The 144179-nt window shown below is 38.3% G+C and overlaps 2 long non-coding RNA genes across 2 annotated transcripts; both read right to left on the bottom strand.

Annotated features, from left to right (window-relative positions):
- Nucleotides 1-16103: 16103 nt before the first annotated feature.
- LOC131193226 (uncharacterized) lies at nucleotides 16104-65346 on the bottom strand. Its single transcript, XR_009153868.1, has 4 exons — nucleotides 65237-65346; nucleotides 56749-56870; nucleotides 17007-17156; nucleotides 16104-16212 (listed from the first exon to the last, which is right to left on the bottom strand). It is a non-coding gene; the product is annotated as an uncharacterized LOC131193226 (long non-coding RNA).
- Nucleotides 65347-72672: 7326 nt separating this feature from the next.
- On the bottom strand, nucleotides 72673-74301 carry LOC131193227 (uncharacterized). The gene is made up of 3 exons (XR_009153869.1): nucleotides 73989-74301; nucleotides 73426-73512; nucleotides 72673-72764 (listed from the first exon to the last, which is right to left on the bottom strand). It is a non-coding gene; the product is annotated as an uncharacterized LOC131193227 (long non-coding RNA).
- Between the last annotated feature and the right edge of the window lie 69878 nt (nucleotides 74302-144179).

A 144179-nucleotide genomic window follows, 5' to 3' on the forward strand; every position in this document is an offset into this window, starting at 1 on the left:
ATCACTAGGGGTTGTGAACCCAATGAAATGGGGTCAGTTGTAGGAGGCTTGGCTGTGGTTGGTGTGTCTGAGATGGGGGTTGTGGAGATAGGTGGCTGTAGTTTCCTTTCAAACCTGCAGTAAAAGATGTTCAGGTCATCTGCCAGTTGTTGATTTCCTTCAACCTGGGAAGGAGGTTTGCTGTAGCCAGTGATAATTTTTAAGAGTTTTCAACATGTTTGCTGGTTTATTTGTTGAGAACTGATTCTTTAGCTTTTCAGAGTAGCTTTTTGCTGCTCTGATTTCCCTTGTTAATACATTTTTGGCCTGATTGTACAACATTTTATCACCTTTTATGTAGGCTTCCTCTTTAGATCAATGTAGCTGCTTAAGTTTAGCTGTGAACCAAGGTTTTTTGTTACTGTATATTCACAAATTCACAGGTCTTCACAGAAGCTGACATAAGATGTTACAATATCTACAAGTTCATCCAGGTCTGCAGAGGTATCTTCAAAAATATTCCAATCATGCAGTCAAAGCAAGCCTGCAACTTTAATTTTGCCTCCTCAGTCCAGGTCTTCATTGATTTAATTGTTGGTTTTGTGGTTTTAAGTCTTTGCCTGTAAGCAGGTACAAGGTGAATCATGCAATGATCAGAGTGTCCTACAGCTGCTCGTGGTAAAGACCGATAAGCATCTTTTAGTGTTGTGTAGCAATGGTCTAAAGTATTCTTGCCTCTAGTGGGACAACTGACATGCTGAAATTATTTTGGTAGCTCTTTCCTTAAGTTTGCCTTGTTTAGATCTCCCAAAATAATGGCCAGTGAATCAGAATATTTGGCTTCAGCCTCCATCATTTGGTCAGCTAGAGTTCGTAATGCCTTTAGAAGCAATTAGAAGAAATGAGGAAAAGTCACAAGGCGAATAGTATGGTTTGCAGTTGGTAATTAATGTTTCTAAGTTTTTGTCACAGAATTTGTATATTCTTGTTAAATCCTGACACCAACTGTTGTTAATATATAAGCATAAGCCTCCTCCTTTCTTTTTACCAGATGTTTCTGTAATTCTGTCTGATCATTCAATCTGAAACCATGGGATATGCAGGCTGCTATCTTCAATTGATTCAATTAACCAGGTTTCAGAGAAACATAGGACTGCTGAATTGTGAAAATCAGAATTGTATCTGTTTAAAAGGAGTCTTTTATCCATCTTATTAGCAAGTGAACGTATATTGGTTAGGAAAATTGAAGGCAGAGGAGTTTTATTTCTCTTATTTCTTAGTTTGATTAGAATCCCCGCCTGTTTTCCTCTCCTTCTTCGCTTTCTCCTTTTGGTTTTTTTGGTAATCCATGGCTCCGGGGAAATTGCTTCTTCCTGTGTTAGAATCTCCTCCACGTTTGTAAAGACCTGGGGGGTTGAGATCACAGAAAGCTGCTCCTTAAAGAAACGTTGCTTAATTTTTAGCAGGTGGTCTCATGAGTAAGATATCCGTAGTGAGTTGCAGAGAATAATTAAAAATAAAGAAATCATTAGAGAACATTTCACCAAGGCAGCCTTCTGTGGCGCCATCTTGGAAGCAACACACCCACACACATACACCACCACTTCCACATGGTTCTGGTAGATATTATTATAGGTGTTTATGTCCATCTCCTACAAAGCTCTTATTCAGGTTAAGCTATGAATCCAACTATCTGGAATCTGAATCCTTACTATCCCAACAATCCAAATTATTGGGATTTGAATGCTATTCCTTGGAAGGTATAAACATGCATTTTAGATTCTAAAATTCCAGGGATGATGAATTTTTTTATTAGTTGGTCGGTATGTTTCAAAATTATCATGGAGTATAGTTAGCTATGGCTATAAAGCAAACTGGATAATCTATGAGGGTCACATGAAGAGTGCAAAAGAAGAATGGAAATTCTCTTCTATAGCAGAACTGCAGCATGATGTGGGATTCATAAGACATTCATGAAGAAAGGAGCTGAAATAAAGAACAGGGATATATTGCACCTTTATTCATTGTGTTTTTCCCTTGTTTAATGCTCTTCAATATGCAACATGGCTCATTCAGTCCTGATGACATACAGTAGTTCATATGTGGATGGTCCTCAGAACACTTGCAGAGTTTCTATAGTGATAAATGTAAGCAGAGTCAACAGTATATATATACAAATATATCTCAAGACTAGTTCTTCATTCAAAAGTACTGATTATAAATAACTTAAATGCTCTCTCGTCCGAAGATGTAATATTTCATCGCTCTTATGAAGTGTTTGTTTGGGATTTAATTTCTTTTTTAATCCTCTTATAACTTGCATGTCACTGCAAATAATGACTCAGGTTGATCTAAAATAAAACATCTCTAATTTTTTTGCATTTCTAATTGCTGTTGCCTGATACTTTGAAATATTTGTTTCTTCAACACAAATGTGTTTTTGTTTTGGCCGGCAACAGCTGGCAGTCAAGGTACCTATTCAAAGATGGTGATTTGGTGTGATGGCTTAATAAAGCATGCATTTCCTTTCATATGGATAACCACGTTTCTGGGTCTGATTGCTCCTAACATTTCACACATCTAAGTATTATCCTTCACTTCAAAGGAATGAATAAATGAGAATTACCTACTTGAAAGACAAAAACCGACATATAAAAATGAAGAGCTTTCGATAAGAGTTTTGTTAGGTCCCCAGAGAGTTGCTATGGAGACTTGATAATTGTGTAGAGAATTCTTCAGTCCCTTCAGAATTACAGAATCACCATTTAAGTGAAGCGGAGAACTCTAATTAACCACCCAAGCCTCTATAAGTTTGCTCAGAAGTAAGTCCCATTCTGCTCAATGGTGCTTATGCACAGGTAAATGGAGATAGGATTCCAATCTAATTATCCTTAAATATCTATGATCCAATCTTTCCAAGGTTTAGTTGTGAATGACTAATACTATTTCCATTTTAAGTGTTCTGTAATAGAAGACTCTTTCACACTTTCCAGTTCTTGCTAACGCTGAGTCCAACAATCTAGATTATCACTTCCACATAATTCCCATCACCAATCTCTTTCCATTTGTGACTGTATGACTGTAACTTGTTGCTGGCAATCCTTATGATTTATATTGATATATTGACCATCAATTGTGTTGTAAATGTTGTACCTTGATGAACGTATCTTTTATGTACACTGAGAGCATATGCACCAAGACAAATTCCTTGTGTGTCCAATCACACTTGGCCAATAAAAAATTCTATTCTATTCTATTCTATTCTATTCTATTCTATTCTATTCTATTCTATTCTATTCTTAGAATCACTTTTATTATGCAGAAATGTTTCCAATGGTGCTTGGCTACCATTTTATAGCAATAGCACTTAGACTTATATACCGCTTCACAGTGCTTTACAGCCCTCTCTAAGTATTTTACAGAGTCAGCATATTGCCCCCAACAATCTGGGTCCTCGTTTTACTGACCTCGGTAAGGATGGAAGGCTGAGTCAACCTTGAGCCATTCAGAATTGAAGTCCTGGAGTGAGCAGTGAGTTAGCTTGCACTACTCCATTCTAACTTCTGAGCCACCACAGCTTTTATATTTTATATTCATATATTGCATACATTTTAATGTTATATGGGGTTTGTTTCTGGTTTATTTTCATCATATAGGCCTCCCAGAGTCACATTGTTTGGGTTGGGTGACCTTATCAAACTTACTTTTTGGTGCTTTCAGTTCAGTGTTGACTCTTTGCAGCAGCATGGACTAGTCCCTGGGCAAGATCTGCAAGTAGTTTGAGATTTTTTTTGATCCTAGGACTAAGAAAGAGTGATTGGTCCAAGGTCACCCAGCTGGTTACCCAGTAAGTAAGTAAGTAAGTAAGTAAGTAAGTAAGTATGTACATAAGTAAGTAAATAATTGAAACTGAAATGCTGCTATCCGTCTTTCTCTCATCAATGGGGAATTGTAAGGTTTGTAAATTCCTTATCCTCCACCAATAGCACATAGCTTTGTCTAGTGGTGATGGCACCAGCCTAAAAAGCCAGATACTATGAGTTTTAGTCCTGCCTTAGCCATGAAAGCCACCTGGATGTCCTTGGGTCAGTCACTCTCTCTCTCAGCCCAAGTCATTTCACAAGGTTGTTATTGTGGGGAAAATAGGAGTGTTGGATATGTTCTCTGCCTTGAGTTATTTGTAAAAATAATAAAGGTGGGATACAAATAAATGAATAATAAAATAGATAAGTAAATAGCATCTATGGCAGATGTATCTGCAAGAAACAAGAATGATTTCAAAATGAAGTAACATTTCCTTACATTTGGCTGTCTAATTACCCTGTTTGGTCACTGTTTTATATTTAATATATTGAGTAATTCTTTTTTAACGTTATCTTTCTTGTTTTATTTCTTGTTCCTGTTGTACATCTCATAGAGTATGTTATTTGTGTTGGGAAGCTCTATTACTGCAATTAACCACATCTCCCAGTACCTAAAAATGCACTATGTTTGGTTATTATCCACTTCAAGTTTGAAAATGCCACTGACTTCTCCCAAAAACATTGTTAAATAAAGCCAAATTACTGTATTTAGATGGAATGCTTTACAAAAGGCACAGACACTTTCCTGATCCACAACTACCCATGTACTCATGTAAATTTACTATATAGTATTGTACAAAACCCTTTTCCTAGCTCCCAGGTAATAGCTATACTTTGATCTTTAAATTTCATTGTTATTTCATGCTGTTACTGTTTCTGTTGCAGAGGGTTTTACAAAATACGGCCTCCCATATTAATATCATGTCATCTGGACTAACCAATATGTCAGGGAGGAACATATGAATCAATTATATAATACATATTAATGTTTGTGAAGCTAGCTTTTCTAATTCCTGTAATCCCAGATATTCATTGATCATTTTCATGATCATATCTGTCTATCCATGATAAGCTGTCTCTTGTACAACTTAAACACAATTTAGCACTTAAAGCATGAAGGAAGGATTGAGTGGGAAAATGTATAAGGAGATTGTAGGAAGGCCCAGAGTGGGGTCAAAAAGTTGCAAACAAAAAGGCTGTGTGGAGAGATAGGGTCAGCTGCAAAGCTGAAAAATTGGAATGAGAGGTTGCCAAGAAGGAGATAATGAACATTGAGATCTGTAAGACAATGGCTTGTTGTCTGTCAGCTAAATAATTTGTTGAGAGTTACAAAAGACTTATTATACAACCAGCAGATGGATGCGTCCCAGAGAGAGGAAATTGGCAACACCAAGGAAAGACCTTAGAGGTCATGGGTGCAACACTAAAACTTTGATCACTGTAGAAATCAACCAGACTCTGATGGAAGGCCTTTTTTTCTTAGAAGCAATTGTGCCCAACAGCAATAAGGATTTATTTAATAAAAACTGAGCTGTATTAAATTTAAGTCATATGCTTACTATTCCAAGTAATGATCCTGCAGTGTAGGACTGATCACTAGCACTTGTAGAGATCAATAAGCAAACAGAATTGTGCCTGATGTTGTATATAACACGGCAACTCTTCCTTCCTTCCTTCCTTCCTTCCTAATACAGGTGGTCTATTTCTGTTTTAAAAACAAATGTTTTATTATTAAATTCTAAGATGGGAGAACCAGCATTTTTTAGTCTAAAGGCCAGATTAACCATTGAATGATATACAAAATAGAATTCTAAGCCATTAGCATAAACAGGAATAATAGAAAAAAACATATTTTATTTTATTGAAATCAATTATATATGGAAATAAAATCAGTAGTATGTCTACTCCCTGTGTGTTTAATAATTTTCTCTTTTCCACTTCTCAAAGTAAGAAAACAATTTTTGGAGGTCCTTTAGGGGGTGATATCCAGGGTTTTTGAGAGGCACATTTGCACCTGAAGGTTTAGGGTAAACTTCAACTAATTTATACTTGCTCTAACAGCTTCTAAGAATATTCATAAGTTCCCCTTCCAGTGCTCTGGATTGTGATTCAAGAAAAAAAATACATCCCTCCCTTCTTAAGAAGGGAGGGAGAAGAAAGGATAGGAGGAGGAGAAGAAGGAGAAGATAGAGGGTTAGAAAGGATGGTAGTGAGAAGTGGGAAAGAGGAGGGGAAGTAGGAAAGCGAGGAGAAGGTGGTGGGGGAAGTTTAAGAAGGATGAGAAGGGAAGAAAGGATTAAAGGGGGGAGTGGCAGTCGAGCAGCCCTGATTGAGTATAATTTGAGTATAGGACTGATTGTTGGATAAGTGATTGTATTGTACACTGGTCAAATTGTGGGAATTATTATGGAAAAATAAAAAAAAATTTGCAAAAAAAAAAGAAAAAAATACATCCTCTCTGCACAATTCAAATTATTTGTCTGCATATATAGGTATATATTTATGAGGTAATTTGCCCCAAACCCTCTTTGAGAGGTTGGTGCAAAAGAAAGAGCAAGACAAGATTGATTGTAAAGATACCAACAGTCTTAGTGATTTGCTACATGTGGCATGACAAAGTACTTGTATTGAATTTTTTTTTTCAAATGTCTGTATGATGGCATGGTGGTATGTTTGCATCTCAAAGCCCTTTCCAATGGCTTTGACCCTAAAAGCAGGGGTGAAATCCAGCAGGTTCTAACAGGTTCTAGAGAACCGGTAGCAGAAATTTTGAGTAGTTCAGAGAACCGGCAAATACCACGTCTGGCTGACCTCAGAGTGGGGTGGGAATGGAGATTTTGCAATATCCTTCCCCTCCTGGGGGAAGGAAAATGGAGATTTTGCAGTATCCTTCTCCTGCCATGCCCACCAAGCCATGCCCATAGAGCCGGTAGGGAAAAATTTTGTATTTCACCCCTGCCTAAAAGCCTGTTTTTAAGCAGCAAAGAAAGAGTAATCCTAACCAATGTATTCAGAAGCACAAAGATACTGGACCACCCATGAATGGAATAAGTCTCTACAGAGATGAGAGAGAAGAGCAATTGCAGAGCTGGTGTCTGCCATGGTTTCACAGGGAAGTGGAATAGTTAAACTGACCAATTGGAAAAGAAGGGAACATGGTATGAAAACCTTTCAGTGGAAAACCAACTGCTTCCATTGGCTGCAGAAATATAGATAAAAGTTAGTTTCTTGTTTCTGTTTTGCACTGGTGTTAAATCTCTTCTCCCAAAGACTTTTCCCGCCATGAATATAATTGATTGGTACATTTATTTATTTTATTTATTTATTCATACTTTTATACTGCCCTATCTCCCTAGGGACTCAGGGCGGTGTACAGCCATATAAAAAACACATAAATATACAAAGTAAAACATTAATCTAAAACACTTATTAAATAGGCCAAATATTTAAAATAGACATATAAATAATAAAACCCAGTTAAAATTTAGTTTTAAAATTTTAAAAATATTAATAAAACCCCAAATTAAAATTTGACACTATTATGCCAGTCCCGCTTGAATAAATAGGTGTGTTTTGAGCTCACGACGGAAGGTCCGAAGATCAGGCACATGACGAAAGCCAGGGGAAGTTCGCTCCAGAGCACCGGTGCCCCCACAGAGAAGGCCCTGCTCCTGGGGGCCGCCAGCCGACACTGTTTGGCGGACGGCACCCTGAGGAGACCCTCTCTGTGAGAGCGTACGGGTCGGTGGGAGGCATAAGGTAACAGCAGGCGGTCTCGTAAGTACCCGGGTCCTAAGCCATGGAGCGCTTTAAAGGTGGTAACCAAAATCTTGAAGCGCACCCGGAAAACCACAGGAAGCCAGTGCAGGCTATGGAGTAGTGGTGTTACGTGGGAGCCACGAGCGGCTCCCGTTACCACTCGCGCAGCCGCATTCTGGACTAACTGTAGCCTCCGGGTGCACCTCAAGGGCAGCCCCATGTAGAGAGCATTGCAGTAATCCAACCTAGATGTAACCAGAGCGTGAGTGACCGTGCATAAGGCATCCCGGTCAAGGAACTGGCGGACCAAGCGAACTTGGTAAAAGGCCCTCCTGGAGACGGCCGCCAGATGTTCATCAAAGGACAGCCGTCCATCCAGGAGGGCGCCCAAGGTGCGGACCACCTCCTTGGGGCCACTAACTCGCCCCAACAGTCAGCCACGGATGCAGCTGACTGTACCGGGTGCCGCATCCACAGCCACTCCGTCTTGGAGGGATTGAGCTTGAGTCTGTTTCTCCCCATCCAGACCCGTACAGCTTCCAGACACCGGGACAGCACTTCGACCGCTTCGTTGGGGTGGTCCGGGGTGGAAAGGTACAGCTGAGTATCATCAGCGTACAGATGATAACTCACCCCGAAACCACTGATGACCTCACCCAGCGGCTTCATATAGATGTTGAACAGGGTAGGCGAGAGAATCGACCCCTGAGGCACCCCACAAGTGAGGCACCTCGAGGACGACCTCTGCCCCCCCGTCAACACCGTCTGCGACCGGTCAGAGAGATAGGAGGAGAACCACCGATAAACGGTGCCCCCCACTCCCAATCCCTCCAACTGGCGCAGCAGGATACCATGGTTGATGGTATCAAAAGCCGCTGAGAGGTCTAATAGGACCAAGGCAGAGGAGCAACCCCTGTCCCTGGCCCTCCAGAGGTTGATTGTATCCACCAACGCGACCAAAGCCGTCTCCGTGCTATAACCGGGTCGGAAGCCGGACTGGGTCTAGATAGACAGTTTCCTCCAGGTGCTGGGGGAGCTGCCATGCAACCACACTCTCTACAACCTTCGCCACAAAGCAAAGGTTGGAGACTGGACGAAAATTTCCCAAAATAGCTGGGTCTAGGGAAGGCTTCTTGAGGAAGGGTCTCACCACCGCCTCTTTCAAGGCAGCGGGGAAAACCCCTTCCATCAAAGAAGCATTTATAATCCCCTGGAGCCAGCCTCGTGTCACTTCCTGAGCAGCCAGCACTAACCAGGAAGGACACGGGTCCAGTAAACATGTAGTTGCATGTACATTAACTTGCTGTGATTATGGCACAGGTACAAACATTTGCAGAGGTAAAGCATCAATCGATAACTTTAATGCTAACCCATTTGGTAAGAAAAAAGCACATGACAGCCCAAATAAGTGGACATAATCAATTGGTATGCAAAACCTGCCTGGCAAAAACCTTTTGGCAGACAAATAGAAGCAAGAACCAAACTTTGAAATGTAATAACAATGCAAGTATCATTTTGACCTGCAAATGTAAGAGGTCTCTTCTTCATTAGGAAAAAGAAAATAATTTTTAGGAAAGCTATTATTGAACATCCTTTTTAATAAAGCTGTGTTTTGAGTATGATTCACACAAATTATGGGTAAGGACATCAAAACACAGTGTTTCTTTTATTCTATGTGCGTGTTGGGAATAAGTGTTGTGTACCACATAAGAACAGCCCTGCTGGACCAGCCCAAGGTCCATTTACCATCTAGCATTTTGCTTCTCATAGTTGCCTGGTGCTGTTTCCCTGCAACTGATACTTGGGTGCTTGCTGAACTATATTCTGTTTTAGAATAGAATAGAATAGAATTTTTATTGGCCAAGTGTGATTGGACACACAAGGAATTTGGAATTTGTCTTGGTGCATTAATTATTAAATGTAGGAACTAGAACTGTGTATAATATTCCAGATGAAGATGTACCATAGGTTTAATATGTTTTTAATAAACATTTGCCAGTTTTGAAAAGATGTCAAAAGAAAATGCTATAAAAGATAAACCACATTTTTTTTCCTCCACAGTGTTTTATTTCTACCTGTAACATTAGGATGAAACTTCTATTTTACCCCTGAATACATCTTCACATTTATCACCCAAATAAGCATTGTTAAAGATTTCCCAGCTTTTGCTTTAGGTTCATCAATTCAGGCATGAACATCTCCCACATTCCTGCCCTTGTCAGTTACACCTGGTGCACATACTCCATATGTGGGTTACTTAACAGCATGACCATTGGCTAAGATGGAATACTGCCTACTGGCAAGCATGCTAGTACAAAGTAAACATAAATGTGTTGCTTGTAGGTCCTTTCCAGGGCATCAAAAGATGAAGAAAATGCAACAGACAGTAGCAAGAAACAAACCATAAACTTAAATAGCTACAAGATGGTGGGATGTAAAGCAATTTCTCCCACTAAAAACCATTAAAACCATGTAATTGAAGGCTGAAGTACACATGTTCTTTCTTTCTTTCTTTCTTTCTTTGTATATGTTTTATTTGCAGTTTTCCTTTCACAATCAACATATTATGTGGACAGTGTAAAGACTGGGTCTATACATTTTTACACAGTAGTAACAATAATAATATAATTACACATACACAATTTTTGTCTTCCAACTTCTAACCTTAATTAACTCATTATAATTATAAAATATTCTTTTATATATCAATATGTATAATATTATTTTCCCAATTTATACTCCCCCCTCACTTATTGGGGTACTTCCATATTCATTTCTTTATCTTTAAACAGTATTATTCTCCCTTAATGATTTTTATTGATTTCTCCAAAGATATATTTAAACATCAATTACATATCTTACAATGTGTTTAGTGACCCCTATTACATCACCAGTATTTTAATATTTTAAATATTACTCAAATTCCACCAAATTCCCAATATCTCAGTTTTTTGTAGACACCAATAAAATCATTTATTAATAAAAAAATTGGTCCCAGGATTATGTCTCTAAATTCCCTGAATTGCTCACTAATAATCATAATAATACATTTAAATATGCCTAATCACAATCTTCCACTCCTAACCTTAGTATGTTTATGAGTATAATAAATTTTATTATGCATCTATATGATATATAGATATTTATATAAGTGTTACTATTTTCTCAAATTATATTTCTATTTGTTTCAATTAATTTTAATATCATCCCAATATTACAAAATATTGTATCTCTATCCATCATCTCTCAGCCTTTTTTGAATTTCATCATTTATTGACTTTTTGGTAATCCTTTTATATTTCTCTTGGTATCCTATGTTTCTTTCTAGCATGTTTACATAATCTGAATGTTCCCTCTGCCTTACCCCTTGTCTCCTTCAGCTGCATCGTTTGGATGCCCGTCCAAAACCTTTTCATTGTTTTGGGGAAGGCTTCCTTTTTTTCCTCTGTGCTATTGTAAACTCTTAAGGAGTCAACTATTGGATTCTTAATCTTTATTTTTATTATCTTTTCATTATTTTTGTTTTTCTGTAGCTTATTTTGGTTTATCTCATCCACCACTCCTTCTAATTTCTCCTCTATCTTCTGAATATTTTGTTCATCTTTTCCTACCATTTGTTGAAGATCTTGTACACTCACTCCTTTATCTTTGGACAGTCCCATCATCTCCTTGTGAGAGTCTTCTACTTTCATGTCTTTATCTTTAAATATTCCCATCAACTTCTTATAATTCTTTGTCATTATTTCTAACATTTCTTCATAAAACTTTATTATCTCCTGCTGAGTCATTTTGTAACACGTTAATATACCTCTGAAATCCCAATATTCCAATATCTAAAGACTCCAGAAAAAGTCAATTCTTAATAAAGTTTGGTCAATCCCAAGATTATTCCTCCAACTCCCCTAACTTTCTACTCTTTAAATGCTATAAATTGTGTTTTTCAGTTTTTATGTTTTCCAATTTCCACTTTCACAATTATCCAAATTTTAAAGTCTTACCTATCTTTTCTTAACATAACATAATAACAGAGTTGGAAGGGATCTTGGAGGTCTTCTAGTCCAACCCGCTGCCCAGACAGGAAACACGACACCAGTTCAGACAAATGGCTATTCAACATTTTCTTAAAAATTTCCAGTATTGGAGCATTCACAACTTCTGGAGGTAAGTTGTTCTACTTGTTGATTGTTCTAACTGTCAGGAAATTTCTCCTTAGTTCTAAGTGGCTTCTCTTCTTGATTAGTTTCCACCAGGGGTGAAATCTAAAAATTTTCCCTATCGGTTCTGTGGGCATGGCTTAATTGGTGGGCGTGGCTTGGTGGTCAGATGACTGGGTGGGCATGGCCAATAACAATAAATAATAAAAAGTAATAAACAAAGTATAAAAAACAATAAGAGGTATCAAAAACCAACTTTCACACTTTACACACACACAACACAACACAACACAACTAACTCACACACAATGTGAGCTGCACTTCATACTTTACACAGCCACAAAAAGCTCAAAAACCAACTCTCACACTTTACACACACACAACTCACACACACACATAAAATGCCACATACAGCTTTCTGAGACTTTGTGTGTTTGTGTAGTTAGAGTGAAACACTACAGAAACACACCAAATCTCAAAAAGCTGCACAAATATTTTATTTTATTATTTTATTTTATTTTATTGTGGACTTCAAATCCCAGAGTTCCTCAGCTAGCAAAGCAGGAAGTCAAAGCAAGCTTTTTTTTTCCTTCAGTAGCTGAAGAAAGCATGCAGTTGCAGCCGGAAAGGAGCAGTAATTATAGGTAAGTGAGGAGGGAGAATTGGCTGGGCATGGGTGGGGGCTCTTGTAAGTGGGGGCTGTTAAAAAGTGAGTTTAAAGACCTGTGAGGATCAGGAAACTCCTCTGGGATCGCCAGAGGAGGCTTTTAAATCCTGGGGTTCCCCCCCCCTTTGGCTGAAGAGGTTTTTTAAAAAAAACTTTTAAAGGGTTTTGAACTCTGCTCAGCCCCATGATCATCAGAGGTTTTTTTTTTTACTTTTAAAGGCATGTTTCAGCTGAAGAAAAACTTTTAAAAGTTCTGCTGATGGTGTGGCTCAGGGGGGGTGGGGCTAGGGATTTTTGCTACCGGTCCTCCGAACCAGCAGCTGCCATCGCTACCTAATCAGGGGAGCCGGTGCGAACCGGGAGCATTTCACCCCTGGTTTCCACCCATTGCTTCTTGTCCTGCCTTCAGGTGCTTTGGAGAATAGCTTGCCTCCCTCTTCTCTGTGGCAGCCCCTGAGATATTGGAACACTGCTATCATGTCTCCCCTAGTCCTTCTTTTCATTAAACAAGACATACCCAGTTCCTGCAACCGTTTTTCATATGTTTTAGCTTCTAGTCCCCTAATCATCTTTGTTGTTCTTCTCTGCACTCTTTCTAGAGTCTCAGCGTCTTTTTTACATCGTGGTGACCAAAATTGAATTCAGTATTCCAAGTGTGGCCTTACCGAGGCATTATAAAATGGTATTAACACTTCACGTGATCTTGATTCTATCCCTCTGTTTATGCAGCCCAGAACTGTGTTGGCTTTTTTGGTAGCTGCTGCATACTGCTGGCTCATATCTAAATGGTTGTCCACTAGGACTCCACTTCTTCTGTTATTTTTCCTTTTTTGCTTTATAAAATTATCTGTCCCATGATGTTGATGGTCCAAGTCCAACTTAGCCCACCGGATTTCTTCAAATCTTTTAAATCTGCTTTTCAGTATGCAGTTCCAATAATTAATGTTTAGTGTTTCTGCTTTGCTTTATAAATCTTCAAAAAGCTCAATCAATATTTACCAGCATCCAAATTGCCTGTTAAGATAAAGTCAAGGTCAAGTAGCTTCCAGGTGTTGCTTACTTTCTCTCATCACTATCCTTTAAATTCTATATGTTGCAGAAGTAATCTTCTTCTTCCAGTAGACGGCCCTGCTCCCTATTCCAACATTCAACAAAGTGTAAAAGTCAAAAATAGCTGATTGACATTCAGTTGGGGGGGGGGTTAGAGATCGGATTTAGAAAAGCAATATCTCCCAATAGTCACTTTTCACAATGTTAGTCGGCTTTTCCAAGCTTTCTTAGTCTATATTTTAAATCATTCTTTAGGTTTTATCTTTTGCTTCTCAGTCTAATCTTTAATTTTCCTCTTTAGTTTTAGTCTTTAATCTTTCTTCATAAATCCAATCGCCGCTTTTTGTAATGTTTGGAGCTCATTTTTTGAAGCTTTTAACTTAGGTTAAATCTCTAAGGTAGAAGATGGAATTTTTCTCACCCAGTTTCACTGCTCTGTTCACACATTGCTCCAGCACAAGATCTTTATGTCCTGGTTGTCCCAGCTTGTGACTGACCAAAAATGGCCATCGTCCCTGCTGCTGTTCAGGAAAGCTTTCTTCAGATCAGTGAGGAAATTGCTAATTCCTCACGATTGACAATGTACCTCTGCTTTATTCACCACCCCTCCAGAGTGGCTTAACCCCATAGGGTCTCCGAGCAAATAGTTGCTGGCTGCATTTCACAGAGCCTGGCAGAGCTCCACTATTTTCCAGCCAGTCTTGCCGCAATTTCAACCAGAAGTCTCACTCTGAAGTACACATATTCTGAGGTTTAAACTGGATAGCCTTGCTACTGGTAATGGCTGCAATAATTATTAGCCCTCATGATGAATCTTATCCAATCCATCTGTTGTGTCTTGCCCGCCCTCAGAGCAGCCAGGGCCTTCTTACCTGCTCCCGAACACTGAGGAATGTATGCCTCCCGGCCCAAGTCCTGGCTCCATGCCCACACAAACTGCAGAAGAAGGAGAATCTCCCGGCCCCAGCCCTGACTCCATGCCCAGGCAAACGGAGCAGCTAGACCCCTCCCCCTCCTCCACAGCATGTGAGCCTGAGGAGGGTTTATTCCCAACAGCTGATTGGAGTAATCCTCGCATCAGAAGATTGGATAGACGGAGGCAACAGAGGGAAGGGAGGGGCAGGCTGGATAAGTGCTGAGTCATGGAGCCACACCCCATGGCCTATATAAAGGATCTACTTTCTGGCAGTCTCTGAGTCAGGCAAAAGTCGAACTTATCTTGCTGAAGTCACTTACTGGTCTCCTGCCTGCTCTAAGGACTTTGCTAGGACTTTGGGCAGAGCTGCAGAGGCAAGCCTGATTCGGATTTCCCTGACCCAGCCGTCAGCGGAGGAGTGGGACATGACACCATCCCTTCCATACCAGCAGCATTCTGGAAGCCCTTCTGGGGAATGAATGGTAATTTTGGCCCTGGTCCTTTCCTCTACATTGTAACTGCTCAGCAGAATCACCTCCACAAAAAGGGATGGTGTGGAGACAAAAAAGGATGGCAAATTGGGAGAAGATAGCATTTCTTCTACCACAGAGACGTCTTCAGATAGGGCTGGCTCTTCGGCTTTGAAACGGAGATGAGCACCGCCCCCCTGAGTCGGCAATGACTAGCACGTGTGTGCGAGGGGAACCTTTACCTTTATAGCATTTCTTCTAGACGAGTTCTTGCTACCTCTATCTCTTGGCTTTATCCCTGAATGTGGAGCAGCAGTATATCATGAGGAGAGTACATCATTCTAGGGATGTTTTTAGGTCTAAGGATGGCAACTGGTAATTAGGGGGGCTTTGTTGTTAAAATTAACTTTTAGAAAGTTACAATAAAGAGCAAACACTTGTATTGTCATTACTTGTAAGCTATTTTCCTAAACTCACTCACTCTCTCTCTCTCTCTTTCTCAACCATGTTAAAATACTCTCAATGGGTAGAGGTAGATATCAAAAATCTTATTCTCTCTCCCTTTCTTTTTAATCTGATTTCAAATGCACTTATTTTTTTCCATAAATGAACCAAAAATTGGGGTTATTCTCTTGCCTCCTCCACTCCCAGGGGTAGCTAGCACATGTGTCCTCCCTCTCTCACCCTTCCTTAGGAATTGGTGTATCACAGCCAGTGATGGTTTCATGGCTTCTGATTTCCCAAGAGCTGTAATTCTGACCAGGATTTTGCAGCTGTTTTTAGTGGAGTAAGGCAGTTTTTTCCTAATGCTTCAGCAGATTGCTTGGTTAATCCCCATTGTTTTGCTTTTGATTTGGAACTGAGCTTCAAAGAGAAATGACAGTGCCAGAAAGCTCTAAAGGCAAATGTCCTATTCCAAACTATTTCTATGTTAGCAATAATGTTTCTATAAATCTACATGTCTCTGCATTTTTGTGCATTATACAGAGGCCCACAATACTTAAAAGTCCTCCTACTAATCTTCCAAGGATTCTTAATATTGCTTCGCCTGGAAGCTGTAAACAAGTTAGAAAAACATGATATATTCATTTACCAAATCCAATCACAGCAGAGATGTGAACCTGAAAAAATGTTCTGCTTTTTATTTCTGACAAATTTATCCATTCATTCTCCATTTGTTATTATCTTATTCATTTTGTTTTCTTTTGTAATTTCTAGGCAGTCATATTAGTTTGTTGCTGTAAGAACAATAAAAAATCTTTTAAGATCCTGTGAAACTTTCATTAATGTCATCCACTTCATCAGAGTATTTATCCCAAAATAAAAATACATTTCCTTCTGGTTGGGTGGCACTCTGAAACAACAATATTAGGAATAAATTAAATGTACTTTATACAATTATAACTACTTTATTGACATGACTATTTATCAAACAGATATTGGATACAGTATCACTGTTTGGATTGGTGATCCATTTAACCGTGACTCTAAAAAACCTTTTATTTCAGTTCAAGCTGGTAAAAATGGAGTATGATAAGACTTCAGGCATCTAATAGACTGGATGGAATCCATAGCTTATTATACTACGTTTGTTGTTTGTCAAGGTATCACAAGAATCTAACTGGTTCTCATTTCCAGAGGTGCCTGCGACTAACTGATCGTGTGTGTGGTGATACATCACACAAATGCCATCATTAGCTATTAGTCTTGATATAAGTATACAGCACATGGACATTCCATTTTTTCATAGAAATTAATTAGAGTTATTTTTATGTTCAGTTTAAATATGTTTGAACCCAGTATTCTATTACCATGGACAGATATGAGTGGAGCAGTAGAAAGAGAGTGGTACACCATGAAGACCCATTGAATAAGTGAACATTCCCTGAACTGGGACAAGGGACAAAGGTACAATCCCTCTCTTGGTGCACTCGTTTCCCCTGTGAGCTAGATTTGCTGGTCATCTTGTCAAATAGCTTAGTGGATTCATATTTTCTCTCTCACCTTCTAAATAATAAACAGTCATCTAAATAATTCCTGTTCCGCCTGACACCTACTCCCCAATCAATCAACCTTTTAAGGTACTTGTAACTGCTGGAAGATTCGACAATGACCTCGCGCATTAATACATTTTTAGCAAATAATTACTGCATTGAAAAGGTGAGACCTTCCGGGTCATCAAAAATCCAGGGTTGTTGTCTCTCTCTCTCTGGATTGCATAAAACAGTTCCTACTTATGTTCCTGCAGTGCCATGGTTAATGTTTCTCTTTATTGAAGGCAAATGAAAAGCATGGGACCTGCAAGAAGAGGCAAAGGTAAACGAGAAAAATTCTCTGTAAGATGTGCTGTTCTGTCGCCCTATGCTTTGTAATAAAAGCACAAATATGCACATTACTTGTTTCATGTTTTGTTGATGCTTCATATCAAAGTCAGAATGTTCCTATTTTGAGTTTCAGCTCTAGTTATATCTGACAATTCTGACATCTGCATTCAAGTAAACCTATACAGTGACAGTTGCAATTTGTGAGGTGAGTGGTTTGTGAAGGACCCCATTTTTTCAAAAAAGGAGACAAGGTGGGAGCAAAAATAAATTTTGATTTCATATAATTACTCCCTATTTCCTTTCTTCTTCTGCCTTTTGCAGTTAGAAGGAGAAAGAGGGTTTCAGAAAACTGTAGCAAAATCTTGTGCTGTCCAAGCATCCCTGCTGTGATGAAATGCAATGCCTTATTATAAAGAGAATGGGGCTGAAAGCTAAGAGGACTGAGAGAGTGGGAAGGACATTAGAAAGGAGAGAGTAACAGTTGGACTAGGCTAAAAGGAAGAAAAGAGAGAAGAGAAAGCATGTAGAAGTGACATTGAGGATCTTGTGCCAAAGCAAACTATTTTAAAATAAGTACAAAGTTCTGAATCTCTAAAAGCAATTCATATCCCATATAATCTGTTCATACAATGCTGTTTTGAAATAGAGGCCCCACCTCCATGCATATATACATACCCGCAGATCCTAGACTACCAGGAAAAGAGCTGAAGCAAACAGAATTAACTGCAGTTTAAGAACTCTAACTTTATTATTTTGGAAGTAAGGTTTTAAACTACATTTTTAATCCCTCCCATAAACTTAGAAGAAATTATACCACTTCTGACCAAATAAACCCAGTTTCATGACACCTTGCTACAGAGTATGTAAATAGTAGTAAAAAGATGGCACTGTGCAGAATGCATAATTTCAGGAGACGGGGGAAAAGCAAAAGAAAAATCCATTAGATACATTGGTCTTACATGATATGCATACAAAATAACATTTTGCTATGGGTACATTTGAAAATATTGGAATTGGTAATGCTAGTAATGATATTGCACTGTGATAGTAAATAGATAGAAATAGATTATGGCAGTAATATTGGCAATAAATCAGTTTTCTATTTAATTTTCTAGGAAAACATGGTAATGCTTCTAACTAAGCAGTTAGTGTTAATACTTATTATTTACCCAGCTTTTAATACGGGTCATTAGCTATTGAAAATGACTGCCACCGGAAGAAGGATATGGGCTCCTGATATTAGATATCATTAGCTTATTGCTAATGCAAGGAGGCGCAATCTTTAGCCTCTGGCTTGCCTATCACTTGCAGTAGGTTTTACCATTATCAATTTTTTGGAAAGAACCTGTTCCTGCACAGTCTATCAACGTTGTGTTACTGGAGTATAGGAGCCAGCACTAAGTTTCTCGTTTTGGAGCTGCAAAACTATGCACTACCGCTAGATGGTAGCATGGAGCTACAGTTATTTGTTTCTTTGCTGCCACCTAGTGCTCATCTGTGCTTCTGCAGCCCTCCTGCTGTGCCTTCTGTTTTCTTAACTAAGAAGATTCTAGAGTTGCTGGGCCTTACAGAAACTGGGCTTTTGAAAAAAACTTGTTGCAGCAGTTACAGTTCAAGCAGGGGCAAGCTAGTGGAGATGCTGGGAAGGATTATTTACTATTTCCATTTTTGCTTGAAGAAGGAATGATTCAATCTTTTTTCCCAGTTATTTAAATGAATTGAGGCTACATATGTGTAAGGCATGAGGCTCTGTCTACATCTGTGTGTGTCTATCCTCAATCCCCAACTCATCATCACCACAGAAACTGTCCCCTCTAAAATAATGATTATATACGAGAATAGCTGTGAAATCCTTATGCCTATTAACCTGTGAGAAACATCAACTGAACTTTGTAAGGCTGAGTAAATAAGCATGAAAGAAGCATGAATGGTTGGAGCACCAACCATTCCCACCAAGAATTACAGAATTGTGTATGAGCCATTGAAATTTATAAATACATAAATTGTTGAGGCTATAAGTATCCATATCACCAATTAATAGCAAAGATATATTCTTTCTAGCCATCTAGCAGTCATCTGTATTTCAGCAGCCCATATCTGGATATTCCAAGGGAGGAAATGAAGTGAAGAAGCTCCTTAGATGAAAAGCAGAACATTTTCAAGGGGAAAAAAGCTAAGAAAGTCCAGTTGTCTTTTAAAGAGCACCTTTGGGATAACCATGACGTGGATGACTGAAAATCTCCATAGACAATTTTGGTAGCTTGTGTTTATATCCAATTCCATATCTATCTTGGTATTTTCTGTGATTTTTATGCACAAACATTTTTTCAAGTATCCTCAAATATTGATTTTTATTCAAAAACCCAGTTCTTGTACTTGCTTGCCTGAGATTTGTTAGACTTTGCCTGCTTGAAGAAGCTACTATATCTAAAAATATTATGCCCTAGAACCAAACATTAAAAATATCTGTTGTTGTTGGTTTTTTGTGTGTGTTTTTTTAAGAAAACTCAAAACATGCCCTGCACAAAACTCCCTGTGGCTACTTACCTGAACTTTACACAAAAATCCTCAGAAAGACTTAACAAAAGCAGCAATTTTCTACTCGGCCGAACTATAGAAAGTGGCAGCCTTCTGTACATTTTCCCATTGTAATAACTGGGGAAAACATTCTAACTGAAACTTCAGCCTGAAGCGGCATCAAATTTCAGGTTTCAAGGCAAGGGTCTCCCCATCTGTGCCAGGGAAATGGTTCCAAGACCAGTAAAGGGAGAGGGCAGGTGGAAAAAAGAGTCTAAGTTTAATTTTATGACTGACCTTAGCTTGATATTCCAATACTCTGCAAGCTTTTGCTGTCTTTTCTTGAACCATGGCTCAGCATTTGGCCATGTTCCTAAAGGTGATGCAAGAACATTTGATAGCTTCTCTGCTGAAAGGTGAAGCTACAGCCACAACTTAATATTGGAGAAAGGAGTTGGAGGCAAACAGGGACCACTTAAATAGCCTTCAGAGAAATGGGACGGAGAATAGCAAGGAGAGACAAAGAATCTAGAGGTTATGAGAACTGGTTCACTCAGAAATATGAAGACTAGCAGTGGTTTCCAAATAATGTTTAGATATAAACTGCTTGTTGATTGAAAGGTTGGCAGTTCAGCAGTTTGAATCCCTAATGCCACATAACGGGGTGAGCTCCTGTTACTTCTGCCAACCTAGCAGTTTGAAAGCATGTAAAAAATGCAAGTATAAAAATAGAGACCACCTTTGATGGGAAGGTAACAGCGTTCCGTGCGCCTTTGGCATTTAGTCATGCCGGCCACATGACCATGGAGACATCTTTGGACAGTGCTGGCTTTGAAACAGATATGACCATCACCCCTTAGAGTCAGGAATGACTAGCACATATGTGCAAGGGGAACATTTACCTTATAAGCTGAAAATCCTTCTCAAAATAAACCTTTTCATAAAAATTGATTAAAACATAAATGTGGCTAGAACCTGGGATTGCAATGCTAGAAACTGGTGCCATCATGGTTCTGTGCTGCTTCTTTTCAAGTAACTAGGCTTGGGGCATATAGCAGAATAAGAATCTAAACACTAAGTACAAGCTTGATGGACATTACCTTACAGATGACCCCCACTCTGTTAAAGACCTTGGAGTTTTCATATTGAATGATCTAAGTGCCAAAGCCCACTGCAATTACACCGCAAAAAAGTCTTTAAGAGTTGTAAACCTAATCTTACGAAGCTTCTTCTCCAGAAACACCACACTGCTAACCAGAGCTTATAAAACATTTGCTAAACCAATTCTTGAATACAGCTCGTCTGTCTGGAACCCATACCACATTTCAGACATCAATACAATTGAACGTGTCCAGAAATACGTTACAAGAAGAGTTCTCCACTCCTCTGAATACAACAAAATACCTTATGCCACCAGACTTGAAATCTTGAATTTAGAAAACTTAAAACTCCACCGCCTTCGACAGGACCTGTGCTTAACTTATAGAATCATCTATTGCAATGTCCTTTCTGTTGAAGACTACTTCAGCTTCAATCATAACAATACAAGAGCTAACAATAGATTTAAACTCAATGTTAACCGTTTCAATCTTGATTGCATAAAATATGACTTCTGTAACAGAGTTATTAATACTTGGAACATACTACCTGACTCTGTGGTCTCTTCACAAAATCCCCAAAGCTTTAACCAAAAACTCTTTACTATTGACCTACCCCATTCCTAAGAGGTCTATAAGGGGCATGCATAAGAGCACAAAACGTGCCTGTCCTATTGATTCCTTTCATTATATCCAATTAATATAGTTATTACATACTTATGCTCATTTATATGCTTATATATTATATAGTTATTTTCATGCTTATGCTTATATATACTGTTATGACAAAATAAATAAATAAAAATAAATAAAATAAAACATAAAAAATACCAGTATTAGAACACTGCTATCATGTCACTTCTAGTCCTTCTTTTCATTAGACTAAGGTAAAGGTAAAGGTTCCCCTCGCACATACGTGCTAGTTGTTGCCGACTCTAGGGGGCGGTGCTCATCTCCGTTTCAAAGCCGAAGAGCCAGCACTGTAGGAAGACATTTCCGTGGTCATGTGGCCAGCATGATTCAATGCCAAAGGCGCACGGAACACTGTTACCTTCTCACCAAAGGTGGTCCCTATTTTTTCTACTTGCATTTTTTACGTGCTTTCGAAACTGCTAGGTTGGCAGGAGCTGGGACAAGTAATGGGAGCTCACCCCGTTACACGGCAGCACTAGGGATTCGAACTGCCGAGCTGCCGACCTTTTGATTGACAAGCTTAATGTCCTAGCCCCTGAGCCACTGCCTCCCTTCTTCATTAGACTAGATATACCCAATTCCTGCAACCCTTCTTCATATGTTTTAGTTTCCAAGCCCCTAATAATCTTTATTGCTCTTCTCTGCATTCTTTCTAGTCTCAACATCTTTTTTTATATTGTGATGACCAAAATTGGATGCAGTCTTTCAAGTGTGATCTTACCAAGGCATTATAAAGCACTCCTAACATTTCACATGATCTTGATTTCACCCCTCTGTTAATGAAGCCTAGAACTGCATTGGCTTTTTTTGGCAGCTGCAGCACATTGTTGGCTCATATTCAGATTGTCCACAATGACTCCAGGATCCCTCTCACAGCTACTACTATTGAGCCAGGTTTCATCTATTCTGTACCTATACATCTGGTTTTCCTTGCCTAAGTATAACACTTCTTTACATTCAATTTTATTTTGTTAGATAAGGTCCAGTGTTCAAGTCTGTTGAAATCCATCTCAATCTTGAGCCTATCAGGAGTGTTGGCTATTTCTGATCAGTATCCTGTTTGATCTCCCACTTGATACAGAGTTTGTCTCCTAGTTGATGTCAGGCTACTTAAAATCACTCATTACTACTATGGTGTGTTTCCTACATACATTAGTTAACTGGTTAGTAAAAAGTTCATCTATTTCTTCGGCTTGATTGGCTGGCCTCAGTATACACCTATGGTAATATCATTCTTTTTTTCTTTAACATTAACCCATATGCATTCAAGGAGGCTTTCATCCTTGCTTTTATACATTTCTATAGATATGTAGTGATCTCTGTAAGGTCTGTAAGGGGCGTGCATAAGAGCACCAGCATGCCCACTGTTCCTGTCCTAATGTTCCCTTTGATTGTATCCAATTCTTATAGTTATTTCATGCTTATCCTTATTATACTGTTGCGACAAATAAATAAATAAAAATAAATAAATAAAATATAATAAAATATAATGCAACTCTACCTCCTCTTTTATTAGGTCTGTTTCTTTTGAACAGATTATATTCTTTCCATCATACCTTCCAGTTGTGAGTGTCACCTACTAAGTTTCAGTAATGGCAACTCTATCATACCTGCCCTTGTGTAGTAGTTTGTTCCTCAATATTTGAGTGTTGGTGTATAAGCATCTGTATCCTTTATGGCTGACCTTGGGTGTGCTTTGTATCTGAGTTTTTCTTCCTTCCCATCATTTCCTATCTCCTTGTTTGATTGGTTGTCTTGGGGTTTATGCTTGGGGTTAGTTCACTCTCCCCCCTCAGTTTTAGTTTAAAGCTCTTCAGATAAGCTGAGCAGTCTTTTTCCAATTACATTCTTCCCTGTTCTTGTGAGGTGCAGCTATCCCTTGCCAGAAGCCCTTCATTTACATAATGCACTGTGGTCTAGGAATCCTAAATTCTCTTGGTGGCACCAATCCTTAAGCCAGTGGTTCATTTCTAAAATCCTTTGTTCCAGTGCTGAAATGCTACCAGTTCAGGCCGGTTCGCCCAAACCAGTAGTAAAAAATGCTACTGGTTCACCAAACTGGTAGTAAAAAATGTTTTTAAAAAGTTCCCACAATCATGCATCACTCAGCTGATCTTTGGAACTTTTTTTTTTTTTTTACTTTTTAAGCATTATTTTACTACTGGTTCTCTGGAATCGGTAGTTAAAAATGCTTTTAAAAGGTAAAAGAAAGGGAAAGAAAGAAATGCACCTAGAAACACTCATAAACCGCTTTTGGAAAATAACTTAAAATGTGTTCTAGATGGGAAAACAGCAGCGTGGCTATTGATCTGAAAGCCGCTTTCTGAAATCCTACTATCACTTACAAGAGAACAATGCCATTATCAAGCGAAACTGGAAAAGTGAGAGACTTGCTCCGATTTCTATCCGTTGCCTATAATTCTCCCTCTGGTCTTTTTCTGTCATTGATTACAAGCCTGCATCTTCCCTCTTTCTGATGCAACTGATTTACTCCTGGTGATCCCCCCCCCAAGGTTAGAAAAGGGGATGGATTGGAAGACGTGATTTCTTCCAATCCAAGACTTACGGTAGAAGCCTGAAAGCCCCAAACTTCTGTTGTTGCTCTTTCTTTTGGGAAATACCATAATGAAGCTGCTTCTCAGCAGCCTCCTGCAGCTCTGGCCTCGAGGATCTGTTTCGGTGAGTGTTACCCTCCATTTAGCCACTTCTGCAGGACTTGATCATCTCCAGTTAGCTTTCCTTGTCGAGCGAGAATTTTTCCCAAATGTCCCGTTTGCTCCAGTTCTCTTATATGCTATTCCCAAACTCCCTTCCAGATATGCAATGTAATCTTTGGAAAAAATATTTCAAGGCAGAAGAAAACATCTTTTTTGCAACTTGGATTCTTTTTACAAGGCAGTGTTTCTCAACCTTATTCACTTTTAAGATATGGGGACTTCAACTCCCAGAATACCCCAAGGACTGGAGAACTCTGGAAGTTGGAGTCCACACATCTTAAAGTAGCTGAGGTTGAGAAACCCAGTATTAAAGGGTCCAAATATGCCTGTAAAGCAGGGGTGAAATCCAGCAGGTTCTGAGAACCAGCAAATGCCACCTCTGGCTGGCCCCAGAGTGTGGTGGGAATGGATATTTTGCAATATCCTATCCCCAAGCGTGGGATGGAATGTAGATTTTGCAGAATCCTTCCCCTGGAGTGGGGTGGGAATGGAGATTTTGCAGGATCCTTCCCCTGGAGTGGGGTGGGAATGGAGATTTTGCAGGATCCTTCCCCTGCCATGCCCACCAAGCCACGCCCACCAAGCCACACCACACCCACCAAGCCACACCCACAGAACCAGTAGTAAAAAAAATTGGATTTTACCACTGCTTTGTTTCTTCATTGGTTGTTGACCTTTTGTTGGAAGTACTGATGAAAACACTAGTTGTGCTCCTAACTCCTTAATTTTCTTGCCAAGCTGCTCATAGTCTCTTGCTATTATTTTCAGGTTCATTAGATAACATTTCAGATAACATTAGATAGTTGACAGTATTAAAAAAATGTCAACAACTATGACGTTAACCTTGCATATCTTTCAGATTAATTTTGTATATTGTCCCAGGGTGTTTGAACTGTGCACTTCTGCCTTTCTCTGTACCGTATCAGGAACAATGAGTGGGGACAGCCTTTTTAGCTAACGAAGGAATGGGCAAGAACATTAAGACTTTTCAGGGTTTTAGAGAGATTAGCTTTAAATTCTGAGATCCTGAGATGCTTTGAACAAAAGTGATATTTCTACTGAGAAAGCTGCATTCAAGTGCACTATGCTATGCACCAATTAATATATGGCCACAAATGAGGATGGAACATGTGTCCGTGACTTGGTAATATTTGCCATGCCGGCACTTTCTGCAGCTAGAAATGGCTGCCTCTGCTCATGTTCCAGATATAAAAGTCATCCTCCACCCCTTCCCCCAACATCTTTGTAAAACTCTAGCAGGCTCCTGGTGTGGGCAAGCTAAACAGGAACCTCCTAATTAGGGGGCAAGTGTGCTTTGCTACAGTTTGCGGCAAGGTTTAGAAAGCCACAAGCTTCTGTGTGAAAGTTGTTTGGCTTTGCTTTGTCTATTACAAATGGCAGATAAAGAGTGCCATGGGGAAGAGGGTCAAAGAGGCAGAAGAGAGCACATTAGAAAGGTCCCTGTCAGGATGACTAAGAATCCAATAGTTAGTGATGAGGTGATCACCTTGCCTGAAAGAATAGTTGTAGGGCAGAGTAAACCTCGCAATGTCTGCCTGGGTAATGCAAACAATCAAAGCTATTTTCTGAGACTAGGAGGAGGAGAGGAATAAAAAAAAACCAATTCTCAGATTCCTACCAGTAGGAAAAAGATATGCCATATAGTATGAGATTGGAGGGGGACATGAAAGAAACCTCCCCAAAGATTGCATTACTTTTGGCAATTGGACATCCCCTGGGCAACAGTATTATCACTGACAAATCCTTTCAACCCAGAAACATTTTTGGGTACTTCTGACATGAATGCAGACAGACAGATGGTTGGTTCTGAAACAAAGTGGGACCACCTACTATTAAGACAAGGGTTTATATTAGGAATGATTTTAAAAATGTCATTCCCCACCCCTAGCCCCATTACTCATTTTCAGCCTTGTTCTTCAACAGCAAAAATGTACAGGTACTTTCAAGTTAGAACTTGAGAAATTCACATGATTATTTTGCTAGCAGAAGAGAATATACAGTAAGAAACTCAGGGTTGAACTGTGGAGTCCTTGGTAGTCTCTGAGATTGGTTGTTTGCAGACATTTTGTTACCAGACTAGGTTACATCTTCAATGCTAGGAGGGAATGGGATTTGCTCTCTGTTTATGTACAGTGTTTAGATAACTCCTGCTATTACTTCTTGGGCTACAGGGTGAACCCAGGGTAAGGACTGTAACAGCCACTGTACAAAACAGACAGATAGAAGACTAGCAGAGTGCATCCAGAACATCAATTAGCAGTCAGAAGATACAATGAAAATTCTTTAATTTTACAATACATAGACAGATTTAACCACAGTTTTATCTTAGATCAAGCTATATCCAAAAACAGGAGAGAATTCCTGGTGGATTGGAACTCAGACAAATCTGTCATCAACAGGCAACAGGCACATAAACAACACTCAGATTAGCAGGGATTAACACCAGACAAACAATCAAGCAGTAAACAACAGCCCAATCAAAGAAGTATCAAGGAGAAAACAACAGCCTCACCAACATTGACAGGGCAAGCTACTGTAAATAAACAGAGCGCACACTCCACTCTCTTCTACCACTGACAATGTTACCTAGCTGGGCAACAAAATGTCTGGAAGTAAACCATTCAGAGGCCCCCAAGGACTCTACAGTTCAAGCCTGAACTACTTATATTCTCTTCTGTTGGCAAAATAATCTATATTCTATAGATTCAATAATTGTCTTGTCTGACTGACTGACTATCTTGAGTCATAACCTTCAGTTTTAGCAGCCAGAGAGAACAGAAAACTCAAATTCTGTTTGTTTTTAATCTTTATTTCTTTAAGCGATTTTTGCTGCTGTTTGTCTTCAGCAATTTCCTTCTGTTTGAGATGACTCACAGTTGGATGGAGACAATAGCACAGAGGACTTCTTCTTATTTGTTTGTTTTTAAAATTAAAAAAAAAAACCACATAAACAGTTTTGATGTTATTTTCCCATGGCAGCAATATTCTTTCCTCTAGACTATTTCACTCTGCAATGCATCTCCAGAAGAATGCTACATTTGGGGCAGAAATGGAAAACTGATAGAGGCAGATGAACTGTCTGAGCCCATACAGCATCCTGGAGGAGCATAGAGCTGACTCAAACCTCAGTAAGACCATGTCTTTTAAGCAGAGTAGGATACACTGGACATTTCGTTTCTGTGGTTTTACATGGCACAGTCCCAAATATCTGTTTTAACTGCTCTGGTGGTATAAGCCATGTTTTATAAGCAAATTGCCTGAGAAATGGGAAATTGTAGGAATTGATTAGGGCAAGTAATCTATACTTCATCACACCCACCATCCAATATCCCAATCCTCAGAGCCCCAATCAAGCCTGATTTCACCTGTAGCACACAGTATGTGAGCACTCGGAATATCTTTTCTCCATTGTCACTTAAATGATATCAGTCTGCTGGAGCGTGCACGGGATCAATGCCTGCAGTGAGTCAAGCCTTCACACAAACAGCTAAATGTGTTGGTTCCCACAAGGGTCAGAATTTTGATAACACTGGCCCTCACTTGCATGGAACACAATGTGTTCAGCTAAGCATGTTATCTGGAGTTCTACTTATTAGCCCAACAAAATACCTCATCAAAACTAAAACAAATCCAATTTCAAGGCGGAGCATTGCAGAGTGGAAAGACAACCGAGAGAGTATGATAAGGCTCTCCAGGCCTTTTTCCTAATGAGCCCTGCCCCGTTGCTGACATTGCTCAAATGACATCACCTCCCTCAATAGACCCGCTTGTCCAGCCCAAATGTCAAAATACAGTGGCGCACACACTGTCTCTCACACCCACAAGGCTCACCGATATCCATCTACCTCAAGAATCAAAAGATTGTTTTCGTACTCTTTTCACCTGTTCCACTTTTATAAATTATATTCAGAAATGGTTTGGCATGTTAAATGAAGAAAAAATATATACTGATTAGATGGCAATAGCCAAGCTCTGTACTCAGCAGCATTATTTAAATGAGTCGTGTCATTTGTAGCCATTGGCAAAGCTTAATTAATTGTCTTATAACAGTTCTTCCAAGGTGTCACCCTTCCCTATAAACCAAATGGTTTAAATTGCTGGTGTCAAAGTAAAGCACTAGACAAATTAGTTGCTGAACTCTGGCTACTAATAAATGAATCCTACTTGCAATACATATTTAATTTGCAAATACTGCAGATAGTCGGCACTGCGGATTTAGACATGCTTTATTACTGCAAAAAATATTGGCTAGAACTCCCTGTTCTTTGGATGAAGTTCTGAAATTATGGGCCATCATCATCATGATCATATATAGAAATGGAGTCCTGTGTCTCCCTCTTTTCCCAGCATGTTGTAGCTTTAGGTCTTCTCCTGCTGCAGAGAGAAAATTTGTCCTGCATTGATCTTCCTGTCTTTCCCCCTTAGTAATTTCATTTCTGGACAATCCTTGCTGCCTCTTAAGAATAAGGAGTGTGCCAATACTGGGAGAAACTATGCGGCCTTTTTGACATAGATTTTGAATCTACTAATCCAAGTAGTTTGACATTACTCTGCATGCCTTTCTTGTTTGTTTGCTAATTTATATGATTTCACGTTGCTTCTCAAAGACTGAAGATTTTAGCACAAGCAGACTATGCAAGACAAATGCTACCCAGAGTCTCTTTGTAGAGTGAGATGGATGGCATATAAATTTAATAAATAAATGAATAATGGGGAAAAAATTTTATTTTACAACAGGCATTTGTATTTGTGAAATTGACGTGGTTTTTATTTTATATTCATCAGAGTTTTCTACAGGGATATTTCCATTCAGCTTTGGACAAACATAGTCTTTATTATAAGACATAGTTTCATAGAAGCAAGCATGGTGCTGAATGAGAATGTGGTTTCTTTAATTCAGTGGCTCCTCTGTGCATCCCTAACCCTTTCAACCTGTAGTTATCAACAGGAAAACAGCAGAAAGCATGACAAGTTTTTGCATAAACTCAGAGTACATTTTACAGTGAGATGGAATTTGTGGGAACACACTGTCACAGTCTAGTCTAGTCTAGTCTTTTTTTTTAAAAAAGCCTGACGTTCAAGCATGATGTGAAAGAGACTTTTTAATTTAACATGACTTAAAAATGCATCTTAGCAGTGCATTTGGAGGGGTTCTTAAAGCAATATTTCTGCTTTCACGGGCCACATGTGGCTGTTGTGTCTGAAGAAGTGAAACTCTAGATCAGGGGTCTCCAACCTTGGCAACTTGAAGACTTGTGGACTTCAACTCCCAGAATTCCTCAGCCAGCAAAGCAAATAGTCCACATTTTAGGCTACTTCAACCAGCTAATGCAGCTCAGAAGTCTGTATTATTACATGATTCATCATTACATGACTGGCAGGAGTGAGACTGATGACCCTGGGGTTGAGCAACATAAAGCAAGTGATTCCCTCTTCATACTCATCGCATCTTCATCTTCCCTCTTCTCCCCATGCCTTACTGAAAACAGTAATCAGTTTTTAATTTTCCTTTTAAACTATATTACTGTAATGCCCCAAACTCCAAAGAAATACTGTATATATGGCCCAAAGGTTTGCTGAACCCATAATCAAATTAGAAGCATAGGAGACATTCTCCCTTATGTCCTGGGGAAAATCTGTTCCCAATTATTCTGCTCTGTCTTAGTATTTAGGAGTCCGCTGCATCCAATGCATAAACTATTATAAATTACCATCCTCTGCCTCTTTTATCGTTTGAAAATCTTTCTTTGGTTTGGCGTCTTTGGGGTGGTAATTGGGAGAAAAGGAAGTGAGTTCAGGAGGATTATTGCATTTGATCATAGAGGCTGGGATAAATTTGCAAGAGACCCTTCCTCTTTTCCTCCCTCCTTGTAAGAGGCTGCAGCATGCCAAAAGTAAAATCAATTTACTTGATTTTGAGAGGGGTTTACAAATGACAATGTCTCTTAGGACTTCTTCAAAGTTTTTTGTTTGCTCGTTTAGCTTTTAATCAACGAGTTAATTTGCATAGTAATTGCATTTTAAACAAAACAACGGCGCAGATAAAACAACATAAGAACAATTAAAGACATCTTGCATTACAGACAATGTTATCTAAACCTGTATATTAAAAAAACATTTTTACAACTGATTCCCAAAGAATTCAAAGTTGGAGACAGAATTCTATAGTTATTGGAGCAAAAGGTAAAATCTGATGAGTTGTCTGATGACTTTGATTAAGTATCAAGTTGCAAATGGTTTATAAACCAGTCAGATTGCAACCATGATAAAATATCCCCAAGAAATTACAATTCTGCAGAATCAGTAGATATACAGATAAATAATTTTGTTCGATCCTCTATTTCCAGGCATTTGCACATACATAATTGTTGGCTGTAGGAGATCTGATTATATTTGCTATCAATAATTTTTGGTTCTATATTATGAAATAAGACTGAAAAAGTTTGTCTAATCCTTGAAAAATCCCATCTATCATATATGAGCCTTTCAAATAATTATATTCATTGAAACTGCCGTAACTCAAAAAATTGGAGGTAAAAACATAAATCCTTGGAAATTGAATTAATCAAAGTAGAACATTTAATATAGAGATGTATAGAATACCTATCTGCAAACTAGCAAAACTTAGAGAACAGACTAGGACAAGGGTGGGCAGCCATGGCCACTTTACAACCTGTGGACTTCAATTCCCAGAATTCCTGAGCCTGCTGAACCAAGTTGAAGTCCATGAGTCATAAAGTGTCCAAAGTCGTACTCCCCCTCCCCCATCTAGGCTCATGATTGAGAGGAGAGACACTTCAGTTTGTTTTTCTACCACCAGTTGCACTAACCAGAGATTCTGAAACAATTTCTAATTTCAGAATGATATAATCATAACAACTCCATAATGGTTATGTAAGTAAAAGAATTAACTGGTAGGAAAGTGTTTTAATTCTAGACCAATCAAAAATCTAGTATAATCAGATATTGAATCTACTAGATTATACTAAAAGATATTGAATCTCTTGTAAACAAGCCATTGTTCAAATGTGTTTTACTTGAAGAAAGTTTTCTTGAAGAAAGGATATATCTTAAATTGCTCCACAGTAAGCTAAATACTTTGCAGAGTTCTATTTGTTGTAGAAGTCTTTTCCAAAAAATTCACTTTGATTTTAGTTTAATTCATTTTATGTTTTGTCCAGAATATTCAACAATATTGCAATCAACATCTCAAACCACATCCTTGACATACAGAAAAGAAATCTCACAATAATCAGTTGACAGATTTTTTAAGCTCACTAAATTTGGAACTAATTAAACTCTAAGAGGCAATAATAAATGGGCCCAAAAGACAACATGTTTATAATAATAAATCCCTCAATTAATTATTATAAATGTAATCAGCAAGCCCAAAGCAGCCATGGTCTAGAGTAGTGGTGGGCAATTTATGACCTGTGGACTTCAATTCCTAGAATTCCTGAGCCAGCATAGTTGGGAGTTGAAGTCCACAGTTCATAAAAGGGCCATAGTTGCCCTGATGTAGAGAAACAATTGTAGTAGACTCGTCCACAAAAATCATCTCAATGATGTATTCAGAACCTTCTATACATTCTTGCAAAAATTAAATAATGATTTTATCCACTTCTAAAAATAACTGATTCAGCACAAATGAATAACTCCCTCATTTATTCCATAAAATCTTTTCATGCATCTTAGCATTTATAGATCAGTGGTTATCAGATGTCTATTTTCCATTTTAATACTGATGAAACCATTTCCCTTTTGTTGCCATGATAATTTTGTTGCTATATTATGAAATAAGACTGAAAAAGTTTGTCTAATCCTTGAAAAATCCCATCTATCATATATGAGCCTTTCAAATAATTATATTCATTGAAACTGCTGTAACTCAAAAAATTGGAGGTAAAAACATAAATCCTTGGAAATTGAATTAATCAAAGTAGAACATTTAATATAGAGATGTATAGAATACCTATCTGCAAACTAGCAAAACTTAGAGAACAGACTAGGACAAGGGTGGGCAGCCATGGCCACTTTACAACCTGTGAACTTCAATTCCCAGAATTCCTGAGCCTGCTGAACCAAGTTGAAGTCCATGAGTCATAAAGTGTCCAAAGTCGTACTCCCCCTCCCCCATCTAGGCTCATGATTGAGAGGAGAGACACTTCAGTTTGTTTTTCTACCACCAGTTGCACTAACCAGAGATTCTGAAACAATTTCTAATTTCAGAATGATATAATCATAACAACTCCATAATGGTTATGTAAGTAAAAGAATTAACTGGTAGGAAAGTGTTTTAATTCTAGACCAATCAAAAATCTAGTATAATCAGATATTGAATCTGATTATACTAGATTATACTAAAAGATATTGAATATCTTGTAAACAAGCCATTGTTCAAATGTGTTTTACTTGAAGAAAGTTTTCTTGAAGAAAGGATATATCTTAAATTGCTCCACAGTAAGCTAAATACTTTGCAGAGTTCTATTTGTTGTAGAAGTCTTTTCCAAAAAATTCACTTTGATTTTAGTTTAATTCATTTTATGTTTTGTCCAGAATATTCAACAATATTGCAATCAACATCTCAAACCACATCCTTGACATACAGAAAAGAAATCTCACAATAATCAGTTGACAGATTTTTTAAGCTCACTAAATTTGGAACTAATTAAACTCTAAGAGGCAATAATAAATGGGCCCAAAAGACAACATGTTTATAATAATAAATCCCTCAATTAATTATTATAAATGTAATCAGCAAGCCCAAAGCAGCCATGGTCTAGAGTAGTGGTGGGCAATTTATGACCTGTGGACTTCAATTCCTAGAATTCCTGAGCCAGCATAGTTGGGAGTTGAAGTCCACAGTTCATAAAAGGGCCATAGTTGCCCTGATGTAGAGAAACAATTGTAGTAGACTCGTCCACAAAAATCATCTCAATGATGTATTCAGAACCTTCTATACATTCTTGCAAAAATTAAATAATGATTTTATCCACTTCTAAAAATAACTGATTCAGCACAAATGAATAACTCCCTCATTTATTCCATAAAATCTTTTCATGCATCTTAGCATTTATAGATCAGTGGTTATCAGATGTCTATTTTCCATTTTAATACTGATGAAACCATTTCCCTTTTGTTGCCATGATAATTTTGTTGCCATGATGAAGTCACCAGAAGCCAAGTTCAATTTGAAAGATACTTTAACTTTTTGAGATAATCTTTTGTTTTCACTCATATGGGTAAATCAAATCAAATCTTTATTACTGTCATATTTCCCATATATGAGGAAATTTATCAAAAATATTTCTAAAATAATTAACCCAATATTTTGCATAAAGCTCAGAATATTCTGAATGTTCCATTGAAACGTTATTTGAGAACAGTAGACTATTAAAACTGATGTGTTGCTTGTTGGTCACTGAAGTAGGGAGGACGATACTCCTACTATCCAGATGACAGAAAAATTGGCAAAGGGGTGAATATGAACAACAGTTAAGCATATGTTTTGCAGGCTGGGCCTCTGCGAATAATCAGATAAAGCTTGGCCCAGCAAAGAAATAACAGCAATGAATTCAGTTCAAAACCACCCATGAGTAATATAAAAACAAAGAAGTTGACTCCTGGTGACCATGATAATTTTGCCACAGCACTTCAGAAGCAGTCTTCCTGAATGTTTTTCATTTTCCCAATCTGTCTTAAAATGAATTACATACCAAGGTTGTGAATGCTTCAAAAATGATTCTGAAAAATATCTTTGCAACATGTATGAGAGGAGCATGGTGGCTCACATGGTTAGGACAATGGGTTGGAGGTTAGCAAGCCCGCGTTCGAGACATGAGTTCTACCATGTGACAGGCTGAACTCTGGTCCTTCACTCTAGCTCTCACTGGGGGCATGAAAAGAGCCCCCAACTGGGGGTCCCCTGGGCAACGCTGATGTCACTGGCTATTCCTTTCAACCGGAAGCACCAGTTTGAAACGGCATGAGTGCAATGCAAACATGTACGAGAATGGCATCTTTCAACCTGAATAAAAGGGGTCACTACTCTAACCTTAACTTTAAATGTTCCTTCTTCTAGAATTTTGCAGTCTACAAAGAGTAGTCTTAAAAAGACACCAATTGTAAAATGTTGGAATACTGAAACTGGATGGAAGAAACGACAGCAATTTCTGTCTCCAATACTAGAATATTGAGGCTGATTTTAGAGCAATTGATTTCTAAGCTGGAAGCTTTGCCAACCCCTTTTGTTTTGATTTTGATACAGGTAGTCCTCGAGTTACATCTACATTTGGAAACAAAATTTCTGTTGCTAAACAAGGTGGTTGTTAAATGTATTGCATCTGATTTGACCGTCTTTTTTGCCATGTTTGTTGAACGAATCACTGCATTTGTTAAATGAATTCTGCTTACATTAAGTGAATCCAGCTTCCCCTACTGACTTTGCTTGTCAAAGTTGGCTGGAAAAATCACAAATGGTGATCGTTTGAGCCCAGAATGCTGCAACCGTTGTAAATAGATGTAAGTTGTCAAATGCACAAATTTTATCATGTGACTGTGGGGATGCTGCAATGGTCATAAATATAAGGACCAGTCAAAAATTACTTTTTTCAATGCTACTATAACCTCACATGGTTGCTAAATGAATAGCTGTAAGTTCAAGGACTACCTGTATTCTTTGAAGCATTTAGCCAAAATGCAAGTAATACCATATAAGGTAATTCTGTCCTGATGTCACCATAGAATGTGCAGTGGTGTTTTTCAGCCTCATATTGGTTGGGGAATTCTGGGATCTGAAGTCCACACATCTTAAAGTTGCTAAGGTTGAGAAACTTTGACATATAGCATATCATATAGCTGACAGTTTGAAAATAGGGTGCACATTTCTGTGGAACTGGCTTGATTATATATAGCTGTCTGCAGGCTCTTTCCTTCTTAGTGTAAAGTGTTGAGATTCTAATGATTGCTTCTTGCTAAACCTGCATTCTCTTTCTTCCAACTTCTTTCATCTGGTTGCTAGAGAAATAGCTTCCAGTGTAAAACACCAAAGGCCTCCCTCTTTAAACAAGTAAATCTTGGTATATTCTGGACCACTTTGAATGCTTTTCTCAAGCCATCTGAAAGGTATTGTGGTTGATAGTGACAAATGCGTTTTGAAGCCTTGCCTTGCCTTGCCTTGCCTTGCCTTGCCTTGCCTTGCCTTGCCTTGCCTTGCCTTGCCTTGCCTTGCCTTGCCTTGCCTTGCCTTGCCTTGCCTTGCCTTGCCTTGCCTTGCCTTGCCTTGCCTTGCCTTGCCTTGCCTTGCCTTGCCTTGCCTTCCCTTCCACAGGAATCTATGAAACTAATTACTTCTCATGCCAGGGTCCTCATTTAGCACTAAGCATGCAGGATCCATAAGCTACAATCCATCCTTAGATAAAGATTTTTCTCTTCTCATTTGTGCTTAGTTGAATTAATCATGTGGTATTTTCAGATGCCCTAACACTCTACATGGTTCCATTTAGCTGTCATAGCTAAGTAATTCTAACCAAAAATTGCATGCCTATTCTTACGTTAAAGCACTCTAAAATAGCAGTCAGTCTGGCCTATTAGAGCTTCACCTCTTCTCTTGCAATGTTTGCCTGGGGAAACAAAGATATTAAGGTAAAATTCACTAGTATCATCCTCTACATTCCCAAATGCATCCACTTCCTCTGACTTTTCACTCTGTACATATAATTGGCTAGCTTTCAATCCATTTTCTCTCTCGGATACAACTATTTTGGCTTTTGATAGACCCATCACTTTTCTTGCATCTTACATTCTAACATTCTCTGTACCTCATTCAGTTTTCAGCCAGCAACATGTCATCAATCGCCTATAAATGTATATACATATTCATACTCCCAACCAAGTTACTTCAAATGTTACTGCAAACATTTGTTATATTACTCACAAATACATAAAGTAACCAAGGAAATATCATATCCCCTTGTCTTCTTGCCTGGTCACAGTAGAACAAATAAAATGTATCTTTTAGTCTGATGCATGCTTTACTTCCATTCTATGTTCATTTTTACTTTCTTTTAGCAATTAATCTTTGTTCGCTTTATCATACCCTTTCTCTACAACAACAAATATTTGCTAATATTTATGCCATTTTCAATGATCTGCTGCTCATTTATCATTGTTTATATGCTTTGGGTCAGAATTCTGCCAAACACTTTTTCATGTGCACTTAAATTAACCTCCTGTGGCTTTTTCATTCATTCTGGTTACCTTTCTCATAAGTATAGCCACTCCATATGCAAACCACATCCCTATACAGGTAATCCTTGACTTACACACGTTCATTTAGTGACTGTTCAAAGTTACAACAGCATTGAAAAAGTGACTATGACAGTTTTTCACACTTACGATTGTTTTTTTTTTTTTTGTTTACATTTATATCCCGCCCTTCTCCGAAGACTCAGGGCGGCTTACAGTGTATAAGGCAATAGTCTCATTCTATTTGTATATTTACAAAGTCAACTTATTGCCCCCCCAACAATCTGGGTCCTCATTTTACCTACCTTATAAAGGATGGAAGGCTGAGTCAACCTTGGACCTGGTGGGACTAGAACCTGCAGTAATTGCAGGCAGCTGTGTTTTAATAACAGGCTTCTTACAGCCTGAGCTACACCGCAGCCCTAGAGATGTTGAAGCATCTCTATGGTCATATGATCAAAATTTAGACGCTTGGCAACTGGCTCATATTTATTATGATGATTGCAATGCCCCGGGGTCATGTGATCGCCTTTTGTGAACTTCTGACAAGCAAAATCAATGAGAAAGCCAGGTTCACATCACAACCAGTGGTGGGATTCAAATAATTTAACAACCTGTTCTCTGCCCTAATGATTTCTTCCAACAACCAGTTCACCAAACTGCTCAGAAAGTTAACAACCGGTTCTCCCGAAGTGGTGCGAACTGGCTGAATCCCACCACTGGTCACAACCATGTTACTAACTTAAGCACTGCAGTGATTCACATAACAATTTTGGCAAGAAAGGTTATAAAATGGGGCAAAACCCATGTAACCAGTGTCTCACTTAGCAACATAAATATTGGGCTCAATTATGGCCATCAATCAAGAACTACCTGTATTAGCAATTCCGTAATCATGCCATCCTACACCTACAGCTTTATTGATTTTCACCGTTCTCACAGCATTTATCCACTTCATCCACGTTTCTTCTATAAAAAGAGCTATAACATTTAAGGGGCTTCCACCTTTGACCCATCAATAGTCATTCCTGTAGTGGATTGAATAATTATCATGACTGAGTGGGATCTTTCAATTTTAAATGATTACCTTGGACTCCTTATATGCGAGCTAGTTTTTGCAGACTTCACTTGAGTTACTTTCTCTGGAGCAGAGGTCTCCAACCTTGGCAACTTTCAGCCTGGTAGACTTCAACTCCCAGAATTCCCCAGCCAGCTTTGCTGGCTGGAGGATTCTGGGAGTTGAAGTCCATCAGGCTGAAAGTTGCCAAGGTTGGAGACCTCTGTTCTGGAGGTTCTAGAAAAGCAAGCAGCAAAACCCCCTATTCCTAACTGTAATGTTCTTTGTAGGTCTGGAAAACAGATAACAATTCTCATTCAAATTTTCATTTCCAAAGGGTCAAAAGTCACTTTTTTCAGTGTTGTTGCAACTTCAAACTGTCATTAAACAGACATTAAACAAAGTCAAGGACCACCTGTATCTTTTTCTTGCCCTCATTCTTTGTGGCAATCATTCTTTCATGTGCATTTTTTTCATCCATAATCTCTTTCACTTTATTATTCCATCAGTCATCCTTTTTCATACTTCCCATTAGCTTCACTCCATGTGCTTTGATGACACTCTGTAACATAATTCTTTTCCTCCATCCTGGACAGCTTTCCCCACACTCTTCATTTCATTTTCCATTCATTCAGTTGGGAGATATATTTGTCTTCCAATACTTTTCATACAAGATTCATATTTCCCTCTACACTCATTATACATTCATTATTGATTCATTCACTTATTTCCTTTCCAATAATCTAGCATAAATTCAGAAATCTCGTGTGTTCCAGTAATAAGGAATGGATATCATGGGCCATAGATGCAGAAGAGAAAAGTGAAACCTGGAGCTGGGAGAGTGGTGAGCGAGAACATTGACAACATGGAGAAGTGCTTATATAGGCATGCTTTGTAATAGCAGATATTTTAGGAAAATATTAATAATTTCCAGAAAATCATGAGAAGGTATTTGATTGCGGTATAATGAATTGGGAAATTCCATGTTTCTCTCTGATTTCTTCTGGGATTATTTTAGCCACACTGCTGCATGTGTGTGGTGGGGAGGGGGGGTGTTGAGCTTGGTCCCTTGATTTTTATAAGAGCTGTTGTTTTAGGGCAGAGTTCCCCAACCTTTCCAGCTTTGCAGACCAGTGGGGTGGGGAAGATCTGCGTGAACAGCAGGCACACATGCGCAGCTCCATTTGTGCAAATGGCACGCCCATGTGCCTGCTGATTGTGCAAGTAGGGATTAATTGAGGGAATTAGTTGTTTAGCAGAGTGATGGCATTTGGGAAAAAACTGTTCTTGTGTCTAGTTGTTCTGATGTGCAGCGCTCTGTAGCGTCATTTTGAGGGTAGGAGTTGAAACAGTTTATGTCCAGGATGTGAGGGGTCATTAATCCGCACATGGTCGCCCGCCACTTCCACAGCCCAGTTCAGAATGGCTCAAGGCCCAATACTGGGATCTCTGTTTTAGAGTGCATTCTTTTGAGCTGAGATTGCAGACTTTCTGCACATGGTAGATTTTTCTGTATCGTGCTTTTTTCAGATTTGTGTTTAACAGTGCTTTCCCCAATGCAATAAAATGTTATTTCCTTTTCACTTATGGGGTGCAGGGGAAATGCTATTCAAAGCCTTTGTTCAAGGATCTGAGGATTATAGTATTCTCTGTTGTTTGACTAGGGGCGAGAGCAATGTTTGCAAAACACTGCCTATACCTTCTCTTCAAAGCTAACACTGCCCCTTGAAACTATCATTTAGGGATATCAGGATGCCATCATCCCCAAATGTCTCTTTATCGAATGATTGTGCAGGCTCTGCAACTTTCCAGACTTCCTGGCAATGCAGCAATTCAGAGACTGAATGCATATTGGAGAGTTTGTGTTGAATTAATTGTACTCTGTACTCCGAGATCCAAGATATTGGTTGGATTAGAAATAGTCTGATAAATTTTGTGTATAGGAAGCAAATTATACACAAAAAGTCCTATTCAGTCTTTGGGAAGGTAGGAAAAACAAGCTCCAATTTGGTTTTTAAAAAGCTAAAAGGAGATAGGATTTTGCTGAATTTCTCCTCTGACTTGTTCAGTCTCATTAACCACAATGATTTGCTAACCCTTCATAATCGGTGTGTTATGCATTTTACACATTGCTAATAAAATGCTAACTATTTTCAAGCCTATAAGCTATAAATTTCTACCAATCATATAAAATGTTGACAGATTCTGTAAACAAAACCCTTTAAAATCATTTTGGGACGTGACATGCTAAATATGAAACTGGTTGGACTTTTCATCTATTTATTTAACTATATATAGTATTCATAAATAATCTGTGGACTATATTATTCATTCCCATGGTATAGCATTAAATATGGCAGAAAGAGAAGGCAATTTATTTCAGAAGCAATAACATATGGTGTAAGGATTGCCATATTAGAACAATCACTCTATGGCACAACTATAGTACTCTGGTTTCTCTGTTCCAAGACATGTCTGTTTTTAATGGGTCTTGATAACACCGGCTATTTATGCATATTCCTAAGAATGTATCACAGTTCGTTCCACACAGGGATTTTCTGTGAAAGCAATATGTTTTGCTCAGTCACTTTTTATTCAGCATGATGCTACTTTCATTATTATTGTGTTATCCCTTTTTTTTTCTAATCATGGAAACTCCAACTGATTTTTTATTAAAAAAAGAGGAAGAAATACACAATCCTCACAGGTGGTGGAGAGTGAAGAATTGCAAAAGTAAATACAGAATAACTCAGATATATTCATTACAAGGTTCCCAGGGAGTGCTAATTTATGTCACCATAATTCGTTGTTTTTTTTATTAGTATTTTAAATGTCCCTGCCTTGTTTACCGGGGGGAAAAAAGAGCTACACTATGCATTATACTCTAGCGGAGACCTCTGGCTACCTCCAGATGCTCAAGACCTGGACCTTAATGCCTTCACCCTTTGTAAGGGGAGTCAAGGGAGTCAATTGTCTGAGCAAAGCCTCCTCCAGTCAAGCCCGTGAAGAGAAATAGCAGGAGAGCAGTTTGTCAGGCACTTTCCTTCCTTGCCTTTTCCCTAACTGCTGGCTCGGAAGAAGGAAAAGAAAGGGAGAAATCAAGTGCCTTCTTTCCTGTTGCAAAATAGCTTTCTCCAGAATGTAAAAAAGAAAATGACCTTCATAGACTTCTGTGCCATCAAAGAATTGACGTTAGGGCTTGATTTAATTTGTCATTTACGATTTACTTATTTATTTATTTATGTATTTATTTATTTATTTATTTATTTACATTTATATCCCGCCCTTCTCCGAAGACTCAGGGCGGCTTACAGTGTGTAAGGCAATACTCTCATTCTATTTGTATATTTATAAAGTCAACTTATTGCCCCCCCAACAATCTGGGTCCTCATTTTACCTACCTTATAAAGGATGGAAGGCTGAGTCAACCTTGGACCTGGTGGGACTAGAACCTGCAGTAATTGCAGGCAGCTGTGTTTTAATAACAGGCTTCTTACAGCCTGAGCCACACCGCGGCCCGGCATCAACCAGGTCATTGTTTCTTGTTGTTATTTTCTTGGATGTGCCCAGTCTTTTTCTCACCCTGCATTTTTTAAGCCTTGCTCCTAAGCCTCTTTATAAAGCACCAATCCAGATTTCCTTTATAAACTTGGCAACTTTAAGACTTGTGGAGTTCAACTCCCAGAACTTCCCAGCCAGCCATGCTGGCAGTTGAAGTCCACAAGTCTTAAAATTGCCAAGTTTGGACACCCCTGATCTAGATAATACTGTAAGCTGTTACTGGTGGTGTTTTTTTTAACCTGAGTTGTGTCAAAGGAAGTGGTAACATGGCTTGGAATGCCTCAGTCTATACAGACTGATATTCATCTTAAGGTGCTTATCAACTAGCAGAAATTAGCCAGAACAGCTCCATTCGTGTAAGCGGCAAGAAATCGCTGCTACATCTCTCAGGGTTGTCCCAGATGGGTGGGCAGGCCCCCTGGTAGAGAAAGCTTTATGAACTAGCCTTACATATCATTTTTATTGAACCATAAGACCATCACTCAAAAGTTAACATTTTTGTGTTTAGTGCTAACCCTGTCTTTTATTTTAAAACAGAAATTATAGAGCTGTAATATCATGACGTGGTGCTGATTTATGTATGCCAAGTTTTTTAAATCATGTTAAAAAATTCAAGAAACCACACTTTTTTTTTGTCTTTGTTTTTAGTTTCTTTTTTTGTTTTGCTTACAGTGTAATGTTATTTTCTTCACTGCTAGAGAAATTAGCAAAAAAAGAAAAGCTTTCATGAGGATCTCACATGAAGTTCCATACAATTAATTGTTTACCCATAGTTGGATTTTGAGACTATTCACTCATTTGACATTTATGCCATTTTCTAAATTTCAAGGAATGGAATTCTCTCAGAGCAGCTGATATATTGAGAGCCATTTTTAAATGTCATATATGATTAGATACAATTATCATGTAATACTAACCAAAAGTGGCATCATATTTTGAGCAGATTTGAACAGTAATTTAGTTTTTAAAAAACCCACACAAAATATTTTTAGTAGTCAATATGAAAAATTGATCTCACTAGCAGTATTCAGTAATATTGGATATCATTGCCGGTAGGAATGTTAATTAAAACCTAATAGCTAGATCAAGACAGATTTTTCAAACTAATTTTGTTTCCAAAGAGGAACTCCCCTTTTTTCTGTTTAATTATTCAAGAAGATAATACATAGTTAGAATATAGTTTATTTTCTCTTAGAAATTAGAAGGTATATCTAGTTGTTCAGATATCATACTTGTATATGCTATCTATATAAAATCAAAGAGCAGAGGCTTTTATAAACACCCAGAATGAAAGAATGAAAACACCCAGTTGTGCCCAGTTGTGAGAAAATGAGAATCTTATCTCTGTGATCTTTAAAAGAAGGATAACGGGATAAATATATCCCTAGAGTTAAAATAAATACAATGCACATTAAAATAATTTTCAACAAATGCAATTACACAAGCCTTCAAAATGAATTGCTTCTAATACATGCATTTTGGACATTTTCCCTGGCATGCATTTTTGCAAGTAGTTTTCTTCTATATATTAAATACTTTCCCCCAACTGATAGGCATTTTTGTGTATTCTGTTTTGAAATATACAAATTTTTAATTCTAGCAACTGCATTACAGGATTCAGAGAACTATAAACATAGAAAAAAGTACAGAGATATCTGGAAAAGCAAAATCTTTTATTATTATTATTTAAAAGCAATCAAATTATAATCTTCCTTAACCGGGTAAATTTATTCAGCAATCCAGCTGAATAAAACTAAAATGTAACAAGATAGAAAGGTAGGTATAAGATCATACACCAGAGTAATATACATGTTGCACAGAATATGATGTACATATGGAAACGTATGACTAGGGTTTTTTTTCCTAACTACTTGTATAAAGATTATTCTTTATATTATTCATGTTGTCTTGTATTCTTGTATGGACTGCACCAGCAAAGGCTAAACCAATTTCATTGTATACATGATGTACAATGAGAATAAAGGCTTTGAATTTAGAATTTGAATTTAGACAGATAATAGATAAATAGATCAGTATATGGTGAAAAGCCTATTTGAAACACTATATTGTGAAAAATGTTCCTTGAAGTCACATGTATTCTCTAGGGAGCAAATTAATCTATAAATTTTACTTTATCATGATGCTGGGAAAAATTGCCAATAAATAATATTTTATTATGTTTAATTGTATTCATTAATAAATAAGAGAATACTTGCTAGTTGCCAGCTCGGATAACAAGTCTCAAGTTAAAAATGGGCAATAAATCTACATGAGCAAATTAATGTTTGTGAAATTATAATTAGATATCCGAAAATGGAACACCTAAACCTGATTCCAAACTTCTGGATGGAAAAAAAAATCCTCACCCCACTTGGATTGTTCTAGTCATGTGGTCCGAAGACTCCCATTCTGAAAAAAAGTTGTTTAGGCTCCTATACTTTCTGCAGCTCAGTAGACATGTAGAGCAGGGGTCTTCAGCCTTGGCAACTTTAAACCTGGCAGACTTCAACACCCAGAATTCCCCAGCCAGCTGTAGAGAAATGATTTAGCTTTCAGCATTATCCCAGTTTTTACTCTAATTCCCTGGTTTGTTTCTTACACTTATAGAAAGATTGATTGTTCCTGTTAGTTCCTGCTTGGAATAACCTTTACAGATTCCTCTTTTCTCGAACAGAACTGTGAATTCTTTCCTAGCAACCCCTTCTCTTTAGACTCTTTTTTGTTCCCCTTATTTGGAGAATATTTCAGTTTTTGTGAGGAAGATTTCTTGCTTTTTTGAACCTACTGGTTAATGGCATCCTCTCCAGTAGTGGGTTTCAAAGCCTGTTGCTACCGGTTCGCTCGTGGGCACATGTGCGCTTGCATGCACATCGCTTCTGCACATGCACAGAAGCATCTGGAAGGTGGGCAGAGCCTCTACCAGTTCGCGATCCATAGCAACCCACCACTGATCCTCTCTCTCTCCACATGTAAATGCACATGCAGGCACATATGAATATATGCTAGTTTTATTCTAACAAGGCAATGTATCCAGCATTCCCTTCTTCCGTTTTGGCCTTCAAGCATGTCACTGGGTTAAGCTGAGACAGAGAATCACTGACATAAGTACTCTGTGACTGCAGGTCAGCTGATCCTGAGTCTCCCAGGTGACAGCCCAACATCTTAAATACTAACTAAACTATTTTTAAAACCATAACTGGAAATACAAACCTTTCAGCTGAGTCTCTAATACCTTGTATTACTCTTACTTTGCAAATTTTCGCCAAGTTCTGTTTTCATGGTTTGAAATGCTTTCTAAGTAGACCCAATAATGTAACTGATTCTTTTCCATTTTTCTTTTTTAAAGTTGTAGCTTGCGATTGATTTTTAACTACCTTGGATCATTCTTAACTGACCTATCCATTTCTAAATTGTGACCACAGTGGTAATTTCTAGTTACATATTTGGTAAGCTGGCTAGGAAAGTACTGTGGTCACTATTTTCATCAGTTCAAAAACATACACTTCTGACATCACTGCTTGGATTAATTGATCCTCTAACCAACAGCGTAAAACACAGCTTTGAATTTTGGTTACTTTATAATCAATGGATTATACTGCCCAATTATTTGCTCAGAACTAAATTCCATTGGATCCGATGAGACCACAACTAAATGTGCATTGATTTGTAACAATATATCATGAGTGCTCTTTCAGGAGGCCTTTTCTCAGAGATTTATAGTGGGTGGAAGTTGTATATTTTAAATGACTGCATATATAAATCAAAATGGTTATAGTATTCATAGATCAAGCTGTGAATTTAAAGTAGCATAAAATTAGAGAAAAACACGAAGCTGAGTAGGATTTACATGAACAGATCAGTAATTAAACACGAACTGCTTTCAGATTAGAAATTAAAAAGTGCAAGATTGTATTATTTGATCGCTAAAAATTGTGAGGTGAAGGCAAGTAGACCTCCCATTCTAATCTTTTCCTGGAAACGTAGAAAAGATATACTCTAACATTTGGTCATAACCAAAAGGACAGTCATCAGACAACCGATGATTGGTGATAAAAAATACTTTCTAATAATTCAGTGATGTACCCATTGTCACAAATAATTCTCATCCCCAAGAACCAATGCAAAATAAAGTGGGCTCTGCTGACTATCCAAAATATAATATCACACTGCAAATCTTTTGAGTTCATTAGGTCTGTTTTGTGATATAATAAAATGGCTTTTCTTTTTACATAAAAAGAAGATGCAAATTGTGTGCAAATAAATTGAAAAATAAACTATTATGACTCTCAAAAAATGCTATGGCTACTTGCATTTAATAAATAAAATTGTACACTTTTAAAAATGCTTTTGGTTTTTTTTTACTCTTTCAAATATAGCTATTTGTAAATCTGAAAAGAAGATATCCTGCATTCTATTGTTATATTTATTTATTTATTTAATTTATATGCCACCCATCATGCCTAGAGATGACTCTAGATGGCTGACAACCAAACGAAAGCAACAAGATAAAACATGGAAATGATAACTGTTAACATTAAAATTGATTTAAAATTTTCTGCATTTGTTATTCTTTTTACTGTTTTAATTGATAGACACCCAGAGTTATGTATATGAGTCATGTATATCATAAAAGTATAAATATACAAACAAATAAATATTTTATTATTAACTTCTTACATAAATTCTATGATAAGTTGGGGGGGGAGTGCTGCATGGAAACATTTTTTTCCTAAATGATGCAGGCAAATCTATACCTGAAGATATATAATATCAGGCTAAAGCCAAACATTTTTCCATAGATATTAGTGGACTCTTTTCATTAAATAGCTGAGAGCATGAATGAAGTATTCTACTTGTTTTGGTAAATTAGTTAGCTTTTGGCAACAATTTGGTAACTTAGTTTTAGTTTGAAATATTTTTAGAATCTTATCAGTGCTTCTCAAATAGTGGGGCGCCCCCCCCTGGGGGGGGCGCGAGGCTCCGTAAAGGGGGGCGCGTTTGACCTCGTTTTTTTTAATAATGATACTATTTACAGTCGCGCGGGGGGCGTGAAAAATGTTTTCTTCTTCCTAGGGAGGCATGACAGAAAATAATTGAGAAGCACTGGTGTAGGTTTAGTGTTAGGCTAACATTTGTACTATAATGTAATTAGTTTTCCCGTTTATTTTATTTTGTCTTTCAACTGGCCAAACTGGTGTTTTAATTGGATGCTTTAAATCATCGTATACAATAGTGTACAATTCCGGACAGTGATTGTGATAAAGAAGTGCTGATTGAGAACCATGTGGAGTTGCAGCAGAAAACGAGGGTGTGATGCCCATTGTGTCTGGCTGGTGACTGGAGTTACCCTTAAGGCTTGTAACTCCTAGGCTTGGAGGCTGTCTAATCTGATGGCCAATTTTTGGAACTATAATTCCACAAGAAATTCTGGCCAGCATGTTTTCCTTCCTCCCTGTTAGAGCATATAAAACATGCAAAATTACATATATGCAAGAAATAGCTGCAATTATTTCTTTCTCTTCTGTCTGGAGTTTTAAGGAACTCAGCTGTGACTTTGTGGGTGAAGATATTAGTTAAGGAGGTGACATTTGTGCCTGGGCCATACCAGACACCTGAAGATTATACTGCACCATTCCTTGGAGTTAAACTGAAGACTCGTCGCTAAAATCTTGGATATGCTGGCCTGGAAGAGGTCCAAGCTGCAAGCACTGTGCTCTGTGACAAAGGAACAGTTGTTACTATTTACCATATGAATTGCTTGGCTATTGTCTAATATCTTCATTAAAGATCTTACTGGAAAAACTGCTGCTGCTTCTTTTCCTTTCTTGGTCTTTATCAGTTCATTGAAACTATTCTGCTATAACTTACTTTTTTATTTATAAATTTTATTCATAAAATTTAGATACCATCTCTCTCACTCACTCACTTATAGATGGATAGTTTCCACTTTTTATTTCAGGTGAAAAGTTCTTCCATTTCTATAGGGACAATGTAGACATTTAAAATCCAGAATGGCTAAAGATCTTGGCAAGTTGTAAGCTGGCTAAAAGACCCTAAGTCCTTTTCCTTCACAAGCTGTTTTATTTCCTTGAAGTGTGTATGTGCGTGTGCACGCACAGGCACTTGACGTGAGGTAGCATTTTGAAAGGCCCTTGCCTGAAGACACAATGGAAATAACTGTAATTTTGGAAAATAACAGGGATGCAAAAGGCCGAGTAGTTCTTCTGTTTCGAGTGTTGATTAGACACTGACTCATATCCGAGCTGGATCAATAATCTCAGGTGTCCATTCAAGAAGGTATCATATAGACACATGTAACCTTTTTCATTAATAAGAGTTATAAAGCCTCAGATGGCTCAAGCAGCTACTCTTAGCTAACAGCTACAGCTAAATATTGTGAAATCACAATAGAAATAAACTATGAATAATAATGTAATTTTGTAACTTAAGCCATAAAAGAAATCAGCATGCTATCGTTATCCTATAATTTATGACGCATGTACCCATATGTTAAAACATTCTAGTAAACTAACCTGGTAAAACAACATCTACGTTATGTAGTTATTAGGAAGTGATTCATTGGATAGATCTTAGAACAAGCATATCCCTGAATAAAAATCCTGAGCTATTCCCAACCAGAAACAACCTTATGGGAAAAAGAACCAGAAGTGTTTTTCTCATAAGGAGGCTATGAAACTTAAGGTACAACAACTAAATGGCACAGTGATTTTAAAAAATCCCTTGATTTCAGTACTGAGCTGCCTTATATCAAATATACCAAGATAGTCCTGGTATACTGATAGTCACAACAATAGCATCCCTGAATGGATGTATTCAGAGATGTTCTTATGAGTCAGTGATAGAAAAATAGAATTGTAGAATTAGAAGAGATACAAAATGGTAGCAATTATTGAAGGTGATCACTTGAAAAGAATTAACCTGAGCACAGAAACAGGGAGGTGAACACAGAAAAGTTGAAAGAAAAGGAAAACGAGATGGAAGAGCTTTCTGAATGCACCTGTGCAAACTCTGAATGTCCAAACTGCCACAAAGGGGAAAGAAAATGACCCAGTTCCAGCAGATAATGAAAATCCAATTCATCATTATGATTTATGTGTCTTGAACTGTTCAAAATATAATAAGTCTAGTACATTTCCCTCCCAAGGAACATTTTCACATCGACGGCTTCTACGGAGAGGACATTCTTTCAGTTTTTAAATCTCCTCTAATCCAAACGATTACAAAAAGGTGAGCAAAGCAAAGCTGAAGACAGGCGGTTGCATCTGCTGGTGGGCGTCTCTATCATTACAGTACACCTTCTAAGGGGAAAAACAAGTTCAAAGACAGCTGGCGTAGCCTTCAGTCTAACTGGAATGGCTTTTTAAAATCTCTATTACTACTATGTTGCTTTGTTCAAGAGCGAAGGCAATTAATTTCTTAAAATTTTTCCATGACAGAAAGCCATGATTGCTACTGACTTGACAACCATTCTCAACACATGCTGTATATTTTAATAGCCTCTCTGAAGACGTGCATTTTGGATGCCGCAAATGGCATTGATTCAACAGCAGGAATAGCTATTGGATTTGAGCCCATCTCTAATCTACACTAGGAACAGTGATTTCTGAAGCTTTTTGCATTTCTATTCACTTTAAGAACAGTAGTTATGATAGCAGGATTGCATTTGTTCCCTCACCAACTCCAGCAAATGTACGGTTTTGGAAAAGAATGAATCAATACAAGGGCATACAAAATTCAATAGTAGACAGAGCCACAGAAATACAAATAGATCTGCAGCAAACATGTAAAAGAAATTGCATTCATTAAAGGCCTTGAAAAATAAATACTTTGATTTGTTTCAAAATTTAGAATAAGGAATTCAGGTATTTTAACAGAACTTCTCTCACTCTGATCTAGTAGAATGATATTTCAGCCTTCTCACTGGATTCCAGCATTACTAGTGTTGAAGAGTTAGTCCAAGATGTGTCTTTTACATAATTATTCTTCTTAAAAATATTCTTAACTGACTTCTAGGTTTTTTAAATACCTATGTTAGTGTTGATAGCAGACTGAAATAATCTAAGATATTAACTAAATTAAACCTGCCTCTCCATTCAATAATACATTTCAAATATTTTTTTGCAAATTATTCTGTGCATTTGTGCATGCTTGCCTTTAAGTCAGCCTTGATTCCTGGTGGCTACATGGATAGATGCCTACAGTTTTCTTAGCCACATTTTCCTAGGTTTGGGAGAGAGCAACTGACTCAAATATTTTGCTTTGAATCATTTTTCTCAATAAATAAATGAACAAGTAAACTGTAATGTTTTTGACTCATTCTCTTTATCTAGTTTTAAGACTTGCATGAAAAGTGGACTACATATAAGTCATTTTGCATATGCAGAAATATTGAAATTTCAAAAGGGTTGAATTTAAATGTTTAATCATGTGTGTGTGTGTGTGTGTGTGTGTGTGTGTGTGTGTGTGTGTGAGAGAGAGAGAGAGAGAGAGAGAGAGAGAGAGAGAGAGAGAGAGAGAGAGAGAGGAGTCATATTCTCCTGATTATAGCCATTAACCTTATTTCTGTCATGTGGTAATGGCAATTAACTATTACTGAAACTATAGAAATAAAACACGAACAAAATAAAACTTCTTCAAAAGATTACCCTCCAGGGATGATATCAATTTTTCTTAAATACTCTCAATTCTTTTTTTTTTAATTGAAAAAGTTTTTACAAAAATTTTCAAACCCCCCCTTTCCCCTCCCCACTCCATCCCCTCCCCACTCCCTCCAAAACCACCCTCCTCCCTCCCCCCCTCCGACTTCCCAGAACAAACACAAGGTATAGTTCAAAAGAAAAAGCAATCATTCACTAAATTTTCCCTAACACAAATTATAATCCTCCCCTTTTTCTCAAATCCTAACTTCCCCCATACAAATCAAAGATAAATACATCCTAATCATTCAAAAGCAATCTGAAATCTCTTAATCTGATATCTATTTTGCGTATATTCAATCCATTTTTTCCATTCAGTTAGATATTTTTCTTGTGTAGTGTCTTTCAAAAAGGCTGAGATTTTAGCCATCTCAGCCAAATCAGCAACTTTCAATATCCATTCTTCTATTGTGGGTAATTTTTTTTTCTTCCAGTATTGTCCTATCAGTAGTCTTGCCGCTGTTATTAAGTTTGAAATCAATTTAGTCTCAATTACTGTACAGTCCGTAATAATTCCCAATAAGAAAAATTGCGGTAGGAACTTTATCTTCTTTTTCAAAACATTTTGTATAATCCACCAGATCCTTATCCAAAAAGCCTTAATCTTCTTACAAATCCACCAAATATGAAAATATGTAGCATCATTACAATTACATCTCCAAGATTTCGCTTGCATATCTGGATACATACATGATAATTTCTTAGGGTCTAAGTGCTACCTATAAAACATTTTATAAAAATTTCCCCTCAAGTTCTGTGCTTGCGTAAATTTAACATTTCTAACCCAAATTTTTTCCCAAGTTTCCAAAAATATTGGTTCTTGAATATTTTGTGCCCATTTTATCATAGAATCCTTTATTAGATCCCTTTCAGAGTCTATTTCTATCAACACATTATGCAATCTCTTTATATGCGCCTGAGTTTGATTTATAATTTGTTTTACCGAGTTTTCTTCATTCTGCACGATACCAATTTTCTGGTCTTCTTTCCACCTAGCTCGTAATTGCCCATATTAAATACTCTCAATTCTATCTCTCCCTGTCTAGACTTAGAGTTACCAGACATCTGAGAAATGGAAGGCATGTCTTCCTTTTTGTTCTCATGACCTCCATCTGGCAGACAGAGCCTTAAAGTAAAATATTGTCCAGCGGTTTGAGTATCTCTACCTGAGCAGCTTTTCTCTGCAGCACAGCACCTCCATAATAAGTCTAACTGCAAATTAATAAATTTTAATTATTTAATTATTTATTTTTTATTTATTTATTCGAATTTTTATACCGCCCTATCTCCCGAAGGACTCAGGGCAGTTCACAGCCAGATAAAAACATGCAAATAATACAGGTAAAAACAACAATTAAAAAACTTATTAATTAGGCCGAATTAAAAATATCACTAGAATAAAATAATATAAAACCCCATTAAAAACTAAATTTAAAAACTAAAACCCTAGGCTAGCCCTGCGCAAATAAATAGATGTGTCTTGAGTACTTGAGTAGACCCCTCCAACTGCCTTGTACTGCTGCCAGAAATTGACAAGACTTTAAAGCTACACACTGAAGGATTTTGCCTCTTTATGGCTCTAGATTTTTGGCTCTACATTTTTGCGATTGAAAAACAGTCTTTCTGATGTTACATGTAATTTCATACGCGTGTAGGCCTAAGTGGTTTGTTTGCTTTTGCTTTGTTTTGCAGTTTTTCTGTGTAATTTATGTCATGGATGCCAAGAAAGTTAAACACTTACTATGTCCTCCTGATCCTTTTTTTTTTTTTGGTTCTCTTTTTCAATTGTCTGTGTCCTCCTTTGCCTGTTAAGACACCTGGTAACTCTGTCTGGACTACAATCTTAACCTACCTTGCTCAGAATGCTTATGACATGATCATCTTTAGTATCAATCTTACTTTTTTAATCAATGTTTGTTCATCACAGTTTCTTAGCCTTTACTGCAATTTGTTTTGTTGCATTATAGTCAGTTTGATCACTAAATCTATATCATGAAATGTAATCTCTGTGAACTATTCTCCTCAGAGAGATTACAAGATGGGATCTATTTTATCATCTGTACTCCCTTTAGAAGCAGCTGTATGGACCAATCTGTCCCCTTCATGGAAAACTTTGCTGTTTCTTTACACGCATGCAGGCACACACATATTGCTATCATACTGAACCAGAGATAAGTTTTAAATATTTACAGGTAGTTTTCCAAGCATAAAACAGCATAATGTATAAATATTACACATTTTCCAAAAAAAAAAAAGTCAGCTATGATATGTTTTTTTAAAAAAATATGAAATAAATGAAATATGTCTCTTATTTTATTATTTGAAGCCAAAACGGTGATGAATCTTCTCTATGGGCTTTAGTTACGCTGTGAGTTAATTTTGCTTTGTTAAATATAAACATAATTCAATATAGTTCAATCTAAATTTTGAGGAAGCTATTCCAGGTGACATATTGTTTCCTGATTTCAAGCATACACCACACACACACACACACACACACACACACACACACAAATGGGATGGACAAAAGTTGAAATGGCAGCACATATTTAATTATTGACTAGGGTCTGGCCCACTAGATAATTAATAGTCTTCTTGGATGCAGGGAATGAGAAAAGTTGTTAAGTATGAATATTCTCTTAATTGGCCATAAACTACAAATAGGCCAAAGCATTGCTCAGGCGTAGATTGTGGGTACAGTATTGAAACTGAAACTGAAGATAACAGAATCCATACTAAAAATGAGTTAGGACATTGCCTGAGTAGTCTTAATCCAGAAAGACTGGGATAATAGTCCTAAACACCACAGGATCTTTATCCTGCTGCCCTTGAAAAAAAGAGTCTTTCAATTCAGGAAGAGCCTTATGCTAATAGAATCTGGCCTTGTGCAGCTGGAACAGAACAATTGCTGACTCATATCCTGCTATACTATTATTTTTATAGATATTCCTATAATAAGTTGATGCCCCTCATTAAAACTTTTTCTGGGCAACCACATGAATTTTATGCCCATTAGCTTTTGTCTGACCAGGACTCCAAAGTAATGCTTAATTTAACCAGATTTTCTGCAATAACTTATACAATTTACCTGCAATTAGCAGCTAATTAATTTCTCCTTGATTATTTTAGTTGGAGCTCAGTATGACAGTACAAGTTATGAATGTCAGATGGCTTGTTGTCTTTTTTCTCTCCTTTTTTTGATTGTGCAAATTGCTTTATTTTACTTGATTTTGTTTTTTTGAGACTTGAAGCTAATCCTATTTTTGGAACAGGGAACAATTAAGTGGCAGTGATGTCAGTAGAAGACTAAGGGGGAAAAATAAGGTAACTTTCTCTAAATAGGGTGGCCTGCAAGCCGTAAATGTTGCTTCGCTGCCCCCCCCCACACACACACACATGCCCATATCCACTCAGGGTTGGATAAAAAACACAATCCTCCTGCACTGCAATAGTTTAATATTGTGATAAAATTGTATGAACTTTATGTATAAGATTTAGAGGTTAGAACAAAATGACATAAGAATAAGATTATTATCAAAGAGGCAGCAATAAAGCAGACCAATAAAAGCCTCAATTGAAATTACAGTTGAAAGCAGGGGAGGCAGAAAAGAGGAAAAGGAAATTATTGCTAAGGAACAAAGAGCATTCCAGCAAATATTCCCCTGGATCCAATTCCTGCACATGACAATATTTTCATTATTAGCTTACCTACCTACAGTACATTCATACATGCAACCATAGGAATATACTAGAAAGAAATATGGAAGGCAAATTATTATATTTTGGACCCATTATTTGAAAAGCTAGCTTTCTGGAAAAGGACCTAGGCCAACTTGGCATGGGCAACTCACTATGGCCAATTCAGCATAGCTGACTTGTCACCACCAACTCACTGCAGGACAACTCGCCATGGCCAGCTCGCTGTGAGGCAACTCATGCAGGACAAGAGTTACACTATTATTGAAGAAATGGTGGAATAGAATCATTAAAGAAAGGATGCAAAAGGAAGGACAAAATGAAATGCAAATGACAAAAACTAAAACATATTTGAACATAGAATTTTTAAATAGTCCCACAGCAAGTTGTTCCATGATGAGTTGGCCAAGGTGAGTTGGCCTGTGGTGAGTTGGCCACACCAAGTGGGCTGTGGTGAGTTGCCCCATTCCATCTTGGAAAGTCTATAGTGCAAAGAAGAAGACAATCAACAATAAGGTGGATAGACTCAGTCACAGTTGCAATATACCATTGGAAGACCTGGAGGACAAAGGTGGATATTATTTATGTGGTTGCAAAGAGTCGGCATTGATTTAATGGCACCTCATCAGTTTAAAAAAAAATAAAGAAGGCTGGATATGAAAGTTAAGAGACTATGCCCCACAGGCTTCAATGTTTTAAAATTCACATTCCTCTGTTATGTTCTTTTTTTCAGTGAGCTTGGAACAAGGTTCTACTTCCATTTAAGTTGCCTCCTTCATAGGTACGACACTCAGAAACTGGAGAAAACCAACCTCTGCCACCCTAAGAAGGCTCTGAATCATTGGTGAGCTGGAGATCCATTGCTACATTTTATTGTGCAGTGTCATTAAACATTTTGGATAATTATCCTTGTTATTGTTTTCGTTGTTTTTGCTGCTGAGAAAACAGGATGTTTTTGCCATTTCATTTCCCCGAATTCTGCCCTCAAGTTAATTTCGGTACATATTTCACTTACTCTGCAACTCTGCATTTTTGACATTAACCTCTGATAAGCATTAACTCATTGAGATATATTTTTATGCACAGTGATTTCCCTTGTCATGGTTGGCAACAACACTGTTTTTTAAAATATATGAAAGAGCAAGTGAAGCATAACTTTCCAGTGTTTTCTATCTTTCATCCAACTATAATTGTGTTACCCTCTGTGGAATGCTTATCACTTGTACTAATTCAAGCATACCACTAAGACATCAAATATGAAACTGTCGCCCAAGTGAAAAACCAGATATAAAGGATCTAAAATTCTGGCAACTGCTAAAGAAATGGTGAAAACATAACCAATCTGTGGAGTTTTTTTTTTCTCTCACCAACATGTAATAAACAAATAGAACTAACAAACTGATTTCACAGAACCAGTTTGGAGCATAGAAACAGCTGTTCCATGAATACCCGAAAAACTCACATTTTAAACAAAAGGAGCTCCATTCTATAATCCAGAGTGAGAAAAACAGTTTCTTGTTTGTTTTTCATCAGAATGGGATGAATGTTGCAGAAAAGTCTCCTTAGAGAGCATAAGGCATGCCAGATTTCATAGAATTCAGTGCAAGAATTCTATTCAGTTAAAGAACCATATTTTAAATACATTTTATTTGAGGTTGTGGATGGTGCGGAGGAAGTATTAGATTAAAACTCCATTGGTAAAATGCCCCAGGATACTAAAGTTTCAGACAAATCAGTGGATTTTCTGCAAATGCCAAGTTTCTAAGAAATTAAAGTATTTGTGAAGATGGCAGAGGCAAATGTATAAAATATAACTTGACTTTTCTGTAAAATCAATTGCTAGGCCAAGTAATGTAACAAAACCTGGTTACATATTTGCTTGGGCCAACAGCATTCGGCAAGGACCGGATTAGATCAATATTTCTCAACTTTGGCAAGTTTAAGATGTGTGGACTTCAACTCCCAGAATTCTCCTGCCAGTGTAGGGATTGGGGAATTCCCACCCAACTGTGGATTAGATAAACAACTAAGGATGTCTCATTCCCAAGCAATTATAATTGAAGAAAATAATGAAGGCTGATTACAAGAATAAGATCGATGAACAAAAATTAATTATTACAGGATAAAACAGCCAGGATAACTAAATGACCCTATTAAAGCAGAGCAGAATTGTTTTTGAATTTCACCTCTGAAATTGGCATGTTGCAAGTATTTCATAGGCCACTATAGTACTCCAGAGCAGGGGTCTCCAACCTTGGCAACTTTAAGCCTGGAGGACCAACTCCCAGAATTCCCCAGCCATCACAGCTGGCTGGGGAAATCTGGGAGTTGCAGTCCACCAGGCTTAAGGTTGCCAAGGTTGGAAATCCCTACTCCAGAAGGATTTGGTCTGGTTTGTTACAGCTCCTCCTGAATAGGACAACCAGTATGTTTTATTGAGAGGTTACAAAGAAATACATCTTGTTAAAGTTATCAAAAAAGACTTATTTTCCATCTGTTACATGCTCCATGACAATCTGAGAAATTTTATTTTAATTTCCTCCTCTCAGATAAGAAAAGTCTTATTACACACATGTTGCCATGTGCTATTCAGATCAGTTGTGAATGTGTATAAAAATCGATTTCTGGTTTACCCTAGCAATAATGTTTGTCCTCTTAATCCTTGGTCATATAAATTATATAAATTAGATTTTCAGCTACACCTTATTTCTATATTGTTATTCATTACAGCATAGATTCAGCATCTAGTTTGTTTACTTCACCTGTAATTAATTTTGTGGGGTGGGGGGATTTCTTCCTTCCCTTCTCCCACCAGCCTTAGTTAGTTTTAACTTTTAATTTAAGTTTTTAATCTTAGCCTTAATTAAGTGCTATGCTCAAGTGTAACACTGCATTATTTCATGTGTGTTATTTCTCTGTGCCTGGATCTTCATACACATTGTTTCCAGCTGGTCATTGACCAAAATAATGTTATCCATGTATCTTATATATCCATCCATCCATCCATCTATCCATCCATCCATCATGTTAAAGAAATTCTAATGTTAAAGTAATTCTAAGGATGGAGCAAATGAATGGTACTAAATTCATTGCTTATTGCAGTCTTCCATTAATTCTTCTGCTGCTGGTCTACAGCTACCGGTATATAGGTTTGGAATGTTCTCAAACTTTTGATAAAATGAGGAATTTATCCAATTCCACACTACCACATAGACAAAAATCTGTTATGGTGTTAAATATTTACCTTTTCCAATTCTCATCCAGTGCTGTTTCTTCCTGAAGAACAGTATCTTCACCTTATATTTTTAACAGCATCCGTTCAATATTTACAACCTTATGTTGCAAATATCACACTACATATTTCAGCTGTTTGTGTAAAATGCAGAAAGGAGTTTTCAGTTACAAAACATTTTTAAGGAGAGACATCATAAATTAGAGAAGGAGCAATTAATTATACAGGCTACACATGGATATTAAAGAATTATTTCGATAATATAAATTACATATTATTGTAGATACAATGGGATTTGGAAAAGTGACATTTTAACAGGATTTTTAATATACTGATTACACTTTTTAACAGTAAACATTAATCTAAATGCTATATTTTAGATTTTGGTAGACAGAACCGTATTGTCTGAAATCTGAGATGCCCAAATAAGACATGATAAAATATAGCTGAATAATTCAAACTCAAACATTTCTATTCAAAATAAAGGCACACTGAGTTCCATGTAAATGGATATAGAATAGAATTACAGAGTTGGAAGGGACCTTGGAAGTCTTCTAGTCCAACCCCCTGCTTAGGTAGGAAACCCTATACCATTTCAGACAAATGGTTTTGCAATTTCTTCTTTAAAACTTCCAGTGAAGGCAAGTTGTTCCACTTATTAATTGTTCTAACTGTCAGGAAATTTTTTCTTAGTTCTAGGTTGCTTCTCTCCTTGATTAGTTTCTACCCATTGCTTCTTGTCCTGCCTTCAGGTGCTTTGGAGAATAGCTTGAGTCCCTCTTCTTTGGGGCAGCCCCTGAGATATTGGAAGACTGCTATCCTGTCTACTCTAGTCCTTCTTTTCATTAAACTAGACATACCCAGTTCCTGCAACCGTTCTTCATATGTTTTAGCCTCCAGTCCCCTAATCCTCTTGGTTGCTCTTCTCTGCACTCTTTCTAGAGTCTCAACATCTTTTTTACATCGTGGTGACCAAAATTGTGGTAGCATACCAAGTCTTCCCAAATCTTTTACATAATTGTTTTAACTTAATAAGTAACACTCAATCAAATATGTAATCTCTTGATTATTTTAAACTGGATTTGCATAGTATATTTGACACAGCCAACTACAGTAAGTAATAAATTATTTATGCACTTTTGATTGCTTATGACCTAGGAACTTGATGAATGGTGTATTTAAAATGACGGAGTAATATATCTCTTTTTAGTAAAGGGCCAAGTAGAAAAGAAGGCCAATAAAATGTATTAAGCAGGGACTATGCATGCATACGCAAATTAAATAAAAATTTAAGCGATGTCCACAACTGAGCAAAATAGGTTCTTAAAGGTTAAAAACATGTTGTAATTTTGATAAACAAAGTACTTAAGTAGTTCTTGAAAAAAGCATATAGATTAAACTCCAAGGTGAATTTTTTCTGATTGTAAAACAGCCCTTCATCTTCTTCACTATTTGCCCTTGCATAATATTGCAAAGACCAAAACTTGTTAATCACCTATTAAAGATAAACGTTTGACTTTCACTAGGACAATGAAGGAATACTGGTGGACTATTAATAGTAAACAACTAGAGCAGGTCAAATATTTCAATTCCATAAGGATAATGTTCTATTCATCTTGATGGAGAAATGCACATTTAGATTAAATGTCACAAGTGGCCTGGATGAAATATGCAAAATGAAGAAAAGAAATGAAATTGCAAATAAACCAAGGAAATAAAGAACAAATTTAGCAAAGATAGATAAATATTTAAAAAAACAAAAATTGCTGATGATTACAATTAATGAATGGACCTAAAACAATAAGTGGAGTTTGTGGAGCTATAAAAATAGTTAAAATATGGAAACCATCTAAACTGATATTTTACAGCTTCTTTTGAACATAAATTATGACAAACATTGCAACACATGAACTCTACTTTAGAGACTGGAATGATACTAGACCAGGGGTCTGCAAACTTGGCTCTTTTAAGACTTGTGGACTTCACCAGGGGCCTCTGGTGGCGCAACAGGCTAATGCAGCCTATTATTAACAGCAACTGCTTGCAATATTACAGGTTCAAGTCCCACCAGGCCCAAGGTTGACTCAGCCTTCCATCCTTTATAAGGTAGGTAAAATGAGGACCCAGATTGTTGGGGGGCAATAAGTTGACTTTGTATATAGTATACAAATGGATGAAGACTTTTGCTTGACATAGTGTAAGCCGCCCTGAGTCTTCGGAGAAGGGCGGGATATAAATGCAAAAAAAAACAAAAACTCCCAGAGTTCCTCAGCAATGCAAAGCTGGCTGAAGAACTCTGGGAGTTGAAGTCCACAAGTCTTAAAAGAGCCAAGTTTGCAGTCCCCTGTACTAGACAGTTGAATGGAAGCAAATATATCATTAATACCTAAAGAAGATCAAGATTTGACATCACCTAAAGAATTAGGGCCGATATCATTTACCAACTAATGATTACAGATAGTCCTTGTCCTAAAACTACAATTAGAACTGGAACTTCCATTGCTGAAGGATGTGGTCATTAATTGAGTTGTGTCCAATTTTATGACCCTTTTACAGTGATTGTTTAGTGAATACGACTTCCCCCATTGACTTTGCTTGTTAGAATCCCTCTGTTAAGGTCACAGAGGGTGATCACATGACCACAAGAACAGTGAAACCTTTGTTAGTGCAAGGACCATTCATAAATCACTTTTTCAGCTCTGTTGTGAATTTGAACAATTGTTAAATGAATGATCATAAGTAAAAAAAACTATTTGTATAAGTTATTTAGAATGATTTTATCTGAGAGAATGCAGATGGTTTTACAGAACTTTATTCAAAATATCAGTGTGGCAGTTTTTATATAAAATACAGCTGGGGCACAATATTGGAAATGTATTGGATACTTTGGAATACTTGAAACAACATAATGAAAAACAAGCACCATTGATTTTTCTTGATACAGAAAAGGCCTTTGATAATTTGAATTGGATATTCTTGTTTAAAATTTTGGTGAATGTGGACTTTGGTGAGAATATTATTAAAGATGTAAAATCAATTTACACTTCTCAAAAGGCACAAACTGAATTGGGAATTAACAAAACCTCATGAGATACAGAAAGGGGTTAGACAAAGAATAGCAAAGATTGTCACTATTGCTATTTATTGTAGCTTTTAAAATATTGAATAGAGATATAAGGCAAGATGAGAAACTGTTGGAGAAAAAATTAAAAGCGAACCTTATAAATTACAGATGTTTGTGGATGACCTAGTAATAACCTTGGAATATCCTCTGGAAAGAACAGAGATATTAATGGAAAAAAGTAATGGACTTTTAGGGTATTAACTGGTTTTAAAATTAGCAAACAAAAGATGATGTGAACAAAGTATACAAGCAATAATGGTGAATATCTGTAGCTCAGGTGTAGGATGAGGGTGAAGGTTTGTTCTCCAAGCTTGTGGGTTGGTTTCCACACGTTTCATTACCAGGCTATGTAACGTCTTCACCGGAGTTCAGAGTAAACTCCACTGAAGATGTTACCTAGCCTGATCATGAAACATTTAGAAACCCACCTTTGGAGAATGAACCTTCACCCTCAAAGAACACCAACATCGAAAAGCAAAAGGAACTGATGGGGTAAATGGTTTTAACATTGGACTAAAAAGAGTAAAAGAGTCATTTCTAAAATATACTGAGAGTATATACATAAAACAGCAGATGCTGTAAAGATACCTGGTGCTCAAACCAACAAGCAATACCAGCTAAAGTGGAATTTAGAGCTGACCCCACTCCCAAATCTACTAGAAAGAAATAACTGTGGAGGGTTTAACTCTCAAAACAGAAAAAGATCAGAGAAAAGATCAATGCAATTATTAATTATAGACCAATCAGATCACTCAGCAGATTTCCAGTAATAAAGGGAACAGAGGAAGAAGCACTCTATTCAACAAACTGCATTATTTTCAGTGACAGAGTATGCCCAGGACTCACTGGAAGTAATGTTGATTGACTCATTTGGTGCACTGCCAGATTCAGAATAAGCAGACAGCACAAAGAGACTGGATAAACTAAGAAAAAACATTTGTGACAATATATGCTCCATAGCAAAACCATTAATTAATCTGGTTTTACCATGTTTTCAGGGCTGTGGCAATAAATTCAATCAACAAATTGCTAAAGCGGCCAGAGCCTCCAAAAGCTCAGGCACAAAGACCACCAAAGGAGAACTTTTAATGCCTAACCCAGTCCCTGATATTCTACAGCTTGACAAAATGCTTGTCAAATACACTGAGAAAAAGGCAAGGCGACCCGTGATTGGCTCAAATAAAAAAGGCGCGAACTCGAATCAAACGACGGTGATCATAGGCCGCGCCACAACCCGGGTGGAGAAGAAAATCTTCACCAAGCCCAGAATAGAAGGAGTGCCGTGCCGACTAGAAGTGGACACCGGGTCAGCGATCACCATCATGTCCTGGGACACTTTGGCGAAAGCGTTGCCATCAGTCGCAAAGCGCCACCTGCAAACACAACGGCTACGAGTCCATGACTACCAAGGGAATCGCATCCCTGTTCGAGGGACCACCTCTGTCCGAGTCGAGTACGGACCACACAAGAAGACCCTGCCCATCACGATCGTCGAAGGGACCCTGCCCAGTTTGTTGGGACTAGACTGGTTCCGTGCATTGGGCATGGGAGTGACTGGCATCTACAGAAGTGACTGTAACCTAAAAGACACACTCATGAACGAGTTCGAAGATGTCTTCAAGGACTGCCTGGGCAAGTACAAGGGGACCCCTATTTCCTTCAACTTAGACCCCCAGGTAGCCCCCATTAGGTTAAAGGCAAGGAGAGTCCCTTTTGCCCTTAAACCTAAGATTGACAAAGAGATAGATAAGCTCATAAATCAGGGGATTCTGGTGCCAGTCGATCACGCAAAGTGGGAGACACCAATCATCACCCCAGTAAAACCAGATGGGTCGGTTAGAATCTGCGCTGACTACAAGGCGACGTTAAACAAAGCCTTACAGAAAAGCGCTTACCCGGTTCCCGTGGTGCAACACTTGCTGCACTCGTTGGGGCAAGGGCAAGTCTTTGCAAAGTTAGACTTGGCCCAAGCCTATCAACAACTGCCCGTAGACGCCAACACAGCCGAAGCCCAAACGATTGTAACTCACAGAGGTGCTTTCAAGTGTACCCGATTACAATTTGGGGTGAGTGTGGCACCGGGGCTGTTCCAAAATTTAATGGAACGACTTCTGCAAGGGCTCCCAGGGGTAGTCCCCTACTTCGATGATGTATTAATATCAGCCGAAAATTTGGAGGAATTGGGGGAGCGCTTGAGAAAAGTTCTGGGCATTTTCGGTCAGCGGACTAAAGGTTAAAGTGAACAAATGCCAGATGGGGTAGAATCCGTAGAATTCTTGGGCTACCGAATAGTCAAGAAAGGAATTCACCCCACTGAGAGCAAGGTCAAGGCAATCAGAAAGGCGCCAGCGCCCAAAAACAAAACAGAGCTACAGGCATTCCTGGGGCTAGTGAATTTTTACGCGGTCTTTTAAAAACAAGGCGACCGTTGCTGAGCCGCTGCATAAGCTTCTGGGAAAGAATACTGTTTGGTCTTGGGGAAAGACGGAAGCTAGGGCTTTCAAGCAGTAAAAATCTACTCTCGGCGATAGCCTACTGATCCAGTATCATAGCTCATTGCCATTATTACTGGTTTGCGATGCCTCCCTTACGGGGTGGGGCTGTGCTCAGCCACAGACTTCAAACGGCACAGAAGCCCCAATAGCCTTCTACTCCAGAACGATGTCCTCGACAGAGGAACTATAGCCAGTTGGATAAGGAAGCGCTAGCAATTGTGTCAGGGTAAAAAGTTTCATGGATACGTTTTGGTAGAGACTTTGAAATTGTTACTGACCATAGACCGCTGTTAGGATACTGGCTGGCGATCACCAACGCCTGTGGCACTTTCGCCACGATTGACCCGATGGACTATCTTCTTAGCCGCTTATTCCTACAGGCTGCAGCATCGACCGGGAAAAGAAGTGGGGCATGCGGACGCTTTAAGCAGATGCCCACTACCAGGGGCGATCGAAGACCCCACCCCGGGGACGCCCATCCTGCTAATTGACTCTTTGGACTCTGGCCCAGTCACATCTAAGGAGGTGGCTCGGGCATCATACCGGGACATTACTTTGAGGACTGTACTCGGTTGGGTACAAAGAGGGTGGCCCGCTGCGCCGGGCGAGCGTTTTAAGGAATTTGTAAAAAAACGTGGGGAACTCTCGGCTCAAGGGGGGTGCCTGCTGTGGGGCGATCGAGTGGTGATCCCGGAGAAATTGAGGGAAAGGGTATTGGACCTCCTCCACGAGAGTCACCCAGGGATCGTAAGGATGAAGGGGCTAGCAAGAAGCTATGTTTGGTGGCCACTAATGGACTCAGAAATTGCTGAGAGGGTAGGAAAATGCCAGGCTTGCCAAGAGTCCAGACCTCTACCCCCAACGGCCCCAGTCAGGGAATGGGAAAAACCCCAAGGGCCCTGGTCGAGAATCCACATTGATTTTGCTGGCCCTTTCCACGGCCAAACCTTCCTGGTGGTAGTCGACGCTTTCTCTAAATGGTTGGAGATCATACTCATGAGATCCATGACAGCCGAGGCAGTAATCGCAGCCCTGCGGCATCTATTTGCAACCCACGGGTTGCCCGACACGCTAGTATCCGATAACGGCCCGCAATTCACGGCAACCCAGTTTGAGGAATACTTGGCAGATGAGGGCATCCGACATGCCCTCTCTGCGCCTTTCCACCCTGCGTCGAATGGCCTTGCAGAGCGTTCCGTCCGGAGCGCTAAAGAGGCATTGTCCAGACTCAAGCCAGGCGACTGGCAAACAAAGATAGATTTCTTTCTGGCCGTTCAGCATAGAACCCCCAGCACTGCTACAGGCAGAAGCCCAGCCGAATTATTGATGGGACGGAAGCTCCGGTGCCCACTCGACCGGTTAAATCCCCATTACACACCAGAGGGTTACAAGGGGGAACTGGAAAAAACGAGAGAAATGGGCATAGGCGACCGAGTGTGGGCCCGCAACTATGGGGACGGCCCAAGTTGGCTAGCAGGGCAAATCGTAAAAGCAACCGGCCCAAAGTCATACTTGGTTGAGTTAAAAGACAACCGAGTATGGAGGCGCCACATAGATCAAATCAGAAAAAGAATAACCGAACAATCCGAGCTCAATGAAACAGACCCTGACCACACATTATTTGAACCCACAGCTGACTTTAACCCAGGAGAGGCGAAAGACTTAGCTGAGTTCCCGGAGGTCCAGCGACGCCATCAGGTTCCCTTTGGAAACAGCAGGGACGACTCTGCAAGTAATCCAAGGCCGGATGGCCTAGAAAAAGAGCCGGCAAATAATCCAGGGCCGGATGGCCTAGAGAAAGAGCTGGGAGGAGCAAACAGCCCCTCCGACCAGCTCAACCCACTCCCAAGGACTGAACCGCGCAGGTCCGAAAGAATCAGGAGACGCCCAGGTTATTTGTGTGACTACGTCGAAAAATAACATGTAAATAATATGTAAAAATAGGTAAAGTGTTTTCTGGGAGGGGAGGAGTGTTATGTATCTTTAAATGTTTTGGCGGGAAACAAGCACGTTGCTGATTGGTTGAAGCCGCCGGTTAAACAGTATATAAGGAGAGGTTTTTCCCCAGCCTGGTTGCTGGGTTCACCCTATATTAAAGAGCTGTTGTCACTATCCTGGTCTCCAGCCTCGTTACTTCCCGAACTTAACACAAATCATAGAATTAGACAGCTAGAAGAGACCTTGGAGGTCTTCTAGTTCTACCCGCTGCCTAAGGCAGAAGTCCTTATACCATCCCAGACAAATGGTTGTCCAATTCCTTGGCACCAAAAGCCAACTTCTGCACCTCCAATGTGGGAATCCAATCAGTCCCACCCTTTAAGCCTGGACAGAGCAGAAAAAGGGGGATCAAAATTCCTTGCAGATTTGAAAGGATGCTGGAATTCTTCTGTTCTGGGCTCCCTGTCCTTGCCAAAGAAACATCTTAGAAGTTCAAATCCAAATTTAAGCTGTTTGCTTTAACCTTCCAGCCATCAATAGTTTTTAAAAAAAGGAGGGTGGGAGCTGGGATTATCTTTTACATCTTTCTTTCTCTGATTCAACATGCAAATACTTTTCCATAGCCCAGCCCAGTCTTTCCAGCTCTCTTTCATCCCCCCACCCTGCACTTTTTACTCAGTTCCATCAATTGTCTCTAGAACTAGTTACAATCCCCCTTTACCCAGCAATTTAAAGATTCAAAAGGGGATTAGAAGGGGCTGTGTTGATTACAAACAATTAACAAACAAAATTTATATCTATTGAATGGATCTATCAGTAGTGATTTCCCTGGTGAATTCTTCCACTGGGTTGGCTGAAAACTTTCCCTGATTGATTACACTTTAATCTTATGGAATTTAATTAGTCTTATACAAAAATATATATATATATCTATACAATTTACCTGATAATGTCCACTTTCCAGGTATCACTGTTGTAAAAGCATTCAATAATTGCTTTCTTGAAACAGAATCTACTCCAATTTTGGAAGTGCACCTGGAGCGAGGGCTGGTCTGTGCCAGATGGATTCAGCAACTCACTGAGCAAATGTCTCATTGCCTTTGTTTGAAGCAGCAGTGCAATTCCATTCTACTATAGATAAAAGCATGTCTGAAAATTCCTTTCCACAGACATCCACCCAATTGATTCAGTTATTCCAGCCAACGCCCTTCACCCAAATATCAAGGAAAAAGTAAACATGGGGGCAGGCTTATCCCTCTCAGGGGTAAACTGATTAGGAAATTTAAATTATAGAAAGAGAACCGAGCTGAACACCCATCCAGAACTGTATGTCCCTGAATAAACAATGCAAAAAAGAAAAAAGTATTCACTAGAGCTTCTTGGCAGCAACTGAAAACAGCATCTCAAACCAAAAATCCTATTCTGCTGCCTAGTAACTTTCCGTCCAATTGACAGGGCCCCCAATTCCCCACCTCTTACCTGCATTTGTGTGGGAGGACCATTTTAGAGCATTATGTTCACAAGAAGCCTCTCCTAAATTTGATTTAAATCTTAATACTAACCTCTTTCCTAGTTGATGCCCAGTCTCAAATGCTCACATAAAGATGCTTATAAAACAGCGAAAGCCTGGCAAAACTTCAGACAATGACCTATTCCCAAATTATTACACAATGATTTGGAATGGTGGACTTTTTGCTTCCTTTACTTATACTGATCACCTTGTGAAAATCCCAGAGGACTGGGGCCTAGCTATCATGGTGGGAATTTATAAAAGGGAATCCAAGATGTGCCTGCTAATTATTGTCGTATTAGCATTTTAAGCATTATAAGCAAGCTCTATGCCTGACATTTACACAACAAATTAGTTGACTGGATCGAGCAAGAATATATATTGGTAGACGAGTAAGCAGGCTTCAGGACCAGAAGTTTTGCCAAATAATACACATGTATAACAGGTTCAATATTATATATTGCATTTATTGATTTTAGATCTAGTTCCCAGAGCAAAGCTATGGACTAAGCTTCTGAATATTACCACTGATAGATGGTTACTGTTGCTTATGTATAATCTTTATAAGAATTCTAGAATCAAAGTTTGATGTAGTATGCAAGGCCATCACACTAATGAGATTCCAACTTACAGAGAAAGGAGGCAGGGAGATATTTTATTTCCCCTGCTATTTAATCTGCACATAAATCCACTTGTGGCCAAAATAAATTAATTAGAGCATCACCACCACCCCAAAACTAGCAAACAGACACTGCAACTTTATTGTATACAGGTGACATAATACTTATTTCACAAAGGTTAATTGGACTTAAATAAGCTCTGGCCAATTACTGTTCTGAGGAAGCACTTGAAATCAAGTATAGCAATACTAACATCCCGATCATTGCAAAGAGATCTAAATTGCACACCTGAAGGATAAATTGTCAGAGTACTGAACAAGTGAAATATTTTAAATACTTGGGTGTAGTTTTTCATGCTTCCACCAATGGAGTGTACACCAAAATTCTATCATACAAAATGTTCAAAAAACAACAGCTATAATTCAATCTTTTCATTTCACCAGAGAAGCACAATATATCCCAGCAGCAATGAAGCTATATTTACCTAAGGCTCATCCTAAAAGACAGGATACAGCAGGTGAAGCTAAGCAGAATCATATCAGATACCTGTATAATTAGCACAGGGGCCCCCAAGGCTGTGTGCTCTCCCCACTTCTCTTCTCTCTGTATACCAATGACTACATCTCTAACAATCCATCTGTTAAACTACTGAGGTTCACAGATGACACAACAGTGATTGGTCTCATTCAAGACAATGATGAATCTGCATACAGATGGGACAACTAGCCTAGTGGTGCGACCAGAACAATTTGGAACTGAACACACTCAAAACCGTAGAAATGGTGGTAGACTTTAGGAGAAACTCTTCCATACTTCCACCTCTTACAATATTAGACAACACAGTATCAACAGTAGAGACCTTCAAATTTCTAGGTTCTACCATATCGCAAGATCTAAAATGGACAACTAACATCAAAAAAGCACAACAAAGAATGTTCTTTCTGTGCCAACTCAGTAAGCTCAAACTGCCCAAGGAGCTGCTGATCCAATTCTACAGAGGAATTATTGAGTCTGTCATCTGCACCTCTATAACTGTCTGGTTTGGTTCTGCAACCCAACAAGACAGACACAGACTTCAGAGGATAATTAGAACTGCAGAAAAAACAACTGCTACCAACCTGCCTTTCATTGAGGACCTGTATATTGCACGAGTCAAAAAGAGGGCTGTGAAAATATTTACAGACACCTCACATCCTGGACATAAACTGTTTCAATTCCTACCCTCAAAACAATGCTATAGAGCACTACACACCAAAACAACTGGACACAAGAACAGTTTTTCCTGAATGCCATCACTCTGCTAAACAAATAATTCCCTCAACACTGTCAAACTATTTACTAAGTCTGCACTACTATTAAACTTCTCATCATTCCCATCACCCATTTCCTTCCAATTTATGACTGTATGACTGCAATTTTATTGCTTGTATCCTTACGATTTATATTGATATTGTTTCCTGATTGCTTATTTGTACCCTATGACTATCATTAAGTGTTGTATCTTATGATTCTTGATGAACATATCTTTTCTTTTATGTACACTGAGAGCATATGCACTAAGACAAATTCCTTATGTGTCCAATCACACTTGGCCAATTGAAAATTCTATTCTATTCTATTCTATTCTATTCTATTCTATTCTATTCTATTCTATTTTGGGACAACCATGACCTGGATGACTGAGACTCTCCATAGACAACTGTCCATAACATTTTCTGAGGGCTGATACAAAACAGTCTTGTAAGAACTGAGAATATGCCCCCATCGACAAGGGGCTGTTAAAGTTCCAGCTCATTCCCTGCTATATTAGACCTGCCTTATAACTCCTTATCTGGTAAAACACCTAGGAAATTTATGTACAGTTATTATTAGATCAGTACAATTCAGGATCCTTGAGCAGAGCTAATTTTTGTTACACTGCCTGTAAAATTAGGAAGACTTTTATTATCCACTGATGATGTGACCACAAATTGTAGTATTTAATTTAATTTAATTTAGTTTTGTTTTTACTTTATTTTAATGTGTTTTTGTTGTAATTATGGCCAGTGACCACAACACAAATATATTCAGATGGGAGAAATTAAAATTGTCATCTCTGGGGACAATTTTTATAATAAAAATGAATGTTTTTTTGTTTTAAACAATACCTATTTTGGCAATGGATGTAACATTTAAACAATGGCAGAAAGATATATCTACAGTATGTTTGTATGGCAAGGGGAAAAACAGGGGTTAAATACTTCAAGGTATAAAGAAATTAGGAAGATTGGGACTGCCTGACATGCCATTACATCTCTGCCTTGGTAAAATTATTTAAGATCAAAGTAATGGCACAATTATTTTACAGTGTGCAAATCCATCTTTATTCCAAGTTTGTTTCAGCAGAGAGAATGCAATATACATTTTGAGGGCAATTTTGCAAGTCTCAACTATGTTTCTAATATGGTTACACTGATTAGAAGACATTGCTTCCGTTCTCTTTGGAAGACAGGGAGAAATCATTTCTTTATGGTCCTTCTTAGGATGCTCTATAAGCACTGGAATAGGAGTTGAGTCACAAAAACCATGAAAGAGAAAGCTCTGGACATAGAGTGACCCCAAGTGCTCTGTATGGGCCCAAGATGATTTAAGATGTAGGGCAGGGCAAAGGCTAGACAGTGCAGAATGTTCTTCCTGGGCAGACCTGATCTTCAGCTGTTATTGAAAGTTGGTATCATAACATCTCCTACTCTTTGCCCTTGAGGTGTTTTCTTGCAAACGAGGATGCAGACCATGTCTTATCATGCTGTAATTTCTGCAGGAATTTACGAGCCATTTTAATTATCCCTTTTGAAAAAAGATTTTCCAGGCAGGGAAGATAAGATGTATATTTCATTTCTCCTAAGAGGTCATCGAACCAATGTTATATGTTTTGTAGCCAAATTCTGCTTAACAGCTATGTAGACACACATTCAGTTTTTATCTGACACCATAAAATATGTACCAAATATTGAAAACTATTCAGATTAATGATTACACTTCTGAGATGAGGATGAGGAGGATGATCAAGTTGATCAAATAATGCTCAATCTGAGCTCCTTGGCCCAGAGGTGAAAAGTCATACAGGCTACATTTATGTAGTGTTATCAGATTAATCTAATTTCTCACTTCCTTTTTAATCATTATTTTCTGTTTTAGTTCATTGCTATTTTTAATTTTCTATGTTATTTTTATTGTTTTTTGTGTATGTCATATCTGACAAATGACTATAATTAAAAATACTGCTATTGCCACTTTTCCTATTACTGTTTTGCTAGTATTTTTATTTTAGGAAGAACACATCATTGCAATATTCTCTTTAGATCAGAAACAGCAGTTAATGTTGGAAGATCAGCAGACAAATGAGAATTTTTGCAGGTGGATTTGTGGCAAGAAGTGATAAATCATCATTTCTGGTTTTAATTTCTTTGGTTTCCCACTTCTAATGTTTTCACTGAGAAATGATACACACAATTTCAGCAAATTCACTCCTGATGTCTTATGACAGCTCTGCTGTCATTGAGCTGTCAAAGAAATTTCAAAGAAGTATTTCAGTATCAAACTGTTATCAAATGAATGAATAATCATGTTATCATTTCTGGATAAAAGTAAGCTAAATACTTTTATTCCAGGGCAGGTATTAGTTAATTAGGACATGCAAGGATGATTAGTGCTGTTACATAGCAATGCAGTATTGTAATCATTCATCAGTTAAGAATTCTGTATTGTTTATTCTTTTATAACATTTTGGGTCTACTTTTTATTTTTCATTCAGCTGTTTTTTATTCTGCACAATTTGCTTAGCTTCTTTTTACTTTGTATTCTTTCTTGTTTCCATAATTTAAGTCATGGAACTATATTTAAATTTGGACACTGACTATGTTAAAGACAACATGAATCTATGGTGTCATAATCACTAGACTTACTCTGAATACACTTAAGGTTTACTGCCTTTGTCAGAATCTGAATTTTTGGCATTTCATTTCCATCTAATTTTTCTTGCTTTCCACCCTCTCTATTGTATCGTCATACATGCTCACCAAGATATGCTTCATGCATCTCCTAAAAAAGACTTCAGTCCAAGGATTTTTTTTCCCCAAAATTCATTTTCTAATTTTTAAGGTGCCAGGAGATCTACTGCTGTTTTTGCTGCAACTGATTAATTCTCAAATGAAATTGCTGCAGGGCACTGAGTAGACTGCGATTTCTCAGACCTTTTTTCTAAATATGTTCCTTATAACCGAATAGAATATAAGGAGGAAGATACTGTTTCTAAGTAGGTTGTCTTGAACTTAATTCTCATCCAGAGGATGAAGCTGGGCTAGATATGCACTATGTCCCGTTTTTTAAAAAAACTGCTTTCCCATAAACAACTGGCATGAAAGAGAAAAGGGTTTAACCTTACTTTTTCCCTTATGTGTTACTTTACTGCAACAGACAGACTATCATCTGATATGGAGGACTCTGCCAAATCAAATACATAAAATCTCCCAATAAATGGCATTTGGACATTAGGCTGAAGGTAATTCTTCTGGCAAAAGTGTAATACTTACAGAAAATCTTCAATATTTATTTGCCTAGCACAGGGCGATAGGCTATCAGTGAATCCAGAGCTACAAATGACCATCATATGAGAGATGACATAGTTTTTAATTCATTAGGCGTTTCTTTAGTAGCAGGCTTCCAAAAATTGACAGTAAATGGATGAATGAATAAATAAAAAATACACCGAAATATCAAAAGATGAGAGTATGACTTTATCTGTATTAATCTACCTCCCCCAAATGTATACTTTGATAAAAGGAAAAGAAAAAAGAAAAGATTACAGTCTGAGAATCAAGAAAGCATTATCTCAGATAATCTGCCCATTATTCTCTGCTGTCCATGAGGCATGAATTATTAAGTATGTAATTAGATTAGGAAAAGTGTAGAGAAATATATATTCAACTATCTGAAAAAAGCAGCTCAAATTCCTACTTATAGGTACAGACAGACCTGATAAACAATTTCCCCCCCATAAATCTTGATATAGAGATGCGTTAATGGTTTGATTCAATGAATGCTATGCGGTGCTAACACACCTTTAGGAACTTTTGATCCTACTTCAGTTTTTTTTTCTAACCTACAATATACTTGTCTTTTAGTAAAAAGAGAAAGACACTTTTTACTTCAGAAATGGCTTAAAGATATATACTGTGACACATATCTAAAACTCTAGCAGGCAGAAGTTTGATGGTGCATGGGTGTGCACAGGGAATTACCAGACATCATGATGCAAGCACATAATTGCATTCTTTGTGCTATAATAACACGACACACATGTCAGCGTGGACCTCATCATCATAGCTTGTTGCAGATGCCATTCTGATAGTATTTCTGAAAAATTCTAAATGTGTCTGAAAAGGGCTTATAGCTTAGCTAAAACTGTCACATTACATGTTTTTTTAAAAAAAGGAATTTAGAGCAGTAACTCACATTACTGAATGAGGAGTAATACTAAAGAACCATTCAGAACTGTTAAAGCCCTGATAAGTTTTATCACATCAGTAGGAACAAGTCTTTGCAATTAACATCAAACAAAGGCTGTTACTCTTGCCCATTATAACAATTCCTGTTCTGTATTATTGCTATTGCTGTTATCATTAATATTATTCCAGTTAATGCACCCATAAAGCTGACTGCAAATGACAGCTGACATATGGATCTAGCAGTATTGCTAGTCCTTTCCTTAACGCCTATAAACTCATGTCTCATATCTTTAAAAGGGAACCTAGCTCAGAGATGGCCTTTTGAAGGTTAGGATAGACATTTTTATTTAAGTTTTTAATATTTTGTTCTTCATAATACTTATCCCAAGCATGGTTGTAATCTATGTATATATAATTGAAATACCACTCACGCATCGTCACAAAATCTCCAGAACCATAAAGCCTACAAACTTGAAATTTGCCACGTATGTTCCTCTTGGCTTCTAGGTGCTCACTAAGAAAGGATTTTTCAAAATGACCATCAGCGCATTAGTATTTCCTATATTATTATTAACACACTTTGATGCTAAGGAGTTCTACTCCCCCTCCCCACCTGAAAAGAAATATGTTCCAAATGCAAAACACAAGCAGAGGAGAGGAGTTTCAGTTTCAGTTTTACTTTCACAGCAGCAAGCAACTTTACTACAGAACAATTGAGCTAAGCCATTGGCCAGGCTCCTTCCTGTCTCCTTCTTGCTCACACAACAAATGCTGTTTCACTTTCCAAACAGCCCTCTAATGCTAAGGAGTTCCACCAGGGGTTAAATCCAGCAGGTTCTGACAGGTTCTGGAGAACTGTTAGTGGAAATTTTGAGTAGTTCAGGGAACCAGTAGCGGAAATTTTGAGCAGTTCAGAGAACCGGCAAATGCCATCTCTGGTTGGCCCCAGAGTGGGGTGGGAATGGAGACTTTTCAATATCTTTTCCCCAGGAGTGGGGAGGGAATGGGGATTTTGCAGTATCCTTCCCCTGCCAAGTCAAGCCACACCCACCAAGCCATGCCCACAGAACCGGTAGTAAAAAAAATTGGATTTCACCACTGAGTTCTATTCCCCCTCCCCACCTGAAAAGAAATCTGTTCCAATGCAAAGCACAAATGCAAATGCAAAACACAAGCAAAGGAGAGGAGTTTCAGTTTCAGTTTTACTTTCACAGCAGCAAGCAAAGGATAGGATAGGGAACGCTTCTGTGAGGCAAGGCTGAGGGAGAGAAGGGGATACAATGGGGAGGCTTCTGTGGGGCAAGGCTGAGGGAGAGAAGGGGATAGGATAGGGTAGGTTAGACTTCTGTGGGGCAAGGCTGAGAGAAGGGGAGAGGAGAGGCCTATCATAACTACTCATTAATTTTCAAGCTGTAAGTGTCAATTTATCAAGCCCGATCACATAGTTTCATAGTGGAGCCCAGGTATTCAGCTAGTTTAAAACAGTAAACACACTATAATAAATAACATAACTCACCATTAAGGAAGGCAATAAAAATTCAACTTTTTCATCTGGTGATTTCAAATACAGCATCCTTCCACCATCACCTCAAATACAAATAATCTGAGAAAATAAAAAAGTATTCTAGTGATATGTGGATCCACAGGAATATGAGGGTTTTTTTATCACCCCTTTCTTAAGATTCTTTTGGATCTGGCAGTTCTTGAATACGATTTTTAAAATTATTATATAATAATAATAATAATAATAATAATAATAATAATAATAATAATAATAATAATAATAATAATAATAATAATAATAATAATAATTTAATTTGTATACCGCCCTTCTCCCGAAGGACTCAGGGCAGTTTACAGCCAAAATAAAATACAGCAACAACACATACAATACTAAAAACAAACATTAAAAAACTTATTCAATTTCGCCCAATATTAAAATACAATCAACCCTATAAAATTAATAAAAATTACAAACCCATAAAATAAGCTAAAAATTTAAAAAATTCAAGCCAGTCCAGCAAGACGGAATAAATAAGTCTTAAGTTCGCGGCGAAATATTTAATTAAAAATATTTACCTTATTGGCTGGGTCAGATGGGAATTGTATTTAGTTTGGTGTATTTATTTTACCATATGAGCTGGCAAGTGATCATGTCAAACTTGTTTTAATTTTTAAGAAGCATACTTAGCATATGTAGTTTGGGACAGTTTCTAGATAGCCTTCAGATGGTCAGCACCAGGAGGTGGGGGGAAAGCAACTTTCTCACAACAGAATCTGTCTCTTCTGACCAAATAATCAGCCTGAACTGTGAATGTCCCCGCAATCCACATCAATTGTCTTAGAATCTGGATCTGAAATAGAAATTTCAGACTATTTTATGTGTTCTCAATTGAGACAAAGCTTCAATACTGGCCTACCATTTTCTCTCCTCAGCAGCATTCAGTTTGGCCAAAATGTATTTGCACCAATGACAGAAGTTTAGGTATTGAATATTATCTCAATTTAACACAGTAAGATAAGAGAGAATTGAGTATAATTCCTTTCACTTCTGCTTATCATTTCATATTAAAATGAGATCCCCATAACCCATTATATGTATCTATTCCTATCACATCTAATTTTGCTCCAAATATTGTTAAATTACTGAGGAACTTGCTCAGGATTATACGCCCTTGTCTCACAAAATGTATTTGTGAATATTTATTAAGCCAGTTCAGGGACATGAACTGAAAATTTGCACAATAGTTTGCATAATTTGTTGTCAGATAAGTTGTTACATAAAGTAGAATAATCATCATAAGTAGGAAGGATCCAAATTTTAGTGAAATGGAGAGCAGGCTGTAGACATTCAGATTAGGTTTCTCTCATGAGGAAGGAGGAAACTGGAATGAAGCTGGAGAAAGATTTACTTCTTTTCCTGTTTTTTCATTGTAATTTACTCCAAACTATTGTACTTGCATGAGTAAAACTTTAACTTTAAACCCTCTAGATGGTTTCACTGGCTTGCAAGAAAGACATATGTATTCCTTCACCATCTGAAGCTGATGTGCCAAGTCATCATCCAAGTTCCAATATTCCAAATTCATCAGCTGTAGTGAAATCTTGATTTATTTTCAGTCAAAGATATGGCAGCCATTTCTTTATGATTTGTTCCTTCACAATGAGCTGAGGCTACAAAACAGCTTTTTGTATTTGGGCTTTCAGCCCACATTTTTATTCAAGCCAAAGCCTTTATGGAGTCTACTGTCAGCGTGGGAGTTGATTGCACTCCAATTCTCCTTTTTCTCAGATAAACATATATTCCTGCATTTTCCAGAAGTCCATGCCCTTTGTCTTAAACCTTCTAACAACATGGTGTTAAATCTTGAAAGTTACCTTGACAGACCTTTAAAACATTAATTACATATGTCAAATATTATCCAGCAAGAACAATACTGACAATCAAAAAGCGTAAATACTTGGCAGCCCTGTCATTTCCAGACAAGATGGTAACATGGCGAAAAGTTCTTTTAGCATGTTCCAATTTGAAAGATACTAATCTTTGATAGCTACTGGGCTGTTTGTATGAATTAGCTCAACAGCAAGCTTTAGTTTCTGTTAACTGTAGCTGTTATGTATGTGCAGCTCTAAAATACCATACCAGACAATGTCATCATATGCACAACTTCCCATAACCACCTAAGAATATTAATTTTTATTTAGCAAAGAATTTCAAAAGAGCAGTGAACCTTTGGTTCAGGTAGGCAGGAGGTTTTTGTCTAGCCAGGTGGCCATCAAGAGTCACCTGTGATACAACATCATATGACCTTAGAGATAGCAACCCAGAGCCCCATTGGGACCCAGCAGTATTCTCACTAGCCATGAGTGCTTGTTTGTGGGAGAGAAGAATGGGTGGTTTTAGGAGAACTGAAAGAGGCTAGCCTTGAGGTACTCTTCAGTATAGTTTTTAAAAACCAGCAGGTGAGGTCACCCTTTGGAAAAACTACCTAAGGTAAGCAAAAGCAAGGAGGATGTAATAATGTCACTTGCCCTGGAGAAAAAACATTGTCTCATTTGACATGCTGGTTGGCAGGGACAGGACATCCCTCCAGGCAACTGTTGACAACTAAAGCCATCTGTCTACTTTTTCTAGCTCACTGAGGTAACACAAATTCACTATGGGGATTATCGGAAAGATATGCAGAGAACCTCCCAGCATTTATTTATTTATTAATTTTATATGACCACCCAATTCATTCACAGTGACTCTGCGCAGCTTACAGAAGTAAAGCCCCAAATACAACAACCCCCTCTGGTGACTACAATCAAACAAATCACTTGATGGACTCCATATCACCCTGGGTTCTCCAAACTTGCTGGCAAAATTATGTCTTCAGAACCTTTTAAAAAACTACTAAGGTGGAGGCCAATCTTATCTTCATAGGAATGATGTTCCATAGAGAGGGAGCACCACCGGAAAGGAGAAGACTCTTCCTTTTGGTCCCATTGGATGGACCTCCTTAAAGAGAGGAGCTATAACATACCCTGCCTCCATATTCTGGTGAGCCAGGTAAATATAACTAGGAAAAAAACCAGCCTATTTCTATGAAAGTCCTTTAAATAATCTGGTCCCAAACCATATAGGACTTTAAAGGCAACAACCAGCACCTTGAATTGGACCCGCAAGCAAATTGGCAACCAATGCAGCTCCCACAACAGAGGTGACGTGTCCGCAAATCTAGACTTGCAGAGAACCAATGAGGGTTGCTGCATTTTGAACCAATTGAAGCTTCTGGACAGTTTTCAAGGGTAGTCCCATATAGAGTATATTATGGTAGTCAAGATGGGAAGCAGTGGTGGGTTGCTATTGGTTCATCACGGATTAGGCAAACCAGTAGCGGCAGCGGCGGGAGGCTCCACCCACCCGCCCAGGCGTCTCTGCACATGTGCAGAAGTATCACACACACTTGTGAGTGCCCATGCACCCACAAGGGAACCAGTAGTGACGGGATTTGAATCCCATTACTGATGGGAAGTGACTAGAGCATGGGTGACTGTGAGCAGGACTTGTTGATCCAGGAAAGGGCATAAGTGACACATAACCAGTAGTTGCAGAAAGGCCCTCATCCAAGGCAAGCGGGCTGGAATGGTTCACTGAAATGGAGGAAAGGCATGACAGGGTTGTGTTCACTGAAGAAAACCCAGAGCTTAAACTGGGTTCAGTATTGACAACAGTGGAAAATATTACCTCATATCACTTTTACCACCAAGTCTTATTTATGCATTGGTTTTTACAAAATGTCTGTAATGCCCTTCCAGAAATATTCTAAAGACCTAAAACCTCCATCCCTTAAAAATGAAATAAAAATCATTATCTAAGGAAACAACCGGTGTCCCCCCATCAGCATAAAAACAACATCACAGTGTAGCCAACAAAGGCAAGGCAGGAAGCAGACCCCTACCCCAGCTCAACCTGTGCATGCTGAGATCGTCCTGCTGTTCATAGCAATAGAGACATTCTGAGTACCATAGTCAGATTTAGTGAGATGGAGAAAGCTCTGGAAACCAGTATCCTTCAGCTTGCTGAGTGAATAGTCACCCAAAGCCGTCATCTGAGTAGGTGACCTCCTGTGATTTCATGCCATGCTGCCTTTTGCCCACTGACTGCTGTTTCCCCTAATGCTGGAGCATCTGCCTCTGCTATATAACAGGTGTTTATGCCTCGGTTTGCTTAGAGCTGCTATCAGTTTTGACATTACCAATATTGCTTCCCATATTTATAAGACAGATTTTTGTTTGACATGATGCAGCTCTTCTGGGACAGTACCAGTACAAAGCATTCCCCACTCTATGCAGCAACTGTTCTCATCAAAACACAGGGCCAGATTAGATTCCACTGTGTTAAAGCCTGTTAAGTCCTAATCATTTTCCATGTTCCATCTCAAGCAATTGTATATGTATATGGGATAGTCCTTAAAAAATAGCAGTAACTATGAAACTTTTTTTATCCCAAACTGATATCTATCTTCAATTTCTAAACTGTTAGCTCTCTTATGAGATGCAGATCTTTGCAAGAGGACATTTATATAAATTTTATTTTAAGGTCAAAGAGCAATGCCACGAGGAAACAATTGAGATGAAAAGAAGGAAAATAAATTTTTCAAGCTATTAAGCTAAGCTAAATCATGTGATATATATATATGTATGTATGTATGTATGTATGTAAAGATAAAGGTTCCCCTCGCACATATGTGCTAGTCATTCCTGACTCTAGGGGGCGGTACTCATCTCCGTTTCAAAGCCGAAGAGCCAGCGCTGTCCGAAGATGTCTCTGTGGTCATGTGGCCAGCATGATTCAATGCCAAAGCCACACAGAACGCTGTTATCTTCCAATCAAAGGTGGTCCCTATTTTTCTACTTGCATTTTTTATGTGCTTTCGAACTGCTAGGTTGGCAGAAGCTGGGACAAGTAACAGGAGCTCACCCCATTACATATATATATATATATGTTTTCTGAGGTTTTCGCGGGTGTTTGTATGTAGGTCTTTGGTTATTCGGGTTTTCTCCCATGTAAAATTAGAAGTGTCTTGGCGACGTTTCAATGAAGTCTCATTCGTCATCTTCAGGCTTCAGCTTCGTGCTTCTAGGAGCATGAATCTGTTAGAAAATTAGAAAAAGTTAGAAAAAGTTAGAAAATCAAGGAGTATATGAAATCCCATGCACCACCTGCAGCACCACATACTTCGGACAATCCAACAGAAAAATAAGTGCACGCACTGAAGAACATAAGAACTCAGTCAAAAAAAAGGAACCAACTTCTTCCCTGGTCCAACACCTTAAAGCCACAGGACATAAAATTGATTTAAAAAATACCAGAACTATCGCCAAAACTGAACACTTTAACAACAGAATAATCAGAGAAGCCATCAAGATAGAAAAACGCCCACACAGCATGAATAAACGAGATGATACCTCCCACCTACCAGCCATTTGGAAACCCGCCCTTATCGACAAATAAGTCCCTAACATGAAGAATGACGCAAGACCCACACTCACGAGTGCCACACAGCATGTCACCACCACACATCCACGCAGAAAGCAAACTCAAACCCACACCGATGATGAAGCACGACCACGGACCAGAAGCCAGACCGCAGCTGCATCATTAGCCATTTCAAACCCCTCCAATCCATACATGCAGCATACTGACACCCACCATGAAGATGTAGCATGACCACGAACACGAAGCCAAACAACAGCAATGCAGCTCACCAACTCAAATCCCCCTGCATCTCAGACCAACCTGAGCACAACCAAGCCCCCCCCAACAGAACACACCCCCATCCAATCAGAGCACAGCCAACCCCACCATCCAATCAGAGCACAGCCAAACCCCCAACCAATCAGAACACACCTCCACCCAATCAGAACACAGCCAAGCTCCCAACCAATCAGTTCAAACCCCCACTAGCAGTTAAAAGGAAGAAACAGCTGCGATCACACATTTCTCCTAGAAGCACGAAGCTGTAAACACCTAGCCTGAAGATGACGAATGGGATTTCATCGAAACGTCGCCAAGACACTTCCAATTTTACGCGGGAGAAAACCCAAATAACCAAAGACCTACATAGGAACACCCGTGAAAACCTCAGAATATATAGATAGATAGATAGATAGATAGATAGATAGATAGATAGATAGATAGATAGATAGATAGATAGATATAGATATAGATATATAGATATATATAGATATAGATATAGATATAGATATAGATATAGATATAGATATAGATATATAGATATATAGATATAGATATATATATAGATAGATAGATAGATAGATAGATAGATAGATAGATAGATAGATATAGATATATAGATAGATAGATAGATAGATAGATAGATAGATAGATAGATAGATAGATAGATAGATAGATAGATAGATAGTATAAAGGGGGGTCACATACTGTATAACAATAACCCCAAAACAACAACAGTGGTAGAACAGAATTTAGCCACATCTAGCTGGCGATGTCTGAGGATAAATCAGCTCATAAGAGAGTAATGTTCTCTATATCCAGCCAACCGAGGCAATTGGATAAAAAGGGCATTATTAAATATGTGCACCAAGATGTACAGAATGGGTAGTGCAGTAATGCATACATAACTATCTCAATTTCCCCCATCAGGCGCCGGCATAAACACTCTTGCATTGGAATGCTATTATATCTCCCTACCATTAACATGGATGGTAGAGCATTAAATCTGCCCAAATAGGCTGTCCAAGCATAAAACGTTAACTAAACAGAAAGGTCTCCCAGACAGACCTCACCACTATAATAAGGTGGGTTGGACTCAGATTTTTCTGAGATCAGTGTCAAATCCACATGGCCTCAGCTATTTTTTCCCCTCTGGGAGCACAGAGAGATCAAATATTGGGCTGAATCCAGTGGTGGGTTGCTTCCGGTTCACCCCGGATCAGGCGAACCAGTAGTGGCAGCAGGAGGAGGCTCCGCCAATCCACCCAGACAATTGCACCCGTGCCCATGAGCAAACTGGTAGCGACGGGTTTTGAAACCCGCCCCTGGCTGAATCCACAATGAATAGTCATTTCAATACCTTTCTAACAGCTTGTTAGAAGACTATCCAAAATGACCAAGCAGATAAGGGGAAAATAATTTTTTGTCAAAATTTTGAAGAACAATGCTGCAAGTGAATCTGCAAAGAAGCTGGTTTACATTCGAGGTACAATAATGTATTGAAAACCCTCCAAGGAACTCAGAGCATGGCTATTGACATTTAGATTGCACTGCTGCAAATACCATACAATAGTGAGGACCAGATTGGTGTAGTGGTATCAGACTACAAACTGGGAGATTCTCTCTCGCTCTCGCTCTCGCTCTCGCTCTCTTTCTCTCTCTCTCTCGCTCTCCCTCCCTCCCTCTCCCCCCTCTCTCTTTCTCTCCCTCCCCTGCCTCTCTCTCATAAGAAGCACACAAGGACAAATCACTTCCAATGCCATACTAAGAAGCCTTTTTCAAAGAGTTACCAGGAGTCAACCCTGACTCAAAGGCAAGTACATGCACAAACAAGATATAGCAACAAGAATAAAGTTACCATTTCTGCAGCTACCAGATTTCAGAACAAAATTAGCCCTTATTGGGATTAATTAGTGACAGCTCTTCTCCCAACTGCACAAAATTGAAAAGTTATTGTCACATTTCTAAATTCCTCAGTTTGCTCTATTCTTAATCTTCCACAAATGTTTTGACTGGGAGTTGGGCAGCATACACATTTAATAAAAAATGTACTGTTAGTGAAGACCCACATCTTTGTTTTGATATTTCCTCTCTACCATATGAAGAGTTGACTTAAACGTTCCACCATATTTCTACTTGCATTGATTGGATGGCCGCATCATTGGCATATAGAAAGTCTGAAATAGGTTTATTTCCCAGGATTGCTGGATGTAAAACAATGGTGGGATTCTACTAGTTCAGACCAGTTTGGGCAAACCAGTTTCTTCGACTTTCAGCCGTGAGCAAACTGGTTCTTTCTTTCTTTGAACTGGGGCCACCCGCCCACCCCTGTGTTATACTTACCTATATTTCTGCTTCCGAAGCCCATCTGATCGGGGCGGCAGAATGGATTGCCACACCTCAGCTGTTTTCCTTGGTCTCAGCAATGCAGAAGTTCAATTTTCTGCAAAGTGTGCACACACGCGCAGCGAACCAGTTGTTAAACCAGTAGGATCCTACCACTGGTGTAAAAGCTTGTACTATAAAACTCAGGTAAGTGTAGGGAAGTGGGAAAAGGCAGGACAGGATATAACTTTTGTTTTATTTCTGTATGAATGATATTTGAGGCAGGAAAAACAATCTTGATCCAACCAATATAACAGGTGGACAAATAAATTCTCAAGTACTGCATCTAACCTGCATTGAGATACATTCATGTCATATTGTAGGGAGTAGTCATACATGCTAGTTTTGCCTCCAAAGTCCACTGTTGGAGATTGAATCAAATACTACCATCAAATCTATTAAAATAATATAAAGAATACCAGAGGCAATTAGAGTACTAAAAGTACACTAGTAGAGTACTTAAAGTACTGAACATATTCTAATAATTATACACTGCTCAAGTGTTGAGCCTCCTGTTCAAAACCAGCTTGCTTGTCAGCTAGTGCATTGTTCTGCACCAGCAAGTAAAAAAATTCCAATAAATATGCTTGGTGTACAATTTACTGATTATACTTAGTAAAGTAATTAGCTGGAAATTTGTCAGATCAGTGTTGTCTCCCTTCTTTTAAATTGGCATTGTAATTGACCAACTCTAATGCCTTGGAGGTCTGTAGGAAGTGATCAATATGAGTAAATAAAGATTCCAGTATAGAAGCCCACCTTCCAGAATTTACCTGATGTAATTCAGCTGGAAACAAATCTACCTTGGCTTCTTTGCCATTTTTCAACTGCAGAATACATCTGGAGTGTTCAGAAGGAGGCAATATGGAATACATTCCACACTAAATTCAAGAAAGCTGGAATCACTTGTGTGTTCACTAAGACAGACATAAAATTTTCAATCCATACCTTTGCTGGTATTGTTCTACCCAATCCAGAAGTATCTTTTGGAGGGAAAAAATCCAACATACAGCATAAATCTTGTCCTTGACCATTTCAGCTAGTTATTTTAACTTTCCAGTTGAATCTTCCGCTTCATCCTTTTTAGCAACACCTCATGAGATTTCCCCCCCCCCTTTTCAAATAAATGAAATGAGGGCCTTATTTAGACCTTAACCCTAACCTTTTTATAAATTCAGCCTTGGTATCAAGTCATTCTCAGTTAAATCAAAACTTAGTTCCAGAGTTCTTAATTGGCATTTGCGCTATGAGTCTCTCCTGAATAATATTCATTTGTTTATTCATATTCATTGTTCATTGGAAAACGAACAATGCCTACTTCTCAACAAAAAACATCCTGTCATAGTAGTGAGAAGCTATAAGTGGGCTTTTTTAAATGCTTCAATTAATTGCTCCAATTTATTAAATTTGGTGACAGGATATAACTGGTTCTATAAAAGCCGACTTGCTGTAATATAGAAAATACCTTTTCCATCCAGACTTTATGTCTCTATTTGCCTTACTACGATCACGCCTAGAACTCCTTCATATGAGGCACAACTGGCAGTATTTTTTCCAAACATAAATCCTGAAAGGATGTGGCATCTAGCAAAATACAATATCTGCTTTATAATTTATTATTTACATCAGTTTATGAATTGATTTTAAAGCCCTTGCTCTTTATCCATTTATTTTAAAGATGGGAATGGTAGAATGGAGAAAGAAAAATTTAATATAAAGGGGAAAGGGTGAGGATTATTGAATAAAGGAATGAACTAAGTTTTCTCAGCATTTCCCAGAAACTCCAGTTGCAAATTGTGATTTTTCACTTAGGGAAAGGAGAGATTTAAAGCTTTTTGGTAGAACCAAGGATACCTTTTTTGTGTTTGTAAATAAAAGTATTATTTTTGAATTATTATCGGTAAGGGGGGAGGGGGACTTCCTTGCATTAGTAAATTTGCTAAATTTGTGTCCCTGAACTGGGAAAATAAAGCTGCTTGATTGTTCTGATAAAAGTTCACTGAAATTGCTTTAAGTAAATAATGAAGCCTTTCTACACTGGAGAAAAGTCATTACAGGTAATCCTCAATTTATGACCAGAATTGAGCCCAATATTTCTGTTCTTAAGCAAGACAGTTGTTAAGTGAAATTTGTCCCATTTTATGCCCTTTCTTGCCGTAGTTATTAAATGAGTCACTGCAGTTCTAAGTTAGTAACCTAATTGTTAAGTGAATCTGAATCTGAATTTTGCTGATCAGAGGATCACAAAAGTTGATCAGATGACCCCAGAACACTGTAACCATCATAAATACACACCAGTTGCCAAGTGTCCCAATTTAAACCATATGACCACGGGAATGCTGCAATGTGTGAAAAACTTTTTGGTGCTGTTGTACCTTTGGACTGTCACTAAATGAATGGTTGTAAATTGAGGACCACCTCTACATTATTGGATAGTCCAGCCTCTTTCCATCAGCTCCTTGAATCAAATTACGTATTCATTTCCTATTTCATTAATACAAGTAGCAAATGAAAATTAAAATAAATATTTATTTTTTATTTTTAAATATTTTAAATATTTAAAATAAATATATTTATTTTAAAACTCCTTTTATTTTTTCCTGGTGGCCCTCTCCACTTTTTCAAAAGTGGACCCTGGTATATTTCTTGAAGGCCAGTGAGGCTCTCAGCCCCATCAAAGTAGCATTTCCAATTTCAGAACACGCCATCTCCAACTAGCAGAATAAAAACAAAATAGATAGAAGTATTTGATCTCAAGTCAAACAGAAAAGAAATCAGCATCAATTAAAATATTTGCTTTAAAAAAGTCGCTCTTGATATGTTCTCAATTTGAAAAGTTCCAGGTTTTAGGGCTCTTGAAAATTTGCCCATCAGATCTAAAGCCTAAATATGTTTTTTAAAATGTTATCTGGTGTCATTAGCTTCTCTTTTACTTTGATGCCCTTTTCTTAAGGCGATGCAGTTCAAGGGAACATAAGTAACTGCTGCCTTCTCTTTCTGAGAAGCTGTAACCCTCTGCAAATACGGCATTCTGACATAAGTATTCTTTTTTTTTTTTTTTTTGATGTAGGGATGGTTTTAAAGATAAACCCCACTGGATTCTTTAAAGTCATCCATAAAGGCAAAGGGATGTGTACTATATCTTCAGAAGGCTTCTCCAGAAAGATACTTCAGAATCACACTTTAACCTCAAGTGATTGAGGGCTCAAGTATTCAAGTGATTGAAGGCTACAGAAAGATTTCAATATTGTGAAAATTATCTAATATTTCTCTGCGTGGATCTTGTGATTGAGAAGATCGCTTTAAAAGGATGATGTACTTGTTCATGATCCTGCTTCATGATCTAAAGACTTAGGATGGATTTTATTAAACCTGTTCATAAATCTCCCCTTCTCATATTCAGCCACTTCCCAATTTTATGGATTAGATCAGTTTTGATTTTGCAGATTTTCTAGTTAAGATGTGAGTTATTTGTCTCCAACTGTATTTCAGTATCTTAACACAAATATTAAACTCATTGTGGTTTTTTGCTATATTGGTTCATTTCAAGGGTAGTGCAGTCAATTTTGATAAGACAAAGAATTGCAGATCAATTTCTCTGTAATTGAATATTCAAAAACAACATTTATAAGATTTCTGCTATTGATGCTCTCATTCTCTCTGCAAATTAAAAAGGTTTACAGTATTTATATTTTCCATCTCTTCAGTCTTTATGACTGGAAAAACCATAGGTTTCCTTCCTTCCTTCCTTCCTTCCTTCCTTCCTTTTTTTTGGGGGGGGGGGGTCTTGCTTGATGTAGCCTTTTCTTTTCTCCTGGACATTTGTTGATTTTAAATTGTTTTCTAATTTGTTCTCACCCTTTGCATAGATCATTAAAGTGCATTAATTAATCTTTTTTGCCACTTGCCCAAATTATAGACTTCAGGCGGTATGCAACAAAGTGAAATATAGAATAAAAACAAAAATAAAGTTACAATACGATACAATTAATAGAAATCCTCCAACTAGTCCCAGAAATGTTCAGTTCTGGTTAAAAGCACCATGGAAAAATGTTGTTTCAACAGTTTCACAAATGCCAGGAGAGGAGGGACAATTCAAATCTCCAGGGCCTGGAGTTCCAGTGCAGACATTCTGAAACTGCACCTCAGATAAAAGATGTGGTGGAAGTGAATGCAGTACAGAGTCTCAGGAAGGAAGGGGTCTTTCTCAAAGAGCAAAGAGGCAAATCAGCTTGGAATCTTTGTTACACAGGAAGAGAACCAGGACAGAATCTTTCACCTGGGTATCTAATGGTTATGCAGATTAGTGTTTTAGTCTGGCAACCTTCCCATCTATAGGTGAACATTAATAAAGAAACTACTCTGAAGTAACTTCTTGTGTGATTCTTGATTCCTTCTGCCTGACAAATGGGGACTTTCTCATTTCAGACAACAACATTCAACATTGGTGATGTGCTGCCTGATGTAATACAGAGTACAAAGTACTCTGCAGTGCTTTGAGGATTATGACCAGCATTTTAAATGGAGAGAGCAACAGAAATTGATTATACCTGAGTCCAGAAGACATTGTTAACCAGGCCAGTGACTTGAATAGTGGTGTCATTCTTCTGTAACAGGATTGTCCTGTCAACAATTCCACTGCTGCATTTTGGACCAGTTGCTTTTTCTTTGTTGTTTCCAAAGAGGATCCTGCATAGATGTTGATACCTTCAGCCCAACTGATCACTGATCAAAACATGAATTACCACAAGCAAAGGATCATGTTCCATCTGGTTTATAACTGGCACGTAAAATGAACCTGGGAAAGGCTACTTGGGCTTGACCTTAGCTTGTAGCTTAAGCAATAGCCATGAATCAAGAAAGCCCATCAGATCACAAATCAATCCTTTCAGAAGTAGCAACAGAGATCAGAGTTCCATACTTGAAGCTCCTGGATGTTGAAAATCTTGGTCTTATAAGATTCGGTTTCATTTTATTTTATCCTATTCCTGTCATAGCCTAGGACTCCAAAGAAGATGCTCCAGCTGAACCTGTGGTGTGTCAGCTTCAAGGGACACTAATCCAGGAATCACCTGCGGCTGACCAAATATAGGCACTATCAGAACAGCCAGAAGAGTCAGGTTATGAGGCATGGACTCCAAGCCCTTGAATTAAATGAGTAGAGCAGAGAGCAGAACAAAGATGCTCACTAAGACTCCTTGCCAAGCAAAGACAGCTGGCTGCAGACTGGTTTAAGAGGCAGCCCTACTCATGCTTCTGACACTTGCAACTGAGTGTTGTGGCCCACCCGCAGCCAGCAGAACTGGCAGCAGATTCGGACAGTGAGGAGGTTGGGGAGGAATGTGGGCCAGTCCTGGAGTTGGGAAGGCTTGGACGATGGCCCTGAGTCAGAGGCAGAGAGGGGGCCAAGGCCATCTGGTAGTTCTTTGCTGCCTCCGGAGTCTCCGAAGTCTGACATCAGTGAGGCAGAAGAACAGCGTGAACCTGTTCCCAGTGTGCGCATGCACAGAGCTGCCAGGAGACAGGAACAATTAAGGAAACAGGGTAGACTTGGGAGTAAGGCTTGGAGATGATTGTCCCCTCCCATAAGACATAAAAGAGAAGTGAATGGGACATGAACTTTTTCAGAAGCATTTAGTTCATCTGGCTGATGCAAGATTTGAAACTTCTGTTTGTGACTCTGTGCCAAGTTTGGCCTTGCCCTGCATCTGGAAATTAGCTCTTTGGCAGCATTCCACCTGAGATAGGTGGGTGTTGATAACCTTCCTCTGAAAGACTGTTTATCAAGCCTTGTTGACTGTAAATGAAAGTAATTTACAGCTGTATGAATTAAAGAGGTTTGCTGGGACTACATTCGTGCTGTTTAATTTCTAAGGAAGCCTAGGTCACAACACTGAGTGTTATTTACTTACTAATAACACTTCATCCAAAATCATTGGATGACATTTTCCAAGAGCTTGATATAGATGTTAAATAACATAGCATCAAACTCAGTTGTATCTTCCACAAATCTGAAATCAGGTTCAGGTTCAGTCAAATATAGCTTTGAGTGCTGGCACTCTGTGATTGTATACTAGAATTTCCCACTCAGGAAAGAATGGGATCACTGAGCACAATGCCTCAGACCCCTAGTCTTTATAAGGGGTTTAGCAAGGCTATGATACCAAATACCACTGGGTGGTCTAATAGGAGCAAGAGGGGCATAGTCCCCTCACCAAAGTTCTGATAAAGGTCATCCACCTGAGTGACTAATGCAATTTTCATCCCATAACCACATCCTAGCCCTGACTGGCAAAAATTCAGATAATCCATTTTGTCTAGGGCTGTGATGGCGATCCTATGGTACATGTGCCAGAGGCAGCACACAGTGCCCTCTCTGATGGCATGAGAGCCGTTGCCCCAGTTCACCTCCATTGCGCATGTCTCCAACTGGCCATCTGGTCTTCAGGTGTCTGCTGCACATGCACAGGGGCCACATGAGCATTGCATTTTGGGGGTTCAGGCACATGCTTTCGGCACTCGGTCCGGAAAAGGTTAGCCATCACTGGTCTAGCGTCTTCATTGACTGGGGTGCCACCATCTCAATTACCTTGTCTCAGAATGGAAGGTTTCCTTTCCTTTCTCCCTCTTTTCTATTTCTATTTCTTTTTCTGTTTTCTTATTCACTATTCTTTCTTATTTTCTTTGTTTTATAATGTTTTTTAACTTGTTAAAAATTCTTCAATAAGAAATCAAAGATCAAAAGAGAAGATTTGAGATTGAACAAAAGTTGTTAAATAGCTCTGAGAAAGCTCTTCTTCATGAAGCGGCATGTAATCAGTTGTTTTAAAATGTATGGGATAACCTCCTTTCTCAAAGAAGCCGGGATAGCTCAGGCTGTTAAGAAGCCTGTTATTAGAACACAGTAGCCTGCAATTACTGCAAGTTCAAGCCCGGCCCAAGGTTGACTCAGCCTTCCATCCTTTATAAGGTAGGTAAAATGAGGACCCAGATTGTTGGGGGGAGCAATAAGTTGACTTTGTAAAAAATATAAAAATAGAATGAGACTATTGCCTTATACACTGTAAGCCGCCCTGAGTCTTCGGAGAAGGGCGGGATATAAATGTAAACAAAACAAAACAAAAAAACAGTTTCCCATCTCTAGCTGCTGATCCCTTCCCCCATTTAAATCATGCTTTTAAATGAACACTACATTTTTCAATTGATCATTCTTGTTCATCACAAAAATTTAAAAAGAAGAGCAGGGCAAAAATAATGTATTAAATAAATGTTATTGACATAGACAGCAGCTCTTCAGGACTTGGTAAAGTATTTTGAGTCCTACCTGGAGGTGCCTAGAATGAATATAGGCATTTTCAAAGCAAGTACTCCAACACTGTGAGCAAATCCACATGACTTCCCTGCCCTGACAGTATAACCATTTCCTGAGGCACATCTCTGCATTCTTTAATCTTCATGTCCTCCTTCAATTAAGACATTCCAAAGATGGCTTGTGGTATTATGCTTTGGAGTGGTTTTCCTTGTAGGCAATGTAGGACACATTACTGTAATGTGTATTGGGATGGCAATTTGAAGAAAAGTGCCACTAGCTGGCAATCTTGTAGCCTCAAATGATTTTGCTGGTTTCCTGTAGAATTATTTCATTCAGTTTAGTTGCTAATCTTTTAACATACCTCTCAGTCCTCTAGAGAGACGAGACTGACATAGATCTGCCTCTCTGAACTAATTCCATAGTATATTAGAGATATTACCTAACCTCTGTTGTGGGGTGGAAAAAACAGGAATAGATAGGGCTTTGATGAAAACTTTATTGGAGGAAGTCAGGAAGGAACTTATTCCATTGATATGTAGTCTGGGGAACTTGGAGAAGGAATCCACAGTTTTCCACTGAGGCTTCTGGAAAGCATTGTGGACTGGGGCCATAAAAATACTCGCACACATGCACAAACACACGCTTGCAGAAAAGTACTAAAAGCAGCTGTTCTTCATTGTACCGTATTGCATCTTCTAATGTTTTACATTTTCTCCTTTATTTTATTGTCCATTAAGACTATGTAGGATGGCTTTGATTTTTCTCAGCGAGGTATCTCACTATGTAAAGGCAATCTGTTTGTTTAAGCAAGAAAGTGATGTAATTTTAGAGGATGCTTTGTCCCAGGATTTATTCTGCTACATGGAGCAAAGATATGCCTCTGTTTGCTTTGACCAACATTTGAAATTACACAATTGCTTTGCTCATAGAAGCAAGGATGCCATGTTGTTTTACACAGCAGCTTCAAGGAAGTGCTTCTCTTGAGACTTCATAAAAAAGATGTATCTGCTGAAAATCTGCACAGTCTTACTTTGCACATCCTCTATCTGCTGTTGACTGAAAATTCATGCTCATATTTTTCAGGTACTTTACTTTTTTATATCTTGGCAGTGGCAGAAACATTCAAAAGACTCTAAGTACAAAGAATATTGGTGTGTGTGGAAGAACTGTTGTAGAGGAGGCAAGTTCAACAAATTCAACATGGAAGATATAACTTGTAAACCCAACAGGGCATCTACAAAAAAAAGAGACTGAAGAAATAGTGGTTCCAGAAAGAGTTCAACAATAGCAGTCTAAGAACAGCAGTAACAGACAAGTCCAGAGAGAGAAGCAATGGTCTCATGGAAGCCAAGCAGAGTGGTATATACAGCAACTGAAGCAGTGGGAAAAACCAGCAGGTACAACAATAAACTAAATAGCAGAGGATCAGTTGTAAGTGTGTTAGTCACCTAAACTACTGACTCCTCTCCCATTGTCTGCAATCTTCTCCGGCTTGCCATAACCTCCTTTTTCCAGATTTCCCTCCCAATACCCCAGGGCTTGGAACTTCAACAGATCTAGATACACTTTGCAGGAGTGTTTTGAAATCTTTTCCTAGCATCCTTCAAATGGCTTCCCTATCATGAAATAACATTGCAAAATCCCAGAAATATATAAAAGTGGAGACAAGCCACAGGCATTTGTGAGCTGACTGACAACAGGAAAGCATCACCTTAAGGCACTGGAACTTGAATGCACACATGTTAATATGATTACAGACCTTCAGTCATGTCCTAAGTAGTAGCTTCTTCATCTTGTAGTACTTAAATATGAATAGGAAATATTAACATAACAGAATATAATAGAACAATAATTTTCTTTCCAGAAATAAAACAGTGCTTTTGTTTTCTGGTTTTAGATTTTAAAAATTTAATCTGAATTAAATGAAAATTGTTTTTCTTTGCCTACAGATTTCTCATTTAATTTATATATTTTTTATTTTAGAAATGTGTAGGATAGTTCAGCTCTGCAATAGCTCTAGGCAATGTATTGTAAAAACAATCATACAATAAAAAAACAAAAAAAATCATCAAAACACTGGAAGGAAAACAACTATTTTAAAAAACCACACAGATTTCACTACCACTCTAAACCAAGGCCTGGGGAAAGAGCCAGATTTTCAGAGCTGTTCTGAACATGGCATAGGCAAGTGCCAGAAGCATCTCAAGGGATAATCTTCCAGGATGCAGGTGCGGTGAAACTAGAGTTACATTATCTTGTTTGCAGGACTGTAACATTCATTGTTTTTCCATTTCTAAAGTGGGTAATCTCAAATCTGAAAGAGGTGATTTTTAAAAAAAAAAAATTATAATTGTACATTCTTCCAAAGAGAAATGATTTTTTGTCTAGAAGATGTGTAAGTGACATATGAGGAGAAATGGCACCGATTGTGCTGATTGATGACTAGCATTGATGTATTTATCAAGGTAGTAGATTGCTTCTAGTCGAGTTAGACTTCTTGGACCATATAAGATCTTCTGCGTGATGAACTATGGTATTCTTCTGGACCACTTGCAAGAGTTGGTTTCTCTCCTTCCTCAGTGGTAATTCCATTTGGTGATTTTAAGAGTCAAAAGATCAACTTGGTAGAGTGCTATAAAAAGTGATTCATCCATTCATCCTTGTTGTTTAACAACTAAAATAAAGGTATTTAAAGAGATCACCCACTGCTAAAGACAATAGTGAGATGAACCAAGCTGAAATTGAATCCAAGCAAGATGAGTTACTTCTGTTCATCAAAATTCTTGCTGGACCATGCCACCATTTGTCAAGGGGGGAAGAACTGCACCCAAAGTAGAGGTCTAAGATTTATGAACTTCCTTAATTCATTGTTACTGCTGAATAGGCAGGTGGAGGCCATAGGCAGATGAAACATTGCAGAGCTTCACTTGGAGTCCAAGTTGCAATCCTGTCTGGAGTGTAAGTATTTCACAGTAGTGTCTCATGCCTTTATAATTACACGGTTAGGCTGCTGCAATGCACTTTGTATGGGGCAATATTTGAAGTTCACTTGGAAAATTCAGATGGTACAAAATGCAGTAGCCTGTTTACTGATAATCATTATCCATCAGGAATATGGATAAAAATAAAACATAGGTCTTTGTTTTATAGACCATGCACTGGTTTCCGACAGGTTGCTGGGTGTGATTCGAAGTGCTGGTGTTGACTTATAAAACCATACATGGTTTGGCTAGAGGTATCTGCAGGACCACCTTCTCCAGATAGAATCAGCCCATCAGGTATGTGCATCCTGGGAAAAACTTTCAGGTGTATCCATTTTCTTGACTTGTAATGCTGCAACTAGGAAGTATTGCTTTTTTATTACTGCCCTGACTTTATGGAATAGTATTCCCTTAGAAGTGAGGTTTAACCATTTGTTATAATATTCCATAAGTTAGTTAAGACAAAGCTCTTTCAAGAAATATTTAATAACTAGCACATTGATATCATCTCCTTTTATTATGATTGGTTTAATTATTTTTCTGTTACTATTATGATTCTGTCTTTATCATGTTTTAGATTATTATTACTAAATAATTACTGTGGCTGTTTTAGTTGTTTTATTGTTGATTACAATGGATGTTTTAATTGCCATCTTATCAAGCCAGATTTATAAATGAAATTAATCAATCAATCGCTAAAAATGTAGACCTCAAAATTTGCTGAGGAATCAGAAAAATATAATCCAGAAAAACAGTTTGTTAATATTGGTGATTAAATGTTTTATTATTCGTTTATTAATTAGTGCTGTCCAGCCATCCACTGTTTTGCACAAGTATTTTTAGCAGTAGATAATTATGGAGACATTTTTAACCAAAGTTTAGATCTTTTATTAGATGATAGAGTGATGTGTCTTACTTGGGCTTACAATCTGTCTGTTAAACAAAAAACACTATTTTGCTTTAGCATCATTTTTAAACAGCAGAACTCTTCCCTGCCTGACCCATTTCTACCATCACCCCTCACTGTTTCTTTAGATTTTGGAGGAGAAATAATGTTCTACAAGAAGCTGATAGCTAACCTCAGACAATAACAGATAGAAAAAGATGGTATCAGATCCACAAGTGATGCCAGACAGGAAATTGTAGTCAACTATTAACTGCCAGCAGCAGAAAGAAACATAACCAAAATTTGGATAAAGACAGGCAGTTGTAGTGATATGTGCATGTAAGTGGAAAAGATAAAGAATGTGTCAAAGGAATAATCACTGAATATACAGAGAAATTCAGGTAAAGACCCAGTAAAAGATTGGGTTGAAATGTGTCATATCCTAATGGTGTTAAAAAGAAATGTAAAACCCCTCCTCATCCCCACCCCCCAAAAAATCAACAGTCTTACATTTATATGCAAGACAACCTACACTAGAACTATACAAAGTTTTTGTATTCACTAAATTGGAACTTAATTCCCTTTATGTAGTACAGCACATTATTATAGCCAGAAGCTCCCCAGATAAGCTTTTGCAAACAATAATATGAAATCAGCAAATTATTGACTTATTTATATAGCAGGGCATGCTATATAAACATGGTAAGAATCAGATTACTGTCAATCACAGGTGACAAAAGCTAACATAGATATGTAGTTTGTTGAATTCTATACATAGTGGAACAAAATTTTGCCCTTTTAGACATGACAAAATCATTCTGGTCTAAATAGCTTGGGAATTCCAAAAAATGAGGTGAAATTTACTTTGTACAGGACTTTTTGTAATAAATACAGAATAACAAAAGGCACATAGCAAGGTTGACTCAGCCTTCCATCCTTCCGAGGTCGGTAAAATGAGGACTTAGATTGTTGGGGGCAATATGCTGACTCTGTAAACCGCTTAGAGAGAGCTGGAAAACACTGGAAAGCAGTATATAAGTCTAAGTGCTAGTGCTAAGTGCTATAACTTTCTTTACCAATCATGAACCACCAGAATAGATATGATCCTTCTATGGGATATTTCTAAATCTGCCTTATAATATTGCACATGGAAGTACATCAAAACTTGCTTTTGGAATGTTCTCGTGTATTTTAGGAGAGAGTTATCACTCAGATTCCCACCTGATACAGATTTATTCCATTATTTCACAGTCTAATTTCTATTGGTGCAGACATTTGTATATCATGTAAGCACTGATAGTCCAGTTATGCATCTTTTTATAGATAGGGAGCCAGTTCAGAACCACAGATTTAACGCATATTATCAATCCAACACTGTAAATCCTGAATAACAATGTTTTCCCCTCATAACTGAACAATCTTTTTAGCAACTGACGGCGAATTCATTCAAAATTAATTCATATATTGATAAATTCCAAATTTCTGCTATGTAATTCAACATCTCATTGATATTTTTTAAATAAAAAGAACCTGAGAAGTATCAAGTTCTCCAGAATTCCTCAGAGAAAAGAAGTTCCAAAACAATCCGGTAAGAACAGAAGCAAGAAAACATATATAGATGAAGATTAACTGGGTGAGAACCCATATATTGTATACAGTTCCCCAACACTTTATTTGCAGCCCATAAAACCCTTCCAGAGGAATGAATAAAATTAAATGAAACTGGAACTGGAACTATTCTTTCTATTTTTAACTAGGAAGTTTGGAGTTTTAAAGAAGCAAATTAGATATCTTAAAGTTTGTGAAAATTTACAGCCCTCATAGCACCTCTTTAATCACTCAGCCCAACTGGTAAAACAGATGTAAAAAATTCATCCTTGCTCCTGTCCATTTATTTCACAAAACTAACCATGCCCCATGAATTAGAAAATGTGCAATCACTGGCTAAAAAAAAGGTTGCCCATCTGGGGAAAATCAGTTTTCAGATGAATGGGACTGTTTAATAGACAAATTGAGACATAAGGAATATGGCCTTGCAGCTCACAGGGCTTGTAGCTTTATCAGAACACTCCCATAGCAACCCCTGAATTTCAAGAAGCTAATATTTCTTTTAACTAAGACCATTGTTCTCTGTAGAAACTAGAACGGCAGGAAGTAACCTGAGATCTATTATGTTATTACTCATGAATATGTATGCAGACATCATTTTCCTCACACTCAGACCCATTTTAAGCCTCAGTGCTGCAATTCTTAGTCTATATCTCACCATCAATGATCATCTTAAGCGGTTCCCCATCCCTCAGAAATTCAGTAAGTCTAAATGCTATCAAGTCATGATTCTTTTCTGACAAACTACAGAAATTCCCAGATCACCAGCAACCCATCTAACATGGAAATACAGACCCTTGCTAATAGTTGGAATAGATTCATGGTTACCATGGTAACCATCAAAGTAAGTCATTCCTGGCAAGGTGACCTCTGTGAATACGGAATTCACCCAAGTGCTTCATAAATGCTCAATTTAAAGGAATGGAGAGAAAAAGTGGTTATCAGATTTGACTGACAATTATAGCTGCTAATCAGGAAGCAATCATCAGAATTCAATTCAAATGTTTTTTAAAGAGCTATTCAAGAAAGCAGAAGTTCTTATGTTTTAGTCTGAATTTTCAAAGCAACTCTCAGGAACAACAGCACCGAAAACATATTGAACTGTTGTGAACAGATTTCTTGCATCCTAAAACAATTTTTAAAGTATACAGCTTTCTGAGATCTTACAAGCGTCATGGTGTCTTCACAGATTTCTATGTAAAGTTATCCAATTTAGAAAGAGGAAAAGAGAGGAGATTGATAGCATTTGTTCCTTTGCATTTCTGGGTGCAATAGCTAGAACATTTGTTTGACCACATTAAAACTGAATGATACCAATCTTCCTACCATCCAGCTGATCAGATTGTCCGAACGGAAGGAACAACGCCTCATGGGTCTCTTTAAATGGTGCAGGCAAGAGTCAGCTTTTCACATTACGAGGGACAGATTGGTCCTGCTGAGAACAGCTAGCTGGGTGTCCAAATTTCATTAACCTTCCCCTCAAAGACTTCCTTTGCCTTTTTAATAAGAAATGCAAATTGACCACCGCTCTACTGCCAGGCAGGCAGTGTGAGTGTGTGTCTGTGTGCAGGAGTTAATACCTTGCTTCTTCTGCTACCTTGCATAGCATCGGGCACTTGGTCTGGCACCTGCAGCTTTAAAGGCCTCGTCAATTCCCCACCATGTCTTGCAATCCCTTTTCTCATTCACTGTAACTTCATCAAGAAGATATATAACAAGTTAATGTTCAAAAATCACATTTAATATTCTGGCCTTTAATATATACAGGATCACTGGACAGTGTAAAGGTATATTAGAAAGTTATGATACTTGGTTTGAAAAAAGATGAAGAGTGAAGGAAGTTAATGTAAGTAAAACCATAAAATGAATTTCATGCATCATTAATTCTGATAACTGATTTTATTGCATTGGAAAATTATGATAGCATTCTGCTAAAATACTTAACCTAATTTCGATTTTAGAATACTTTTCTTTGGCAAATCATTGTAAGCAATATTTTTAATCAGTAGAGTGGTGCTAATTTATGTTTCAGATGGTTAGAGATAGCATCTAATAAAGGCAAGGTTTGGAGGAGGTTGATATTACATTTTAAAAATAAACCTTGGGGGGAGACTAGTAAATGCCCATAATCTCATTATTATAGTTACTATATAAAATAAGGTTAAGCTATAATGTCATCTATATTTTCTTAAGTGTAATATTTTCCCTGCCTAGAAAAAGCCTCTTTCTAGGAATTGTTTTTAGTAGATCAATGTCATCTAGAGGAAAAGATAAGTCACTGGGTTAAAAACTTATATCCTCTGACCTAACTTTTATTAAGGTGGCTGAAATAGATACCTAGGGAAAAAAAGAATGTGGAATTCCTTAGAGACCAGGCATTTACTAAGTTTACTAAGATTAGTGTATGTGTTTGTGTGTGGTGTGTGGTGTGTGTATGTGCCATGAGTCAGTTGATTCAGAAGTGATTTGCCATTGCCTGCTTTCCAGTGGAGGGAGGGAGAGAGAAAAAGAGAGACTGGCCTAAGGCCACCCAGCTAGCTTTGTGCCCAAGACTAGATTAAAACTCAAAATCTCTTGGTTTTTAACCTGTTGTGTTAGCCACTCTACCATTAATTAATATGAAGACATGAAAAATACTTTGCTTATGACCCTGGCAAGCAAGGCATATTGCAACAACAGGATGACTATCAAGGATAAAAGCAGGGCATTGGTTCAGTGCAGCAAATTGTTACAATGACCTTCCAATTCTTGCACAACATAGCTTCACACAAATTATATGCTTCCAAAGATGTTGCACCTTTCAAAAATTGTTTACCTTGTTAAAATGGAATTAATTGACCAGTGCTATTTTCATATTTTTATTTTTTATATGCTACCCATCCCACTATCAAGACAATAGCCACATTTAATGGCCATTTGCAGTTACAAAGGTCTGTCAAGCAAAGGAAAACTGAACATCACGTGAGGTTTCAATTAGTGACCTCTTTGCTTAATGACCAAGTTGTCAGTCACAATTGTGGCTTCTAAACAAAGACTACCTTTAGATGAAAACATGCAATCTTGTAAAAGAAACACCTTCAAACTTTAACTATGGGTCCTGTAGCAGACATTTTGTGAAAGTTCATTCCTCTCTTCCTTCTATCTGTTTTTACATGCAATGATTTTTTTTTCTTCAGGATCTTCAATGTTATTTCATTCTCCCCCCCCCCCCCCCATACAGATATCTGTAGCTATCATTAACAGATCTCAAGCCTGGAATTCATCGTCCAAAGAAAGAAATATGCTGTTTCCAGGCATTACTTCATTAAATATGTTTGTGTGCATGTGTGTTGAAGAGGGGGGAGAGTTGTCAGCCTTCCAAGTCTCATTCTCTGCAGCTGTGTTGGGATTATAACACCCAGTGTTTTCAGCCAGTGTAAACAATGGAAACCAGCTATACAACACTTCAAACATTTCTGACAGTCGCCAGCTTGATCAGAGATTCCAGGCAAATCCACCTCCATATGTACAACTTGAACCAACAGAGTATGCAAGTGTGCACAGATCAGATGGATTACATTTATTAAGTTCTATAAAATTCCTGCGTGCAATTCCTAGGACGTTGAGCAACAAGGATAGGAAATAGAACTTGCTGGATATATTGATTTTTATTTTTATTTATTTATTTATTTTTGTCACAACAGTATACACAAACAAATGTCATAGATAAAACAGCATATATTGAAGAATATATATATATATATAATTAAAATTATGCATCAACTATATTAATTGGATAGAATGAAGGGAACAATAGGACAGGAACGGTAGGCACATTTGTGCTCTTATGCACGCCCCTTATAGTCCTCTCAGGAATGGGGTGAGGTCAATAGTAGATAGTTTTTGGTTGAAGATTTTGGGATTTTTTTTTTTTTTTATTGAAAGAGTTTTATAAAAAAACAAAAACATTTTTCCCCCTTTTTTCCCCCTCCCTCCCAAAAAAACAAAAAACAAAAACAAAACACCCCCCTCCCTCCCCCACCCCCCGGCTTCCCGGGTCAATCACAAGGTAAAGTTATACATAAACCAAACATAGAATAAAATTTTCCCTTCCAATCCAAACAACCACATCCAAAGCTTTTCGTCTCCCAACCCTCCCATTACATAAAATAACTTTCTAATTATTCAAAGGCAATCTGATATTTCTTAATCTGATATCTGTTTTGTAGATAATCAATCCATTTTTCCATTCAATTAAATATCTTTCCTGCGTATTGTCTTTTAAAACGCTGAGATTTTAGCCATCTCAGCCAAATTAATAACTTTCAATATCCATTCTTCTATTGTAGGTATCTCTTCTTCTTCCAGTATTGTCCAATCAACAGTCTTGCTGCTGTTATTAAGTTCAAAATCAATTTAGTCTCAATCCCTGTACAATCCATTATAATTCCCAAAAGGAAAAATTGTGGCAGGAACTTTATCTTCTTCTTCAGTACATTTTGAATAATCCACCAAATTCTTATCCAAAAGACCTTAATTTTCTTGCAAGTCCACCAAATATGAAAATATGTAGCATCATCACAATCACACCTCCAACATTTCGCTTGGATATTAGGATACATACATGATAATTTTTTGGGATCTAAATGCCATCTATAAAACATCTTATAAAAATTTTCCTTAAATTCTGTGCTTGTGTGAACTTAACATTTCTAACCCAGATTTTCTCCCATGTTTCCAACATTATTGGTTCCTGAATATTCTGTGCCCATTTTATCATACAATCCTTTACCAAATCCTTTTCCGAATCTATTTCAAGCAACACATTATACAATCTCTTTATATGCTCCTGGGTCTGATTTCTAATTTGCTTTATTAAATTTTCCTCCTTTGCATTATACCAATTTTTGATCTTCTTTCCATCTAGCACTTATTTGCCCATATTGAAACCAAGTATAATTCCTCCTTCTTCATTTAATACCTGTAATGATTTTAATTGCAATCTACCTCCTTCAGCATACAAAAGTTCTTTATATGTAATCATTTCCTGTTTCTGTTCTATATTTATATTCTCTATTGCATGTCTAGGGCTCGCCCATATAGGAATCTTGTAATCTAATTTATAGGAATATTTATTCCAGACCAAAAGAGCACTTCTCAACACATGATTCTTAAAAGCCCTATCCACTTTTTTCCATAAAATAAGTACGCATGCCATCCATATAACAAGTCATAACCTTCTATATTCAAAATTCTTTCCTCTGTTAAGTTAAACCAGTCACTTATTACTGAAAGGGTTACTGCTTCATAATATAGTTTAAAGTTAGGCATTCTTAAACCACCTCTTTCCCGTGAATCCTGTATTATTTTCATTTTAACCTCGCCTTTTTACCCTGCCATATAAATTTATTAATCCCTCTGCCAATCTTCCAAATTTTTATCCTTTTTAATTATAGGTATCATCTGGAACAGAAACAAAAATCTAGGTAACACATTCATTTTAATAGCCGCAATCCTTCCCAATAGGGATAACTGCAATTTCTTCCAGCCACTCATATCATTCTGAACTTTTTGCCATAGCAAGTCATAATTATTCTTATAAAGTTTCTTGTTCGATGAGCTAATATAGACCCCTAAATATTTAACCTTTTTTACTACCTCAAATCCTGTCATTTCCTCTAGTTTTTGTTTCTGTTGTATAGACATATTTTTAATTATCACTTTTGTTTTATTCTGATTTATTTTAAATCCTGATACCTTTCCATATTTATCAATTACTTCCAACAAAAATCTACTTGAATTTATAGCATTCATTAACCTAACCACTACATCATCTGCAAAAGCTCTAAGTTTGTACTCATATTGTCTTATCTTAATTCCTCTATTTTCATTAATTCTCGTATTTTATCTAATAATGGTTCCAGAGTCAAAACAAACAATAATGGTGATAAGGGACATCCCTGTCTTGTTCCTTTCGCAATCTTAATAACTTCTGTCAAACTACCATTTACTATAATCTGTGCTGTTTGCTCTCCATAAATCGCTTTAATTATTCTAATAAAACAGTCTCCAAATTGCATTTTCTCTATTAATTTAAATAAAAAATCCCAATGCAATCGATCAAAGGCTTTCTCTGCATCCAAAAAAATAAGTGCCGCTGAAGTATTCTTCTTTTCCAAATATTCCAATATATTAATAATCTGTCTAACATTATTCCTCATCTGCCTCCCTTTTATAAAACCAGATTGATCAGTATGAATTCTTTGTTGTAAAACTAACATTAATCTATTTGCTATTATTTTTACAAAAATCTTATAATCATTATTTAAAAGTGAAATCGGCCTATAGTTACCAGGTTTAGAGCAATCTTGCTCCTCTTTGTATCAGTGAAATAAAAGATGTTTTCCATGACGGGGTATTCCCACTCCTAATTGTATCTGATTAAATAATTCTTTAAGTGGGCCTAATATTTCATCCTGTGTTTTTATAATAAGTTGCTGTAAGACCATCTGTACCAGGGTTTTCCCATTTTAATTGTTTAATTGCCTCCACTATTTCTCCAGTAGCTATCGGCGGTTCAGCTCCTCCTCTGTTCTAATGTTAGAATATTCACCTTATAATCTTTCAAATAATCATAAATGTCCCTATCAATATTTTGTCTTTTGCATATAGTGCAGTATAAAATTCTGAGAATGCCTTTTAATTTTATCCTGTTGGTATATCTCTTTACCTTTATATTCTATTTTTGTATGACACGTGCTTTCTGTTTCTTCCTTAAATTATATGCCAACCATCTCCCAGGTTTATTTGCATTACAAAAGGTATTATGTTTAGCATATTGTATATTCTTTGCCACCTGGTCTGCCATTAACATATTAAATTGACTCTGTAATATTTTTATAGCCTCTTTAAGTTTATGATCTTGTGGGTTTTGAATTAATAACTGTTGCTTCCTTTGAATTTCTTCTTCCAAATATCTCGCTGCCTTTGTTTATTATTCCTTTGCCTGTTGTCCAAGTAAATCAATATCCTCTAATAAACGCTTTGCTCGCTTCCCACACAGTTCCTATAGGTGTCCCTTTGTACATATTAAAATCAAAAAATTCTTTTAACTGTTTCTTACAATAAGTTACATTATCCTCATATCTAAACAGATTTTCATTCAACCTCCATGTTCTACCACCTTTCCCTTGTAATAATTCCATCCATACTGGGCTATGGTCAGTTAAACACCTCGGAAATATCTTCGTTTTCTTCACCCTAGAAAGCAAGTCATTAGAAATTAAAATAAAATCAATGCGTGAAAAAGATTGATGCCTATCAGAAAAAAAAGTAAAATCTCTCTCATCTGGATTCCGTAACCTCCATATATCTCTAAACTCAAAGTCTTCCATCATTTCAAAAAAGGATTTTGGTAATTTTGCATGTATAGGTATCTTCTTGGAGGAGGTTCTCTTATCCCTTCTTGTATCAATTACTCCATTCCAGTCTCCTAATAAAATAAACGAACTATAATCCCAGAGGGTCAACCTCTCATGTAACATTTTGTAAAACTTTTCTTGTTGCTGATTAGGTGCATAAATACCTATCAACAAAGTCTTCTTTGCATCTATCACCAGTTCAATAGCAATAAATCTTCCTTGAATATCTGCCTCAATTAGCTTAGCTGGTAAATCCTTCCTGATATATACAACAATTCCATGCTTCTTTTCCAAAGCTGATGCAACAAAATGGTTACCCAATTTTGAATTAATTAAATATTTTTGGTCTGATAATTTTATATGTGTCTCTTGCAAACAAATCACATCATTTTTAAATTGTTTCAAGTAGTGAAATATTTTCCTTCTTTTCTGAGCTGAATTCAAGCCATTAACATTCCATGACAAGATTCTATTTGCCATTACTGGCCTCCTGAAGCTTTGAAGCAGACAACGAAGCTCCTCCTCCGGTATCTTCCGTCTAGCTCCTCCCACAGCTTCCATAATGGGATCCTGACTTTTACTTTGAGACTGTTGCTCTTCTTTACGCTTAAGGGCTCCTCTTGTCACCCTTTGCTCTTGTGGTTCCTCTAATACTGGCAGCAATAAAGGCTCTTGGGTCACCACGCCTTCTTGAGTCTCTTGAAGTTTTCTATCACTTCTATTTCGACTTTCAAAACTGTAGAAAGAAAATCCTTTGCCTTTAAAACAGTGTCAATTCTATATCTCCTTCCTTGATAGAATAGTGTCAGTCCAACTGGCACCTCCCATCTGAATTGAATCTGATGTTTTTTAAGTTCTTGTGTAAAAAGCAAATTCCTTCCTGTCTCTTAACATCTTTGAAGGAATCTCTTTCAACACCTTCAACTCCTGTTCTCCAATTTTAAAGTTGTCTGATATGAAACTTGCAGAATTTGATTTCTCATAGTCCTTTTCACAAAATAAACCACAATGTCCCGAGGAAGCTTTCTCTGTCTTGCAATCCAAGAATTAACTCTATATATTTTATCAATTTGGTAAGCTACCTCTTGGGGGTCCGCTTCAATAAATTCAGCCAATGCTTCTGATATAATTTTTCTTAAGTCTTCTCCACGCTCTTCTTGCATACCACAAATTCTAAGAGCTCCTTCCATAAGTTTATATTGTAATATCACAACCTGATCTTCATTTTGATCCACTTTTTTCTGAACACCTTTCATTTCGTCTTCTAAATGCTTATTTGACTGAGAGATCTGTTGCATTTCCACTTCCAATCCTTCAATTTTTTTACTCAGTCCTTGAACTGCCATAAGAATATCTTCTCTTATTTTTGCATTAAAATTCTCCATCATCTCTTTTGCCTATCTTCAGAAAGTTTTAATTGTTCTTTCAATATTTCCTCAAGACTTGGTTCAGATCCCTTCTTCCAGAAGGCTTTAAAGGTTTAGCTGCCATTCTGTCTTCAAAAGAATCAGGAATTCAAACTTAATAACTCTCCTTCCCTCCTTTCAGTATAAAAACTCCGTTTGTAACAATCCACAAATAACGCTGCTTCATCGTACTAAAAATTTTACTTTCACTTTTAGACGCCATTTTAAAAGTCAATTAATCAAAGACAAAGAAAGGTTTCAAGTTTCAAAAAGGGAGTCGGTACTTGCCGTGCTGATTCTGCATCAAAGTTCGAACGCTTGTGAAATTCCCGTCTGCTTGGAATATCAATCAATTTAATAAGCCTTCTAGAGCAGAAGCGACATTCCTCTCCTTTTCCCTGATAAAAACAGGGGCGTGCTGAAGTTGGAAGGAGTGGAATTCGGTGGGGTCATAAATCCAGGAAAATTCGCTCTTGAGAGCAAACCCCCTGTCAGACCTGCCACTCTTCCACAATTCTGATAACCTCTTTCACCCAGAGATTATGCTAAGCTCAGTGAACAGTGATTTATTTTCTGTTTCACTGACTTTTACAATCTTCTAACACGGAGTGCTCTGTTAGAGCACCCAACAGGAGGGTGACATCACTGGAAGCCCCAAGATTTTGGGATTTTGAGTAGAACCATTTTAAATCAGATGGAAGAACAACTGGATTAAACAAGTTCCTGATGAATCTAGCAGAGAACTTTTTCATCCAAAAGATAGAAATGGGATCCAGAGGGTCAGCTATACTGGATTATTATTCTTACTAACAGGGATGAAATGACAAAAGGAGTTGAAGTTGCTGTAACTTTGTGGGAGAAGTGACCATGTTATACTGGAATTCAATATAATGCAAGCACAAGTAATTGAATGAAGCCAAACTAGCATCTTAGACTTTAAGAGAGCTGATCTCAACAAACTTAGAGAGAGCTTAAGAAGGATTTCATATATCACAACCAGATGAGCTAATTCCACTTTATTATAAAAGTACATTGACAGAATCTGTGTTAAGTCTGAAAGTACAATTTTCTCTCTCTTCAGAGAGTCCTGAAGGAGCTGGTAGATGTGATATCAGAACCACTGAACAAAACCTTCCAAAGCTCCTAGAGCATTGAGGAAAAGAGCTGATCTGGTTCCAATCTTCAAACAAAGAAAAAAAAATGGATCCAATCTACCTGACATCAATACCTGAGAAATCCTGGGAAAGATAATCAAGCAGTGGATTTGTAAGCACCTAGAAATGAGCAAAGCTATTACTAGAAGCCAACATGAGTTCGTTAAACAGTTCATGTCAGACAATCTTTACTGCTTTCTTTGACTACAATGACTAAATTGGTGGATTAGGGAAATGCTGTGGACAGACTTCAGTAAGGCATTTGACAAAATTGACCACAATCTAGTTCTTAATAAGATAGGAAAATATAAGATAGACAGATTTATAGGTCTGGAAGTGCAAAGTTCACATATCCATCCCATACATCCCAAGTTATAGAAATACACACTGCTTTATCTAGTCCAATGTGGAAAGGGAACATTGAGTTACACAAATGATGAAGAAGTACACCATTATTTTGAAATCAATCTCTATACTTCAGTGGAAAACAAGTGTGAGATGAATATGCCCTGAGTTTAAGTACCAGAGGATTATTGTCAGGATAGGATAAATGAACAAAAAATTGTCAAGTACTAAGCATTTTGACAGTGTTACACTGATAACATTAATGCTTTCAACTTGTGCTTTTTTTTTTATATATCCCTACATTGTGAAATCTCCTGGGGAAGCACTGCTGTATTTATTTTTTCTTGATGAGGGGGAAAAAGTGGTGATATATGCTATATTACCAATAGATGTTGATTTGCAAATAAAGAACATATGTGAGCTACATAGAAAAAGTTTGATTCTATTAACACTCCCATCTGCTCCCAGAAGAGTGATTGTTCCATCTCAAGCCTCTAAAATAGAAAATATTGCTCCCTCAAATTTCAGAAAATTATTCAGTTCTTCCAGAATCAGAGGGAATTACAACATCAGGATTAAGACGGCCTAAAAGATAATATCCCATGTATCGTTTAGGTATTTGTGCAAGGCATAACTGTGGACAAATATAGATTTGTTGAATTTCTGTCTAGACATATCTGTCTTCCAGAGATACAGGATATAAATTCACCAGTATTAACCCTATTAAATGATTGGGGAAATACTGCCTGTATACATTCCTCCCCAGCAAAACATTGACCTGAAAGATCAGTTCAAAAAAAGTGGGGTGAAGAGAACTTGTAAAACTATCATGATGTATGAATCAAATTTGTTCAAATTTTATAGGTTAAATGGCTTGGAGTTAAAATGATAACCATTACTGGTAATTGTAAAAGGCAGAAGGAATAACCTTGAGGGACAGAGGAATTCTGCAACCAAGACAACACCCATTCCTAAGAGGTCTGTAAGGGGCGTGCATAAGAGCACCAGTGTGCCTACCATTCCTGTCCTGAAGTTTTCTCTATTTGTATCTATTTTATGTATTCAATTCATAGTTATATAAATTACCTAATATGTTCTTGACAAATAAATAAAAATAAAAGAAATCTGAATCGCGCTAGAACTGTAACCCGAGAAAGCATCTCAGACAAGTCCCTAATCCTCACAAAGATAACGGAGGGAGGGGGAAGCACATTCTGACTTGCAAAATTCTAATACTGTAACTTTAGAAATAAAAGTAGTATTAGCATGCATGACTTCAGTTTCTGGTCTATCTTGAAGGGCTGACAGTAATACTCATGCCTTTAAACTTTGGCAAAAAGTGTCTGAAAACAAATCTTAAACAGAATGATAGCTTTATTATTGAAGAACATTCACTTCCATTGGGATTGTTGTGTTAGGCCCTCTTGTTCACCAAGGCACAGCTTGATATCTTGCCCAAGTGACAATGAGTTCCAGGAAATCTAGAAGGGAAGGAGGGGTCCAGCTCTCCCCATGAATGAACTGCCTTTCTCTGGTATAATCAAGTAACACTGATTAAACTAAAACGTGTCCCCAATGTGCTGTTACCGTTATAAGGCTTTAGTAAGCTGACAGATGAAGGGGTGATTTGTGTATTGTCATTGTATTATTAAAGATAATTCTTAAAGGTATCTACCTTTTCTGTTGTGGGAATTAAAGTTATTCAATTCTTTTTATCTGTCTATATTTTATACTTCCCCTGAATATTGTACATCGAGTCAGGAATTCTGGCTGGCAACTAAATTTTGAAAGGGGAGCAGACCTTTGACAATTTAAATTTCTATTAAAAATCCAAGGCAGTTGCCAGCCAGCTGTGATGGTTAAAGTCAGAATTAATAGGGAGGTGTTGTTTTTTTCTGCTTACTGGGCAAATTGTAGCATGATTCTGCTTTGAAGCTTTGGGTTGCTTCTTTTGCTGGCTTGTCCAGGTGCAGCTATTCTTGGAATTGTCAAAAGAGAAGTCCAGGTTACTTACTCAAAAGGAAAACAAAGTTCAAGACATTAAGATGGCAATGAAGAGGGTTGTGGCATTTCACCCTCAACCTGATCAGCAAATGGGATCTTAATCTTTCTAGTTATCTCATCTGTTCACTTTTTTGTAGGCTAGCACATGTAAATAAGCTGGGAAATAGGTGGGTATAAATATAAGCAGATGAAAACAAGAATAGATGATACTTCCTGTCATCCTGACACTCCTCTCATTGGCATTCACGTCCTCTCCATAGGATGGTATACTAAAGACCCTAACCCTTTGTCTTCAAGAAACAACATTCTGATTGATTCTATACATACAAAAATGCATGGATTATTTCATACAAATATGGCATCACTTGTCTTCCACACACAGAGATACTGTACATCCTTTGATTTTGAAGAACTTTGCAATAAGAATGATTGAAAATCAATTTGTGTGCTGGCTTTCTTAGCTGTTGCATTTTTGTTGCAAAATCATCCTATGGATCATACCTACAATGTTGTAGTGAATCATTTTTAAGAATCTTAGGAAGAGCAGATATTCTTGGTTACTTCCAAAGTTTCAACAGACCCCATAATTCCCATGCTATATGTCTCTGAGCAGCCTTCCAAACATTGTACAACCCTTCAAAATACATTCTGTTGCTTCTCTAAAAGTTGGCATGCAGCAAAAAACCTTGTCAATGGTTCCAAAACTTCTGCAGAAATCACACTGTGACTCTGCAGTACACCCAGCAGCTGTAGATGAGTGACCAGACAATTCAGCAGAATTGTTGCATGGATTTTTCCTGAAATGAAGAGCAGTGGAATTCCCACATGCAGTGGTCAAATATCCTACATCAGCATCACTATTATACTATAGTAGTAGCTAGCATTACTATCAACAATAACAGCCACACAAGAAGTCAAGAAAATCAAGGTAGTTGGTTATACTAGCCTTGCCTCTTTATGTATTTATTTGAATTGAACATTCAAATGGGACAGAGCTTCAAGTACCCTGCTCCCACTGCCATTTTGACTTTTGATCTTTCTTTGTATGCCCCTGACCATTATCATTTTTACCTTCATATGTGTTTTTGTGAGCTATGTGGTTATATTATTTGTTTATATGAGCTATATATGTTTATATTATATGAACCATGCTTGTGTGCAAATAAAGTGGATGGGTGAAAATCAGTGATGCAATTCAACAAATTTTACTACTCGTTCTGTGGGCGTGGCTTGGTAGGTGTGGTGTGGCTTGGTAGGCGTGGCTTGGTGGGCATGGCAGGGGAAGGATACTGCAAAAACTCCATTCCCACCCCACTCCAAGGGAAGGATACTGCAAAATCTCCATTCCCACCCCACTCTGGGACCAGCCAGAGGTGGTATTTGCCTGTTCTCCAAACTACTCAAAATTTCCACTACTGGTTCTCCAGAACCTGTCAGAACCTGCTGGATTTCACCCCTGGTGAAAATGGGTAAAAATTTGGCCAAAGAAATGATGTACAAAGAAAAATGAGGCATAAATGAAATACAAAGAAAAAATTAAGATTCTTGCCTCACTGCCTATTATTTCATATTGAGTATCCTTTTACCATGGTTACTTAATTTTTGGTCTATTTTTATTTTTATTTATTTATTTATTTTATTTATTTTATTTATTTGATTTTTATACCGCCCTTCTCCCGAAGGACTCAGGGCGGTGTACAGGCAAAATAAAACAATACAATATACAGATTAAAATACCATTTAAAAAACTTATTTAAATTAGCCTGAGATTAAAAATTTCCATACTAAAAAACCCCGTTTAAAAATTAATAAAATTTCCCATTAAAACTAATTTAAGCCAGCCCCGCGCGGATAAAGAGATGTGTTTTTAGTTCGCGACGAAATGTCCGAAGGTCAGGTATTTGACGTAGACCCGGGGGAAGCTCATTCCAGAGTGTGGGCGCCCCCACAGAGAAGGCCCTTCCCCTGGGGGCCGCCAGCCGGCATTGTTTGGCGGACGGCACCCTGAGAAGTCCCTCTCTATGGGAGCGTACGGGTCGGTGGGAGGCGTGTGGTAGCAGCAGGCGGTCCCGTAAGTACCCAGGTCCTAAGCCATGGAGCGCTTTAAAGGTCATAACCAACACCTTAAAGTGCACTCGGAAGGCCACAGGCAGCCAGTGCAGCCTGCGCAGGATCGGTGTTACATGGGAGCTACGTGTAGCTCCCTCTATAACCCGCGCAGCTGCATTCTGGACTAACTGAAGCCTCCGAGTGCACTTCAAGGGGAGCCCCATGTAGAGAGCATTACAGTAATCCAAGCGAGAGGTAACGAGCGCATGAGTGACCGTGCATAAGGCATCCCGATCAAGGAAGGGGCGCAACTGCCGAACCAGGCGGACCTGGTGGAAGGCCCCCCTGGAGACGGCCGTCAAATGATCTTCAAACGACAGCCGATCGTCCAGGAGGACACCTAAGTTGTGCACCCTATCCTTTGGGGCCAATAACTCGCCTCCAACAGCCAGCCGCGGCTGCAGCTGACTGAATCGGGGTGCCGGCATCCACAGCCACTCCGTCTTGGAGGGATTAAGCTTGAGCCTGTTTCTCCCCATCCAGACCCGTACGGCTTCTAAACACCGGGACAGCACTTCAACAACTTCATTGGGGTGGTCCGGGGTGGAAAAGTACAGCTGGGTGTCATCAGTGTACTGCTGGTATCTCACCCCGAAACCACTGATGATCTCACCCAACGGCTTCATGTAGATGTTGAACAGCAGGGGCGAGAGAATCGACCCCTGAGGGACCCCACAAGTGAGGCCCCTCGCGGTCGACCTCTGCCCCCCTGTCAACACCGTCTGCGACCGGTCGGAGAGATAGGAGGAGAACCACCGATATACGGTGCCTCCCACTCCCAATCCCCCCAACCGGCGCAGCAAGATACCATGGTCGATGGTATCGAACGCCGCTGAGAGGTCTAATAGGACCAGGGCAGAGGAATAACCCCTGTCCCGAGCCCTCCAGAGATCATCCACCAAAGCGACCAAAGCTGTCTCCGTGCTGTATCCGGGTCGGAAGCCGGACTGGAACGGGTCTAGATAGACCCGTAAATAAATAAAATATTTATTTTATTAAATTTCTATACCGCCCTTCTCCCGAAGGACTCAGGGCGGTGTACAGCCAAAATAAAACACAGAATATATACAATTAAAAGAATTTAAAATGAACTATTACTATTACTACTATTACTATGCGGCCGATAATTAAAACATTTAAAAAATTTAAAATATTATTAAAACCCCAATTTAAAAACAACTATTTATGCCAGTTCTGCTTGAATGAATAAATATGTTTTAAGCTCACGACGAAAGGTCTGAAGATCAGGCACTTGACGTAAGCCAGGGGGGAGTTCGTTCCAGAGTGTTGGTGCTCCCACAGAGAAGGCCCTACTCCTGGGGGCCGCCAGCCGACATTGTTTGGCGGACGGCACCCTGAGAAGGCCCTCTCTGTGAGAGCGTACGGGTCAGTGGGAGGCATAAGGTAGCAGCAGGCGGTCTCGTAAGTACCCGGGTCCTAAGCCATGGTTGGGATATTAGACAAATTTCTGGAATCAGATAATATAGAGCAAGAAAAATACTTGGTGTTTATGTTTACATTCATAGTTTTATGCCTCATGAATATGAAAAGCACTGTCAAACAGGAAGTCACTGAAACAGACATACTGTAGATGATGTCTTATTGATTTCAAAATGCAAAAGTAGTGTTTAGCATTTCAGACACAGGATTTTGTCAACAGAATAGCTTTTTTCCTCTGAAAAAAATCTGTGTGCTGAAGACTACAACAAAAATCTTGTCAAAATTAGTTTAAGAAGGATAGAATCAAGTTCACATGAAATATTAGTGCCGCTTTACAAAGTCGTAATAAGACCATACTCGGAATACCGTTACCATAATATAAAAAAATGTTGAGACTCTGGGAAGAGTGAAGAGAAGAGCAACAAAGATGATTAAGGGTCTGGAGGCTAAAACTTGTGAAGAAGAGTTGCATGAATTGAGTATATCTAGTTTAGTGAAAAGAAGAATTAGGGATGACATGATAGCAGTGTTCCAATAACTGAAGACTGCCACAAAGAAGAGCAGATTAACCTATTTTCCAAAGCACCAGAAGGCATGTCAAGAAACAATGGATGGAAAGTAATCAAGGAGAGAAGCAACCTAGAACTAAGGAGAAATTTTCTGACAGTGAAAACAATAAACCAGTGAAACAGTTTACCTTCAGAAGTTGTGGATGCCCCATCACTGGAGGCTTTTAAGAAGAGAGTGGACAACCATTTGTCTGAAATGTAGAGGGCCTCCTGCTCGAGCAGGGAGGTTGGGCTAGATGACCTCCAATTCTTTTATTCTATGAAAACCTTTTTGGAGAGATTTAGTGCAAATATAAGAGTTAATTTTCTGTCTGGGTTTGCCACATATACTTCTCTCCCTTTCCCCAACTTGTTGAATAAAGACTATGAGAAAACTTACAAAATACTCCAAGACCTGAATGGTGCTTTTCTTGCCTTGGACAGCCACTGATGTAACTCATTTCTTAGACTCACTTGGTTGAAAAAGGTTTATATTTCATTTGGATACATAATATCCTTGAAGGAAAAAAGCAAGGAAGCACAATTTTTAGTCTGCATACTCAGAGCTGAATTTCGTGGTTCTTATAAAAGAGGCTTATTACTGAAGCTTTCTAGCCAGATCTTCTGCATATTACTCAGAAGCAAATCCTGCTAAGCTAGGCTCTGGGTGATTTTCTGAATATTTTTGGGAAGACGGCAGGCTTCATCAAACACAAATTTATAAATGTCTACTCAGAAGCCAATTACAATATGGGAATTATTTTTCCTGGCAAAGAATTTAAAGGTGTAGAACTGTAAAATGAAAAGGGGTCAGGTTTCTGCTCTTTAATTTACCAGAAAACTCATTTTTATTACTAGGGGTGTAACTGCCCGTGCAAGCTATGTCTTTAACACTGCTGCTGTTGTTGCAAAACTAGGTCCCTGGAGTATCTAGCATTAGCTTCATAAAGGCTGGAAGAGTTTGTGTTTTACTCAAATGCAGAGTTCTTCCCCCTGTGTTTCAGTAATGGGAAAGAACAACTTGAATTACATTGATAAGTGGCAGTTTTGTCTTGCTGAATATGAATATGTTTCCATGGTAAAGGCAAAGGTTCCCCTCGCACATATGTGCTAGTCGTTGCCGACTCTAGGGAGCGGTGCTCATCTCCCTTTCAAAGCCGAAGAGCCAGCACTGTCCGAAGACGTCTCTGTGATCATGTGGCCGGCATGACTCAACGCCAAAGGCGCACGGAACACTGTTACCTTCCCACCAAAGGTGGTCCCTATTTTTTCTACTTGCATTTTTACGTGCTTTTGAAACTGTTAGGTTGGCAGAAGCTGGGACAAGTAACGGGAGCTCACCCCGTTACACGGCAGCACTAGGGATTCGAACTGCCGAACTGGCGACCTTTCGATCAACAAGCTCAACGTCCTAGCCCCTGAGCCACCGCGTCCCTTTATGTTTCCAAACAGGGTGCAAATTTTGTCATTAAAAAAAAAGTTGATTTGGGGAAATTAAGGACACTCCAATTGGAAATGTAAAGTTTAAGATTTACACAATATAACCTGTGAAAACTGTGTTGTACTATGTGTGTGCTATTATAGATTTAGAAGACGTAGTCCCTGCCTGACCTCTATTGACATAATTGTTATTATTCTGAACAGCTCCTGCTAGTATAGTATTTGTGCAGCTGAAGCTAAAGAAGTGTACAATCACTTTCAAAAGGCAAAGCTCATGGATTTCTGACTGAGGCACGCTAATATAATTCACAGTACTGTAAACAGATTTTTGCTACTCTGTGTGTAGGCAGAAACTGAACAGCTCCGGGAACCGTCCACAATCGTGTTTTATGAGCTGTGTTAGCTAATTGACCTGGTCTAGCTACCAATTTATTTTTGGAAAAGGCAAGTGAGCCACTGCTGTAACTCATTTCTGCCTCAACCCCCAACAATCTGCTCCACTAGATTCTGAAAGGAGTATCATCATCATTTATATCTCTTCAAAATCTATTCAGCACATCTGTCTCCAAACAATGAACAGTCAGGCATATTTTGTTTTTAAAAAATCAGATTTTAAAGGTACATAGCCTGAAATCTCCTGCACACTTAATCTCATCAAGACGTCCTAACATGTCTATAAATAAATTTCATTCTTTTGGATAAGAATAAAGGTTCAGCTGTATGTTTTTACATATATGGAAGACATTCTTGCCTGCTAGACAATGAAAGAATAGAGAGGGTTTTTTTCTCCTGAATCTGGCCATTATATTATGTTACATTACCTTTGAAGCAAACTGGACCAAATTGGGCATTCTGAAGTTGACATCCAAATTAGATCAGCTGGACTTCGCCTGCATAAAAAATGTGCATGAAAGAGTTCTGTATAACTGAATGCAGGTGCAAATCTGCTGTGATGGGTTGGAAACAATCAAAACTAAGATGAGGTCATAAATGAAGGCAGGGTTGATTTTTTAGCCATATTCATTACAAAAGGATCCAACTATGCCTCTCATTGCCCTCCTTTGCGTAGAACTGCTTCTATTTACAGATTGCTGATTATATCGCTCAGGGTAAAATTCTGAATGTCAGTCTCTACCATTGTAGGAATATCATAAATACCCAAAGTATTTGGACGGTTTTAATTTCGGCCTTTATGGAATAAGTTTTTTAATTGTTATTTTAGGGTGTATATAAATTGTTTTAATGCAGGCTGTACACCGCCCTGAGTCCTTCGGGAGAAGGGCGGTATAAAAGTTTAATTAATTAAATAAATAAATAAATAAATATTAACATTGTTAAGTATTAAAAGTGGTGCACTAAGCTTCCTAACAAACAGGAAGCAGCAGGTGAAGCTAAGCAGAATCACATCAGATACCTATACAATTAGCACAGGGGGCCCCCAAGGCTGTGTGCTCTCCCCACTTCTTTTCTCTCTGTATACCAATGACTGCATCTCTAACGGTCCATCCGTTAAACTACTGAAGTTCGCAGATGACACAACAGTGATCGGTCTCATTCGAGACAATGATGAATCCACATACAGACAGGAGGTTGAACAACTAGCCTCGTGGTGCGACCAGAACAATCTGGAACTGAACACACTCAAAACCGTAGAAATGGTGGTAGACTTTAGGAGAAACCCTTCCCTCCTCCCACCTCTTACAATATTAGACAACACAGCATCAACAGTGGGCATTCCAACTTTCATGGTGGGCGGTAGGGGTTTTGTCTGATACTGAAGCACTTTCCTTTTTTTTAATTTAATTGACTTTTTAAAAAAATGTGTTGAAGTAGAAGAAAGAAGATACATAGAAACATACTGACTAAACGGAAGATATGAGAATTTTATGATTTATATTTTTTCTCTTTTTGGGCTTGACTTGTTATATATATTTTAAATGGCTTTTAAGCAAATAGTGCCAAAAGTGTGTTGAAAAAGAAGATATATAGGAAGATACTGACTAACTGGAAGAAATGAGAATCTTATGATTTATATTTTTTCATCTTCCTTGGGATTATAGACTTAAAAGATAGGGTTTTTTTTGAAATTTTCTTTTAAAATTTTTTCTTCTTTCTCTTTTTTGGTTTATTATTAAGCTATTCTTTTTTTTTTAAATGGCCTTTAAGCAAATAGTGCCAAAAGTTATTAAAAACTTTGAAATTTCAGCTGAAATTTCTTCAGCTCAGATTCAAAAATTAAAAGAAGAAATCAAAAAGGAAGTAAGAAATTTTTACAGGAGTTTTGGAGAGTCATTTTTAGAAATAGATCAAAATTTGATGAAATAGAGAAAGAGATGTTGGATTTTAAGGAAATGGTGGAAGAGCAGAAGAGGAAATGAAAATGGTAAAGGATGCAATTGCAAATATTAAGTTCTTGTATTCAGATGCAGGACGATCTTGCAGAATTTAATAAAACTAATTTAGAGCTGCAAAGGAAAATAGAAGATATTCAAAAAAATCAAAACAATTGGAACTTAGATAATAAGATGGAAGATATAAAGGCAAAGGTAGATAGGGCAGATGAAGAAAGAGTAATATTACAATATAGATTAATGGAATATGCTATAAGGGTGAGGGGGTTGAAACAAAATAGGAAGGAAAATTTAAAGGAGATTTTTACGCAAGCCTTTGCACAGATAAAGGTGTGAAGCCAGAAGATTTTGAGATTAATATTGAAAGAATTTATCGTGTTAATTCTTGGTGGGCAAGACAAAATAGAGTACCTAGGGATGTGGTTATTTATTTTACAACTAAAAAGGTTAGGCATGAAATCTTGCAAGCCTTTTATAAAAATAAATTTCAGATATTGGGACAAGATATAAAATGATGAAGGAAATTCCTCCTAAAATGTTAAGAAACAGAAGAGAATTTGCTTTTTTGGTGGATGAGCTTAAGAAATATCAGATATATTTTAGATGGGAAGTCCCAATGGGTTTGTCACTGAATTTTAGAGGTAGAAAGTATTTTCTTAATTCAGTTATGAAAGCGAGACATTTTTATATTAATGTTTTAAAGAGTGGGAATCCTTTGTTGTTAGATGCTAAGTTAACTGGTTTGGAAATGATGCAAAATAGAATGGGAGAGGGGAGGAATGTTTAAGATGTGAATATGATGATTATGGTTAATTTTTGGAATTGATTTGTTTAGGATATAAATTATAGGATTTGTGTTATTTGCTATTTGTATGGTATAAATCTATGGGATGATATTATTCAATTGTGAAGGATGGAAAGTGAAATTTATGAATTTAGATAATGTGGATGTAATGATTTTAACTGCTTACTGTTATATTGTGGATGTAGTTTAAATGATTATTTATTTTAATTGATACGTTTATAGATAGTAAAAGTTATGAAGTTAAGCTGGAAATATTATATTTGAGAGATTTTATTTGAAATGATATTTGATTGATGGAGTAGTATTGGAAGATTGGATATTAAATCTTACGACAATTGAAGAAATATATAAGTGATGAAAATTTGAATTTGAGAAGCTGGATTGTAATTTAAGAAATGGACTTATGAAATTTGAAGGAATATATAAGTGGGTGGGGAAAAAAATTGAACTTTAGAAGATGGACTAATTTTTAAAATGGACTGTAAGAAGAACGGACATTAAATGTTATGGCAACTGAAGAAATATATAAGTGATAAAAATTTGAGTTCGAGAAGATGGACTGTAATTTGAGAAATGGACTTATGAAATTTGAAGGAATATACAAGTGGAAAAAAAAATTGAATTTGAGAAGATGGATTAATTTTAAAAATGGACTGTAAGAAGAAGTAATATGTGAAGTTGGTATTGCTTCTTTTCTTTTCTTTTTTTTATTATTCTTTCCTATCTTTTTATTCTTAATGTGAGGGGATCTAAAGTTTTAAATTTTTAAAGGTGGGAGGTTATGTATATTTTGCATACTTTAGCTTGTGATTGTTGGTTATAATACCCGGTATTTGCTCTGGGAAGTCGGGGGGGGGGAAGGGGGAGGGGGGGAAGGGGGGGAAATGATACATGGATTGATTATTAATGTACAGTAATTTTTGAAGATATGAAATTAAAAAAAAAATTAAAATGATATTGGGGATGCTCGACTGCCATTTCAGGAAGAAAAGGAGAGAGGAGTAGAAGGAGGGAAGAAAGTAGGCAGGAAAGAGTAGAGAAGGAGGAGGGGAATAAGAAGGTTAGATAGGGTGGAAGAAGGGTGGAAGAAGGGAGGAGTGGAGAAGGAGGAGAGGAAGTAGTAAAGTGAAGGAGATGAAGGATGGGAAAGTAGTAGAGGGTAGAGAGGGAAAGTAGTAGAGGGTAGAGAGGGAGGTTGTGTAGAAAGGAAGTGGCAATCGGGCAGGCCTGAATCAGTTATAAATAAAAATTAATGATTAATGATGGATAATAGTTTGTACATAAATATGATGTTGGAAAATGGAAATAAAAATTATTCCAAAAAAAAAAAAAATGTCATAGCATTATTTAAAAACATTTTCATTAGGTTTTCATAAAATTCCCCGTGACAATTTAAATTTCTGAAAATATACTATTTGTATCGACCGTGCATAAGTTTAGTTCATGTTACGTAAGTGAAACTAAATGGCGCTATAATGCGACCGCAAACAAAAAAGCCTCGTCCTAGAATAGCTCGCGCATCTCCCCCCACACCACCCAACTGTAACAGACAAGCAGAGCTGGTAGCCGGCGCGCCCCCCAAACCCAATCCATGATGCGCTAGAGGCATGTGCAGATGACGATATATGGCGCATTACTGTGGAACCAGTGGGCGGTTAGAAAATTTTACTACTAACAGAGATACAAAAGTGGGCGGTAGGTATAAAAAGGTTGACTACCCCTGCTATAGAGCACTGCACACCAGAACAACTAGACACAAACAGTTTTTTCCAGAATGTCATCACTCTGCTAAACAAATAATTCCCTCAACACTGTCAAACTATTTACTAAGTCTGCACTACTATTAATCTTCTCATCATTCCCATCACCCATTTCCTTCCACTTATGACTGTATATCTGTAACTTTGTTGCTTGTATCCTTTTGATTTATATTGATATTGTTTCCTGATTGCTTATTTGTACCCTATGACTATCATCAAATGTTGTACCTTATGATTCTTGACAAATGTATCTGTTCTTTTACGTACACTGACAGCATATGCACCAAGACAAATTCCTTGTGTGTCCAATCACATTTGGTCAATAAAAAAATCTATTCTATTCTATTCTATTCTATTCTATTCTATTCTATTCAGCTCATATTTTCAAAACTGAAATTCCATGCCCATTTCTATGACACAGTCATAGCAGTGACATGGAGAAGAAATCTCTTCTATATGCAACTGCAAGAGGCAGGGGTCATACTTCCCTGTTGGTTTCAAGTATGAATGTGTGTGTCTATGTGTAACTGTAGAAGATATCCAGGATTTCCCAGGTCAGGAATAACAATTTTTTAAAGCACTGGTCACCTAATACTAGGGTGGTGTGGTGGCTCAGTGTTTAAGACACTGGGCTTGTCAGCTAGAAAGCCATCAGCCCAGGTTCAAACCTCAAGTACCATGTGATGGAGTGAGCTCCCATCTGTGCCCCACCTCTTGCCAATCTAGCAGTTCTAAAGCATCGAATGCAAGTAGATAAATACGTACTATTTATTGTGGGAAGCTTTCCATGACATCACATTGACCACATGGCCTTGGAAATGTCTTCAGACAGTGCTTGCTCAATGGCCTTGAAACAGAGGTGAGCACCACCCCCTATAGTTGGCAATGACTACCGGAGTAAAATCCGCAGGGACTCCACCTAATACTAAGCATGAAAATCCCAAAAGGCAAAGAAAGCTTTCAGTTGCAGAACATATAAAGGGTTGCATCCTTATTTTATCAAAGGGAAATCAACTGTAGGTACTTCAGATTGGTTTGCCATAAAGATTTTTTTACTAGCTCTGATGTATCAAGGGCCTGGGAACCTCAGTTCAGGATGAGATGACAGAAGAAAATAGAAAGGATGCAAAGGAAGAAAAGAAAGACGGTGGAATTAAATACACAATTTAAGTCCTAGGGATCAGAATTTCCATTGCTAAGCATGATATCACATCACCACATGACCCCTTAGCAATAACAGTCCCCGCGACACCCTGCTGTCATTGTTAATTGAGAATCGCAGATTGTTAAACAGATACCACGCTAATCAAGCCATTCTGGGCTTGGTCCCTCCCAGTCCCAAGCCTCGGTTAGGTAAGGCACTGCATCTAACTCCACCCACCCACCAACCTCTTCCCCATTTTTCCCTTTTGGCCACTCTGTACCCTGCCTTGCAGGGTTGCAAGCAGCCCAGAACTGCATGGCTCTAGTGTTGGTTGCCACACTGCAGCTCAGGGATTGTTGATGTACTGCAGCTCTGGGGCAGTAAGAAGCCTCAGAACCATAGTGCTGTGCAAAACCTAGCCCTATTACAGCCCAGAAGCCCAGAATAAAGCACCCATTCAAGGAAGCCCCAGCATTGTGATGCAAAACTGCCACCTCAGGAAATCCTAACGAAATGGTGGAAAGTCACTTGCCCATCACTACAGTCCAAACCCACTTCCTCAGGAATCCCCAACTACTCCAGCCTAGCTGCCCTCACTGCCACCCTGCATTCTCACTACCCTGTGACTCCTGACAGTCTGCACTCCACTGACCTTCACCATCTTCTTGCTCCCATTGTTGACAAGATGTGCCATCTCTGGTCCTTTGCATGGCAGCTCTGGCCATCTCCAGCCATGAAACCATCTCCCCCAGTCTTGTAAAGATACCACCGTGTGAGGCCTGGAAAGAAAGCCTCATTGGGCATACTTGGCTGGGCATACTTGGCTGGGCAAGCCAGGCTGGGCATACTTGGTTAGCAGGTAGGAGCAAGAAAACAAAGAAAGTTGGCTAGGGCAGCCAAAGCTGCAGAGTGCCGATGACCAAAAGGGCATAGATGGGGTGAGATAGGAAAGTGGGGGGGGACTTGCAATGCTGGTCATAAGGCCATATGTTCAATGCTGCGATACCTTCAAATGGTCCCTGAACAAATGGTTGCAAGTCAAGAACTACCTGCATTTGGGGAAGAGGCAAAGACAATGGTAGCCTGTATGCTTCCCCCAAAACTGTGTATTGCTTATTCCACCTATTATCCTTGCTCTGCCTGCAGGGAGCTATCCAGCTCATAGCCCCACTTGGCACTAGCTGCTGCTGGCCCTGAAAAGGAATTATTTAAAGTTATCAGAGTAAAATCCACATGTTTTTTATGACAACATACCGTATATACTCCATATAGTGTGTGGTGGAGTGTCCATCAGAAGAGGTGTCAAAAAAGGCAAAATGGCAGTCAGGGTTAAGTGGTGTCCCTTGACCCTCTCATCTACTGCAGTAGAGCTAGAATGGTGGAAATACTAGACAAGTATATTGCCAGGAACAAGGAAGGACAAGGATGTGCTCTCCATAGTATAGCTTCCTCCTCTTGCAATAGTCACTCAGGGCAAGATTAAGAGCTGTTTCCCAACTAGTATCCATCCTCTAGACCAATTTGTGCCAGAATTCTGCCTGGAGTTTGATTTACATGTCGATAAAGAGGTACCACAACATTTCTTTTTTTAATGGGGTTTTAGTCTGCAGCTGGTTTAGTTCTTAATTCTTACTGCAACAAAGTGCTTTTATTTAGATAGATGTCCTAACAATTGTTTTGAATGTTATGGCTCATGTGAGTATTGAAGCTCTGTCTTTCATTCATGCTCTTAAATCGTATTGTTACATTAATTCCTCGAAGCTGGATTTCATTATTTTGTTCTGCAGCTAGTTATATGTGCATGAAAAAGAAAATAAATGCAACTACTACTACTGCATGGCCTGAAGGCTACAGCAATCTATTACTATGGCATGCTCATTTTCCTCCTATAATTGACAGAGCCAAGGTATCGTGTATCACACAGGTAACTTTCTCCATATGTTACTCCTGTGGTTCCCAATGTTTGTTTTATATCTATTTTTTTATTCTGATTTTCATTTAAAGGTATCATACATAGCATCTTCCTTAGCATAGAACTCCCTTATAAAATATGCCTTCTTGCCCTCATGCTTAATAATGTTTAGTTGGATATGACTAATGAGGTCTTTTTATTATTTTTAATTTTGAAGATATTTCACTGGCAGTTATTGCTATAAGTATTATTGTTGATAATTTTACTACTATGATTTTGTAACCAGTTAATGCTACTTTTATGAACTCTTGTTTTTTATTATAATTCATGATAGACTAGCAGAATTGTGCCATTTCTTGATTATGATCTTACATTTTATTGGGTTATTTAATTTCTTTTTAAAAGATTTCCAAATGCAAACTCAATTTCCTTATCTATATGGTTTTTAGCTATTCCACTCTCTGATTCCTGGGCTTAAGGAGAAACTCTATAGAGATTCTCAGACATTCTTACTGTTAGAAATTGTAGACAAGAAGTGAAAATGCATCCAAATGTGGATATTATCCATTGCTTTCAATGAGGCATTACAGATGTCTCTTTCAGCAGGGTACAATTTAAATTCCTCCATTTAAGCAGTGACAGCTTTGAACAAGAACTAGCTCATCTAACCACTTCAAATTTTTTTTCCTAATGGAAAATTAATTAGATAAGAATTGATAAAAAAAATATATCAGGATTTTTCATAACGGTGGAAATGATTTTTTCCAATCTACATTGGAAATCAAATGTATCATAATTGGTTTTCTTAGAATTAAACCTTTTTTGCAGTGCTTTATAATATTAGAAAAAGATATTCTTACCCCAGTCTTACAATAGGGTCTGGTACATCTAAAGTTGAAAACAGAGAAACAGCTTATATGTCGGTTTGAGTCAAGTCAAGAATAACTAATCCTATTTCCCCACTCTGAAAGAGGAAACAGTCAGAAAAGTAAATCAGACATTTACTAGAACAGTGGTGGAGAACCTATGACATGCATGCCAGAGGCGGTACTTAGAGCTCTCTCTATGGGCATGCCCAGCTCCATCGCATTTCTCCTGCAGGGGGGTGGGAGAGAGAGGAAGGGAGGGAGGGAAAGAGAGAGAGAGAAAAAGAAAGAGGGAGGGAAAGAGAAAGGGAGGGAAAGAAAGGGGGAAAGAGAGAGAAGGAGGGAAAGAAATATAATTCCAAAAGTTTTTTCTTTTTTATTGTTGCTAAACGTAATATTTCAAAAGCAGGAAAAAAATGAAGGGGCATAAAAGTGCATTTATCACAGTTTTTCTTAGAACATTTAGCTGAACTCTGCCTTGTTTATCATTATTTTAGGTAGTAAAACCTCATTATTCAGATTAAATTGCTGTGTTGGCACTTTGCAATAAATAAGTGAGTTTTGGGTTGCAGTTTGGACACTTGGTCTCTAAAACATTTGCCATCACTGTCCTGGAAGCACCATGCTTGGCAACGTTTGTATCTCAACAGATGTTGAAGTAATTAAAGTTCCTTTCTCTCTGATTTTTCCGACGACTGAAGGATGATGTAACCCCCATCACACACCCAAAAAAAAAAGAAAAAGAAAAAAAAGACCAAGATCTTCTCTATTATTCCAGGACATTAGATAATGCACTTAAGTTACATGAAGGCAGATCTTAAATTAATGTTGGAAAAAACTGCTTAAGAACAAGAGTTAGCCAGAGTGAAGTGAATTCTGCCTCCCTGGATAAGTTCATACAGAGATTTTAAGCAGCCGCCTCTCTCTGGGTTGCTTGAATTTGGATTCCTACACTGAACTGGACACAGTGGCTTAAGTGTCCTTTCCTGATTCTATGCTAATGTTATGTGAATTGTGAGCCTTTTTTCCTGACTTATATGGGTTGGAGCTAGGATAAGATGAGAAGTTGGCTTTGCGCATGCACACACACACACACATACACACACACAATTAAAGAAGAGGAGGAAAAAACTTACTGGTGCCAATGAAAGGAGTTTGTCTTTTTTAAGTCCCCTCATTAAGGAAATTTTCAACTCCTGCTCCTCTCCATCTACATAAGCATCAGACATCGTATGTTGACATTGATTCCTCTTGCAACCCACTTCTGCTTACTTTGAAACCCCCCCCACACACACACACACCAAGATACCAGTTTGAGACACAGAAATGTTGCCTGCAATGGTGGGAAGAGATTGAACAAGAATGCATATGGAGCCATAAGAACACAAAAAGAGCATGGAGACTTTTAACCCTTAGATGATTGGAGGTCAATCAAACAGTTCAATATTAAAATGACAAAAGAAGGTAATGTAAGCAAATATAAAGAGGTACACATTGAAGCACGCACAGAGAGACATACACACCAGAAAAGGGCTGCATCTACAAGCTGATGGGGTAGCTGAGTGAGCAGTCAGTGACCAGGGAAATGATCTTGGGTTATGATGGAAAATTCAATAAAACCATTGCATCAATGAAACAAGACAGATTTGCCTTTTTGTTATTTCTGAGACTGTGGTGGAAAATCAGGTTCCACATCAGGGATCAATTGGAAAAGAACTGAAAATAAAGCTGCTGAGATTATACTGTGGTTTTTTTTTATAAATTTGAAGTGCAACAAGACTTCAAGGATTATAGTTTTGGAACAATTGCAGAAAAAGTGAACCATAAAAATCAAAAGTTCAGAGCAATTCCCCTAGGAGGAAAGGTCATAATATTTGTAGTTTTTCTAATGCATATAAAAAGTAAAATGATCTATAAAATTGTGTGTGTTGTAAAAAATGTGAATCCAGAGTCATAAAGTGAAGCAAAATAGTGAAGGATTCAGGTGAGATAAAAGACAATTCTTCTCAATCTTTGGGATTTACTACCACAAAAGTTAGAATGATCGTCATTAACGTGAAGTCCTGAGAGGAATTTAATCAGATTAATATAAGATTATTATTGGACTTTGTTAATCAAAATGGCTAGTACTTCCAGAAGTGACAGCGGTAAGTCTCTCCACATAAATTTCCTGACATATACATGGGAGAGCATTATTCCATTCAGTTTTTGCATATTGATTTTCCATTGGATTTGGCTGATTGCTGCGCAAATCCTGAAGTCTGATTCATTAAAGCAACTGAGGCACTGTCTCATGGGCTCCATCTGCCTTTAGCCATGATATTACAGCCATAATACCTGGCCTGGGTGCAAAAATCTGGATGACCACTAGATGGTAGTAATGGATATAGAAAACTCAGACTTTATACTCCTTTCTAGTGGTTATCATTCTTTTTTTTTTTGTAGCAGTTACTTAGATACAGTATATATCCCTTTTATACATATAAAAGTTATACATATAACCTTTATTGAAAGTTTTAATTAAAAAAGAAGAATTAATCCAAACTAAAATAGAACAAAAAGAAAAGCAGGGGAAAAAGAAAGAGCTAAAAGTACACAACAAAATAAGTAGAAGAAAAATAGAAAAAAAAGGTAAAAAGAAGTGGCTTCCAATAGTCACAGCAATTAAAAGTGCAATTATATTTTAACCTCTTCCTCTAAACTTACATCAAGACTCTCATCTGTTTTATAATATATCCTATCTAATCATCAAAACCACAAATCATATATTAATTATTTTGTCCATAAGGGATTTCCTTTCACAATAAAAATATTGTTTCTAAGCAAACAAGTCAAATTAGCCGTTTCAACAAGTTCTGTCATTTTTACCAACTCCATTGCAGGTGTTGCCAAATCTTTCCATATTTGTATATATCTCACTGCAGCTATCATATATAAAAACAGTCTTCCACGGCTCTGATGATCGCGTGGCTCTGCTGGGCATGGGGGGGGGGGCAGGGATTTTTGCCCAGCTGAGCCGCACGATCATCAGAGGGTTTTTTCCTTTGGCTGAAAAAATGCTTTTAAAAGTTAAAAAAAAAAGTTGGCCACACCACCCAGTCACATTACCCTCCCCCCACCAAGCCACGCCCACAGAACCAGTAGTAACGAATTTTACATTTCACCCCTGAGCTATATCACTGGAGGCTTTCACTAAGAGATTGGACTTCCATTTGTCAGAAATGGTCTCCTGCTTGGGCAGGGGGTTGGGCTAGATGACCTTCAGGATCCCTTCCAACTCTGTTAATCCATTAAATCTGTCAAATTGCAAAACAAAACAAAAAAGAATGTTAATTTTTAAAATCTTCTGAATGAATCTTTTGTATGTCTTTGAGTTTCCTAGCATGTCTTCCAAGCATGATAAGTAGTCATCAGTCTTGAAATTTACTTGCCTGCAGTAATTTTGATAGGAATATCAATAAATATCTGGTACAAAAACACATTCACATTCAAATATAGTTGCAACTTCTTTTACAGCAAGGAAGCGTGAATTGATTTTTGGGAAGGTAACTTTCCTCTTTCTTCCTTCATCCTGCTTCATTATTGGCCTGTTTTCCTATTCTAAGTGGCTTCTGAAAAGGTCATTAGCCTTATGAATGCCTAGATGCTACCTGCATGAGTTTCCAAAATGGTGTACCTCCTCTTCCCCCCAAAAAACCTAAAAAGTATAAAGAGGGTAACCTGGAAAACCCACCTGTAATGTCATGACCCTGATCTATTTAGCCTCCCCACCCCCCACCATGCAGCTGCTTTTTACTTTTTAAAAAAAGGATTTCCTATTTCTTCCAATTGGGGCCCCAAACTGTGCCATGTAATGGCTGCCCAGATTACAGCACTAATGGAATAGTGTGGTTCTGAAAACATTTGGTCAAATTATCAATAACAAAGACTCCAGGTCAACTCTTTACTTAAAATGTTAAAATGATTCCACATACATACATACATACATACATACATACATACATACATACATACATACATACTGTATATACATACCGTGTGTGTGTGTGTGTGTGTGTGTGTGTGTGTGTATGACATATGGCTCAGGCTTTCAAATATTGTTTACATTTAGACTTTTTGAGGAATTTCTCAGCATGTAGCTGACAACATAATGCATCTTTTCTTACAAACACAGCATCACAGTTGATTATGCTTAATTATGAATGTTCTATTCTCTCATGAACTATATATAAAAGAGTCATCAGTAGTAATGAAAAATTGATTATTCAGTCAGCTGCACAACATTGATTAACATGTTGCATTCAAGGAAGCAATAGGGATGGTGAAATATGGCAGTCTGTTAAAATGGTTAGGATGAAAATATTTGATAGAAATAGATTTACTACATGAACACTATTTTATTCACTAGAAAGTTTCATGAAAAACATACGGATAAAACTTTACTCAGAACAGCAGACTAGTTCCCTGAATCAAAACAATTACTGTTATGGCATCTTAAAAACTAATAAATATATTATCACATAATCTTTCATAGGTCACAATCCAATTATTCATAGAGTAACGTCCAGAGGAAGGCATATCTAATACTCTATGCAGCTTATAGTTACATGATTTACCAGCTGATCATAATTTACAAGCTCTTTTTTAACTGAACAACATACTGTTTTCTGTTTTCCCAACTATAAAGATAAAGTAGTGAGATAGAATAATGCAATTTCTACACCAGGAATATGTTGTTCTTTAAGTGAGGAAAGCATTGCTGGCTGGAGAGTTGACGTTCACAAGTCTTTTTTTTTTAATTTTTGGATATACCTCAATATCATTATATGAACAGTGAGGCATCTGGGTATCATTCATTTAAATACAAATAATAATACTGTGTTTCCCCCAAAATAAGACCCTGTCTTATATTTTTTTGAACCCTGAAATAAGCACTTGGCCTTATTGCCATGCGCTCAAAAGCCCAATTGGGCTTATTATCAGAGGATGTCTTATTTGGGGGGAAACAGGGTAATATTAATAATATTTGTTACATTAATCATACTTATGTAATTGTGGTGTTATTATACATATTTGTATTAGAATGTGTTCCTTCATAGTTTAGTTGTTCAGTGTTTTTGTGCGCCATTCTAATAATCACAATATTATTTAAACATACATAATGATACCATCTTTCAACATCTAATCTTTACATCTAGCTATTACTTTTAGTATATATATTATATAAAAATTTGTATAATAATATTCCCCCTTGATCTTATTTCTGCTTCTATTCTAGCTCTATTCTAGTTCACAAGTTTTAAAAATTGCCAAGGTTGGATATCCCTGAAGATGAAGTCTAGCAGGGCCTCTTCCTGTAGTTCCAATGACAAAGATTACAATCCAATTCAGGGATTAGAACAACTCCATCCCAGGTAACATAACATACCAAGGCTGTAGGAAACCAAAAGAAAAAAAAATCAATCCCTTGTATCAGTTTGTCAGGCAGGATGAAGTAGACCAGGGGTCTTCAACCTTGGTCCCTTTAAGACTTGTGGATTTCAACTCCCAGAGTTGAAGTCCACAAGTCTTAAAAGGATCAAGGTTGGAGACCCCTGAAGTAGACAACAATACTTCAATTACAGTTAGTTTTCAATTTACGATAATAATTGGGATCCAAATTTCTGTTGCTAACCAAGACAGTTGTTAAATGAATTGCATCCAATTTTACTATCTGTTTGCCATGGATAAGCAAATCACTGCAAAATGAACCTCATGGACATTAAGTGAATCAGGGGTGAAAGGCTCCCAGTTCAGATCAGATCGGCCAATCCGGTAGCAATGGTGGCGGGTGGTTCGGAGAACCAGTAGCAAAAATCCCTGCCACACCCCCACCCATGCCCAGCTGAGCCACGCAATCGTCAGAGCCTTTTTTAAATCTTTTAAAAGCATTTTTTCTACAACCTCTTTGGCTGAAGAGGTTGTAAAATAAATGCTTTTAAAAGGCTCTGATGATCCCAGCTTAGCCGCGTGATTGTCAGAGTTTTTTTTAACTTTTAAAAGCATTTTTTCACAACCTTTTCAGCCGAATAGCTTGTAAAAAATGCTTTTAAAAGTAAAAAAAAAGATCACGCACCACAACTGATCACCCCCCGCACGCTCTGTTCTACTTACTGCATGCCTCCTTTTTCCGTGCACTGGATGCGCGCACCTCGCATTTGGTGTGTGGTGCACATTATGCATGCGTGTGCAGTGTGCATGCGCAGCCAGTAAATAGTAGTAAATCACTGAAATGAATCCAGCTTCCCCCATTGACTTTGCTTGTTGGAAACTGGTTGGGAAGGTTGCAAATGGTGGTCACATGAACCTGTGCGATGTGACAACCATCGTAAACACATGCTGGCTATCAAGCACCCAAATTTTGATCAAGTGACCATGAGTACGCTGCAGTGGTCATGAGTCTTAAGTCCCTTTTTTTAGTGCCTTTGCAACTTCAAACAGTTGCTAAACCAATGTCTGTAAGCCAGAGACCACCTGCACCTGCTCAAGGATGAAGGATTTCCAACCCACGGGGAGCAATTAGACCATTAAAGTTAGACTGTAATTTCCAGTCCAGACTGTAGGCCTGAGCAGGGATAGTTTTTGTCTCTGTAAAATGAAAGCAGCTGCTATTTGAGGCAACCTTCAAAAATAGAAAGCAATTTTCAGAGGCTTCTCTATCATAAGGTTTACTAAAGTGGGAGTGATGGGATTATAAGAGTTCCATCAATTAAACTGTTTTGCACTTAGGATCAATGTATCCTCAACCATAGTAGGACAAAACATTTCTTAATTGTCTTCCTATGATCTGGCAAGGAGGTGGATCTCTTCACTGATGAGGGAAAGGAAGGGAGGCTTGCAGGTGGCAGTTTATATATAATAGTCTCAGGAATCTTTATCAGTCTGGGAACCGAGTCTTAAATAACAATAACACCATACATTAAATTGCAAATGAATTGGAAACGTGTAGCTCTCCAGATGTTGTTGGATGAATGATCATGCTGGCACAATTGGAATCCAGCCACATCTGAAGAGCCATATGTTCTCCATTCCTGATTCCCCTACAGCTACCATAGGGAACCTGTGACCTAACTTTAATTTCTACTGTTCCAAAAGGAATCCATGAGTTGTAATTAGTTCTGGAATCAGTTTCAAGTCTCCTGTGTATCATCAAAAGGAGACTTATTGCACAAGCCAATCTAGCCTGGTTCAGTCGAGAAAACAAACATTTTTTTTCCATTTTGAAGCAGTTAGAAATATGAGACTGGAACATCTGACACACTCAGCAGTTTGCATCCTTCTCCATTTCCATTCCAGCCCACACTTGTTTATCCTGAATCCAACTAAGGGAATTCTGGTGAACTTGAATGTTTGCTCAGCATTTTGTGATTCTTGTTGATCCTATTCATAGGATTATGGACATAGCACAACTGTTCAGAGAAAGCTGATTGGAAGGGAAAGCATGAAACTCCTCCTTCTCAAGCACCACAGGCATGGTTTGTATTATCTTAAATAGCTGTTTTGAAAGCTAGTCAGCATCCTTCGCTGATTTACTTATATGCTTGTTTGTTTATTGGGCCACCTCTCTCAAGCAACTCTGAGCAGCTCCCAACAATGAAACCAATAAATAAAATAATCACAACACATTAAACAATAAAAGAAAAACCCTATGTCTTAATTATTTATATTTATTTATTTATTTATTTATTAAATTTTTATACCGCCCTTCTCCCAAAGGACTCAGGGTGGTGTACAGCCAAAAATAAAACACAAGATATATACAATTAAAATCAACAATTTAAAACATAGCAGATTATAAAAGGTTGATAATTAAAAATTTAGATTTAAAATTTTAAAAATATTAAACAAAACCCCAAATTAAAATTCAACACTATTATGCCAGTCCCGCTTGAATGAATAGGTGTGTTTTTAGCTCACGACGGAAGGTCCGAAGATCAGGCACTTGACGTAGGCCAGGGGGAAGTTCGTTCCAGAGCGTCGCTGCCCCCACAGAGAAGGCCCTACTCCTGGGGGCCGCCAGCCGACACTGTTTGGCGGACGGCACCCTGAGGAGACCTTCTCTGTGAGAGCGTACAGGTCGGTGGGAGGCAAAGGGTAATTATTCTCTTGGGATGCCCCATAGCAGGTTCAGTTGTCCTTCCACACTATCTACCTATACCACGGGTGTCAAACTCGTGGGGTCACATTGCTGTCCCATGACATTTCATGACATTTTCCCCATTCGTGGAGCTGGAGTGGCCGTGGCCTGCATGAGAGACATCCGGTCTGCAGGCCGCCAATTTGACACCCATGACTTATACAATCCTATCCCAGCACCTGAATTAAAAAAAAACATGTCTGAATGACCTCCTAAAAGGCTAGAAGGATGAGGACCTGTCAAATGACCTTTGTGGGAGGGTGTTCAACAAAGTAGAGGCAGCCACAGAAAAGGCACACTTTGGAGATCCCTCTAGATCGTATCCATCCCCATCTGATTTACTCAGACAGGCATCTATTCTTAGGGAGAGGTGGTCCTACAAATAATCAGGTCTCGTGCCATATAGGGCTTTAAAAATGATAACCAGCACTTTGAATTGCACCTGGAAGAAAAATTGGAGTCAGTGCAGCTCTCATAAAAAAGATATAACATGTGCTAACTTATGGGCACCCAATACTGTACATGCCACTGCCTTCTGTAACCTTCCGAATCCAGATGATCTTCCATTTTTAATTTGGGACGGGGTGGTTCTTCCTCAGACTGATGTAGTGCAGAATTTAGGGGTCCTGTCAGACTCACAACACCTGCTCAAAAAGTATGTGGCAGCTCTGGCTAAGGCACCCTTTGTCTGGTGTACCAATTGTGACCTTTTTCCAAACCAGGAGGTCTTGCTCACTGTCATTCATGCCTCATGTTTGGATTACTGCAATGACCTCTACATGGGACTACCCTTGAAGACTACCCATTACATGGTTCAGAATGCAGCAGCACGCATAGTGATAGGTGCCCCTAGTTTCATCCATGTAGCATCTCTTTCAGCTTTGCTTGCATTATAGTTGTCGTGTCCCACTCCTCCGCTGACAGCCGGGTCAGGAAGTCTGTATCAAGCGTGCCTCTGCAGCTCTGCCAAAGTCCTATCAGAGTTCTCAAGGCAGGCAGGAGACCAGGAAGTGACTTCAGCAATCCAAGTTAGACTTTGCCTGACTCAGAGAATGCCAGAAAGCAGATCCTTTATATAAGCCATGGGATGTGGCTCCATGACTCAGCACTTATCCAGGCCTGCCCCTCCCTTCCTTTTGCTGACATTGCCTCTCAACTCTCCGGAAGCGAGGATCTCTCCAGCCTCCAGCTGTTGGCAATCCTAGCTCATGACTGGCCTCACATTCTTCAGGCTCACATGCTGTGGGGGAGGGGTTTAGTTGCTCCGTTTGCCTGGGCATGGTGCCAGGACTGGGGGCTGAAGGCATGCCAGGACATTCTTCCGAACTATCAGCATCCGGCAGGAGATAAGAGGGGCCCAGCTGCGGCAGGGGGAGCGGGCGAGACACAACAATAGTGGACAACTTCATGCCATCTCGTATTACATTGGATGGCCCAAGTTAAGCATTGCTGCTATAATAATAATAATAATAATAATAATGTAAATCTCATGAATTTGTGAAAATGTAGATGTTCTGGGAGAGTTGTCTTGTTGTCACTAAATTAGTAACTTTTATTCTGTAGTTGTATTAAATTTGAAGGCACATGGGCACTGGGTAACAGCCACAGTGACAGTGGATACATGTTGCCAATGATGGAGCTTGACCCCAAATCTGATAAGGATGTTCATCTCTTAGAACTTGAGGATGTTCAACCACCTCCTTCCACTCATTAGTCTTTTAATTTTCAAACACACCGAGACATGATGATGATGTTCTTTTCCAAAAACACTACACTACTAACCAGAGCATATAAAACATTTGCTAGACCAATTCTAGAATACAGCTCACCTGTTTGGAACCCTCACCATATCTCTGAAATCAGTACAATTGAACGTGTCCAGAAATATTTTACAAGAAGAGTTCTCCATTCCTCTGTAAACAACAAAATACCTTATCCCACTAGACTTGAAATCCTGGGCTTGGAAAACTTGGAACTCCGTCGCCTTCGACAAGACCTAAGTTTAAATCATAGAATCATCTATTGTAATGTCCTTCCTGTCAAAGACTACTTCAGCTTTAATTGCAATAATACAAGAGCAACCAATAGATTTAAACTTAATGTCAACCGCTTTAATCTAGATTGCAGAAAATATGACTTCTGTAACAGAATCATCAGTGCTTGGAATACTTTACCTGACTCTGTGGTCTCTTCTCATAATCCTAAAAGCTTTAACCAAAAACTTTCACCTCACCCCATTCCTAAGAGGACCATAAGGGGCGTGCATAAGCGCACAAACGTGTCTACCGTTCCTGTCCTATTGTTTTTCTTTTCTTCTATATATATATATATATGCTTATACCTTTATATACTATATAACCTTTCTGTATGATAGTTACATATATTGTTGTGACAAAATAAATAAATAAAATAAAATATTGCTTAGAAAACTGCCCAGCCCCCACAAGCAGAGACTTCTGTGTGAGAAAATCTGGGTTTCTTTAAGACTAAGCAAAGAATGTAATTTTACATGAAAAATTAGCATTTGACCATTTGTTTCGAAAGATTATAATTATACTTTATAATCCAAATGGAACACTGGCTGCAGGGGTTAGAAACATTATCTGCATTGATATAAGCTACTATGAATCAGTCAGTCCTAGTGGTTTAATTTAGATGAGCTCATTTGTAGCTTAGAGCTTCCAGGGAGTATGGTACTTCAGCAAAGTAAAGCTTCATTACATTTGCATCATAAAATTACTGGATCTCACTAACAGCTATACAATAATTCAATTTCTCAGAGGCTAAAACTAGATATGACTTAAGAGACCTGTGATGGGATCTCTAACAATTTTGAAGATTGAAGTTTGTGGTATGTCTTAATACTTTCCCTGTTCGAAGTCACAAACTCTGTTGCTAATTCCGTGTTGTAAAATGTAATTAGTCCTGCAGATTGCTTCTGAGAAGCCCTTCTTGGACTTTGAATATTCTAATAATTATTAAGTGGTCACAAACAACCTGTCCTTGGGCATGAGGTTGGTAGCTGATAGTTTTAGCTTTGAGCACTTTTAGATGAGATTCTCAATCACTTTACTATAACTTTAGCCATAATTTGGCTGTAAAATGGCTTTCAATGCTGTAAAGGACTATCTCCATCTATAATAGGCTTGATAGGAATAATTTTAAGCATTTTCCTGGACCTGTGAGCTTTGTTATCTACTATTATTTAAGATGGATGCTGGATTGGGGTGATCTCGCTTTAGTAGCACTCTTCCTATTTGGAAGGCCACTTCTTAGAGGGTGATATGTAGAGCTAGCTTCTCTTTTTAGTTGTTCATTTGCAGGGTCCCAAATTTTTATTTGTTCCCATACTACTTACAGCAGCCCAAAATGGTTTGGGGGATATTAAATGAAAACATCCTGTTTTTTAAGATTCAGGGGACATCATGGAAGCACCTGGTACATGGCAAGAGTAATGAACAAATACGAGTCAATAAACAAGCTCAGCAAACAAGGTGGACATTCTGTGGCTGGATCCAGTTTAAAATCGGCCATTAAAGCACTGGCTTTGAAGACTTGTCTGCCTGGACCACCTTGGAAAAGCTAGTTTGGGAAAGCAAAGAGGGCAAATACTACTTAAAGAAAAAGTTTTTAATTTTTGTAAATGCATTGCTATAGAAAAATCATAGGACAAGAGAGCTGCTCCTTCAAGTCAGTACTGCCTTTGCTAGACTGTCAAGTAGGGATGGTTTCAGAGAACATATTCTGCCAGTTTTAAAACAATTTTGAATACTATTAACCTATTTCAAAAGGCAATTTAAAACAGTCGTGTTCTGGAAGTGATAATAGGATGGATTATTGCCATAGATGTTATCTATACCTTGCCAGTTGGACTAACAGGCCCTGAGTGGCAATGCTGCCAAATTACAGATTATCATATAGAAACGTTTCTGGATGTTCTCAAATCCCATTCCCTATTTGCATTTTCTGACTATATTTGCAATATAGTGAATCACAGCTAAACAGGAATCTAAGACAGAATAAAAAGAGGAGCTTCAATTACATACTTCTATAGTAGTGTTGACATTGTTTTTTACAATGTATTATGTACAGCATAATACTGACTTAACTTACAATCTATACTGTTTCAAAGTATTTTTCACAAGTACTTTTTTTAAGCCAGAGATATCTCACCCTAACCTCTACATGTGATTTTTGTTTCCATTTATCTCTAACAGACAAATTCTGCTTTTTTAAAAATAAGACATTTTGATTAATCTGTCAAAATCCATGCAATATTGTGCCATTATGAATTTCATAAGTGTTTCCTGTCTCCATAGGTATTTGTGAAGGAAAAGGAAGGCAAACGAGGAAATGTGATGATAATTAACATAATCATGTATGCCACAACTTACATACCTTGCATACCCGCAGCAAATTTGAGGCTAGAAATGCATAATGGTCACATTTGGGTGATGAAGTCACCATTCATGTGTTGTCATTTGGACATTGTTGTGGAGGCTGCTGCCTCTTTCATAAAATGTTAAATAATGCAGGCCCAGAACTGCAAATTATAGTATGGGGATAAGTGTTCTTTGATTATGATTTTTGAACTAGCTGTTTATCTATTTAATTGAGACCCAATTGATTTCACTGTAAACTAACTTCCTAGCTGTTATCAATGTTCATTTACATTTTTGAAGTCCAGATATATTATATTTGTAGACTTTCCTAAAGAAAATTACTTTCTAAATTACCAGAGGTTGGCAAATGTATTTCTGCAAAGGGCCATATCCTGCTTTTCTTGAACTCCACAGGTGCAGCTCACAGATCTACAGGTCAAGGATCATGGCCACCACTGAGGCTGTTCTATCACGCAAGGCATCAGGAGTTCGGTTCTGACAAATCACCTCCCCGTTCCTCACAAGCACATTTTTTTAAATTTTTGTCATAATAGAATAGAATAGAATAGAATTTTATTGGCCAAGTGTGATTGGACACACAAGGAATTTGTCTTGGTGCATATGCTCTCAGTGTACATAAAACAGTGTATATAAGCATTAACATGAAATAACTATATAATATATAAGCATATATATGAGCATAAGTATGTAATAACTGTATTAATTGGCTATAATGAAGAGGAACAATAGGACAGGGAACGGTAGGCACGTTTGTGCTCTTATGCACGCCCCTTATAGACCTCTTAGGAATGGGGTAATGAATTGGATTTTCCAACCCTATGTTAGACTATTAGAATTAGGTTGCTTCATCTTTTAATAATCTAATCATACTATTAATTGATAAATGTATGCTGATTTAGGATGATTACTGCAATATTTCAAGTTACTTACAGAGCAATTTATTTATGATCTGCTTTAATATGTCCCTAATGTCAATATACAATACTCTTGCCTGTAGTCTTCTGGATCTTGCTTCTTCTCCTTTTTGAACAGATATAATATTTGAGCAAACAGTGTGAGGCAGCAGCTGAAAAGGCCAGTGCAGTTTTTCACTACATTTACAAAAACAGGGGTGAAATTGAAAGAGCAAGATTCCCCACTGAACCAGGCTGGGTTGGTGTAAGTATTGTGAAACATTGGGCCAAAAAAAATGTAAAATGTAAAAAATGGGAAAAGTTGATTTGTGTGGCTAGAACAAAGTAGATGACCTGTGATAACAACTGATGAGTTTCACATAAGAAAGGTTGATGAGCTGATTAAAGACAATTGGCAGATCACTTGAAGAGAAATTGCTGTGAAGCTTGGCATTTCCACAAGAGCATGTGGGTCACATTATTTGATCTTTTTCAATATTGAGAACATTCTGCAAGATGGGCTCCTTGAATGCTGACAGCAGAAATGAAAGCTTAAAAAGCTTAATATTTGCCAACCATTGTCGTGCTTTGAGAATGAAGATGCGGAGTTTCTTCATAGCATTATGACCTTTGATGAAAGATGAGCTCATCATTATATCTGAGAAAGGAAGTATTGGTCCATGGAATATCAACATAAAGCTTCACGGGTTGGGGGTGGATGGAAATAAATATAAAACCCAGGCTTCAGCAGGAAAACTCTTGATTGTAGTTTTTTGAGACATAGAAAATCTTATTCAAACAGGTTTTTTTCAATCAAAGACCAAAAAACAGAGCTCTGTTCCACCCGGCCGTGAACAGCCGGGCAGAATGGGCCGTGAGATCTGCCAAGGAAGCGTTGGGTTGCCTACACACTCCGATTGGCAATGCAAGATTAACCAGTATTTAATGGCCCAGCATACTACGCCGTGCCCAGTGACGAACCTCACTCCTGCTGAATTGTTAATGGGGCGGTGTCTGCAGACTATACTGGACCGGTTGCACCCCACTTATACCCCTGAGGGACTCCCAGGGCCTGACAGACAGGCCCGAGCGTTTGTTACGGGGATCGGGTGTTTGCGCAAAACTTTGGGGACAATCCAAAGTGGGTGCAAGGGCACATAATACAGCTGACAGGGCCATATTCTTATAGGGTTCAACTCGCTGACGGACAGATCTGGCGGCGCCATGTCAACCAACTAAGACGGCACATAACTACCGGCGAGGACAACCAAACAAGGAATGGCCACCAACAACACACACACACCAACCCAAATGAGCCACCAGCCGATCGGGCCAACCCAGCCACCACAGAACCCACACTCCGGAAGGACACCATACCTAGGTCAACTGAGCCTCTGGTTGGACTGACACCAAATGACTCCGCTGACCCTATGTTCACTATTCTGGGGCCTTCAGCAGGCCAGGCTCAACTGGTCTCCATGCCCAATAACCACACACAGTTCCACGCTCCCCCACCCCCCACCGGAGCGTTCTGGGTGGGCGACTTACCAGCGAGCCCTCCGAATCCAGTCAACACCGATCCGGCCATTCCTCCAGCCGCACTGGCTTCAAAAGTTCTTCAAAGAAGTTCCTTAGCTCCTCCCTTGGCCTCGCCAATGCCAGAACTAAGGTGCTCTGGGCAGAGCCGATGTCACCCTGAGTATCTGGCCAACTACGCCTGCACGATCCAAGGGGTGAGAGGTGTTATGTCCTCGCACTTACGACCGGCCTCAGCCAGGCTTGCTGCAGACATTCCCATTGGCTGAGGCGCAGGCAACCAAAGAGGCAGGAACTAGCGGGCGCCGCTATTGGCTCCCGCTCTGACAGCTCGGGCTATTTAACCAGCTGTCAGGGAGTGCTGTTCTGTCAGAATCTGACAGGTTGTTAGATGTTATTTAGCTGTGGTTAATAGTTATTATTAAAAGTTGATTACAGCTGAAATTCGTGTTGGCTTTTCCTTCTGAGTTCTCAGAACTGAACACTAGCTTTCTAGAGAAGGCAGGGAAAGGTGGAGAACAGCACGATCAGCAGCAAAGTGGATGGACTCCATGTCAGTGGTGATAGCTACACTATTGGAAGACCTAAAAGAAGAGGTTAGGAACAGATTGTCATGGAGAAAATCTGTCTGTGTGGTTGCTAAGTGTTGTTAAATTTTCTTCATCACAATCTGTCCCTAATGTGGTCTTTTAGGACTTTCAAAGCTGCACCTAGATCTGTAGAGATGATGTCAATAAAACTACAGGTCAGAATGAGCTCAGACTAACAAAGCATGTTCAGAAGAACAGAAAGGGCTTCTTCAGATATGTTTACTGGATGGATATGCTCAAGATGAGCATTGGCAATCCTCTACTAGGGACACTTTCATTTGGATTCTTGCACTGAGCAGTAGATTGCATTCAGTGGTCACAATGATTCATTCTGTCAGATCTTATGGAATGGAATGGAATGATTCTACCAAAGCAGTACATCATAAAAGTAACCAGCCTTAACAGCAGTTCAGGATAGATAAAGACTGTTTCCTGAGCCATTTCAACAGCAACTGTAAAAAAAAAAATCACAACTCAAATCTATAAGCAATTAGTTAATGCTGGAAGGGTGGATGGGAACCCCAATTCAAGTTAAGGAGCATTGGACACAGGAATCCAATGGCACTGACTCTTTAGTACCTTATTTTGACAAGAAGCTGGTTGACATTAAGGACAATTAAAGGTTTACTCCATCACCTCTCTTTGTAAATGAATCTACCAGCCCTTAGTCTGCTAATTTCAGGTCACTTCTTTCTCCTTTTGTTCCAGTGTCATCTGTACAATATTCTTGACTTTCCTCTTGGAGAGGACCTAGGTTGGGTGTCAGCAACTGTGGCTCTGGAGCCACATGCAGCTTTTTTGTCCCCCTGCTGTGGCTCCCTGTCGGCTGAACCCACCACTGGCTGCCCCCCAGCAGTCACTCCTCACCTGACCTCAGAAGGTAAGGATGATGGCATGGGATGGAAACTCACTCCACATTCCAGAGTGGGAACGAAGCAACCCTGTATTTGCCATAACTCGCAGGCGCTTCTTCCGGCCCTTGTTGGTGCTGCGTACACTTCGGTTACTTGGGGAGACACACAATTTACTCTCTGCCCCGAGACATTGACCTGACCTTGCCCAGTTGTGGCCAGTGCCACTGCTGTTGCCACCTCCATAGCCTGCCCACTGCTCTCGCAGTGCCTTGTGCAGCACAATTAAATTTAGCATGCTTCACAATGGGGGAGACAGCATCCCTGCTCCTCCTGGAGCCCATTACGACATGGAGCATCGGCCAGGCTAGTGTCTTGGGGTGGAAAGCTAGCCACGTGTCTCCCCAAGCAACCAAGGTGTGTGCAGCACCAACAAGGGCAGGAAGAAGCACCTACAAGATATGGCAGGGGTGCTTCACTCCTGCTCTAGAATATGGAGCAAGTCTCCATCCCCTGCCATTGTCCTTATCTTCTCAGGCCAGGTGAGGAGTGACTGGAAGGGGAGGGCGAGGGGGGCCAGCCAGTGGTGGGGGTCAGCTGACAGGGAGCCACAGCAGGGGGATGAAAGAGCTTCATTTCTCTGGGAACCTGAAATGACTCTTGATTTAAATCATATGGTAAAAAACATACAAAGAAGAAGAAAGAACAACATCCAAAAAAAAACCCAACCCTCGCCTGTTTTTGGAAAAGGTTCAAGAGAGAACACACACTCACACGTGAGAGAGAGAGAGAAAGAGATGAGAGAGAGAGAAAGAGATGAGAGAGAGAGAAAGAGATGAGAGAGAGAAGTAGAAAGAGATATGAAAGAGAGAGAGATGAGAGAGAGAGGGAAACAGAGAGAGACACAGAGAAAAAGAGAGAGACACACACAAAGAGAGATACCTGTTTCCCCGCATAAAACACCAGGAGCCACAAAACCTGGGTAGGCATGGCTGGGGGGGTGTCATGTGACTGGGTGGGAGTGAGTGATGTCAAGTTGGCCACGCCCACCCAGGTTTTGTTTCTTGGCATTTCCTTTTCTGTGGGAAACAGGTCCAAACGGCTCTTTGAGTGCTTACGGTTGTAGACCCCTGACCTAGGTGCTGAGTGGTGCCTATCCCTAAAATACATTTGTTGTAAGTAAAGTTCATTTCTGTTAGTTATAAAGCCTGCTTTGCCAACAATTCTGTCCAGGGAATGGAGAGAGAAAGAGAGGGAGGGAGGGAGGGAGGGAGGGAAGGAAGGAGGGAGGGAAGGAAGGAGGGAGGGAGAATGTTTCCACCTCCTACAAGGAGGGAATGAAAACCTGTTAGTCAAATATTGCTGTGCAGATTCAGCGTTTCATGTGCATCTTGGAAATGCATCTATATGCAGAATCACTCTCCATTCAGTCCACTTCACTCCGTTCACAATATCTTCCCTATCCCAAAGGAAGTGAGAGTAAATAAGAGCACCCAAAATATTATCATTCTGCTTTGCTTTCCTACAATGGATCTCATAAAAAAAAAATGACTGTGTGTAACAAAGAGCTCATTTTAGTTGGTGATTTGTGTTTGGTGCACTCAACCCATTGGCCTAATTACATGTCCAACAATGCACAGATTTACCAATTTATTTTAATTTGTTTTCATGTGCGACACAGCACATTAAGCAAACAGGAGAAAAAGCATGGACTTCTTTTGGAAACTCTCCAAGTGATGCACGTTTTAGTTCCAGTTCTGCACTGCATTCAGAAAAATCTCCCTGACATTTCTTATCCCTATAAACAATGCAGGACCACGATCAAGGGAAATGAAAACATCGGGGAGAGGGGGCAGGTGTTATTCAGCTCCATGTGTTCAGTGATGAATCCTCTCATAAAGAGACAAGTTGCATGCCGCAAGGTAATCTTAATCAGTAAACTTTCTTAATAAAAAAATTCTGAAATCTACCAACTTTTGAATAGAAAACAACCTACTGAGTTTGAGATGGCTTTAGCAGAAAATCCTTGTTCATATTTTTCAACCATTCATCTCAGCTCAACTACATCAGTGCCTCCTGTGCTTCTCTACTCTCACATCTTCTAGACCCCAATGAAAAGCAATGAGAAGGTTTTGGTTTGTACTTTTGAAGAATGGGAAAGGCAGGATGGTGTTTTTCCCATTTTTATATCCATCAGAAATAGCCCAGGTAGGCAGTTTTTTTCTAATTTAATGATTTAAACCACAGGAAGCCTTCTCCATTTGCACCTCCAAGTTTTACTGTAAAATGTGAGGTCTGAGTACCTGTCTACCCACGGTTGTATACCTCAGGGGGTTTAGATACTATGGTATAGGTATACTACGGTATCTTATACCTTTACCCATTTCCAGGCTCATTTGTCATCAGCATTCTGTAAGCAAATCAGTTCTTAACACAATTTTTGGATATTTTTTTTAAAAAAGCATTTCTTTTAATTTACGAAGTCTTATATTTCTTGCCTGAAGAGTTTTTGGAGTATATGGAAATTACTTTCTTGTTCCTTCTCCAGATACATCAGGCACCATTTTGCCAAAGTTCAATCTGCCTCTTGTAAGTATGCCTCTTGAGTGGGCCCCACTGTGGCAGACATAGACCAGGCACCCATACCCAGGAGCCCTTTGCCCCCCCCAATCATGCAATCCTCTCCTTCCTGACATGTCATAAAGCTGTCAGAACAACCCTATTCCACCATACGATTAACCAGAGGTAATTGTTTAATGGAATATGGGAGCCGGTTTGGTGCAGGGGTTAATGCGCTTGGCCAGAAACCAGGAAACTATGAGGAAAACTGCCTGGGTAACTTTGGGCTAGTTACTGTCTAGTCCACAATGTCAGGCTCGGGAGACAACCCAGTCAATTAATTGCTCCCACAACCAATGGTTCAACACTTGGTTGATCAAAAAAAAAAAAAAAAGGCAGACCCTGCATTTGTAGGAAAACATTAGGGTGAAAAAAAAGATGCTTAATGGAAGCCATTTTGAAAATTTTGTATTGCAGTATGTTTTCATTAAATCTTGTGCTATTATATACCAACCAGAGTCTGTGGATTGTAGTTGCTTATCAAAATTATAAAATAAATAAATATGGGGAAGGGAATACATTGGTTTTTTTTAAAAAAAAGAGATTCTGTTTTCTGGTAAATTATCAACTGAAGAGATTCAGAACTTTTAACACTGAATTGACATGAATTTCTATAGATTCTATTGATCCATTTTCTTCTTTATTTAGTGACCTAAGTATTTTTGCAATCTTTTACTAGACTCTAATATATTGGTTGTTACATGGATGTCAGAATACTGCCATAGATGTGTGATTCATCAATCTCCACTACTTTTATTGCTGAAAGGCTGAAAGATTTAGTGAACTATCTACAAGGATCTCACAAGCCAGTCAGAACATGATGTTCCAGAATCAAGATCATGGCTAAGCTATCCATTCACTGTGTTGTAAAGCAATTCTAAATAGGAAGCTTAAATCATTTCCACAATATGTGGTGTGCAGATATCAAGTATCTCTCTTCTTGGGTACACAATTCAGAAATACCCTTTAAGCAGGAATTTCTTCATTAGTGCCATAGAAAGGAATTCTAACAGCTCTTGCCTGCCATGTCCATTACCAGCAGCGACCAAGGTATCTAAACTACAAAACGATTAGCAAGAAAAAGCCCAGTTTAGCTGTCTGCTTGTTCTTCCTTGCCAGAAGGGTGGAGCTTGGAATATGGTTATTCTCCTTTTCTACACCAGTCGGTTTATTCGTAATTCTGAGCACTAACTAACCATTTCCAAACCCAAAATATCAATACAAATTATATCTGACATAACAGTCTAATGAGGAAGAGTATTCTAAGCATGATTTGACTGCAGTCAAGGATTTACTATTAGGAACAGCTGGAATATGAAAACAGAATGTAATCTTGGGGATATAAACTATGTTGCAACCTCTATTATAATTATTCACTGAAGCAGACGGTAGAAGAAGAACATCTTAGTTCTGACCTTTCTTTGTTATTTGAGGCCCAGAAGAGAAAAAAAATACATACTGACTCACAGTTTAAGGCTCCATGAAGACAACAGTAGCAATAAAACATTGATTATGTTTACACCCAGACACCTTTTTATCGCTATCATTCATCTACAATTGCAAACTCCTATTGTACATCTGCAGTCAAAACAATGTATGCAAAAATTGTGGAATTCCACATTCAGTCCTAAAAAGCAACTGCATATTACACTAAATTCCACTGTTACTTATTCTTTTTTTTTTCCTTAAGCAGTATCAGTCAAAGCAAGCTGCAACTCTGGAAGCTTAATCCTTTCCCCTTCGGTTATTTTTCAGTATAGAAGCACCCTTAGCAGGGCAGCAGTAGTGGGTTGCTACTGGTTCTCCCCAGTTCGCAAGAACCATTAGTAAACATTTTGAGTAGTTCGGAGAACCTGTAGTAAAAATTCTGCCTGGCCCCGCCCCCAATCTATTGCTGCCTCCCGACTCCCAGCTGATGGGCTAGAAGGAAAAAATCAAGACTCACTTGTTGAAGAAGAGAGAAAAAAAACAAGACACCGTCCCTTTAAATTGAGAAGCCAAGAAGCCTCCCAATTGATCAGCTCGCTTCTCAGCCAGGAGATTGCTTGGCAAAGAAGAAGTGGGGGTGGGAAACGCTGTCGTTTTAAATTGACAGAGTGGCTAGAAGCTCCTTTCTGGGTCAGCTGAACAACAAATTGGATAAGAGGAGGAATTCTTATATGGTTCAATGTTTTTGAAGTTTTGAGGTTTGTGCAACATGGGCTTTGTGTTTCTAAAAAGGCTTGGGCAATTTCCATTGTGAAGTATCCTGTCTTGAATGAATTTTCTGCCTGCTTGTAAATGGAGCTGAACTTCCGGCTTCCACTTTCTATGATCTCTAAGCTGTTTTCTGCTTACAAAGTTTCCTTTATGCAGCTGGCAGGAATGTGGAATTCCAGGCAGGTTCCTTGCTAGCAGCTTGATTATTCCTTAATTATCTGGGATATTTTATTTGGGAAATGAAGAGGGGGGAGTTTGATTCCTTCCCAGAGAAGATTAGTGGGGTGGGGAGGAAATGGGGATTTTGAAGTAACCTTCCCCTGGAGTGGGGAGGGAATGGGGATTTTAGGCTTGCTGTCAAACATCAGCCATAATACTAATGATTGTTTTGAACAATATGCAGGTTGTATTACATGAATGGCTATTTTATATGTGAAATTATGACTGAAACCTATATAGGTTCACATGTCAGGAAGTTTGTCCTTAATTTTAGGTTGCTTCTCTCTTTGTTGAGTTTCCATCCATTGCTTCTTGTTTTGCCTTCCGGCGCTTTGGAAAATATTTTTCCCCCCCTTATTTCTAGCAGCCCCTTAAAAGCCTGTTGCCTATCACACTCTTGGGCAAAGCATGTGAGTCATTTCCTCCTTTCTGTGGTCCATGAAAGTGCATCTATAGCAGAGGTCTCTAACCTTGGCCACTTTAAGACTTTAAGACAGCAAACCTGGCTGAGGAATTCTGGGAGTTGAAGTCCATAAGTCTTAAAGTGGCCAAGTTTGGAGACCCTTGATCTATAGTATGTAGATAATAAAGTTGAAAAAAGGTGAACAACATTTCTGCAGAATTATAGATACATTGAGGCTGGGTGTTACAAGGAATGGCTGGGAGAGGAGGGGCCAGGCGAGGTACCCCTTAACATGAGAGACATTGAGTTGGCCATGCCTACCCAGTAACATGACTATCAAGCCATACCCACAAAATAAGCCATGCCCACAGAACCGGTAGTAAAAAATTTAGAACCCACCCCTGCAAGGCAGGTGATTTTTTTTCAGGCAGGCAAGAAAAGACATAAAGTTTCTGTATCCTCACAGTACTTACCTTATTGCATAGCTGAAAAAGCATCTCAGAGTAAGTGAAAAATGAAAACAAAAAAGAGGAGAGATGATTTATCTCCTCACTACTGATCTTTCTTGCAGTCAGTTTGTAGCCTGCTAAAGTTACCCAAATCCCTGTATGGCAGAACTTATATTAAATTCAGTGAGATTCCAAAAATATGAGCATCAGATTATAACACAAGTCGATTATTAGCAAAGGAATGAAGTATTACTTAATCATCTAATGCACTCTAACGCTTATGATCAGTCCTTAAAGTGGTTGAAACCAGATACCTACTTTTTACTGATTGGAAACATGCGGTTTTTTTACTCTAATCTTAGTATTTTTTGAAGGGATAAGCAAAAAGAAATTATTACATCAATATCCTCTGATTGATAGAGTATTCCTTAGATTGATAGGTGCAAATTTGAATAGATTTGAATAGAGAAAAAACAGTTTTCAGTAGGCATAATAGAAATATAATCAATCTGATATCTTTCCATGCAGAGCATATTACAAAGCTCGTTAGGGTGGATGAAATTCATTACTAACCAACCACCAACCAAAGTTAATGAATTAATCCAGACAGACAGAAGACAACATAAAGACCAGAGTGGACATATACTTTAATGGTGAGAGGCTGCTCCCAGACCTAGTTCCTCAGGTCAAGTTTGCTAATGAATTCTGATAGCAACTTCATGCCGGAAGATCCCCCTGAATTTTAATGCTGAAGTATGGTGACAGCAAAGTTCACAACAGAATGTCCTAGGAGACTGAATTGTTTCCCCACAGTTAACAATTCCACTGAAATA

Source organism: Ahaetulla prasina, chromosome 2, assembly GCF_028640845.1.
Source record: "Ahaetulla prasina isolate Xishuangbanna chromosome 2, ASM2864084v1, whole genome shotgun sequence".
In the NCBI taxonomy this organism is placed as follows: domain Eukaryota; kingdom Metazoa; phylum Chordata; class Lepidosauria; order Squamata; family Colubridae; genus Ahaetulla; species Ahaetulla prasina.